This window comes from Rattus norvegicus, chromosome 2 (assembly GCF_036323735.1).
Source record: "Rattus norvegicus strain BN/NHsdMcwi chromosome 2, GRCr8, whole genome shotgun sequence".
In the NCBI taxonomy this organism is placed as follows: Eukaryota; Metazoa; Chordata; class Mammalia; order Rodentia; family Muridae; genus Rattus; species Rattus norvegicus.
Window position 1 is genome coordinate 246,922,847 of NC_086020.1, and position 144,179 is coordinate 247,067,025.

General features: G+C 40.3%; 1 pseudogene; it reads left to right on the forward strand.

Annotated features, from left to right (window-relative positions):
* Nucleotides 1-6,550: 6,550 nt before the first annotated feature.
* On the forward strand, nucleotides 6,551-110,736 carry Rpl32-ps7 (ribosomal protein L32, pseudogene 7; annotated as a pseudogene).
* Nucleotides 110,737-144,179: the final 33,443 nt, after the last annotated feature.

The following is a 144,179-nucleotide window of genomic DNA, read 5'->3' on the forward strand; positions in this document are numbered from 1 at the left end:
GGATTTGTATTGTGGCTTGTAAAATCCTCCCCTCCATAATATACTATGGGCTGTTCAAGAGAATCATTAAGAAGAAATGTTTCAAATTGAAGATGCTGCCCAACATGATATAAAAGGGAATGGTGTCCTTGGTCCAGTCAGTATTCTATCATCCCATAAGCACTTATTTAAAACCCTACTTCTAAAGTGTTCAAAGAGTAGAACCCACTTGTCTTCTCCCCATTTATAGGCTATACTGTTCCATTCTGGATTACTACTTCCATTCAATTTGCCTCTTGAAATAAATCCTGCTCAAGTGCTGTGTCTTTTGGCTGAATTCTTCTTTTAAGTAAATAATAAACTAGAAGAAATCTTTGCTCCATATAGAAATTTGAAAGACCATCCACGAAGTGAAAAGGAATTAGCTTTGTGCAATTTTGAAAATTCTCAGCTCATCCAACCCATAAAAGAGTCTAAAGTAGGAGTGTGACTACCAGGAAAGGGGGCTCTGAAGAAGTGCAAGACTCACACTGGACATTTTACTCATTTCTCAGGAAGAGAGTTACTCAAATGTGCAGAGGGTTCTATAGTGTAGGCGTGACTTATGGGTTTTCAATAATTATCTCAGAAAAAAGACAGAATGATATAATCTCAACATGAAGTGAGAAGAGCTCTCAGATGGTTGCCTGCCTGGTTTGATCCAGAGGAACAGAGACTGATGAAATCATGGGGTTTGTCTCTTCTGAAGGCAGGAAGCAGGCTGTTATAACCACTGAGCTACAGACATGTTTTTTCTTTCATAAAGGTGAAAGATGACCCTACGATGGTGTGTCAATGCAGACCAGGTGCTAAGGTCATAGAAGGTTGTTCCTCGATCCTAAAACATAGTAGGACTTGTCTCATGGAATGTCAAAATTGCTTGAGCATAATTATTCCTGTGTATCGGGAAACATAAAAAATAAAACAAGCAAGCAAGCAAACAAACAAACAACAACAACAACAACAAACCGATCACCATCTCATGTTAGCGCTGGTACTGGTGGGCCACATGGCACCTTTAGGGTATTTTCATCTCGGCAGACTCTCTGGCCCAGAGCTCCTGAAATGTTTCCACCCGACTCACTAAGTGCCCTTGGTGGGTCGCTGCCATGCTAGTCCCATACAGCCATCCAGCCCCTGTGGTTATAGTCACAATTCCTAGTAAACCAGCAAAATCAAAACTCTAGAGGCTTTTAGTTTATCAATCAGATTTATATTAGTAAACTCTTACCTCACAAAATGTCTTCACAATAAACTCAGAGCCAATTGATAGTGATATAAACTGCCCACCTATATCCCTTATAAGTTATTCATACTACCTGTGGCTATTTAAAGCTACAGAGATCTGGGTTGTCTTTCTCTCCATCTTCTTTTCCTCTATCTTCTTTTCCTTCCTCTCTCATACTCTGTTACATCTCCAAAATTCTCTGCCCCCCATTCTTTTTCACTGCTGAATCGTAGGCAGGCCTTGCCTTATCTTGTGCCTGCCCTCTCTTGCATATAGACACCAACCCATGTCTGACCCTCCTGGGTCCCCTGCAGTGTTTTACCCCAGCTGAAGCTCTGCTGAGGAATGTCGAAGCCTTTCCTTCCTAAGAAAGGCATGCTCGCTCTGGCCCAGGCCCTGTAGCAACACACCTAAGTGGTAAACTTGGGTGATAATCTGTTCCTGTCTTTTGTTCTTTGGTCTTTGTTCCTGAGGGCTTAAGCCTGTTTTCCCACTGTGCTTCATGGAATTTTCCACCTGTTGAACTTGGCGTATATATTCAGTGAATAAAACAAAAGATTTGACATTCTCTCTTAACACAAATGACCCAAGTATGAGTATGTTTTTTCTAAGAGAAAGAGCCATCAGCTCCCTTACCATAGAAGCTGAGAAGTTACTGGTGCCTTTAAGATCAGCTGGTGCAGACACTCAGGCCATGGGGAACTCTCCACTGACCTAGGCTCCTACCTACAGGAGCAGGGCTCCAAAGACTGATTGAAACTGTTTTTTATTTATATGTTCCTTTTTCGAAATGACTTAAAAACAAATCAAGGCGTGAATGATGGGCAGATAAGGTTTTTACCATTTTTTCTTTTGAACATGAAACATAAAACATTCAAGCAATGAGAAACAAAGACCACAGACATAAACTGACAGACATGGACAGCTTGGTCCACCAAGCACAGACAATAGACACAGAATGAAAGAACTAGATGGTGTTCCACCAAAGGGACCCAAATATCCTATCTATGGAACCCAGAACCAGCATTTCTCCAATAGGAGCCAGCAGGTAGGTAGAACATCTCCCACCCTCCTTGTGACCTTAGGAGAGCTCCAAAAAAGCTTAAGCTTATTTTCCTTCTCTTTCTCCAAAGCATCCACAGAGAGTCCAGGAGGGCTGTTTTTTCTCAAACACATTCTCTCTCATGTCTAGGGTGTAAACTGTCTCTAGGCAAGGTTCAAAGACTAAAAGCATCTATGAGAATTGACTCTGCTTCTCTAGATTTTAACATAATTCTAAAAGAACACATACACAAAAACACTTTACCATTCCTTGTACCTTTTCTTTTTTTTTTTTAACAAGTTTTACTCACGCTAGCCCAAATCTTTATTTTTCTTTGGTCATGCTTTCAATTCCCGAGGCAGTTCTGTAACCTGCCTCCTGAGGCCTTTCCAAAACCTCCTGATGCGGAAACAAGTCAGGGACTAGTCTTTTCTAAGGTTTTAATAAATTCCTTAGCTTTTTTACCTTTATCCCCACTCTCTGCTGTTCGAATAAGGCAACTATCTTATGTGTTAGCTGTAAAGTAGAACTCGCAGTCCCCATGGTGTGAAAATTTTCCTTTTTGCTGTTTACTTACCCAATATGTCCCTCCTTCTTCGACAGCTGGCTTTCCAGGATGACCCCATCAGAAAACTCTTCACCTTCCTTATGTTGGTGAGCATAAGATCTTGAGAGCTGGGCATAAACCTGTGGGGTTTAAGAAAAAAACACATACTCAGGTCATTTGTGTTAAGAGAGAATGCCAAATCTTTTGATTTATTCACTAAATATATACCCCAAATTCACCCGGTGGAAAATTCCAGGAAGCACAGTGGGAAAACTTAAGCCCTCAGTAACAAAGATCGAAGAACAAAAGACAGGAACAGATTATCACCCAGATGTACCACCCAGTTGTGTCATTACAGGGCCAGGGCATTCCTTTGTTAGGAACAAAAGGCTTCTACATGCATCAGCAGGGCTTCAGCTGGGGTTAAACACTGCAGGGGACCCAGGAGGGTCTGACAAACACCATCTCATGTTCCTGTATTAGTTTCACATTTAAAAAAAGTATTGAATGGGATTTTAAAATATATGTTTCATAAATTGGAAGCTGTTGATTTATTTTCTAAGTTTTTGTACATTGTGAATAGGAAAATTAGACATTAGTGAGGCTCTAACCCCAAAAAAGAGGAGCTTGAGCTAGAGTGCACAGTGCTGTCATTTATGTGTTGTACAGCCTTGGAATCTGAGGATACTTATACCAGTGAGGGTGTTTTGCCAGTTAGATCCCAAGTCATCTTGAATTTCAAGCCTTAGTAATTGAGATGACTAAAGCATTATTCTTTATGAGTACTCAGCCTGTTCTATACAGTTACAACCAAAGCAGAAATGGTGTCTAGTGCTGATGTAATTTGGACTAGGACTGTGGGACTGACAGTGGCTGTGAGTAGCTGCCAGTGATCTCCAGCCCACAGGAAGTGCTGGTCCCAATCATACAAGTTTAGGAGACTGGATTATTCTAGTAATGTGTGAGAGGCACTGGGTCTAGAAATGAAAACGCTAATCTGTCCCCAACTCAGTTGTATTCTGGACACACCCCACGGAAAGGCAGATTCATGTATTTTGGTGTGTAATCCACAGAAACTGAGAGATAACATTTTCTTTTATATCATGATCATCATAGTTATTTGTACAGTAAAAAAAAGTTAATACCTTTCTCTACAAAGAGGATTTTCTGGGAGGAGTTTGGCCAAGATCCTAGACATCCTTCTGTAATTTCAGACATATAAGGATGGGAGTAAACAAGAATTGGACAATGTTAGACCCTCCAAATGCTTTCTTTCCCTTTCTAGTTGCTATGTGAAAAAGCTTGAGAATCTGTGGAAGGAGTAAGGATAACCTGTAGGGGCCTATACTGGTCTAAGAACTATGTGCTTTGCATCTGTCCCTCATGTGAACCTCAGAAACTGTGGAGGACCATATTCTGGGTTTCTCATGTCTGAGACAAGGAGTCAAGCTCAGACACGTGTAGGGGGCCAGAGAGATTTTCTCCAAGACTGGGTGATTCTTCGTGCCTTCTGTTATGCGTCTTATTATGACTCATTTTCTTTTGAATAAATAGGTACATGTGACTGTAAACTATGAAAAGAAAGGTTATTTTCTATTTTTTGAATACAAGAGAAAAGTAGCACCTTCATCTTAATATTAAATAAGGCACACAAATTGCTCAGTTTTAAAAGACCCAAGAGAAACGTGCATAGTCTTATTTTTTTTCAAAGTAGGGATTATACTTTTAGTCCTATGCTCATTGCTTCAAATGTTCTTCCAAGTAAGACCATAAAATCCCATATGCAGCTGCCTCTAATGGGGTGCAGGAGGTGTCTTGGGCATTATTGGTCTCTCAATTACCTTGGGACTCTGTTCTATTTAAATCATCTTAGGTTGGACCCTATGAACTTATGATTCCCCAGGGTTCATTTTATAAAGTGATTTTGAAAAATTTAAAAATATCACCTAAGAATATTGTATCATTTAACATTTCAGAGAGACTCTAAACCATTAGAAGCATCTATAGTGAAGGCAAATGTTACCAGCTGGAGTGTAGAAAGGTGAAGGGCTTCCAGAGATGGCCTGCATGCTTCCTCACAGAGGGCTTCTTCAGAACAATGCCCACACTGTGGCCAAGATTAATAAAATTGTGAGGAGTGGATATTTCTCATGAAGCAGGTAAAGGGAAAGCACAGATTGGTGATGGTGCTGCTATGTCTAGCTTGATTAGACAATGTCAGTGAGTTTTGTGTTCTATGACTTCAGGCTTCTACAAGCTCACTTTTGTCTATCAGTTCCTCAGCCACTCTTTAGACTGACATTAACTGTGAACCAGATAGGCCTGACAGTTTAGTATACTATTAGGACAGAAGGCTGTTTCTCTTAGAGTATATTCCTTCCAATTTTTATTTTATTAATCTATCTTTGAGAATAAAATATGTACACATTATATTTTGATTATATTCATTCTCTCTAACTTCTCCTACACCTCTTCTTGTATCCCTCCGAGCTTCATATCCTCTGCTCTTTTGCTTTTGATTTGTTTTTCTTTTAACCGACTGAGTCCAAATGCAGCCATCCTGTATGTGTGTAGGATCATCTGCTAGAACCCAACTTCTGGGAGGATGCACCCCAAAGAAAACTGATTCGACCTTCTCTAGCTGCCTTTAGTCCCTACTATCTCTCAGCTAAGGTTGGAGTCTCCTAAGATACTCCCCCATCCACTGGGATGTTCACTGCCTTGATCACATACAAATCTTGTTCAGGGAGCCAGAGCTACCAAAAGGTTCCTTTTGACTTGTAGTATAATCACTATGGTTTTCCAGGTTTGAATAGGAAGTTTAGAAGAAGTACTGAAGGAGGTTAAGGGGTTTGCAACCCCTTAGGAAGAACAACAATATCAAGCAACCAGACTACCCGGAGCTCCCAGGGACTAAACCACCAACCAAAGAGTACACATGGGGGACCCATGGCTCCAGGTGCATATGTAGCAGAGGATGGCCTTGTTGAGATGGGAGGCAGGCCCTTGGCCATGTCAAGGCTCAATGTCCCAGTGTAGGGGAATGGAAGGGGTAGAGGTGGGAAGGGGTAGGTAGGTGAGTTGGGGAACACACTCATAGAAGCAGGGGGAGTGGACATGGTATATCGGGTTTCTGGAGAGGAAACCAGGAATGTCGATAACATTTGAAATGTAAATAAAAATTCAATAAAAAAAGGACACATACAAAATAAAAAGAATAGAAAGCTTATTTTTAGTCTTGCACTATGACATAAACTAGCTTCATTTACTAAGTCAACCCCTCTGCCATCTCTGTTCTCAGACTCACACAGAACATTCAGAGAACACACACAACATTGTTTGTTCATTTTCTTTGTAAAATCAAAATAATATCTTAATTCAATCCAACAAATGACTACTTGAGAAGTAAAACTCATCGAGTTCTAAAGGACTCATAAAATCATTTCTATCTTCTCATTCTTTTTAATGTTCATGTTTCTTGATCATCTACAATTTGAAGTCACTGCCCCCTCCCCTTCTATATTGAGAAACATTGCCTTCTATATTCTTGAGCTGAATGTATTGTTTAAGAGTTGTAAAATATCTGAGTCTGGGAAAATTTAGCGTTGAGATATTTTAGTTATAAGAAAAGAGTTAGAAAGGTTTTACAGTCCACTGCCCCTTCTTTCTTCCTCACTGCTGCCTCTGAGGTGGCTGCCATCTGTATTGTGGCATCATGGCTGCCCTTCTGCCTCTGGTGAAGCCAAAGATCATCAAAAAGAGGACCAAGAAGTTCATCAGGCACCAGTAAGACTGATATGTGAAAATTAAGTGAAACTGGTAGAAACCCAGAGGCATTGACAACAGTGTGTGGAGAAGATTCAAGGGCCAGATCCTGATTCCCAACATAGGTTATGGGAGCAAAAAGAAAACCAAGCCCATGCTGCTAGCAGCTTCTGGAAGTTTCTGGTCCACAATGTCAAGGAGCTGGAAGTGCTGCTGATGTGCAACAAATCTTACTGTGCTGAGATTGCTCCCAATGTATCCTTTGAGAATGGAAAAACCATCAGAGAAAGAGCAGCACAGCTGGCCATCAGAATTACCAATCCCAATGCCAGGCTACACAGAGAAGAAAATGTACAAATGGCTTGTGTGCATGTTTTGTGTTTAGATAAAACCACAAAAACTGATAAAACAGGGAAGATTTTACAATCAGCCTCCTTGTTTCTATTAGTGTTAAGTCTATATGGAAAGGGGACAGGGCTGCAGAGATGGTTCAACAGGCAAAGCATGAATTGTTCCTGCGCAGTTTGCTTTCCCAAAACCCATTTGTGGAGGTTTAGAGTTACCTGTAACTCCAGATTCAGGGTATGTGGCACCCTTTTCTGACCACCAAAGGCACCTACACACTGTGTAAGATACATATGTGCATAAGTCAAAAAGTGCTAGTCACCCATGTCCAGAAAGTTATAAATGAGATAGTGAAAAGTAAATGTGTCCTTATAAAAAGGGAGTAGCTGGATCACAAGGTCAGACAAACTTGTTGGGGACCAGCCTGTTCTCCTGCAGGTATGGGTACCCCTTGACCCCCACAAATAACTGGGTCCCCACTGGTGGGGGCACAAACTAAAGAGGTAATCTGTCTAGAAAGTAGGGTTGATGCAAGCAGGGATGGGAAAGAACTTTCTACTTTGACCTTTGTCCTCTATTTCATGCTCCTCACATGCCCACATAACAAGGAACATGTGCCAATGAACGGGATATGTCAGGTGATATAGACTCACACAGTGAGGCCCCCTCACATGATATTTTGCTGAGGCAAGACCTGTGAGATGACGTGATGTTTGGAAAGGCTATAAATAGGACTCAATGGACAGTGATGGTGCTCTTGCATAGCTAGCTTTGTAATGCTTCATTAGTCTCATGTCTTCATATTTGCTGATCTTCACTTCCTTGAGAGAGCACAGTAGAGAACTTCTCCTGGGGTCCTGGCTGGTCCTGATCACTCCGGCTGACTCATGCCCATTTGGTGGAGGCCTGGTAGTTTCTGCTGAATCATGACATTGATGCTGACTCATGTTTGCTATCCTGACACTACTGAACTGGACTGCTGGTATCCTGACAAAGGAAGATTTAAATTGCCCCAAAGAATTACTTCTAAACGGGTCTACATCCCCTTGTCTTTTCTCCTTTACTTTTCATTAGAGCTAGAAGTGGGGGAGGTTTGGGGGGGCAAAGCATTTGAGAACTTTTATTCAAAGTAGATTTAAAATAACATATCTAAGACTGAAAGCAAGAACTTAGAAATATACAGCATGTGCCCTCTTTGCGTGGTGTGGACACCTCTTCTTAGAAAAGAACACATGCTAAGTGATACAAATTCAAATGCCAAATGCTCTCAGAATATACACTCATGGGTTCTGTACACACACACGCACACACACACACACACACACACACACACACACACACACATACAACTAGAATGAATTAACAAGCTCTTGAGTTATGAGTGCCCAAAATAACAAAATGCAACAGTTGTCTTGGTGCTAATTCATTCATACCACATATTTTGTTTTCCTAAAATTATAAAAGCTGATTTGAAAAAGTTTGTAAGAAAAAGTGAAACCGGGAAAGGGAATAACACTCGAAATGTATATAAGAAATACTCAAGTTAATAAAAAAAATTAAAAAAAAAGAAAAAGTATTAAGCAAGAAAGAACACCAAGAATATCTTCACCCCTACACCACCAGCAAATAAACTTTGAAGAAAAAGAAATAACCACACAAATGTAGTGGCTTAGAATGACCAAGGTTGTTTTGTCACCATTTCTATATGTAAAGTCTAGCTGTGGGGTGACTACCGGGATGTCATAGATTGAAATCTGCATGTTAGCTAGACTCTATTTTCATCTAATATCTGAGGTCCTCAGCCAAGCTCCTTCTGGTTGATGGCAGTTTTTTTTCTTGTATGTATATTCTGAAATGACTATTTTCCTGAAGGCTCTGAGCTTCAAGCAATTAAAATTCATCTATGTTCCTTGTTATCTTCCAAAATAGTCATGGAAGGCCTTCTCCTGTTTGAATGTTTTTTGACAAGAATGGTCCAGTGCCTGTTAAGTGCAGAATCTCTTTGTTAGGGCCAATGGTGCTGTGTGAAGTAACACAAGGAGAGGAGTAATATTTCATGAGTGGAATGTTATCTTATACATAGAAGCCAGGGCTTTCTATAAGGGAAAGGACTGGGAGCTCATCTTAGTGCTCCAACTACCTCAAAGAACAAAATTATGATTGTTGTTATCAGGCAGTCTGAGGCTAGACCTCAGGCTAGATGGAAACTGAAAAAGCCCTGTAGCACTGAGAAAGCTCATCAGTTCTGGAATGTACAATTATTAACAGCAGCAACTTATGGTGACAGATATAACCACAATGCTGCATAACTCTGTAGGCTATAACTCTTTGGCACCTGTTATAAAATGACACATTTAAAACGATGAGGGGAAAGTCAGGATTACAATAGCATACAAGCTATTTATCTTTGTTTAATTTCTGGAGGAAATATAAGTTTAAGGCACTTATTTGTATATGTTTTCATGCAGAAATGCTGACAGAATAGCCGAGAAAGCAGTCAAATGCAAGGTTTTGTGTAGGGAAGGTGTAGAGGTAATGAGTGGAGGGGGAGTTAAGGGCTCTCAATGTGCAACACATTTACTATTATGTATTTTGAACAATTCACAAGGATTATCTGTTAGATCTGAAAATTTAGAAATGCTAAATGAGGTTGATATTTATATACCTGAATATGCATGTTTCCTGGCCGATGGACAGGGAAAGAGTAGTTCAGGGGTTTAGTCTTGTTCTAAAAGAGCAGTCTGTGTGGTATCAGCCAAAAGTCAAATCCAAAATTGACTTCAAGTCAAATAGGAGATATATCCCAAGAGAGAGATGAGCTAAGCATTTTGTGGGTTTGAAAGGGGAAAGTGATTCCACCCAGCACCCACAGAACCTCATTCTTTCTTGGGTGTTTCCTCCTGCTCAGCCAGACTGCCTGCCAGAAAGGGCAGTGTGGATCGTTGTCTATTGATCCGTGTAATTCAAACTTTCTCATTTAAAGAACTCAGAGGAGCTTACATCCCTCAAATTTCATGAGACATCATGGGATCATTGATTTCCACATATTGATTAGCAGACAATACATCGTTTACATGATTTTTAAAAATAACTTCTTGTAAGCCATTAGTCTTTGTGAAAGTCAGAAAAATTGAATGATCTTTCATCATTTCTGTTGTGACCACTACACAAGGAACAGTTGTTATCAAAATTCAGGAAGATGTGTTCATGAGATGACTGGACTACCCATGCCTCTGTTTTCCTAATTACCTTTTGGCTTTCCTTATTATTACCTTGATTTCTTCCCATGTATCTGTGTATAGATCCATGTGTTGAAGAACAGCAAAGATAGAGCCATGGAATTTGTCTGTAGCTTACTTCCATGACTTCTTTAAAGATAAAGTCAAATGTCAGCTCCAAATGAGGGTGTCTTTAAAGTAACTCCACCGTAGCCCCAACATCCTGCATGCGGTCCAATTACTTGCTCTTTTTAATTCCTTTTTCTACAGGTGCCTTTGAAAGTGACATGTGCTCCTCCATTGTGATCCATACTCTACCAACAAGGCTGGGGTTTTGTTCTGTGTACATACTTATAACTCTCATGGGATAGTGCTTAGTTTTGTCTTTGTTTTAGTTTGAATCAAGGTCTCAACTTCTGACCAAGGCTTGCCTTGAATTCTTGAAAACTCTCCTGCCTTAGCTGCTGGAGTGCTGAGACCATACTTAACTAAGTGTTTATTTTTATTGGTTTCTATATGTGATATTTTCATAGAGTAAGCAACTAATTGACAGCAGAATAGATTTTATTTATGGTCCCAAACAAATTATATCAATAGCACCTCAGTCCTTATAGGCATTCCATATTTAATCTATGGGCAAAGCACCTACAACATATCCAATCTCATCTGTTCTTAGAATCTAAATAATATCTGTCCTGGTTAATTTTAGGATACTATTAATGTCCCATATTTATTACAAAACCAAACTCAAGCTGTCTTTGTGATGCATCTGAACACTAGCAAATAACCAGTGAGAAAGACTTTTCAGTGTCTTGTCCTGTACTAGGAGACAGTAAAATAAATATTGACTTTTTCCCTCAGGTCCCGCCATACAAGCTCTAAAAGTTTTATAAATTACTGCCTATAAGTGACTTCTTTCAGTGAGGGATGGTGCTCCAGTAGCTTTCTGGGGATTTATCTCTAGTTAATTATCATGAGACTGAAGGTGTACAATGTTAGGTCTATCCTCTCTGGAGTGGGAGAGAGGTCCAGAGTGAATTAAAGCACTCATGACTTCACTGGTTGTCTTACATAATGTAACTTCCATTTACTATTAACAGTATGGTGTGATGGCTTCCAGAGTTGGTAAAATGGCTGAATGGTTTCCAGACAGACCAGAAGAGCTCTACTTTCTTCATTTCTCCTCTTATCCTTCATCCAACTTAGCCGTTTCAAGGCTGTTTCTTTATATTAAATCAACAATCATGGACAAAGTGTTTTATTGAGTTCTCATAGTTGTACTAAAGAATCACCCAAATATGCTGAAGGAGCTGGGTGCACCTCCTAATTTGAATTTATGGCTGTAGGACTTTTGGACGGTCCAGGTATGACAGAGGCACTATTGTGAGACTGAGGCCTGACTCTCTGGTGTGTCTGCTGACTCTGCGTAAAATTGGTTCTGCACAGCTGGAGTCAGTGAAATGCAGAACTGGTGGGTGATAAACTCATGTAGAGTTGGACTCTGAGCAGCCACAAGTACAGAGATCAGTCTCATGTAGATCCTGTGGGGCCATCAGGTTGGTGTCTGTAGAAACATAAATGCTGAGTTATTACTGAAAGTGGGCAAGGACTGTCTGCAAAAGTCTCAGATTTACCCTTCCTTGTTCAAACAGAGTAGCTGTACAGGGACAGTAGTTGGTTGTGAATCCTGAATATGCTTCTGATGATGTTCAGTTGACTTTGAGTCTTATATACAATACTAAAGCAATATCAAGAAGCCTAAGTCTACATTCAGGGTGAAACACAAGTAGTATTTGAACTTTTTTGTGTGTATCTAGTTTATTAACTCTGTGAAGGCATGACACATCTTCAGTGAGAATATCCATAACAATCATCCTTGGAGCAAGTAGAACCAGAGAAAATACCCTCCAGTATATTTGAGTTTCTTAGGAGTCTCAGACTTAACAGAGCTTATCAACCTACAACACACAGACACTGTCCTTATTTGATTGATGAGAATATTTATAGCAGGGTAAGCAGGAGATGGCATTTTGCAAAGTCCATGTCCATTATTCCTTCTTAATTTTTAGTAGATTTAAATGTTCGGGAAAGTAGATGACTCTCTGAGCACTTGTCTTCTGGATTTTATGATACTAAATATTTTGGTTAATAATATCTCTTGACCATTTTTCTTTGAAGTTTCTGTCTTTGATGTCTCTGAAACTTGTTTATCATTGTTTTTCATCAGTTCTTTTAGAATTTCATGGTTATTTTCCCAGAATATTTAATACTCTCCCTCAGATCTCCCAAGATAACTCTACTCCCTTCCCTATTCATCTAGCTTTCTAATTTCTTTTCTTATTTATTTTTTCAAATCCATTTTGGGCAGCTCATACCTATGGGCCTTCCATAGTAGTTCAGTTGACATACAAGGACTTACATTCTTAGAGAAGATTTCTTTCCTAGAAGCTGTCAATAGCCAGTAGCTCCCCTATTAGGGGCAGTTCTTCATGACCACCTCCCTGTCCATGGTGAGGCTTTTGTCTGGCTCAAGGTTGAATGAGTCTTGTGCTTGCTGCTGCAACTCTTATGAATTAATATGCATTTGATGCTTCAGCCTGTGTAAAGAGAACATCCCCCACAGGTTCACAGATTGATTACTTGGTCAACAGAGAGTGACACTATTTGAAAAGTTTAGGAGGTATGACATTGTTGGTGGAAGTATGTCACTGTGGATGGTCTTTGAGCCAAACCAGGCTCAGAGTCCCTCTCTTCCTGCTGCCTGGGGATCAGATGTAGAACTCTCAAGCTCCATCTCCAGCTTCGTGTCTGCCTGCATGCTGCCTTGCTTCCCATTGTAATAATAACAGACTAAACCTCTGAAACTGTAAGCCAACCCCAATTAAATGCTTTCTGTTATATGACAGTTGTCATGGTTATAGTGTCCCTTCAGAGCAATAGAACACTGACTAAGACATGGCATATCATTCAAACTTGAAAGCACATGCTGGCCCTCATCCTGCTGCTCATCATTCACTTATAAAACCTTTAGTCACACTCAGCCACTCTGGGGATGTGAGCCAGATTCTTGGTCTCTATGTCCCTGTATGATCCAATCCTCATTGTTTCTGAACTTATGGCCTCATTCCCTTCTCTCCCCAGTTCACTGCCTGATGTAGTGGAATCTCTATTTTCTCTGTGTAGAGCTCTCTTCCTACATTTTGAGTGATGATACCATTCCCAGAAAAATGACTTTAAATACTAAAGGCATTAAAGACTCTCACCCCTACTGCCAAGCTTCCCTGTCTATTTATGTTCTGTGTCTCAATGGAGGTGACTGACTGGAAGCATCCCGAGGTGGTGGACAATAGCTGCTGCCCTTGGCTCTATTGATTTTCTGTGGAACAGGTTTTAAAAACAGTAGTGTTTAACAAGTGTTCATTGAATGAACAAATTATTGCCAAATGAAGTACTGTTACTTGTGTAGATTTCAGACAAAAATAATGAGGATATGTGAAATACATGGAAAGGTAGCTTAAAATAATTAAAATTGCACCTTTAAAAATAAATTTAATTACTTCCAGGTAACCCAATCTAGGATAACAAAGAATTACATGATAATCCATTAAGGAGCCAGCTTTACATTACTTAAGTTAATGAATTACAATTATACTATTGATTACTTTTATGTGAAAAAATGTTTCTGAGAACTGAAATCCCTCTCTTAAATCAGATAAATATTTCCCCTGCAATCCCTTTCATATTCTTCTTTGGGTTTGAAAGGTTGACTTTTTCAATGTTTGATATTCACAGGGTAAATTCCACCCTTACGTGTGGCTGGATAATTATACACATTTAATTAGCAGAGTCAGAGATACTGTGGCTCACACGGTGGAAATGAAAAGGCAGAACACTTGCTGTATGAAATGATTTCTGAGTTTCAGCTCATTTCCAACATTTTTTATTAAAAATAAAAATGCATTAATGGCACAATGATAAAAATAGGTTTAGAAAAGGTGAGTATTAGTTGATCTTAAATGATGCACGTCTGATCCTCGAGCACATTATCGATATAGGGTCTGCCTTGGGACCAGCTCAATACACTTAGTGCTGACCATTCACATATGGTATGGTTAGAACAGTATATTCCTACCTGACCTACCCAGACAGATATGACTGACTCTTTATTCACTACCACAGGCCGTGTTATGAAGAGTAACACATTCCTGAAGCTAAAGCACACACAGCTGAGTTGAGGCAGAAGGATAAGTAGAGGCGATAGTTAACGACTATTGCTGTGGAGTTGATGAGTACGACAGGACTTCTCTCAGGCCATTCTTTTTTAAAGCACGTGTCACGAGGTACCAAACACTCCAGGTCAGCCCTTCAGGGAAGTCCATGAGAACTAATGATGTAGATCCCTGTTGGAGTGTACACGGTGGGAGAATGTCAAAGAGTGGGAAGTGGGAAAGTAAGGAAAATGTTGCTTGTGATGTTTCTCTGAACAATGAAGAGTATCAGTCTATAGGGTCCTCCTTATAAAAGGTGTTTAAAAGGATTCTTGGGGAGTGACATCTCTCTTAGAATGTTTATGGTAAGATTTAGGAGAACTGAGTTCCCTCCTGACCAGTGAAGTTTAGAGGTATATGCTTTAGACAGTTTTTGTTCAGTAACATCTAACACTTAATAAGAGACGATAAATAATTTTCTCTTGTGGTTGTTTGCAGGTCAAGAGTTGCTCACCTGCTCCTTTGAGGGAGGTAGTGTATCCACTTCACTACAGAATAGTTAAGTCCATAACTTATGAGGGAACCATATTTCTCATTGAACTAGAAACAACCATTTCCTACTCCAGAAGTAGGTTCTGACCTCTGGACTGTGAGATAGATGCCTGCCCATTCTTGTCCTGATCGAGTATCTTTGTGTGGCAAAGCCATCCTTGCATTCTTGGATTTCAGCCTGCCCATGAATGCTGGGCCAGTCCGGGCAGGGATCTTCTTTCTTGGTGGTTCTTGAGGCAGCAGAGGGGGACAAGTGTCTGTGGTGGGTAAGACTTGGTCTTACGAGATACGGGGGTAATACTTTGTCTTAGAAGATATTTAGGGCTGTATAATAAAATTTTACTATGTAATGAAAATTTTACTTATCTAAATCACTTTGCTATTGTAGCTGACCTGCCTTCTCTGAGATCAGAAAATTGCAGTTTCTGGCATTTAGAACCTCTTCCTTGTAGTGGTAAATATAACAAAACAACAACAACAATAATAATAACAACAACAACAATCAAAAAAAAAAAAACCTGAACACCCCCACACACACTGCTAGCACCTGCACAGTCAGACCACAAGGCTTCAGCAGGTTGCTGTCATCCCAGTCAACCAGATTTGGCAGACTCTCTGGCCCAGAGCTCTCAAAACATCTCCACTGGACTCACTAAGTTCCCAATTTCCATATTACTCTGCTGCCAGCTGCTCTCCTGGGCCCTGCAGCAATCTTGCTGCCATAGCTAGCCCTAGCAGTGACCACCCAACTCTCCGTTAGCTGTCACAAACCCTGCAACCTGACAAAATCAGAACTCTAAAATCTTGTAATTTATCAGTTAGATTTATATCAGTATATTCTCATGCCACAAAACATCCACACAATAAACTCAGAGCCAATTGATATTGATATAAACTGCCCACCTAGATAAGACAAATTGTCCTGTAATAAGCCATCCCTTGTAAGATATTCATAGGTATCTGTAGCCATTTATAGCCATGCTGATCTGGGTCGTTCTTCTCTGCTTCTATCTTGGTTCTTCTTCCTCTTCTCCCCTCTCTTGCCTTTCAAAAACTCTGCCCCTGCCTTTGTTTTTCACTGCCCAATCAGAGGCCTTGCTTTATCTTGTGCCTACCCTCACCTGCATATAGACATCAATCCACACTTCATAAAACAGCAAAGGACTAAGTAAATAGCATTTGTACTATCTCAGCAGGAACTGCGCAGCCCTAACTTTCAGCCTGCTAGTAGGAAATCTCAGGAAGGAAAAGGGATACTTTGAAAAGTAAATATAGAGTTTATTACTAAGTTGTAAAATGTTTCCTATTAAATCTATCTAAGGGGAAAAGCAAAAGGATCCTAAACGAGGAAAGGAAAAATTCCTCCTCGTTGGGAAAGGCAAAATTTTCTCCTAAGGGAAAAAATTCTCTCTTATTTCTTTGTCCCCAGTTCTTATACATCTTTCAAAATACATGATCACATGTTTAAAAGTTCATCACAAGTTCACACAAAAAAATCAAATCAAATTGAAATAGAAGTTTACAACAGAGAATGTTTGCATGCATATCCATTAGGAGTAATTATCTGGCTAAACATCCATCACCTGCCACAGCTCCACAGGTTCACTGTAGGTTTAAAACCATAACTAAGTTATTAGTGAAGTTTTGTATAGATAAACCCAGTCAATATTTTATCTTCTGACTTAGCACTTATAATAAATTGTGACTTCTTTTTGACGACCTTTGGTTAACTGTTTTACAACCTCTTGGAATATGCTCTGAGTAGGAGAAAGTCTGGTTACCATCTAAGAGCAATTAACTGGTGGCACTTGGGAGACTGGCAGAGTTTTCATTGCAGTTTTGACCATCAGGAAAGGACCTAATAGAAGTCCCACTATAAAAGAGCTTAGTAATCAATTATATAATTTTAGGAATTCTTATCGGATCATCATTAGATCTTAAGAAGTCATCTATTTGTCTATATAGCATCAGTACTAGATAGTACATCTTCATAGATCTATAGAAATCTGCTCCAAAGGGATGGGTTAATACCAGGTTATTGTTATATATGTCTAATATATAACAATGTTTATAACAGGAAAAGCATATTATGGCAGGAATCTTTCCTAAAAAGAATTCTCTTATGTCTTGCATAGTAAAAGTGAACCTGTCAGATTATATAATAAACTAAAAGTAGGCCATCTCAGGAAGAGCACCTGCAAGTTATTTGTCCTATTATGGCTCCTGACACATGAAGAACGGAAGAGACCTTGTATAGTGCACTTCAGGCTCCGAGGACTGACTGGCCTTTTGAAGTCAGGGTGATAGACATTCTTTTACCATCTTTCAGATAATCAAGTGTGCCGACTCTAATTTTCATTGTGTCTGTCTATTGTATGGGATCTAAGGACCAATCCTCTGGAAAGGAACACTTGTATGTCTGCCTCGGAGGATAGGGATCACTGATTAACTGAAAGAGCGCATCAAACAGGATGACAGAAGAAAAGACAATTGTGAACTAAATAGCTGTGCCACTTCTTTCACAAGGATAAGAATGAAGTCACTTAATACTACTGTGTGGCCTATTGAAGGTGTTTATGTTCACCCAAGGCAGGGTTTGTTTCTGCTTGGATGGGGAGCCCATTCCTTTCACTCACAAATGCACAGATATCATAAGGCAGAATAAATTTAATTTCACAAGGATTTGAGAACTTGGATGTCCTCTACAATGGGGTCTTTCTTGGAATTCCATGCAAACATATTAAGTATAAAGGAGAATATTTTTGCTCAGAAATAATTGGAACTTGAAGTGATAGATCTGATGTGTTCCTTGTTGTGGTTGAATTATTTTATGTTTAGTACTTGTAGCATAAACAAATGTCCTTCAGTGGAAATATCTTTTTACTGGGAGCTCTTCTGCTGGATACTTTTGATTGACAATGACTACCTATTCACTAGGGTGTATTCATGAGTAGAATGTATTAATAAGCAGATGCTTGCTTCACAAAAATTACCAAGGAATTAAAAGTCTTGTAGCATGCTGAGCAAGTTCAGCAATTAGACTATATATCTTAGGTCATAAAGTGGGTCTGGACTTAGGGTCTTGGACTAAGTGTGGACTTGGACTATTTCCATTAGATCAGGATGGGTCACTAAAAAGGGGGAAGATAACAGACCTTGTTGATAAATTCAAGGTTGTTAAGAGGGCTAAAGATTAAAAATAAAATCAAGTTATGTTGTGACAGGTATTATTAGGAAATTATTATTTTTGAATTATATATTCTTTATTTCTCCAGTCATCTTTATTTTGTCTAACATGATTTAAATTAATATATTCTAGTCTGAATGTACTCTTACGATGCTTATGCTTATTGACACAATTAGATTGACAATTATGTTAAAATATGTGTTTTGCATATCTGCTAAGTACTGACACTCTTGAAGACATAGATTGTACACCTCAATAACATTGCCTTTGGATAATTTCCCACACGAGTTTGAATCATGAGTGAATGGATGGATATTTGTTATGAAACATATCAGCTATAATATATAGTTTTATTTTCCCCAAATACAGGCAAGCACTAACTCTAAAGGCTGCAACCAGCACTGGACAGCAGAAGCCAGCCTCTGAATGAATGGATGTCTAACCTTGTGTTTTACCCCTCACAGTGTGAATGAAGGCTTTGCTGCAGTGTTGTTAGTTCAGATGTCCCCAGGGTTTTTGTTTGCTGAAGTGCGATGTGGTGCTGCAAGGACAGGAGGCTGTGACATGACTTAGACAAGTTTAATTCAGTCATTAGTTATAGTTGGCTGTGAGCACAATGAATCAATTGTGTAATAAATAAGATGTCTTTACAGAGCTGTGTATTCAATGGCCAACGAGGGTGGGACTAGTGAAACATAAACGCTGCAGCATTTCCCCTGTAGGTGTAGTGGTTCAGGACTCCTCACTCTGCATATGCAGGCTACAGAATGCCCAGGCTTTAAAGTACAAGAATTAACTTTTCTAAAATTCAAATTTGCTTTCTCTGTGTTGTGATGATATAACCCTTATTATGTTTCAAAAGCCTTTGGGAGATATTTTGGGTTATTTTGTGTTGTAGAATGAAAACAAAGGTAGGAGACAATACAAAGGCTCTAGATTTTATAGAGGTCAGAGCTATGATGACACGCTCAAGAAAGAAAGCAGAAAAACAATGCAAGTAGAAGTCAGAGGGTCTGAACTTGAGGCAAACACAACAGAGCCCTGTTATTTCATGAGACCTGGAAAAGCACAAGGTCTTCACCAGGCTCCAAGAGGGATTTAGGGTGCTTATTATTGTTATGTTAAGTGGCTTACATTTCAACTTTGATACATAGCTTTTGGTTGGCATTTACTTTTATTTAATTCTTTGTCACTGTCTCTGTCTCTGTCTCTCTCTGTGTGTGTGTGTGTGTGTGTGTGTGTGCGTGTGCGTGTGTGTGTGTGTGTGTGTGTAAACATGTTAGTATGTTAGTAGGGCTGGAGAGTCTAGCCATAGGGGTTGTGAGCTCTCCAAAATGTATGTTAGGAACAGAGTGTGGGTTCTTCCCAGGCTCAGTACAGACATTTGACTATAGAACCATTTCTCTGGCCCTCTTACTTGGGCTCTTAACTCCTCAAGTTTTAAGATTCACCTTAATGACAGTCTAAGTATCACACATTCCCCCAGTTTTATGTGTACACTGTCATTTCATGTTTACTCATGCTCCTTCTACTAACCAATACGCACTAAGGTATTTCCTCTCAGACCCTGTAGCTTATTTAAAATGTTAATAATTTGTGATAGAACCCAATAAGAAACTCATCCTATGCAATCTTCAGCTTTTCTTTGTTTCTCTGTGATGAATTCAAGTGATCCCTTGAAAGCACATTCTCCCAACTGAAGGAATTAACGTAGCAGTTAGTATCTCGGGCTCTTGTGTATAGACGACCTGTGTATAACCCCATTGCACACCCAGATTAGTTAAATGTCTGAATGCATTTATTCATTAAATGTGGACTTTGATCATATTAAAGCATTGTGAGATTAAACGAATGTAAATCTAGAATCATGTGTGAAGAAGAGGCCACTTAGGGAGTGCATATATCAGATGGGCCCATGGACATGTGTCTTGGGGATTTTCTTATTATGCTAATGAATGGAGAACACTCAGCTTAAAACTGCAGTACCACAAACTGGTTTGGGTCCTGAGCTATAAAGTGAGCAAAATAATGATCAGCAGTGTGTGTTAACTCATTCCCTGTGCCCAGGACTGTGGATGCTATGTGCAGCTGCTCATGTTCTGCACTGTGACTTCCTTGTAGTGGTTGACTGTAACTGGAATCATGAGCTAAAGATAACTCTCATGCTGCTTTTGTCAGTGTGTTTATCTCAGAAACTTAAAGGGAAAACAGACAGAGACTTTGTCTTACTTTAATCATAAGAAGAGGCTAATGAAGTAAGACGGAGAAAAGCTTCAGTTTGATTTTGTTTAGCATGGAGTGGACTGTGGGGAGAAGACGGGCAAGAAAACACAGAATAAAAGAAAATCATAGGGAGTTATTGAGCAAATGAGAGAGAGAGAGAGAGAGAGAGAGAGAGAGAGAGAGAGAGAGAGAGGATTATTATTGTGGTGACGGCTTAAGGATGTAGAAATGAAGGTTGTACAAGGCAATGATGATGTTCTCCATACACTGTAGTTCAAAGACAAAACTTGTTGCAATATTATAAAAAATGTGTCTTTTTCCCCCACTAGATCTGACACTGCCGTGCTCCAAAATATCTGGTAAATGTCTGCCAGAAACACACATCACAATTCCATGGCAGCTTAGTGTCTCTTACTGCCACACACTCTCTTAAACTTAAGTTGCTACATAAAAGAACACACAACACAATATCCTGTGATCCAATTGATAAGATATAATTGTCTACCTAAACATACAAAGCCCTGTACACACCCACCCCTTAAGAATATTTATAACAACCTGTAAATACACAGAGTGGAATCTTAACATTGTCCTCCATGTTCTCTCTGTGGCTTCTCCTCCAGTCTCTCCCCCGTTTCAGTCTCCCCTTTCCCCAAACTTTTCTCCCACCCATCCTTCCTTCTCATCCAATGACAGGCCTTGTTCTATCCGACTCTTTTATCTTGAATTTACACACAAGTGTAATATTGTAATGACCACAAATCTGGAACATTTTTTTTAAAAATTCTAAACATTGTTATGTGCCTTTTACCCATGGTAGATAACAATTCTGGAAGTCCTTTAGCACTGGGAGTTTCTAGACCGCTGTTGAAGCTGAAGAATGCGTATGGTCCTGGGCTGACAGGGTTCCATCCTACTAAACTGACAGAAATTCCTGATGGATTGAGTCAACAATTGACAGAAATTACGGGTTTAGTAAAGGGTGTGATCCAATGGTCATTTCTCCTGACTCCCACGAGGTCATCCCAAAGTTAAGACCCAAGATCCCAGTGTTGGTCAGGAAAAAATTAATGATTTATATAATACAAGGCATTGTTTGTCACAAATATCTCCTTTTAGCAGATTACAGCATAGAGCATAAACTGTAACTATTAGCAGGATTCTGTTCATCTCTAAGGTTCTAGAATAGCCATGAAAATTATGGTGTTATGTGGGACATCTCTTCCTTTAGGTAACTTGCTGGTGGACTGGTGTGACTATAACAAACAACTCAGTTCTGAGTGGTCTTTGCCACTTTGTCCCATTTGTGAATGGTAATTTATTGTACAATTATCTGCCTAGGACCATATGCATTCTTCAGCTTCAACAGTGGTCTAGAAACTCTCCTTGCAACTGGACTTTCAGAATTGTTATCTACCATGGATAAAAGGCACATAACAATGCTTAGGATTTTTTAAAAAATGTTCCAGATTTGTGGTCATTACAATATTACACTTGTTTGTTAATTCGAGATAAAACACATTTCTCCAACGGCTTTGAGGATTGTCTTCACATGTTTATTTTTATGTTCTCTTCCCCTCTCTTCCCCCATTTCCTTCTTTTAGTTTTTATGCTACTCTGACACTGTGCTAGGTAGGTTCCCATTGTGGTTGGCATCTGTGGGATATAGTCCTGAAATAATTGCACCAGACATTTGGACATTTTATGTAAACTTCCCCATTGAACAAACACTACAGTTCTTTTTCATGGTATAGCTTCTGGAATATAAACATTCTTCATCTCTCAGACTTTGAAACAGGATACTGAGACTATATAACTTCACCCCACAGCTCAGCAGATGAGTTTTCTGTTTCTTAATGCTGTGATGTGCTATCATTTCTGCTAGAGTAGGTGTGGTAGTGCTGCTGTGGAAAAAAATCACTTTAAATGCAGTAGACATAAAATGCTCATTAGTTACTCGATCAATACTCTGTTCATGTGGTAACACTTTCTGCATCCCCAGTCCTCAATGGCAGAAGTTACTGGATGTAGTTTCTTTATTATTACCTGATCTATAAGAAAGGTTTCCAAGATAATGGCTGTGGGAAATGCTGGCTTGTTTGAGATTCTTTACAAAAGTTCTTGTGGACTGACACTCGTCTTTCAAGGTTCTAAACTTATGATCCCACCAAGAAGAATTACTATAAACCTTTTTAAGGTCTTTGTCATGTGGCCTAGAGTCTACTCTTGAGATGTTCTATAAATAGTCAGTTTCACGTGTCTTCTAGGAGACATAGCTTTGAGGGCAATCAAAAGCAATTTCCAAGTCAAGGGAAGTGATCATCCTCTCTGTGGACTAGCCCAGAGCATTCAACCTGAAAGTTCCTACTCAGAATTACTGCATTACTTATTTCGATTTCTATAAGGAGGTTGACAACAGGGCTTACCCCCAAATGGAAAACATTGACCTTGAGTTAGGACAGTTTTCCTGGCAGTTTATAATTGGCTAACCTTTGAACTCCTAGTATGGATCTCTGATTTCAGTCTCCTTCGGTCACACTGCAGGTAAATTGGCTCACTCCCTTTGAGTTCTTTACACTCTGCATACATTTACCCTTAAACAGCAAAGACTGTTTTTCTTTGATATCAGTTGAGAGTTGGAATGTAATATCATGGTAGCATTCATGGAAATAAAAACTGGGTACTGAATGGTTGGTCATTTTGTACGCATTGTATGCTCTATACCCTGAGAGATTGCAGTCACTGTTTTGTGTTCCCCTTCTAAAGTTCTCATGCCTGAGTGCCAGCTGCTTCTAAGTGAAGGGACAGAGCAAACCATACATTATAGCCACAAGCATAGATTCAAAACGGCTCATGATTTTACTGTATTTTCAGTATGAATGCTTTGTAGTAGAATAATGCAGTAGGCAAAGGGAGTAAATGATAAAGAATGATGTTAGCATGTAATATACAGTTGTTCTTGCAATGAGAACTTGCTCTATATATCAGCACCCCAACTTCCTGCTTGGTCAAGCTGTTGGGTCATGGACAATGCACAGACTCTATCATAGTCAACGTGAGTTTTCATTAAAGAACACTCAGATCCCTGTTTTTAACAGAATGACTTCATTATCCCATTCTATTTCTGTGAGGTTGTCCATAACTCTACTGTTTACCTCCTTACAAGGTCCAGTAAGAGAAACTAATGTATTCTAGAAATACCTGTTTATTTTTAGTTACAAGATAAAGCATGCTTTTGTTTCCAAGATTGACAAACAATTTTTAAGTTCTCTGTGTGAGTGCTTTTTCATGCATTGGAAACCTAGAGATTATAGGCATCTATCTATGTTATTGCCCTACCTCAGAATGCAACTTCCACCAACCAGCCAAAGCCCTAGTAGGCACTCAGAGGAGGTCTCTGCACACTTATTTTTCTTTATGCTGTCCTTCAACCCACACTGTCTTCTTCCTTCCCTTTCCTTCTCTTGTCGAACTAACTATTGCCCACACCTCAGGGTGTGGAATGTGTTCCTATAGTGCCAGTCCCCTGTAAAACTTTATAGCATAAAGTTTTCCAGGGACTGCCTTTATTAGTCATTAACTGACCACTTTCCTGAAAACAGACAAAGTGAGAAAAGAAAGCAGCTGGTCAATTCATTCATTCAATGTTCAGGGTGATGACACAAAGTTACCCTATTTCACTTGCTTTTGAGTCTTGATATGCCTGCCTCTTATAAAATCAATGTTGTTTTCATATTTGCATTTTATCAATGGTTCTCAAAATGTAAAGTCCCTTTGTTGGAATACATAGCTTGTTTCATTCTACTTGATTACATAAATTTTGTTTACTACCCACTGTTTATTGATGGAGAAGAAGACCCTTGACCGATGGAGAAACATCATGCTAGAATAATGACCCATAAGTCCTTACCATGTCACCAGGATATGTCCTGTTTTAAACTCTGGTTCACCCGCGGATTCCGGCCCGCAGCAGCTCTCTGCTCCCAGACCCCATGAGAGAGAGAGACTTCACCGCCTGGTCAGGTGGGCACTCCTGAGGCTGCAGAGCGGAAGAGACCACCAACACTGCTCACCCCTGCCCACATCCCTGGCCCAAGAGGAAACTGTATAAGGCCTCTGGGCTCCCGTGGGGGAGGGCCCAGGAGCGGCAGGACCCCTGCCTGAGACACCGCCGGAATCTGAAGGAAATAGACCGGATAAACAGTTCTCTGCACCCAAATCCCGTGGGAGGGAGAGCTAAACCTTCAGAGAGGCAGACAAGCCTGGGAAACCAGAAGAGACTGCTCCCTGCACACACATCTCGGGCGCCAGAGGAAAAAGCCAAAGACCATCTGGAACCCTGGTGCACTGAAGCTCCCGGAAGGGGCGGCACAGGTCTTCCTGGTTGCTGCCGCTGCAGAGAGCCCGTGGGCAGCACCCCACGAGCGAACTTGAGCCTCGGGACCACAGGTAAGACCAACTTTTCTGCTGCAAGAAAGCTGCCTGGTGAACTCAAGACACAGGCCCACAGGAACAGCTGAAGACCTGTAGAGAGGAAAAACTACACGCCCGAAAGCAGAACACTCTGTCCCCATAACTGACTGAAAGAGAGGAAAACAGGTCTACAGCACTCCTGACACACAGGCTTATAGGACAGTCTAGCCACTGTCAGAAATAGCAGAACAAAGTAACACTAGAGATAATCTGATGGCGAGAGGCAAGCGCAGGAACCCAAGCAACAGAAACCAAGACTACATGGCACCATCAGAGCCCAATTCTCCCATCAAAACAAACATGGAATATCCAAACACACCAGAAAAGCAAGACCTAGTTTCAAAATCATTTTTGATCATGATGCTGGAGGACTTCAAGAAAGACGTGAAGAACTCCCTTAGAGAACAAGTAGAAGCCTACAGAGAGGAATCGCAAAAATCCCTGAAAGAATTCCAGGAAAACACAATCAAACAGTTGAAGGAATTGAGGAGGGAAATAGAAGCAATCAAGAAAGAACACATGGCAACAACCCTGGATATAGAAAACCAAAGGAAGAGACAAGGAGCCGTAGATACAAGCATCGCCAACAGAATACAAGAGATGGAAGAGAGAATCTCAGGAGCAGAAGATTCCATAGAAATCATTGACTCAACTGTCAAAGATAATGTAAAGCAGAAAAAGCTACTGGTCCAAAACGTACAGGAAATCCAGGACTCAATGAGAAGATCAAACCTAAGGATAATAGGTATAGAAGAGAGTGAAGACTCCCAGCTCAAAGGACCAGTAAATATCTTCAACAAAATCATAGAAGAAAACTTCCCTAACCTAAAAAAAGAGATACCCATAGGCATACAAGAAGCCTACAGAACTCCAAATAGATTGGACCAGAAAAGAAACACCTCCCGTCACATAATAGTCAAAACACCAAACGCACAAAATAAAGAAAGAATATTAAAAGCAGTAAGGGAAAAAGGTCAAGTAACATATAAAGGCAGACCTATCAGAATCACACCAGACTTCTCGCCAGAAACTATGAAGGCCAGAAGATCCTGGACTGATGTCATACAGACCCTAAGAGAACACAAATGCCAGCCCAGGTTACTGTATCCTGCAAAACTCTCAATTAACATAGATGGAGAAACCAAGATATTCCATGACAAAACCAAATTTACACAATATCTTTCTACAAATCCAGCACTACAAAGGATAATAAATGGTAAAGCCCAACATAAGGAGGCAAGCTATACCCTAGAAGAAGCAAGAAACTAATCGTCTTGGCAACAAAACAAAGAGAATGAAAGCACACAAACATAACCTCACATCCAAATATGAATATAACGGGAAGCAATAATCACTATTCCTTAATATCTCTCAACATCAATGGCCTCAACTCCCCAATAAAAAGACATAGATTAACAAACTGGATACGCAACGAGGACCCTGCATTCTGCTGCCTACAGGAAACACACCTCAGAGACAAAGACAGACATTACCTCAGAGTAAAAGGCTGGAAAACATTTTTCCAAGCAAATGGTCAGAAGAAGCAAGCTGGAGTAGCCATTCTAATATCAAATAAAATCAATTTTCAACTAAAAGTCATCAAAAAAGATAAGGAAGGACACTTCATATTCATCAAAGGAAAAATCCACCAAGATGAACTCTCAATCCTAAATATCTATGCCCCAAATACAAGGGCACCTACATATGTAAAAGAAACCTTACTAAAGCTCAAAACACACATTGCACCTCACACAATAATAGTGGGAGATTTCAACACCCCACTCTCATCAATGGACAGATCATGGAAACCGAAATTAAACAGAGATGTAGACAGACTAAGAGAAGTCATGAGCCAAAGGGACTTAACGGATATTTATAGAACATTCTATCCTAAAGCAAAAGGATATACCTTCTTCTCAGCTCCTCATGGTACTTTCTCCAAAATTGACCATATAATTGGTCAAAAAACGGGCCTCAACAGGTACAGAAAGATAGAAATAGTCCCATGCGTGCTATCGGACCACCACGGCCTAAAACTGGTCTTCAATGACAATCAAGGAAGAATGCCCACATATACGTGGAAATTGAACAATGCTCTACTCAATGATAACCTGGTCAAGGAAGAAATAAAGAAAGAAATTAAAAACTTTTTAGAATTTAATGAAAATGAAGGTACAACATACCCAAACTTATGGGACACAATGAAAGCTGTGCTAAGAGGAAAACTCATAGCGCTGAGTGCCTGCAGAAAGAAACAGGAAAGAGCATATGTCAGCAGCTTGACAGCACACCTAAAAGCTCTAGAACAAAAAGAAGCAAATACACCCAGGAGGAGTAGAAGGCAGGAAATAATCAAACTCAGAGCTGAAATCAACCAAGTAGAAACAAAAACGACCATAGAAAGAATCAACAGAACCAAAAGTTGGTTCTTTGAGAAAATCAACAAGATAGATAAACCCTTAGCCAGACTAACAAGAGGACACAGAGAGTGTGTCCAAATTAACAAAATCAGAAATGAAAAGGGAGACATAACTACAGATTCAGAGGAAATTCAAAAAATCATCAGATCTTACTATAAAAACCTATATTCAACAAAACTTGAAAATCTTCAGGAAATGGACAATTTCCTAGACAGATACCAGGTACCGAAGTTAAATCAGGAACAGATAAACCAGTTAAACAACCCCATAACTCCTAAGGAAATAGAAGCAGTCATTAAAGGTCTCCCAACCAAAAAGAGCCCAGGTCCAGATGGGTTTAGTGCAGAATTCTATCAAACCTTCATAGAAGACCTCATACCAATATTATCCAAACTATTCCACAAAATTGAAACAGATGGATCAGTACCGAATACCTTCTACGAAGCCACAATTACTCTTATACCTAAACCACAGAAAGACACAACAAAGAAAGAGAACTTCAGACCAATTTCCCTTATGAATATCGACGCAAAAGTACTCAACAAAATTCTGGCAAACCGAATCCAAGGGCACATCAAAACAATCACCCACCATGACCAAGTAGGCTTCATCCCAGGCATGCAGGGATGGTTTAATATACGGAAAACCATCAACGTGATCCATTACATAAACAAACTTAAAGAACAAAACCACATGATCATTTCATTAGATGCTGAGAAAGCATTTGACAAAATTCAACACCCCTTCATGATAAAAGTCCTGGAAAGAATAGGAATTCAAGGCCCATACCTGAACATAGTAAAAGCCATATACAGCAAACCAGTTGCTAACATTAAACTAAATGGAGAGAAACTTGAAGCAATCCCACTAAAATCAGGGACTAGACAAAGCTGCCCACTCTCTCCCTACTTATTCAGTATAGTTCTTGAAGTTCTAGCCAGAACAATCCGACAACAAAAGGAGGTCAAGGGGATACAGACCGGAAAAGAAGAAGTCAAAATATCACCATTTGCAGATGATATGATAGTATATTTAAGTGATCCCAAAAGTTCCACCAGAGAACTACTAAAGCTGATAAACAACTTCAGCAAAGTGGCTGGGTATAAAATTAACTCAAATAAATCAGTTGCCTTCCTCTATACAAAAGAGAAACAAGCCGAGAAAGAAATTAGGGAAACGACACCCTTCATAATAGACCCAAATAATATAAAGTACCTCGGTGTGACTTTAACCAAGCAAGTAAAAGATCTGTACAATAAGAACTTCAAGACACTGAGGAAAGAAATTGAAGAAGACCTCAGAAGATGGAAAGATCTCCCATGCTCATGGATTGGCAGGATTAATATGGTAAAAATGGCCATTTTACCAAAAGCAATCTACAGATTCAATGCAATCCCCATCAAAATACCAATCCAATTCTTCAAAGAGTTAGACAGAACAATTTGCAAATTCATCTGGAATAACAAAAAACCCAGGATAGCTAAAGCTATCCTCAACAATAAAAGGACTTCAGGGGGAATCACTATCCCTGAACTCAAGCAGTATTACAGAGCAATAGTGATAAAAACTGCATGGTATTGGTACAGAGACAGACAGATAGACCAATGGAATAGAATTGAAGACCCAGAAATGAACCCACACACCTAGGGTCACTTGATTTTTGACAAAGGAGCCAAAACCATCCAATGGAAAAAAGATAGCATTTTCAGCAAATGGTGCTGGTTCAACTGGAGGGCAACATGTAGAAGAATGCAGATCGATCCATCCTTATCACCCTGTACAAAGCTTAAGTCCAAGTAGATCAAGGACCTCCACATCAAACCAGACACACTCAAACTAATAGAAGAAAAACTAGGGAAGCATCTGGAACACATGGGCACTGGAAAAAATTTCCTGAACAAAACACCAATGGCTTATGCTCTAAGATCAAGAATCGACAAATGGGATCTCATAAAACTGCAAAGCTTCTGTAAGGCAAAGGACACTGTGGTTAGGACAAAACGGCAACCAACAGATTGGGAAAAGATCTTTACTAATCCTACAACAGATAGAGGCCTTATATCCAAAATATACAAAGAACTCAAGAAGTTAGACCGCAGGGAAACAAATAACCCTATTAAAAATGGGGTTCAGAGCTAAACAAAGAATTCACAGCTGAGGAATGCCGAATGGCTGAGAAACACCTAAAAAAATGTTCAACATCTTTAGTCATAAGGGAAATGCAAATCAAAACAACCCTGAGATTTCACCTCACACCAGTGAGAATGGCTAAGATCAAAAACTCAGGTGACAGCAGATGCTGGCGAGGATGTGGAGAAAGAGGAACACTCCTCCATTGTTGGTGGGATTGCAGACTGGTACAACCATTCTGGAAATCAGTCTGGAGGTTCCTCAGAAAATTAGACATTGAACTGCCTGAGGATCCAGCTATACCTCTCTTGGGCATATACCCAAAAGATGCCTCAACATATAAAAGAGACATGTGCTCCACTATGTTCATTGCAGCCTTATTTATAATAGCCAGAAAATGGAAAGAACCCAGATGCCCTTCAACAGAGGAATGGATACAGAAAATGTGGTACATCTACACAATGGAATATTACTCAGCTATCAAAAACGAGTTTATGAAATTCGTAGGCAAATGGTTGGAACTGGAAAATATCATCCTGAGTGAGCTAACCCAATCACAGAAAGACATACATGGTATGCACTCATTGATAAGTGGCTATTAGCCCAAATGCTTGAATTACCCTAGATCCCTAGAACAAACGAAACTCAAGACGGATGATCAAAATGTGAATGCTTCACTCCTTCTTTAAATGAGGAAAAAGAATACCCTTGGCAGGGAAGGGAGAGGCAAAGATTAAAACAGAGACTGAAGGAACACCCATTCAGTGCCTGCCCCACATGTGGCCCATACATATAGAGCCACCCAATTAGACAAGATGGATGAAGCAAAGAAGTGCAGACCGACAGGAGCCGGATGTAGATTGCTCCTGAGAGACACAGCCAGAATACAGCAAATACAGAGGCGAATGCCAGCAGCAAACCACTGAACTGAGAATAGGACCCCCGTTGAAGGAATCAGAGAAAGAACTGGAAGAGCTTGAAGGGGCTCGAGACCCCATATGTACAATAATGCCAAGCAACCAGAGCTTCCAGGGACTAAGCCACTACCTAAAGACTATACATGGACTGACCCTGGACTCTGACCCCATAGGTCGCAATGAATATCCTAGTAAGAGCACCAGTGGAAGGGGAAGCCCTGGGTCCTGCTAAGACTGAACCCCCAGTGAACTAGACTATGGGGGGAGGCTGGCAATGGGGGGAGGGTTGGGAGGGGAACACCCATAAGGAAGGGGAGGGGGGAGGGGGATGTTTGCCCGGAAACCGGGAAAGGGAATAACACTTGAAATGTATATAAGAAATACTCAAGTTAATAAAAAAAAAAAAAAAAAACTCTGGTTCAGTAATTCATCACTTGCTTTGATAACAGTAGCTTTTAAAGCATTCTTTTAACAAGCTCTCTTTCTTGCTTTATATATGAGTTACTGCTCTTACACATATTTGTATAAAAATTAGCTTTAGAAATTTTAAATCCCTACTTTCGGAACATAAGGTACACTCTTTAGAAGTAAGCATAGTGTGACTGGGATGTCATCTGTCCAGGACTGCTGAGATATGGCTCATTGCTTCTGACATCATACCCTTTCAATTTGTCTTAGTATTCGATCTTGAAACTGAGGCTTCCCTTTGAAACTGCTGACAGATCCTGCTTTCCTACATTGGCCATATGGTTTTGCTTTAGCTTCAGACCTGTGAATCATGATGCATAATTCTCTTTCTTTGGATTAGTTATACCAGTTTTGGTCAGCTTTGGTTGGAGTCACAGAAGGACTCGTACTAGTTCTGTACAGGTGGAGCCAAGCAAAGAGTTCAGAGAATACTATAATGTCAGTAAAAACTATGGTTTTAGATTTAGAAACTTGAATTTACATTGTCAGTGTCTGTAAATACATTAGAACACTGTAGCAAATAAGTAAAATGTTGTGGTAAATAATAAAAAATGATTTCTTTTATCCTGTGCTAGTGCTGGCACTGTAAGGCCACATGGTATCTGTGGGATATTTTCATCTCAGTCAGCAAAGTGTCTCACCCACTAAGCTCGATCCCATCTCACCCTGCCTAAGGCTACTCTCTGAACAAGGCAGCAATCTCTCTACCCATCTAATTCCCAAGGCGGGTTGCTGCCATGCCAGTTTCATACAGAGACTGCCAATCTCGTGGTTCTCTTACCGTGGAATCAACTAGGTCGCCACATGAAAGGATGCACCACCCAATAACTTCTGATCCAATTGATAAGATATAATTTGCCCATCTAGACAGCACAAAATCCTGTGCACACCCATCCCTTAAAAAATTCATAACCTATGACTATGTGCAGAGAAGAATTTTAACATCTGCCACCATGTTCTCCCAGCTCCTTCTCCTCCCTCTGGCTCTTTCTAAAACGTTTCTCCTGCCCATCCTTCCTTCTTGTCCAATGACAGGCCTCATTCTATCCTGTAGCTACTTGCCAGCATAAAGACATCAACCTACAGTAAATGTGTTCAAGTTAGTGTGTGTAACACAGCACCTGAACTTGGCTTGCAAGGATAAGAAAGGTGTAAGAACAGGGAGAGGACTATGGTAGAGTTGCCATTATACAAACATAATTTAAGCAACTATGCACTGACAGCTGTCCACATCGCTTCTGCTGCCGTCAGAGCTCATATGGGTTGGATATCTGCTCATGTTTTAATCTTCTTGTTCAGGCACTCTGTGGACTCATACTGACTGCTCATACAGAGAAGGTCACTGTGGATCTGGTCCCACTGTGCCCAGAGTGCTTCTACCTCATTGCCTTTGACACATGACCAAGTACAAGCACTGATACACTCGTACTATGGAATATATTCCCTAAACAGAACTTGTAGAATTCACTATTTCAGGATTTTAATACAAAAGAAAATAAAATTTTAATTGAAGTAAGGTAGAATGATAAAATATTTTCAGATCAAATTAACTTTACTTTTTATAAATCATTTTCTACTTGGCCAGTTCAACATTATAACATTTTTTCCTTTTCCCATTTTTTTCTGAACTATAACAGTGCTCTTTGTGGTCTTATAAAGTTTAGAATCTATATTAAATTTCTTAATTATCTTCACCTAATCTCTGAAGAGAGTTCAAGCCACAGTAGTACAATGAGCATTTTTAGAACACCCTGGCATCAGGAGAATAATCGTGAGAAGGTGGCAATGGAGTTTACAACAGAGATTAAAGTGATTGAAGTGTTGGCTTTAAAGCTTGGAAGAGGCTTTGAACTGACTTGGCTCAGAAGAATAATTTATTTTCTAGTAAGTTTTAAGAAATGTATTCCCTGTATATAAATTCATACAATTAAGAACTTGACCCAAAGGTGAAAATGTAAGTTATGTGGCCAGTGACATGATTCATAGGCTGAAACTACTCATAAAAATATTAAAAGAAAAATGACTTTTAAAGAAGGAACATAATGCTATTGTTTTTACAGATAATATAGATATTAGGAAGTTATTTCAAGGGTCTGCTAAAATCTGGAAAAAATGTTAGTAATGTTGGTGAGGAGATTGCTAAACTTCTAATGTGATCCTACTTTGAACTTAATTCTAACCAGGAAATGTAGATTCAGTATAATCCTAGGCAATTAGTTTTCAGGAGAGACACTCTACTTATCTTTTCTGTCTCCTACAGTAATGATTCATCTCTCCAAACAGTGGTTCCTCTCTCAGCCAGGGTTCTAGAATCAAAACCATGAACGGCCATAAGACACAGTCCTAGAGCAGATTTGGTTTAATCATTGAAACATGGGGTCATTTATTATTGCAGCAGGTCGCATCCTGATTGACTTTCTGTATCATGTACCCATTCTATAATGCAGATTCAATCCCAAGAGTGTACATGCTCCCCTAGCAAGAGGCTATCAGAAAATGCTTTCTATCTTGTATTTAATATTCTTTTTAAAATAACTTTTGTTGTTATCCTTAATTGCTTTGCTCATAGGCAGAGCATGGGCCTACATTTAATGGAGTTCAGTGGATGTTTAGACAAAGTAATATTTAATTTGGTTGACTTGGATTTGAACGTTTTCTAGGAAGTGGAGAGATATACATTCTGAGACATAATCAATAGGAAAGTCTTATCAAGAGAGTTTAGTGAAGAAACACTGGACCCTAAAATGCATATATTAGAGCAAAGTACTTGGATTTGTAGTTCTCTGTAGCGACCATGGCCAACAACTTGTTCATGTGTTTGAAATTACTCACAATCACCTCACACGAGAGTTGGCCACAAATTTTCTCTCTGAGTCTTCCGCACACATTGGTGTCTCTGTTCATGCTCTGCTTCTCTAGCTCCCACCCTCCTAACAATCCAGAGCTTCTTCCTATGTGACCACATCTCAGGGAGTTTACTTCATTGCTTCCAGTTACACAGTTTCTCTCATTTAGACTTTAAGGTTCTCAATGTCCCCTTTATGCATTGTGCTTTCAGGAATGTTCATGAAATTTAAGCAGTGTTCAAACCAAGATCTCAGATACTCATTCCCATCCATACCACTCACTTGCCTATGTGACCTGGTGAAAGTGGAGAACTTTGATTTCTATTTCCAATGTTGTTTTGTACTCTTATCTGCTACATTCCCTTGGGATAACCAGCTCATGATTTTGACATGGAAAGAACAGATATTGCTACTATTATATGTGACATGAAGAAACCACAAATAATGAGCCACACATTTTCACCAGTGGACAGCAGGAAGATCAGGACTCACATGCAAGCTATGCTGATGAGTAAAGTCTTAGCTTTTGAACTTTTCTGCATCACACTGGGTTCTCCTACAATTTCTTATTATGTGAACATATCTCTGAGCCACATATGACATGGAACATGTGTAGTTTACTTAGCAGAGTGAGCTGTGAACCTCTCATCAGCACCTGCAGGGGGAACTTCTTCCAACTCCTCTGCTTGGGCATCATAATCCTATTTTTATAAGGTGCAAATCTCTTGCTGAGTTTTATAGTCCAGTGCACAGAAACCTTCAGGTAATGATTCATCTTGATCAAACCATTCCCCTCAGTAGAAATACTTATTTCTGAATTCCCTTGACTCCTTGCAACTGAATGGTCATTTTTCTGACTGAGTCACCTGGCCCAAATGAATGGAGAATTTTATTAGAGAGCATGGTAATTTTGGAACAATCGGAGGTCAGATATTAGGTAAGCAGAAGAATAGCTAAACAAATAACAAAGTAAAGTGAGGAATACTTCATTTTTAAAACAAGGAATTGGCTCAAATAGACTTCTGTGGACCAATACCTAGATGACAGTAGAAACAGCAATTATAAAGTTGCATAATGTTCTTTGTGGCCTAATTCTTGAGTAGAGCATAGGAATAGAAAATTGGTCATCTATTTAGTATCAAACATCTGAGGAGGTCATCCTACACTGAATCTATGGATTGCCTAGAATCTGTGTCATAGAAACCTTGGTTTTCTTCCATACCCATAGATGGGCAGGCCATATCAGTCATCTATAAGCTAAAGACCACAGTCTGTGTCTGGATGATCGGGCTCCACATGTTTTTATTCTTTCACGAGTTCTAGTTGACATACAAACAGGACTAAACTCTGAATAAATGCTTCATTTAACTCTTAAATATGTCATCGTTTGGACGCTCCTTGACCAACCTATATAAGCACCAATAATTGTGATAAAGAAAGTAATTTGTTTCTCATTTGTGGCAAAGCGCATGTCTAAGAGTAGCTGAGTTTCTTGTGATGGAGTTTTTTAGCTTAAGATTTATTGCTAATCAAAGATATTGCTCACAAAAATGTCAAATGTATTGGTTTGATTAGTTCAAATATTTTTAAAGCATGCTAGTGTTGTAGAACTGATTAGTGGCTGAGTGGGATTTAAGCATAAAGGCTTAAATGCATGTAAAGATCCTGAGTGTGTTCTGAGGACTAAGGATTCTTGCGTACAAGCTGGTCTTCTTGATGTGTGTCTCCCCAAAAGAATATGGCCCCATATAAAGCCAAGAGTCAAATTGATTATCTTTCCTATGGATATGGTGAAGCTTGAAGTATGCTACCCAGTTCAGCAAGTTAAAGAATATCTCAGATCTTATCAACACCAAAGAGGGTTGCAACTCACTCCGCAATTAATGCAGGTCACAGAGCAGAGTGGAAAGTTTGATGCTTCCCAGGAACCTATTGTTTTAACAGTTAAGTTTGGATCCCAGTTGTTGGTCATGGCAAAAGAGTAATTGATTTATGTCAAAGTAAGACTTAGAATTCCCAGAACCCAAGGCCAATCCCCTTTTCCACTTAGCACAAGAATATTAAATATGTCACTGTCCACCTTTGCTTGAGTACTAATCTGCAGTAGAATTTCACTTATATTTCTGACATCAATTTTCCCATCTGAAACATAGTGCTGTACCCTTCACAGCTCTGCCATCTTCACAGAAACAATACTTTGTCAAGGTCACCTGAAATCTTATCCAAGAATGCTGCTTCCAGCAGTGGTCCTAATAGAAGTTATTCTTCCAACCATGTTGGTATCAGTTGGACTAGAGTACAGCAGAGTATAATCATAGCCTTTTATCTTCTAGACAGTTTTAAATTTTCTTCCTCCTCCTAACCAAAGCCCATAAATCTCATGTCATGAGGCTCATTCAGTCACAGTCCCTCCTTACTGATGGTGTTATTTCATGACCTGCCTTGAACACAGTATCTATAGGCTCCTGTCACTTTCTTTCATATTATCCCAGACGTGATGGTGCCATTCATTATCCATGAGGATAATCTCTAAGGTGCTTTGGACTCTATTTCCTTAACTTTAACCCTCTAATTATCCCAATATCCATCTACCCCAATGCTTATTTTTATGAACAGATAACATCCATTACCAGAGCAGAACCTTAATTTCAAGCGCCCTGCTGTCTGTTCATTATCTTTTAACTTTCTAAACAAACCCACCAACATCTGCATTCCTATACTCACTCAAAATCCCCACAACCCACAGTTCGTTCATCGCGTCATCTTCCTCTGTCCATGGTCCCCTTCGGCTGGAGTGTCTTCTTTCCTGAAATATCACCGTTCTCCTTTGTGCATGCCTCTTTCTTGCTTAATCACATTATTTTACCAAAATTATAACCATTCTTCATGGCAAACTGTTACTCTATAACTGAATTATTATGAGACAATTCAATCAATGAATAAATTAGTTCTTTATGTATCACTAACGTAAAGTGAGTTTATATTGAGATCTGACAGTTAATCTAGAATTTTCTACTTCAACCAATCAACCTTTCACTCTCTTAGATTATTATCCTTACTGTTTCCTACCTTCTCAAATTTTAAAAGGCAGCTTAAAATCTTCTTTCCCTCTCCACAGTGAAAACTAAAATGGCCAACAAGAACATAAATGTGATTTCACCACTTTCTAACTTCCTGTCACCTTCTATCTCTTCCTGTTACTGTATCAATAGCTCTGATTAGGAGAAAGATCTCCCCTCCATCCCTAGCTGCCTTTCTTCTTGCTCCCTCTACTTTGAAAATGTTGGTCCCACAGTCTACCTCACTTTTGAGTAGTAATTACTTCTCTCTTTGCTTGTAACATTTTTATGGGTCATTTTTACATTCACAAAGACTTTGTTATCTGTTCTATATTAAAGAATTTTTTGTCTACAATTATTTCTCCTTTATTCCTTTGCTTTGTGAATTTTTTCCAAGTGTTTGCTTATGCTGACATTTTCAAAATTTCCTTTACATATATTCAGTAAGCCTTTTAATTTTGTGAGTCTACTAAAAAGACTCCTGTCTAAGTCATCAGATCTCTCCACATTTCTCCAGGTGAGTTCATGGTCTAATCTTACTTGACTTTGCCAAGCTGATCAGTTGCCTCTTCATTAACTACAAATCTTCTAGGTCTCTCTCTCTCTCTCTCTCTCTCTCTCTCTCTCTCTCTCTCTCTCACACACACACACACACACACACACACAAACACAAACATTAATGGCTTTCATTCTATATCATTGACTGTTTCTTCTCTCTATATTCTTCCTCTCTTTCTTTTACATTATGTGCCATTGTGTCAAGGAATCCTTTTCTTTCTTCCTCGTTGATGCCATGGCTCTGTGCTGTTCTACTGAAGGGACTCTTAGTTGCAGAACATTATGAGTTCATATTTCACTTGATCCTTTTCAGGGCAGATTAACTGGCTCTGTTAAGTGTGTGAGACTTTCATACCTTTGAAGTCTAATATCCCCACCTAGCTTATTTTCTTTGGTTCAACAACAGTAAAGTATTAAAGATTGGGTGTTTTGTACTGAAAACAAATGTATTGACTCTCAGGAGGTTAGAAAGCCCCAAGTCAAGAAGTCTTATTTAGCAAAGACCTTATAGTTTTATCATAAGATGTTACAATCATTAAACACAAAGAGAACAAAGAAAGGAAGAGAAATGAAATAATTCCTAATTTGAGAAGTCACTCTGCACCTGCCACCATCCAATGAGGAAGCAAGATGCATATGGGTGGATTCTAACTTCTCTTCCAGTGGCTTCATCCCAGTGAAGGCACATACATTCAAACTGCCATGACTTTCCCACTAGCCTAGAGAGAACTACCTTCAGAGACCTTTAAGCAGTCATGCCCATTCACTATTCTTTTGATACTCTTATGCCCTTTTATTCATTTTTCTGGATTAAATGGATTAAGTGTTTCCTCCCACATACTTTCCAGTAACCCCTTCAGGTTCTTAACCTCTTCAGCTTTTCACTAGTCTCTCATCTCTGTAATGGAGCAAATCTCTTAATGTTTCCTACTCCATTCTTCACTGACGATTAAATATTTTGCTATCTTCCATTAAATTTAGAATTACAATAAATACAATTTATTTCCTCACAGATACACCTTTAACACTTTCAGAAATTCTTGATTAGTGAATGGACATATGATGAAAATATGACATGATTGATGGCAAAATGAAGTTTCCTGTTATAGTCCTTTTATTTGTGACTGTTTTGATTTAGTGTACATTAGAGAAATACAGTTGGTCATTTGTATTTATATAACTATTATAAAAATTAAGTAGCTTGAGATTTCACATAGTGATAGAAGTGTCTTAATTGTGAAGAGTTTGATGTCATATACCATTAGTTATAATTCCCAGGATGTCCAGACCAGAAGGATTTGAAAAGAAGTTAGTATTTTTTGTGTAAATTATTAAGATTATAAAAGACTTAAAGGCTCTACAACTAGAATAGGGTAGTCACCCTATGGAGTCAAGGAAAGTAAGACAGTCAAGGAAAGTGCAGGCACTTTATTATATACACTAATTCTAATGATATTTTGAGAAACTTTTGTCTGGAACGTAAACTCAGTGTGTGATCATAGGATTTGTAGTTATCTGGTCAATGACAGTATCAGTAGATATGCTGTTGTGAAAGGAGTGGAATCTAATGTAGTACCACCCTACATAAAGGACTACAGACACCTAAAGACCTGTGGGAGATGCCACCCTACACAAAGATCTGCAGCCAGCTAATGATATGTGAGAGAGTGAGAATTAGTCTCTTTTAGGGGGGAGTCATCAAATTGGTGATTTAACACAAAGCGGTCAGTTCTAAAACAATATACACATCAATGACAGCAACAATATTAACAGAAAAAGACTCAGCAGGTTGTATTTATATACTTATGCATCTATCTATCTAAGATAATAATTAAATAAAAATAGGCAATGAGCTTGAGGGGAGACAGTGGGGACATGAGATAGGTTGGAAGGAGGGCACCCAGAAGAGGCTGAAGGGAAGAAACAAAAGGGAGCAAGTTGTGTAGTTATATTTTAATTCAAAATATATTAAAATGTAAAAATCAAAGTATGCATGCATTTATGGTTATATTTGATTATTACTATAATAAAATTTAATCTTAATTATTTTATTCTAGTGTATGTATAAACATGTTTGAATATGGGAAGCCCAAGATATAGGACATAACTTTGTTTTCAATTGGATGCAAAAATGGCAATTGAAGCTTCTAAGACCTATGTAGCAATTTATACGGGAAAGCATGCTGTACAGATTGGATTCCAATGGCAATCAAAAAAACGGTAGTTCATAAAACAGCAGGTGTATCCTTTCAGTGCTGCCCAGCTACTGTAAACCATAAAGGAAAAATAAACAGTTATTAATGAGGTGTTTGTCTCTGGTGGGCAGAAGAGAAATAGCACAGTTATAGAAAGGATACCAAACACATCCTAGGAATGCCCAGAGGCTGAGAGACCTTATGAGGTCTAGGACCTGTGAAGCACATTGAATACAAAGTTCTTTAGCAAACAGTTGTAGCCAAGTAACTCATGTGATGAGTTGTATTTGGGAACTGTGGGTGTTCAATGATGATAGAGATCTTTGAAATGGATAAAATTGTCCATGAATTTGTTATAATTTACCCAAGGATAATTTATTATTAATGTTATAGTTGGCAGTGATATAACTTTTATAGTCTGAAAGTTAAATAAAGTTATCACCTTTCCCTCTAATGGTCCCTAAGGAATCTTTGTACTTGGTTCATGAGAAAGGTTAGTATCTGTCCTCTTAAAAGGTTAGTGAGGGTTGGGTACAAATATTCAGACAAACTTGTCAGGGGTTTATGAATGATTATGGATTTTTGGGCTCACTGTTACTATTGTGTTTCTTCTGGACAGTATAAGGACATACATAATCACTCCAGATAGGACACCCACAGAATTAGCAGACAACTTCATTAAAATTTATTTTGGCAAATATATTGGGATCATTTCCTGGGCAATAGTTAAGTGGTTACCTACAAAAGCACGAGTGACACAACAGAGCTATGTCACTGGAGTCTCCTCCAGTTTGCATAAGAACTCATGAAAGCTCCTTCAACTTCCATTACCTGTGTGTGCTAGCGCCATGAAGAAATACCTGTGGCTTCAGTAGTGGTGGGGGAGTTGGGAGTGGTGGCTAGAAAGTCAGTTGAGGTTTGGATGAATGGCTTTCCTTCTAGGATGGACTATTACCAGGTCCAGTCTTCTGAGGGTGGCAGTGATCTTCAATCCTGACAGTATTAATGTTCTTCTATTTATTTTAGCATCCTCTTTCATTTGTACAGAACAAACAAGTCATCTCAGATGCCATTGTGGTGATCTATCACCTTTTCCTTTTCTGGACAGGAGTCTGCTCCTTTCTATGCTCTCAAAGCAGCCTGATTTTCACCTACCACCTCCCACTCTCTGATCTCCCAAACTGTAAAGTGTTTGAAGCCGTGATTCGGTCTTTATCAAGTTCCTAAACGAAGGACAATTTCCATTCTCTCAATAGCCAATGTTGTCCTGCTTCTACTGTGAGTCTGCCAGGGGATAGTACCTTCGTGTGTTATTTTCTTGCATTCCTTATCAGCAAAAATTGTTTTGACATACTCATTAAAAAAAAGAAAAGAAAACTGAGCCTTAAAGGTGTTTGACCTGTGCAGTACCATATACATAAAAGGTAACAAATTCAACATTGAGTTTCAACTATTCAGACTTTCTTTCTCTGTTCACAACACTTTGCTTTTTGAATGAAAGATTAAATTCAGCACATGTGAGAGAAATGACCAGAGCCTGTATATTTGTGGGCCCAGGTGTTTCTCAACCAAGATTATGATGTCCTCTTGTTTTATTAAAGTTGTACACTAGATGCAAAAGTTTGGAAGTTAGTACCATGGAAAGGGTCATTTATCAACTGCTCTTCTCTGTAACAGAGGTTGTGGAATGGGCAAGTTACCTACTCCAAAGTGTTCACATATAAAATATTTTCTTTTTTGGATTGAGGGAGTGAGATCTAAAGCAAGAAGGAGCAGGAAATTACATCTGTAAGAATTTTAACTTCAGCTTCCAAACTCGACTTTCTTGGCGGATGAAAAAGAATGGAAGATGAAGTTCTGCCTCGTGTTTTCAAGTCCGTGTTTAATAAAATCAAATGGAATCCTGCCAAATGGGTGAGTGGGAGTCAGATGTATAATTAAACTTCCTTCTGGAGTACGTGCCACTCAGAGATCAAATGGGAAGCATCAAACTGGTCTTCCCAAATCCAATCTTGTGTTTCATGAACAGCTAGCAATGATTGTTTTCTTCACCATAGAAATTTATAGAAACAGAGTTGTTGAAGCACATCTTTAACTCATTAAAACATCTGGGCATACATTTAGAAAAGGCAAAAATGAATAAAGTGTTTTAAGGCATGTGTAGTCTAAGCCATTGCTTTCTGTGTGCCAAATGCAGACCCGTTCTTTCAGATTTAATAGGATACATAAGATACCCCAGGCTTTCTTGCAAAGATCTCATCCAATAATGGTTTATAATAAGTGCATGGATGTAGCTGGGTGATGAATGACATTTTGCACGAAAACACTGGATATTTGAGTTTGCCCTTTTATGACATCTAAGGAAAGAGAAGTAGCAGCATTAAATACACAGCCTGAATGAGAGCAGCTGGAATCTGGCATTGCCTTTAAATACCACCCTATACAGCCAGCTCGCCCTGTTAGTAAGAGGCAAATAACATTTCAATTATAGGAAAACAAGACAAAAATTTTGCACAAACACTCTTTTTCTATTCTAAATTCCCAAAGAGATGCTATCTTAAGTAAAATCATATTTATGACAATTATTACCACTCATTAGATATCATTAGATCCTTATTCTCAAGATCAATGTGCTAAGACTACAGTATTTTTTATGCTATGTATGTTAGTGGCTTTCCTATTTTTTAAAAATGTAAATCACTTTCTTGCGTGCAATGAAGTCTCTTCTTGCATCAAAGCGACAGGTTGCAATTGATCTTTCCCAGTGCAGTTAATGAGCAAAAGCAAATCCAATGGGCAGGATCAGGAGAAAGGGAAATCACTTGTTGAAAATTCCATGTGGATGTAAAGGTTTGTCCAGTTCTCTGCATACAGCAAAGCACACAGACAGTATTGTATTCAAAATCTGATGTTATTGGTTACTTTTTTTTCACTGCTGTGGCAGTACAATCTGGATCGAATTAAGGAAGGAAGCATTTATTTTGGCACAGCTTGGGGCACAACCCCTTATGTCAGGGGAAGCAGAGAGAGACAAGCATTGGTGCTCAGCTCCTGTTTTCCATTTGTATTAATCTGCAGATACAGCCCTTAGAATAATACTTTCCATATCTAGGGATCAGCATCCCACCTCAGCTGACCCAATAAGAAGCTCTCTCATTGACACATCTATATGTGCATCTCCTTGGTGACTCTACTTCATTTATCATTGCTCTATTGAGAAAGTAGAGCCTAGTGGCAATCGGTTGCCCCAGATCAAAGTAAATCATTCTGATCTAAAGGAATGACCATGAAAGCCTTATTCTACACACATCTCTTACTAAGTGTATTGTTGCTTGGGGGAGATGACACACTTTGTTTTTATGATCATGGAGCCATTCAGTGGGACTTCTGTCTACACTGGAACTCTTTCTACCCCAGTGAGCTAAGGCTTGGCCTTTCTTGAATTTGCAATGTGGAGAAGTACTTGTCTGCTGCTTCACAGTCCATGTAGGATTATTGCAGGCTGAAGGCATTTGGTATAGTTCTTTCTCTTGCAGTCCTAAGATGTTGACAGGTACTTACAGAAGAAGGTGTCCTGGAACCTTGAGTTACAGGAGCTTGGGGAATGTGCTTGTAATTATCTTGGGTTCTCTGCAAGAGTGGACATGCTCCTAACTGTGGATTCTCTTTAGCTCCTGGTCTACCTTTTAGAATAGTGAACATGCTAAGAGAGGCTACATCCTAAGGATCTCATCAAGGCGACTGACAACCCCTGGACTATTGTGCTGAGTCAGGTCTGAAACGCTAACATGTTTGTTACTTGCCTGAAGCTGTGACACAAGTAGTTAATTCCTTCAACTTCTGCCAGCTAGTATTAAACTCAGGAGGCATGAAGCCATCTAATTTCTGATAATAGGCTTTCTCTAGAGCTCCTGGTGAAAAATATTTATGGTTGAAACATATGTGCCCAAGTCTCACAAGACACAGACATAGTTATTCACAAGGAGGCTGGCAGTCTGCTCTTCTTATTGTGCAGAAACAAAATAATTTTGAGGAAAGACAGGAAAATGGGCTATAAATTTGCCCATGTCTTTGGTGAAGGCCTAACAAATCAACCAGGCTCAAGTCTGGATTACGCTTCTTTGCATATTGATGCATCCAAACTTTTGGCAACTTACACTTTTCCCTCTTCTATGTTTTATTTTAGTTCATTTCTCTACACTCCTCACTAGAAAGGTAGAACTTATTTTTGTCATTAAGTAGACAGATACAGGATGTCTCATAAGATCAAAAGGAGATGAAAATTTATTCCCTTTTCTAGTTTGAGAAGATCAAGTGTAAGGTATTCGTGTGTCAACTCATCAAGCCCATTTCGTGGGAGGCTGAGGAGATGAATGGGGGTGATGGACGCTGAACTACCTCAACTCCATCTCCCAAGGCACTTCAGGTAAAGTCAGGACTTTATGAGAAAAGTCTAGGTCGGCTGCATTCAGCCCCACAGAAAAGGACATCATCATATTTCAGCCTGGACCAGGATCTCTGAGAAAATGCTGACCTTACAGAAAAGGCTCAGCCCAGGTTTCTTCCATTTTTCCCTCCCCTGCATCTCTAATGCAGACATCTCTAAAGAGACGTCCATCTCTTTCCAGAGCATTTGCTTTGGTGTGAGTTTCTCTGTAGGAAAGCTTTTTGTCTCAGACTTAAGAAATATTCTATATTTCACTTCCCCAATTTTAGAAATTACAAAACGGTACAAAGTGTAAACCAAAAATCCAACATTTAAAGCCTCACCATTAAGAAATAACCAGCATGTATGATTCCAAGTCCCAAGTTCATGTCTCTATAGAAATGTGTATTTACAGGTGTGTGTAGTAACACCTCACATGCTCACAGGTGTGAAAATTGGAGCTACAATCCGAACAACACCTGTCCTGTGTTTAGACATCCCTACAAGGTAGACAATGAGTCTGCACAACTTTTCTGTATATTCAACTCACCAGAAAGACGGTAAAAATTGTCGAAAATTTAATGTGTACTTAAGATTCAGAGATTTATATTTAATCAATCTGGTGTTGTGCACACATACTTCCCGAAATCACTCCAAGAATTTCTACTATTTATGAAAATGAAGTCTATACTATAGAAAAATTCATATTTTCATAAATATTTTATTTGGGAATCAGGTGGTCATTGTCACATATACTCTGATTTATCCACCCAGCTATGTCCTATTTTTTTTTTATTAACTTGAGTATTTCTTATATACATTTCAAGTGTTATTCCCTTTCCCGGTATCCGGGCAAACATCCCCCTCCCCCTCCCCTTCCGTATGGGTGTTCCCCTCCCAACCCTCCCCTCATTGCCGCTCTCCCCCCACCAGTCTAGTTCACTGGGGGTTCAGTCTTAGCAGGACCCAGGGCTTCCCCTTCCACTGGTGCTCTTACTAGGATATTCATTGCTACCTATGGGGTCAGAGTCCAGGGTCAGTCCATGTATAGTCTTTAGGTAGTGGCTTAGTCCCTGGAAGCTCTGGTTGCTTGGCATTGTTGTACATATGGAGTCTCGAGCCCCTTCAAGCTCTTCCAGTTCTTTCTCTGATTCCTTCAACGGGGGTCCTATTCTCAGTTCAGTGGTTTGCTGCTGGCATTCGCCTCTGTATTTGCTGTATTCTGGCTGAGTCTCTTAGAAGCGATCTACATCCGGCTCCTGTCGGTCTGCACTTCTTTGCTTCATCCATCTTGTCTAATTGGGTGGCTATATATGTATGGGCCACATGTGGGGCAGACTCTGAATGGGTGTTCCTTCAGTCTCTGTTTTAATCTTTGCCTCTCTCTTCCCTGCCAAGGGTATTCTTGTTCCCCTTTTAAAGAAGGAGTGAAGCATTCACATTTTGATCATCCGTCTTGAGTTTCATTTGCTCTAGGCATCTAGGGTAATTCAAGCATTTGGGCTAATAGCCACTTATCAATGAGTGCATACCATGTATGTCTTTCTGTGATTGGGTTAGCTCACTCAGGATGATGTTTTCCAGTTCCAACCATTTGCCTACGAATTTCATAAACTCGTTGTTTTTGATAGCTGAGTAATATTCCATTGTGTAGATGTACCACATTTTCTGTATCCATTCCTCTGTTGAAGGGCATCTGGGTTCTTTCCAGCTTCTGGCTATTATAAATAAGGCTGCAATGAACATAGTGGAGCACGTGTCTTTTTTATATGTTGGGGCATCTTTTGGGTATATGCCCAAGAGAGGTATAGCTGGATCCTCAGGCAGTTCAATGTCCAATTTTCTGAGGATTCTCCAGACTGATTTCCAGAATGGTTGTACCAGTTTGCAATCCCACCAACAATGGAGGAGTGTTCCTCTTCCTCCACATCCTCGCCAGCATCTGTTGTCCCCTGAGTTTTTGATCTTAGCCATTCTCACTGGTGTGAGGTGAAATCTCAGGGTTGTTTTGATTTGCATTTCCCTTATCACTAAAGATGTTGAACATTTCTTTAGGTGTTTCTCAGCCATTCGGCATTCCTCAGCTGTGAATTCTTTGTTTAGCTCTGAACCCCATTTTTTAATAGGGTTATTTGTCTCCCTGCGGTCTAACTTCTTGAGTTCTTTGTATATTTTGGATATAAGGCCTCTATCTGTTGTAGGATTGGTAAAGATCTTTTCCCAATCTGTTGGTTGCTGTTTTGTCCTAACCACCGTGTCCTTTGCCTTACAGAAGCTTTGCAGTTTTATTAGATCCCATTTGTCGATTCTTGATCTTAGAGCGTAAGCCATTGGTGTTTTGTTTAGGAAATTTTTTCCAGTGCCCATGTGTTCCAGATGCTTCCCTAGATTTTCTTCTATTAGTTTGAGTGTGTCTGGTTTGATGTGGAGGTCCTTGATCCACTTGGACTTAAGCTTTGTACAGGGTGATAAGCATGGACCAATCTGCATTCTTCTACATGTTGACCTCCAGTTGAACCAGCACCATTTGCTGAAAATGCTATCTTTTTTCCATTTGATGGTTTTGGCTCCTTTGTCAAAAATCAAGTGACCATAGGTGTGTGGGTTCATTTCTGGGTCTTCAATTCTATTCCATTGGTCTATCTGTCTGTCTCTGTACCAATACCATGCAGTTTTTATCACTATTGCTCTGTAATACTGCTTGAGTTCAGGGATAGTGATTCCCCCTGAAGTCCTTTTATTGTTGAGGATAGCTTTAGCTATCCTGGGTTTTTTGTTATTCCAGATGAATTTGCAAATTGTTCTGTCTAACTCTTTGAAGAATTGGATTGGTATTTTGATGGGGATTGCATTGAATCTGTAGATTGCTTTTGGTAAAATGGCCATTTTTACAATATTAATCCTGCCAATCCATGAGCATGGGAGATCTTTCCATCTTCTGAGGTCTTCTTCAATTTCCTTCTTCAGTGTCTTGTAGTTCTTATTGTACAGATCTTTTACTTGCTTGATTAAAGTCACACCGAGGTACATTACATTATTTGGGTCTATTATGAAGGGTGTCGTTTCCCTAATTTCTTTCTCGGCTTGTTTCTCTTTTGTTTAGAGGAAGGCTACTGATTTATTTGAGTTAATTTTATACCCAGCCACTTTGCTGAAGTTGTTTATCAGCTTTAGTAGTTCTCTGGTGGAACTTTTGGGATCACTTAAATACACTATCATATCATCTGCAAACAGTGATATTTTGACTTCTTCTTTTCCGATCTGTATCCCCTTGACCTCCTTTTGTTGTCTGATTGCTCTGGCTAGAACTTCAAGAACTATATTGAATAAGTAGGGAGAGAGTGGGCAGCCTTGTCTAGTCCCTGATTTTAGTGGGATTGCTTCGAGTTTCTCTCCATTTAGTTTAATGTTAGCAACTGGTTTGCTGTATATGGCTTTTACTATGTTCAGGTATGGGGCTTGAATTCTTATTCTCTCCAGGACTTTTATCATGAAGGGGTGCTGAATTTTGTCAAATGCTTTCTCAGTGTCTAATGAAATGATCAGGTGGTTTTGTTCTTTCAGTTTGTTTATATAATGGATCACGTTGATGGTTTTCCGTATATTAAACCATCCCTGCATGCCTGGGATGAAGCCTACTTGGTCATGGTGGATGATTGTTTTGATGTGCTCTTGGATTCGGTTTGCCAGAATTTTGTTGAGTATTTTTCCATCGATATTCATAAGGGAAATTGGTCTGAAGTTCTCTTTCTTTGTTGTGTCTTTGTGTGGTTTAGGTATAAGAGTAATTGGGGCTTCGTAGAAGGTATTCGGTAGTGCTCCATCTGTTTCAATTTTGTGGAATAGTTTGGATAATATTGGTATGAGGTCTTCTATGAAGGTTTGGTAGAATTCTGCACTAAACCCGTCTGGACCTGGGCTCCTTTTGGTTGGGAGACCTTTAATGACTGCTCCTATTTCCTTAGGAGTTATGGGGTTGTTTAACTGGTTTATCTGTTCCTAATTTAACTTCAGTACCTGGTATCTGTCTAGGAAATTATCCATTTCCTGAAGATTTTCAAGTTTTGTTGAATATAGGTTTTTATAGTAAGATCTGATGATTTTTTGAATTTCCTCTGAATCTGTTGTTATGTCTCGCTTTTCATTTCTGATTTTGTTAATTTGGACGCACTCTCTGTGTCCTCTCGTTAGTCTGGCTAAGGGTTTATCTATCTTTTTGATTTTCTCAAAGAACCAACTTTTGGTTCTGTTGATTCTTTCTATGGTCCTTTTTGTTTCTACTTGGTTGATTTCAGCTCTGAGTTTGATTATTTCCTGCCTTCTACTCCTCCTGGGTGTATTTGCTTCTTTTTGTTCTAGAGCTTTTAGGTGTGCTGTCAAGCTGCGGACATATGCTCTTTCCTGTTTCATTCTGCAGGCACTCAGCGCTATGAGTTTTCCTCTTAGCACAGCTTTCATTGTGTTCCATAAGTTTGGGTATGTTGTACCTTCATTTTCATTAAATTCTAAAAAGTTTTTAATTTCTTTCTTTATTTCTTCCTTGACCAGGTTATCATTGAGTAGAGCATTGTTCAATTTCCAAGTATATGTGGGCATTCTTCCTTGATTGTCATTGAAGACCAGTTTTAGGCCGTGGTGGTCCGATAGCACGCATGGGATTATTTCTATCTTTCTGTACCTGTTGAGGCCCGTTTTTTGACCAATTATATGGTCAATTTTGGAGAAAGTACCATGAGGAGCTGAGAAGAAGGTATATCCTTTTGCTTTAGGATAGAATGTTCTATAAATATCCGTTAAGTCCATTTGGCTCATGACTTCTCTTAGTCTGTCTACATCTCTGTTCAATTTCTGTTTCCATGATCTGTCCATTGATGAGAGTGGGGTGTTGATATCTCCCACTATTATTGTGTGAGGTGCAATGTGTGTTTTGAGCTTTAGTAAGGTTTCTTTTATGTATGTAGGTGCCCTTGTATTTGGGGCATAGATATTTAGGATTGAGAGTTCATCTTGGTGGATTTTTCCTTTGATGAATATGAAGTGTCCTTCCTTATCTTTTTTGATGAATTTTAGTTAAAATTGATTTTATTTGATATTAGAATGGCTACTCCAGCTTGCTTCTTCTGACCATTTGCTTGGAAAATTGTTTTCCAGCCTTTCACTCTGAGGTAGTGTCTGTCTTTGTCTCTGAGGTGTGTTTCCTGTAGGCAGCAGAATGCAGGGTCCTCGTTGCGTATCCAGTTTGTTAATCTATGTCTTTTTATTGGGGAGTTGAGGCCATTGATGTTGAGAGATATTAAGGAATAGTGATTATTGCTTCCCGTTATATTCATATTTGGATGTGAGGTTATGTTTGTGTGCTTTCATTCTCTTTGTTTTGTTGCCAAGACGATTAGTTTCTTGCTTCTTCTAGGTTATAGCTTGCCTCCTTATGTTGGGCTTTACCATTTATTATCCTTTGTAGTGCTGGATTTGTAGAAAGATATTGTGTAAATTTGGTTTTGTCATGGAATATCTTGGTTTCTCCATCTATGTTAATTGAGAGTTTTGCAGGATACAGTAACCTGGGCTGGCATTTGTGTTCTCTTAGGGTCTGTATGACATCAGTCCAGGATCTTCTGGCCTTCATAGTTTCTGGCGAGAAGTCTGGTGTGATTCTGATAGGTCTGCCTTTATATGTTACTTGACCTTTTTCCCTTACTGCTTTCAATATTCTTTCTTTATTTTGTGCGTTTGGTGTTTTGACTATTATGTGACAGGAGGTGTTTCTTTTCTTGTCCAATCTATTTGGAGTTCTGTAGGCTTCTTGTATGCCTATGGGTATCTCTTTTTTTTAGATTAGGGAAGTTTTCTTCTACGATTTTGTTGAAGATATTTACTGGTCCTTTGAGCTGGGAGTCTTCACTCTCTTCTATACCTATTATCCTTAGGTTTGATCTTCTCATTGAGTCCTGGATTTCCTGTATGTTTTGGACCAGTAGCTTTTTCCGCTTTACATTATCTTTGATAGTTGAGTCAATGATTTCTATGGAATCTTCTGCTCCTGATATTCTCTCTTCCATCTCTTGTATTCTGTTGGTGAAGCTTGTATCTACAGCTCCTTGTCTCTTCTTTTGGTTTTCTATATCCAGGGTTGTTTCCATGTGTTCTTTCTTGATTGTTTCTATTTCCATTTTTAATTCCTTCAACTGTTTGATTGTGTTTTCCTGGAATTCTTTCAGGGATTTTTGCGATTCCTCTCTGTAGGCTTCTACTTGTTTATTAATGTTTTCCTGTGTTTCCCTAAGGGAGTTCTTCACATCTTTCTTGAAGTCCTCCAGCATCATGATCAAAAATGATTTTGAAACTAGATCTTGCTTTTCTGGTGTGTTTGGATATTCCATGTTTGTTTTGGTGGGAGAATTGGGCTCCGATGATGCCAAGTAGTCTTGGTTTCTGTTGCTTGGGTTCCTGCGCTTGCCTCTCGCCATCAGATTATCTCTAGTGTTACTTTGTACTGCTATTTCTGACAGTGGCTAGACTGTCCTATAAGCCTGTGTGTCAGGAGTGCTGTAGACCTGTTTTCCTGTTTTCTTTCAGCCAGTTATGGGAACAGAGTGTTCTGCTTTCGGGCGTGTAGTTTTTCCTCTCTACAGGTCTTCAGCTGTTCCTGTGGGCCTGTGTCTTGAGTTCACCAGGCAGCTTTCTTGCAGCAGAAAAGTTGGTCTTACCTGTGGTCCCGAGGCTCAAGTTTGCTCGTGGGGTGCTGCCCACGGGCTCTCTGCGGCGGCAGCAACCAGGAATACCTGTGCCGCCTCTCCCGGGAGCTTCAGTGCACCAGGGTTCCAGATGGCCTTTGGTGTTTTCCTCTGGCGTCCGAGATGTATGTACAGAGATCAGTCTCTTCTGGTTTCCCAGGCTTGTCTGCCTCTCTGAAGGTTTAGCTCTCCCTCCCACGGGATTTGGGTGCAGAGAACTGTTTATCCGGTCTGTTTCCTTCAGGGTCCTGCGGTGTCTCTGGCAGGGGTCCTGCCGCTCCTGGGCCCTCCCCCACGGGAGCCCAGAGGCCTTATACAGTTTCCTCTTGGGCCAGGGATGTGGGCAGGGGTGAGCAGTGTTGGTGGTCTCTTCCACTCTGCAGCCTCAGGAGTGCCCACCTGACCAGGCGGTTGGGTCTCTCTCTCACAGGGTCTGGGAGCAGAGACCCTAATTTTTGACACTATTACTTAACATTGTCACCTACAAAAAGTTCATTCTTAAGAGACATGCACTTGAATTCACAAAACTTCTAGTAAGTTGTATATACTTCAATAAATTATGTTTAAGCAGCAACAATGCAGATATATCTATTACACACACACCCACACAGATACACACAAGCACACATACAGAGGTACATGCACAAATTCATATACACATATACATTAAACATACACACATGAACACACTCAGAAGACATGAAAGTAGGAGAAAGGTTACTGAGAAAAGGATTTCTACTAGAATTTAGGGTCATGAGACAGAGCAACGGAATAAAAATGACTCAGTTTCTCTCTGTACATCTATCTCTATCTGTATCTCTATGTCCATCTCTATCTCTCTATATAGTCTATTTTAAATCTCTAATTTCTATACATATTAAACTGTCTAAGATTTAAATAAAACACACAATGTTTACTCCAAGTTGATTTTGTATAGTCCAAACTTATTGTTTCCCTTTCTAGGTAAAGGAATATGCAGCTGCATGTGGTATATGGGCTATAGGTCAGACATGATTATGTCAAATCATCAAGATTTTCATTGAATATTGGATTGCAGTTTTCATTTTTTGCACCACCCATGTTTTAGGGTTAAGTCCACAGACTTTTCTTAACAGCTTTGTAAAACTTTCATTACTGAATATGTTGGCCATTTTTTCCCTCCAACCTGACACATGTTAACGTCATTTGGGAAGAAGTAACTAATTGAGGAAATATATCCAATAAGATTGATCTCCAGGCAAGCCTTTGGATCATTCTCTTAATTAAGGATTGATATGGGAGTGTTCAGCTTCCTGTGAGTGGTGGCTACTCTTGTGTAATTGATCCTGGTTGATATAAGAGGGCAGACTGAGGAAGCTATGATGAGCAAACCAGTAAGCCGTGGTCCTCCATAGCCTTTGTTTCATTTCCTACCTCCAGGTCATTGTCTTGAACTCCTGTTCTGAGTATTCTCAGTGACAAAGTGTAACCTAGGAGTTGTAACATATAACACACTCTTTCCTCCTCAAATTGTTTTTGGTGATGGTATTCATTGTATCAATAATAATAAAAGACCTAAGGCAGAAATTGATACAAAATTCATGGTGCATTACTGTAACAAACTTCATCATGTTTGGGCGGGTTGAAGAATGACACCAGAACTTTGGGATAGAAAATTCACTGTGTGCTTGGAATTTAATAGCCTGTTCAGTGGGAGTTTGGAAGATAAGAATGCTGGCAACAAGCACTCCTTCATAGTGTCTACAAAATTCTTGCTGCCAGGATTCTGTCTTGAATTCCTGCCATGATTCCCCTTGGAGATAAAGTGTAACCTGAGATTTGTAAGATGAAATGAACCTTTTCCTCCCCAACTGGCCTGTCTTTATGACAGCAATAAAAACCTGACAGAGACACTGAAGGAAGGGAGAATATGCCTCTGATCTTTTGACCAGAGAGTTGGGAAAGTTGCCTGATGGCATGCCCTGTGTTCGTTTTTTCCTGATTCCATTCCTTTTGGTTTCAGCCATATTTATCTAACATAACAATTTGTATGTCCTTCTCTCTTGTTGCTCCTGAGGAAATGCTTAAAGTCTCTGATAAATTCCAATTTTCTGTTTTTATGCCACTCTCTTTAATTTTTATGCCATCTTTGTGGGTTTATATGCCACATTGTTGAGCCCTTAAAACTTGCACCTTGGGCAGAGAATCCTTGTGAGATCTTTCAGGCCTTCACAGAAAATGACAGCCTGTTGGAACGTTTCTTTGTGCCACAAGAAAAAAAAAAACCTTCCATGTTGAAGGTGACTTGAAAGAGTTAGAAGATACCTGTAAGGTAACTGGACTTAGCGTGCATCTGCGGGTAAGCCTCACTTCCCAACTAATGGGGCAGAGTTGCTTTTTGGTGACCCACGAACAAATATTAAAAGTAAATATTTTATTACAATTATTTCTATTTTTGTGGATTTTGTGATATTCCATCAATGGAGAAAATATTTTATATCCATGGTTTTTAGTTTCACATTTATATGACCTGAAATTCTGCTTGCCTTTCTGTTCCTAACCATTCCAACTCAGGATGTTTCACTTGTCACTTTCTTCTTCTCATTACTTAAAGATAAATATGGCTTCAAAACTCCATCCTCAGACTTGTCTACTCATAAAGAGCAACTGTTCCCTGGCCAGCCTTTAAGAATCTCATTGTTTCAATTGTGTTACTCGTGTATGGGTTAATAGTTGCACATCAGTTAGTCACCTTTGAGTTCAACAAATGCCATCAAGACTCCAGTTTAACCATGGTGAAGTTTAACTCACAGATATTTTATGTTCAAACTGCTAGTTCTCTGAGTCGCCTGTACTAGATAAGGATATGACCTTCAATCTAAGTTCTAGCAAAAATGTATTTAAAAAGCCAAGTGTGGTGCCTCAGGCTTATCCTTAGAGCCTCAAGAGGTAGAGACAGGAGGTTCAGGAATTCAGAGCTAGCCTGTCCCCCAAGTGATCATATCCTCAATAGACAAGGAAATAAGCAAATAAGTAAGGAAAGAAGAAAAAAATTAATTTAAGTCTTGACTTCTTAAATTTCAAGAGACTCCAGACATGGAATAATTTTGGAAGTACACTTGAACACTTTATCAGATGCTCCTCTTCTTGGGCTGATCTTGAATGTTTAATTTGGTTTTATGATTTTCCCATTTCTTTCTCAAAGCCGTGTTCTCTGTGTGCATGACAAAGTCTTGTGCAATGCTCACAATAGAAGGTTTCCAGTGAATGTTTGCTGTGTGAACTTCTGCATAATGAATCAGAGTAACCCCAATAATATGACCTTACTAGACATTGACAGGATGACCCAAAATAAAGGACTTGGCATTGTTTCTGGTTTCCCTATTTATTAGTTGGAAGAGAGCCCCATTATCTGTCTTTACCAAAGAGATGTTCATGGTTTAACAAAGAGAGTAATTTTAAACAAAACTGGAATGTGAGAGAAATGGTAATCAATTTTATTAGATTGCAGAGTGAGGTTCATTGCATGACTAGTGTTCTTCCTGTTTATTGAAGTTACATCGCCAAATGATGACCCAATTATATCTCATTTGCCAGATGGCTAATTGTAGGAAGAACAAAGAGATTTTCAGTTATTACAAATATTGCCTTTTGATAGTAAAACATTTTCTAGAATTACTAATTTGTCTTTTAGAATAACAATTTTTACCTCATAACTTTAATAACTTCTGAGTATTTCTGATATTAAGAAAGTTATCCTAAAGGTATGACAGAAGTGTAATGACTTAAAAAGCATAATACTGATGAAATAACCAGCAATTTATAATAGTGTATTTTTATTTTTACTGTTGAACCTCATTTTGTTTCGAGAATCTGTCATGTAATGTGATCTCCAGATACCTTCCCAACTGTGTCTTCTCTTCATTATTTTCTCTTTGCCTTTGAAAGTTTCGTGCTTGTGTACAATGAATTTGGGACACTTTAATACAACATTGTCTCTTAACCCTTTTGATTATGAGGAAATCCACCTTCTTTCCAGCAAGATCCTTCCTCCTTTGATGTCCTTTTAAAATTCTTTGGGCACACTTTGTATTATTGTGGTTGTTTGCATGAGCATTGGTGTAGAGTCATGTACTGGAGCGTGGGGAAACTTATCAATGAAGAAAATGACTCCTTTGTTTCCACCCTCCGTGAACTACTAATAGTACCTTGACATGTCTCATGATTCCTTCCTGCACATGGTGAAATAATGATGGGTCCAGTCTTGTACAGGTCTTATGGAGGTATGCACAGATGCAGTGAGGTCATGGGTGCAAAGTTCGTATCATATCAGAAGACATCTTAAAGAACACTCATTCCTCTTAATGATGCTTCAAGCACCAAGATAGAGGTGCTACATCTTCAAACCCATAGTAATCAGTCCACCAGTCATATGAGAAAAACACTATTAAGATACTTCGTCATCCTCACAAGTAGATTCAATTTGGTCTTCTACACCCAAGGCTACTTTTATCCTACTGGTATCTTTTAAACGTCTCACCAACTTAAGTGGCTTCCCAGTACTGACCAGAGTGGTAATATTTGAAGGAACACAACATAAAGAAATAACAATATTTTAACATAAGACCTTTTAATTAATTTAAGTTTGTTCTTTCACAATTAATTGTATAAAGTGCACACTGCCCATTCTTCTTTGTCACTCTTTCTTTCTTCTTTCCACCCCTGGCCACTCCATTCTTCCATATGAATGGCTTTCTCATGTTCCTGTGTGTTCATTTTGGGTTTTGAGCAGTTCTTTTTAAAAAGTTTTGTTAGGTTAACCAGTAGGTTTGGATCTAACCATTGAGCCTTGTCTACTCAGTATTAGATGTACACCTGAAGACAATGATTTCTCCACTCCCAGAATCCATTCCAATGTAGTCTTTATATATCTTGACAGAACTGACATATGGAAGTTTTATAACTTCTATAAAATATGGCACCTTTCCAAGAATGAGCCAGTGGTGTAATTGGCTCATTCCTGTAGTAGATAAACACCTGGCCAAACTCTGGAAGGATCTGGATAGAGTCCCAAGTTTCTCTTATCAATGTGCAAATGCCTCATTCCTAGACATACTACTGAGAGTCATTTGTCATTCTTCTGCCAAATGACAACACACAATTCTAGTAGAATTTCACTTAGAAAATACCTTAAAATTTTCTGAAGGTTGTATTCATAAATCACATTATTCATTACAACAAGAAATTAAGGAAAGAGAAAAAAATAAACTGATCATGCACGCCCATTGAATCTATGCTTTAAGCCATGGACCAGGCTTTGTGTAATTTTGCTTTCTGAAAATGACATGGAGCACCTATGATTACGTGTATGTTGATCACAGGCAAAAAAAAGGCTTGACGTTCAAGTCACAATTTGCAGGTTCTGATTGATGATCCACGTGCTCTCTTGCTATTCTTTTCCCATTTCACAATACAGAAGAAGGAAACTGCCTTCGGCTTGCTCCACTTATTACGGTTCAGCATAGATCTCATCTGGACTATGACACAATGCTTGATACAACCACCTCAATTGTGAACTGAATTGCTTAGTCACACATGCGATGATGAGTGGAATTGGCCTTCATAACCACTACTCTGCTGTTATCAATCAGCTATTTACATAATCACAGGGGAAACCATATCCTCATTCAGCGTGCGACAGAGTAACAAACATAAATTTAATTGCCCTACCAGGCACTGGAGTCATAATCTTTACACAACACTTAATGTTTTCATTACTTACCAATTCACTTATAATTATGCTGCACTCACAGAAGTTAAGCAGCTAGCAAACAGTCCATCTTTCATTTTGGCGAAGATACACAGACAGATGCTAAATATGCTGGGCTGAGTACATTAGCTCACGCCATCGCGTGCAGTGGACATTCAACGGGGACCTGAAAGGTGAAGAAGAGCACAGCCATAGCTGCTCTGAAGACTGTTAAATAAAATGTACTTGCTGAGCATTCGATGCTCTGGAACTCCACAATGACTAAAAGGATAACCCGAATTCCTCATCCAAGGAGGCTCATAGGGCGTCCAGGGGCCAATAGAAAATAGTGAAGCATCTTTTTGTGGAAGTGCAGAATGGGCAGGAGTTCCCAGAAGCCACACGCACAGACTACTCTAGGTAGTGCAGAGTAGGTGCACTGGGCACCTTGGGGAGCAATCTTTGAGCCATTCATTTTCACTCAATTTACCTTTCAGCATTGTCTGTCATTTCCCCCCACCAATGCATCGGTGTCTTCTAAGAAAGCTTTAAAGTACACTCTGAGAAGGATGATTCAGGAGAAAGCGACACTTTTCTGTCATAGATTTTAACAACTAGAGAAAGGAAAGCCTGAAGTAATTCTTGATGGGAGGGTAAGAAGCCATACAGTCAGGGGAAGGTTGGAGCAGTAGGACTCCTTTAGACTAGATGGAGATATGCAAAGGCTTAGTAATGAGACATAGCAGGGCATTCAGGGAAGTGAAGGTCGCCCAGTGTGCCTGGGGGTGAAGCTTAGGAATAGTTTAATGGAAGGGAAGAGGTAGGAAAGAGATGAGCGTCTACAGCAACCCGAATTTGCTTCATTGTTTTTTTGGGGGAAGGGTATAACACAACTACTTTCGATTTGAAACTTAATGGCTCCAATGAAGACATTATTATATTATAGACCATAGATAATGGTGATTATTACTTGTATTAGAAGCTGATGAAATGGTAACAGAGTGGTATGTGAGATTTCTAAACTTGGAAACACACTGAAGATGACTGAAAATTTACATTTTTATTCCAAAGCAATGCTAAGCATATTTCCAGCTGATCAGATGCCTTTGTGAGTGTATTAGTCTCAGTGACAAAACAACATTGACATGAAATGTTCATCACGGGAAAAAAGGTCATAAGGCCAGGCACATGGAGATGTGTTAGAGGGTTTTTACACATGTGTGTACACACAGGGTGGGGGCAGGGAGGTAAAGCGACAGAGAGAGACAGACAGAAACAGATACAGAGAAGAAGAGAATGAGGGAAAATATGGAGGAAAAGGAGGAAGAAGAGCTGGAGGAGGATGGCGAGAACATTTTATATACATATCAGTCCTTGTTTTTGCTGACTTCTAATCAGAACAAAATGCCTGCAGTTTTCTGCTTTGTGTTTCGGAGTAAAACATTTGCTTGTCAGAAGATTCAGCACAGTCATTTTGCTACCTACATGTTTGTGCATAAGGAGACCCTTTTCTGTGACTTTCACAGTTTAAAATGAATGCATTCTGTATTTCGTACAGGTCTGACCTCCTTTCTTGCCCACTGGCAGAGAGCCTCGGTTTGTTTGGACCCATTATCTTCTATAAAGAGCAATCCTAACTTCCTATTGGCTAATGAAGCTTCATTTGAAAAGTGTTACCTTTGCATCCGATAATGGCTGTGGAATCACCTGCTACTTGTCTTTGCTATCGACAGGGAATTCTCCTTCTCAGTAGAATTGCAATAGATCAATTTTTTCCTCCTCCATTCAGATTTTATCTTCTTCATCCATTCTACTACCTGCAATCAGTATCACAGATAGGATCATTAAGGAATTAGTTGTTCCATTCAATATGAATATTTCATAATCTCACAATGTGGTCACTGTATGTCCCAGCTATCTAAAGAGGCAAGCTGTAATTGCAACCATAGTAAGCCATGAATAACAATTGTGGCTGGATTTGCCAGTCCATTAAGAGCAAGTCAGTGAAGATGTTGCTGCATTCTGACTCCTAACCGAAGACTTTCATTTCATCATATTCATGATTATTTATGTTTAAAAAAAGACTTTCACTTTTTGCTCAAACTACAAAGAATCAGATTAAAATGGCAAGAATTAGGTAATTCAGCCCTCCAAATGTTATCTTTAAATGGGAACAAAATCTTACTGACTTTATACATATATCTTACTCTAGATGTTGAACTGGATTTAGCAGTGTGTTCTTTAGATGTACATTAGGGTAGGAAGTGTGGAGCAGTTTATTGAACTCTATTGCCTTTGAAGTCACCCCATAATCGCTATCCATTGTGGGGGTAGATTAAATAATTAACAAGGAGCAGCACATTGTTCACACAGAGAACTGTTTTGTTCATTTTATGTAAGAGATTTTTGAGGTATATTCCTTAAAGAAAATAAAATATTAACAAGAAATATAGAGGGTTAGTGAGTAAGTTTATCCTAATGTCAATGACGTTTTTCAGGAGCTACTTAAAGGTCACCTTTGCCACGTAGACACCTTTGTTCCACCTTTGTCAATCTTCTCTCTGAGCAGAAGCTTTTCTGGTCAAACTGAATGCTGCCCTCTTCACCTCTGTTTCCCCTTGTGCCCCTAGTTCATGAGGAATCTTGGGATTCTGCTCCCCTTTCCATGCACAGCTTGTCGTAAAGACATTCTGAGGAATTTCCTACTGCTGTAGTTGACCATGTACAACACACCTGGTGAAAGCAAAGTGGAGACTGCTGACAAGCGTGGGGGAGACCTCAGGATTTCAGCCCCTAATCCATCTTTGAAACGTATATAAGTAAATCACTTTTACCGGGTGCACAGAGTTCTATGGGCTTTGGATACTTCTTCTCATAGGTACTTTATAATCTTGCATTGTAAGAAAGAATCTCAAACCATAACTTTAATTTTTAAAGCTTTACTTATGCGTTTATTATTACAGATGCTGTGCCACAGTGCACGTGTGGATGTGTGGATGACAGATCTGAGGAGCTGATTCTCTCCTTCCATCATATGGGTTTCAGAAATCAAGCGCAGAACCTCAAGCTTGTCGGTAAGCACCTTCGTTCCCTGAGTTTTTCAGGGGGCCCAATCAGTTGCCCTTTTAATTCCAGCGTGTTCACAACTTTGGCTGCACCTTTACTGACATTCTACTATTTCAATACCAAAAATTCTGTTCAAAGATGCGGCCTACTATCCAGCCTGGTCAAACTCTGTTTAGACTTGAAATCATCTCCTAGTTTTTGATATTCATAGAATTGCCTGTATACTCATAATACTGAAAAAACTATAAGCAATTATCAAGCTGGTGTACCTGGCAATTTGTGTCTCATAAATTTAAAATGTTATTGAAAAGGCAGCTATGCCTTTTCTGGGAATTCTATGTAACATTTAAAATGTAATTATTTGTAAAAATTTTGAAGTGCTGTTTGTTTGTATGCTACATTAGTTATGAAATAGGCACTCTGATGTTCTCCTCTTCTACTTCTCAATGACTTTTTCTAAGTATCTAACTACATTTATACTGTTTGTTTATGTGTGAGTGTATGTGTAAGTGTGGGAATGGGTATGTATAAGTGTGTGTGTGTGTCTGTGTGTGTGAGTGTATGAGTGTGTGTCTGTGTGTGAGTGTGTGTTAGTGTGTGTCTGTGTCTGTTTGTGAGTGTGTATGTGTGAGTGTGTTGTATGTGTGTATGGGGGGAATGTGTGTGCGTCTATGTGTGAATGTGTCTGTGTGTGAGTGTGTATCTGTGTATGAGCATGTGTATGTTGTGATTATATGTGTGTGAGTCTGTGTGAGTGTGTATATCTGTGTAAATGTGTACGATTGTATATGTTTATGAATGTAGGTATGGGTGTGTATGAATGTGTGTGAGTGTGGTGCATGTGTATGTTGTGAGTTTGTGTGAATGTGTTGTGATTGTGTGTGTGTGTGTGTGTGTGAGAGAGAGAGAGATTATGTGACATAAATATGTACGTTTTTATCAAGTGTAGAATTCCCTTACTTACATCTTTGTTGTTCTTGGCTAGTGAGAGATGTGTCATGTGCAGAGGAAGTTTGCCTAATAAAGTTCTGATTTTTTTCTAACTGACATTTCTTTAAAATTTGGCCTATTTAAACAGGGATGAAAATCTTCCTTTAGTCTTCTACCTGTGGGTTGAGAGAGAAGGAATGTGAGGTTGAGGATAAACTGGATTGTTTGAGCCAGGTGGCTTATATAATGTCACCCTGTTTTCTGAAAAGAAAATAGAATCAGGTTGAATTTAGACAGTACGTGGGGCTACATTTTTTACAAAGAAAGAAAGTGTAAGGACAAAACCACATTTTTATCATCATTGTTGTAAAAATACTTTCAGATTAGAGTAAGTTTCTGGTGCCTCAAGACTCAACTTAAATGGGATTTCTACATACAAGGCAGGCATGATGGGGATAGGCAGACAGAGGACTAGGACTAAAGCTCGGTAAATAGAGTCCTTGTCTAGCATATACAAGGCCCTAGGTTTAACCCCTACGCCCTCAGAAAGCAAATTTGGTAGGTCACGCTTATGATCTCAGCGCTGGGAGGTAAAGTCAATAAGGCCAGATACTAAAGTCATAGTGAACTCTTGACTGCATATCAAGGTCAAGGCCAGTCTTGGGATGCCTGAGACTATCTCAAAAGAATAATACCACAGCAACAAAAGAGTTGCCAGCCACACCCAATGCATAATCATGTCAGTATGCTTACTGTGCTGTAAATGGAGAGAGCTTGTCAGTATTTACAACTACACAATTTATATGTGGTAATTGTTAAAGTCCCCTCAGCTTCTACGCCACTGGTACAAACACATCCTTGACATCTGCATTGTTCATTTATGTTAAACCTTGTGTTTAATACTCGAGTGCAAAGTGGGAGACAATGGTTCCCCCTCACTGCCTTCAGAAAGGGAAGAATGAGGCAGAGGGGTAGTGGGAGTCCAGTTCATGTGCTCTCCCAGGAAGGCATCTCAGTCAGAATGTGCAGGTTCGTTAATGCAAGTCAGCTCCTGTTCTTAACTGCCCTTGGGGATTCCAGCACTCTTTCTTACCTTAAATGTAATGTTTGTGGGAAAAGCAAAACAAACAAACAAAAACACAAAGCCAAAAAGCAAACAACAAAAACAATAGAAACAAAAACTATCCAGGGATGGTTTATTGTGACCTAGAAAAGGTCACTGTGGGAATAAATTCTTGACACCTGTTATTCCCAAACAGGCAGCTCTCAGGCCCCGCCCACTCCTATACAGAGAGTCATTGCACAACCATATCTCGCCAGGTGATTTTAAGGTGTCCTTATTTCTAAACAAATGTCTGCTGATTTGCGTGGAATTATTTTCTATGGAAGAATCATGGTTTGAGTCTCACTGTTGTGTTTCTGCTCTGGTCTTTGAGTTTGCCACTTTCTTCCCTCTCCCCACCCCATTCCTTGAATTTGAATTTTTAATAAGCAGTTACATCCTCCAGGCTGTGCTGTCTGGCACTCTGCCCCTCTCACCAGGTCAGCGTGTCGCACTGCCTGGGAAGCTTGGATACTACACAGAGCGTTCCCTCCAAGATTGCTCCACACTATATTTACACAGATGTTTATGTCTGTTGCCGTCTCTTTTTTGAAAGATTGACACTTACATGTGTAGTTTGCACAAACGGTACAGCTTTCTGCCGACGCGCAGACGTTGCTGCCGTTGGAGCCGCGGTACCCTATCCATATCTCAGTATTAACTCTTGGTTTATGCCCCTATTACTAGAGATAGTAACTAACATTTAAGTTGAGTTTACCAAGATACTTACCATGGGTGTGTGTGGTATACGTATGCATGTTCTGGCGAGTGCACCCATGCATTCATGTATGGAGATCAGAAGCCGACACCGAGTATCTATCCACTTTATTGTTTGCGCTCCCAATCCCAGCTGCTAGACCCTGCCAGAGAAACACTTTATGTTTTGAGCCAGGGTTTCTCACCGAACCTGGGCGTTGCCATATTGTTATACTGGCTGGCTGATGTGACCCCCCAGACCTGCTTGTCTCTACCTCCCAGTTCTGGAGTAGTGCTGGATGTAAGCTGAGGTCTTCATGCTTGTGAACCTTCTTCCAGCTTTTGAATCTTACTAAAGTATGACCTTGACTAAGCAGTGCTTTAACGCAGGTTACTCATATGGAATACTAGCAGTTTCTTTGCGGGGGTGGGGGGCAAAGATCTTTATAAAAGCAAGTGCCGTGTGGCAACAATAACCTGGTCTTAACTGTGACTTCGCCCTGCAAAGCTTCTATGTAGGGGTCTGAAAATAGTGGGAATGAGTTGATGATCCTGCAGTGACATTGCTAGGGTCAGGATTATTGTTCAGGGTTAAACTCGCAGATAGTCCTTACTAAAGGCACCTTAAAGCTGTTACATCAGGCTCCTGTTGAAATGGTGTCCTTCTCCCAAAACCTTGATCCCAGAACAAGGTGTGTAAGATCATCGATCATTTATATTAGGCTTTTTCAGTGCTTCCTTTTTTTCTTTCATTTCTGGCCACAAATCACCAGCACCGATGGTGTCAGTTCAGGGCTTGCATAAGGCTGACCTGATCAGAGAAGAGCGGTCTGCGTGCACTGGATAATATGTCTCCAACTTGGTTTCGGCTGACTGGAGAAACACTGAACGTATTTCCTCACATCACAAATAACAATTTCTGGCTACTGGGCTTTAACACACTGAGGAAGGGAGCTCTTTATCCTGACCTAAGCTGCAGAGAAGCTGCTCTTCTGCCTCTGCATTTAGGCAGAAGTGGAATCTCTGCCGTCCTAAGTCAGACTCCCTCCCTGCAAAGCCAGTCTGCACTCCTTCCGAGCTCAGGGAGGCACCCATGTAGAAAAAACAAAATCCCATCTTCAGTCAGGGAGTATAGGACAGTAAACATCTCCTACTTTCATCTGGACAACATAACCAAGGAGTGTGCACATGACTGTGTAGGGCCTGACTGTGCAGGGTCCCTAGTGTTCAGTGCAGACCGTCTTCTCATGCATGGAGCCAGGACTCCTCCGGATGTAAATGATTTCTGAAGGTTAATTCTTTGGAGGAGGGCTCAACCCATGGTGTGTTTTGAGTGAAGTCCCAGTACAACCCCCATCCGTTGACTTCTATGTGTGTGCTAATTGCAGCAATTTGAATTATTTTCTTTAAATTGCCATTCAAATTGTAGCAATTATAGCAGCAGGAACTGTTTCTGTTTGCTTTCCCTCTACTATGTGTGCCATTTTGGACTCTTCCAGGTTAACTTTATTATGATTTACTCAGTTTTATGTCTGCAGCTTTTGCAGGGCATTGGTGTCATCAATGGGACACTGCCTTTTCTGCATGTAATTCAGGCAGTGCCATGTAAAGCCACGGTTATTGCCAAAATGATACTGTGAACTGTGTTCATTCAATGGCCACGTGTCATGATTCCTACATTATATATGATAAATGTTAATGTCCAACAAGTGACTTGAGCGGTTAACCCAGATTCGAAATCTGAATATTCATTCTAGACAGCAATCTCAGACTATGTTTGTGCACAAAGATAGATCAATAGGGCTGGTCAACAGTACTTGACCCATAGACAGTTTTGACATATTCACGTCTTCTTAACTGCATTCATTTGGAAATAGAAGATAAAGCATAGGTGTTATCGTTCCTATGTTCATTAAACACATGACCCCAGTCAAAGATTTGAAATAAACTCCCTTGTCACAAACTGTGAGAGCCAAGAGAGGCTTAGGAGCCATCCTCTAAGCTTGCCTTCTTGGCCACTTGCAAATCTTTCTTCTTTCTCAGACACAAAAGTTCTCTCCTGGATTTGAGACACAAAGTTTAAGAGTGAGCCAAGAAATTTCTTCACTGGTGCTCTTCCTAGTGGAGAAAAACTTAAATTCCTCCCACTGAATGACAAGTCCCATCATCCAGTTAGATCACAAGACACCTACAGTCCCTCAGAAACAGAGGGGATTCTAATGACAATCGTCTGCCTCCTCACCTCCTTCCAGACTTCTTCTATCTCTTGGATTCTTCTTCATAGTCTTTTTTTTTTTATGCAGGAAAATTTTCAGTTGAATTTTTTCTTTTTAGTAAATGTTTTTTAACATTAAAGAATCTCAATGATATTAAGAATATTTGATATTTAAACTCAATAGCAGGGACTCTGTTTGCATTCTGACCTTTTCTTTCTTATTTTTATTGGATTTTTTTTTTTTTTACATTTTAAATGTTACCCACTTTCCCGGTTTCCTGTCCATAAATCCCCTATCCCTTCCCCCTCCCCCTTCTTGTATAAGGGTGTTCCCCCACCCACCCACCCCTTCCTGCCTCCCCACCCAGATATTCCCCTACACTGGGGGTTGGGGGGGGCGGAATTGAGCCTTGGCAGGACCAAGAGCTTCTCCTCCCATCTGTGCCCAGCAAGACCATCCTCTGCTACATATGTGGCTGGAGCCATGAGTCTGTGTTGTGATATCATTAAAAAAGTGCACAACCTGTTCCCGTAAGTTTCCACTCCATGTAGATCCCAGTGAGCTCTACCTGTTTCTCTGTTAGCCCAGCTTTCACAGACTGTCCCCTTGGTGGGTTTTTTCCACTCCTGACACACACATTGCCTTCTGCAGCTGTGGCGTGGGCCCCTGCCGTGCTAGCCCCAAGCATTCTATAGTCTAGCAGGTCTTCATGTTACAGACTTTGCTCACACACCCAACAACCCGGTGAAAACATGACTCAAAAGACTGTAACCCAACAACCAGATTTATATGCTGTTTCAGTTTGTTTATATAATGGATCACGTTGATGGTTTTCTGTATATTAAACCATCGCTGCATGCCTGGGATGAAGCCTACTTGATCATGGTGGATGATTGTTTTGATGTGCTCTTGGATTTGGTTTGCCAGAATTTTATTGAGTATTTTTGCGTCAATATTCATAAGGGAAATTGGTCTGAAGGTCTCTTTCTTTGTTGGGTCTTTGTGTGGTTTAGGTATAAGAGTAATTGTGACTTCATAGAAGGAATTCTGTAGTGCTCCATCTGTTTCCATTTTGTGGAATAGTTTGGACAGTATTGGTATGAGGTCTTCTATGAAGGTCTGATAGAATTCTGCACTGAACCCGTCTGGACCTGGGCTCTTTTTGGTTGGGAGACCTTTAATGACTGCTTCTATTTCCTTAGGAGTTATGGGGTTGTTTAACTGGTTTATCTGTTCCTGATTTAACTTCAGTACCTGGTATCTGACTAGGAAATTGTCCATTTCCTGCAGATTTTCAAGTTTTGTTGAATATAGGCTTTTATAGTAAGATCTGATGATTTTTTTAATTTCCTCTGAATCTGTAGTTATGTCTCCCTTTTCATTTCTGATTTTGTTAATTTGGACACACTCTCTGTGTCCTCTCGTTAGTCTGGCTAAGGGTTTATCTATCTTGTTGACTTTCTCAAAGAACCAACTTTTGGTTCTGTTGATTCTTTCTATGGTCCTTTTTGTTTCTACTTGGTTGATTTCAGCTCTGAGTTTGATTATTTCCTGCCTTCTACTCCTCCTGGGTGTATTTGCTTCTTTTTGTTCTAGAGCTTTTAGGTGTGCTGTCAAGCTGCTGACATATGCTCTTTCCTGTTTCTTTCTGCAGGCACTCAGAGCTATGAGTTTTCCTCTTAGCACAGCTTTCATTGTGTCCCATAAGTTTGGGTATGTTGTACCTTCATTTTCATTAAATTCTAAGAAGTCTTTAATTTCTTTCTTTATTTCTTCCTTGACCAGGTTATCATTGAGTAGAGCATTGTTCAATTTCCACGTATATGTGGGCATTCTTCCCTTATTGTTATTGAAGACCAGTTTTAGGCCATGATGGTCTGATAGCACGCATGGGATTATTTCTATCTTTCTGTACTTGTTGAGGCCCGTTTTTTGACCAATTATATGGTCAATTTTGGAGAAAGTATCATGAGGAGCTGAGAAGAATGTATATCCTTTTGCTTTAGGATAGAATGTTCTATAAATATCTGGTATTTGGTTCATGACTTCTCTTCGTCTGTCTATGTCTCCAGATTTATATGCTAATTACTCAATGTACACTATATCCACACAATTAACTTACAACCAATTGATAAAGGTATAAACCGCCCACCTAGATAAGATAGAGTTTGCTCATCTAGACACACAAAATCCTGTACACATCCATCCCTTAAGAATATTCATAACAACCTGTATCTATGTAGAGATACCTGGTGAGGATCATTTACATCTGCCTCCATGTTGCTTCCCCTTTCTGCTCTTCCCTCTTCTTCTAAAACCTCTGCTTCTGCTTCCCTTTCTTCTCCTCCAATGACAGGCTTCATTTTACCTTGTGTCTGCCTTCACCTGCATATGGACATCAACCTACAGATCTGTCTATGTACACTCTTTGGATGGTGGTTTAGTCCCTAGGAGCTCTGGTTGACTGGTATTGTTGTTCTTTTGGGGTTGCAAATCCCTTCAGCTCTTTCAATCTTTTCTCTAACTCCTCTGTTATCAGTTTAATGGTTGGCTGTGAGCGTCCGCCTCTGTATTTGTCATGCTCTGACAAAGCCTCTCAGGAGATGGCTATATCAGGCTCCTGTGAGCATGCACTTCTTGGCATCAGCAATATTTTCTGCAATATTGTCTGGGTTTGGTAGCTGAATGTCTATGAGCTGGATTGGTGGGATAGGCTCTACATGGCCTTTCCTTTAGCATCCATTCCAAACTTTGTCTCCATATCTTTTCCTATGAATATTTTTGTTTCCCCTTTTAAGAAAGACTGAAGCATCTGCACGTTGGTTGTCCTTTTTGAGCTTCATGTAGTCTGTGGATTGTATCTTGAGTAAGCTGAGCTTTGGGACTAATATCCATTTATCAGTGAATGCGTATAATGTGTGACTTTTTTGTGTTGGGTTACGTCACTCAGAATGATATTTTCTAGTTCCATCCATTTGCCTAAGAATTTCATGTGGTTGTTGTTTTTAATAGCTGAGTAGTACTACATCATGTAAATGTACCACATTTCCTATATCTATTCCTCTGTTGTGGAACATCTGGGTTCTTTCCAGCTTCTTGCTGTTATAAATAAATCTGCCATGAACATAGCGAAGCATGTGTCCTTGTTATATGTTGGAGCATCTTTTGGGTAAATACCCAGGACTGGTATAGCTGGGTCCTCAGGTAGTGAAATGTCCAATTTTCTGAAGAACCTCCAGACTGATTTCCTGAGTGGTTGTAACAGCTTGCAATCCCCAAAATGGAGGAATGTTCCCCTTCTCCACATCCTCACCAGCATCTGTTGTCACCTGAGTTTTTTTTTAATCTTAACCATTCTGACTGGTGTGAGGTAGAATATCAGAGTTGTTTTGATTTGCTTTCCCCTGATGACTAAGGATGTTGAACATTTCTTTAAGTACTTCTTGGCCATTTGATATTTCTCAGTGGAGAATTCTTTGTTTAGCTCTGTACTCCCCTTTTAATAGGGTTATTTGATTCTCCAGTGTCTAACTTCTTGAGTTCTTTGTATATATGGGATATTAGCCCTCTATTGGATGCAGGATTAAAGGTCTTTTTCCAATCTGTTGGTTGCCATTTTGTACAAAGCTCAAGTCCAAGTGGATGAAGGACCTCCACATAAATCCAGAGACACTCAGACTAATAGAAGAAAAAGTGGTGAAGAGCCTGGAACACATGGGCACTGGGGAAAATTTCCTGAACAGAACAGCAATGGCTTATGCTCTAAGATCAAGAATCTACAAATGGAACCTCATAAAACTGCAAAGCTTCTGTAAGGCAAAGGGCACTCTGACATTTTCAATGTTACCTAAAACCACAATAGTGATTTCTTGAGCAACATGAAGAGACAGTGTCCCCTCTGCACAGGGCTATCTCAATTCATCTATTATAATACATTTAATCACACAGACCACTTAGAACAAGTCAGCATTCCTTCGGTGTGAAATCTTGGTTGACTCTTTCTTAGTGAGGAAATCTGTAGTTAAATTTATGCCAGTTCTTCTAATGTCAAGATTATAATTGTCAAGATTCCCACCAAACTCTCTATAGCAACAGGGTAGGCGCAGCTTTGAGGACCAAGCTGTAAAATGTGTCAGCTTTGCTAATCACAGTCTGACACTCTTAAGATTAGTTTGCTCTGAAAATGAATCTCAGAAGACTGGATTCTACAGAGGGTGATTCATGGCTGCAAATGAAATGTCAATTGTTTCAGGGGTGTAATTAACTTTCCCAGGGTACCTTCAAGGAGCTACATCATTTGTGGTCACATGGTATGCTGATGTCCCCTTGGTCTGTGATGACATGTAGAGACACTGTCTAGATTCCTAATAGCCCACTCAAACATTCAAGATACATCTCAGGAACTCAGAGGAGAACTGCTCCTGGGCTGCAAAGTCTAGAATGGCCACTCACCACATACATGACTGTGGAGCAGAAGTGGGTCCCCATGGACGTCCTTTGTTCCTGTAGGACTCTGAGTCAGTAAGTAAAGATCTTAAGTATGATGTGGTCACTTTGTAAGGCACACTTGCAGGTTTGGCCCCTGTGAGAACAGTACAGTAGAAGAGGCAATGTGTTTTGCTTCTTTGTCTTATATTCTAAAACAGGAAATCCAGGGTTTCATTGACACCTTAATTTGTGATCTTCCATTTATTTCACATGTGCTATGGTAACAATAGGCCCTTACAATACTCTTCCATTTAGAGTTTGCTTTCCTTCCAGTGAGAAATTCTAGTGTAGTCTAGGAAAAACAAAACAAACAAACATAATTCCCTCCCCATAGCATGTGTATTTAGGCAACTGACAGAGAAACTCAATGCCTTACCTTTAATGCTCAGATATTTATTACACGATTCTCTCTTAAATTCCCAGTGGTTTTGTGGTTCATAGCACACACGTTATCCTTGATAATAGACTCATTGTGTGCTATACTTAAAACATGAACTGGTTCTGAAGATTCTCTATCTTCAATTCCCAAAGCTCCCATATTTCTTCTCAAGCCCATGAGGTGTTCTTAAAGAATACTTGAAGATTTTCTTCTGGATCTGTTGCTACTTTCTTGTGTTCTTATGCTGAATTCTAGATACAGATGGAGATAGTGATTTATATAGGAGTACAGAAAATATCTATCCATATTACCTCAATAGCATTAAACATGTACTTCTTAGGGGGGGGGCAGGGTAGAAGAATGCCATATGACATTTTGCAGCTGTTTGACAGCATATCTGGTTTATTGACACATAGAAGTATTTTTATCATTATTTACTTGGAAAACTAGTCAATCAAATGGCGAATCCTTTAAGCAATAGCTCTTGAGTTTGAGCATCTCCACCAAAGTCTCTCCTCAGTTGCTTTCCATGATTGTGCTTTTGAGAATGTTGTGTGTTCTCTCATGGAGCTATTGTCTAATGAGGGAATGCTCCACATCTTTGTTTTCTGAGAAGGTGGAATATATGGAACATGGAAGATTCTCTTATACCCCACAGCATTTTGACAGAGGACCTGAATCTTCCTCACTCATTGGGAAAAAGTCCTGACAAACAGCAGGGATGCTATCTAAGAAACTCCATTGCTGTGTTTATTGTGGGGAGATTTTATAATTTCAAAATTATTAGATTTTTATTACTAGTTCCTAATTTTTTTAACCCATGAACAGAACGTGAAGACTGCTTATGGAAGTTTGTACCCAGAAATCCCCATGATAGCTTCCTCTTTTTATTTTTTCCCATGTGGAGAGGTTTAATGAGAGAAGAAGAGTAGAGGAGAGAAAAGGCCGGTCATGAGCATGTGGGGCTGTGTGGGGAGGGGAAAGGGGGCAAGAGCAGTGAAGAACAAAGAGCAAGAGGGGTAAGAGGGGAGTAAGAGAGTGATAGCTTCCTCTTAAACAAAAGATTGCAATTTAAAATTGTGCCCTTTCCGAATAAAGAAATGAAAAAGAAAAAGAAAAAAACCCAACCTCCTCCTACTAATTTAACTGTAAATTTATTCATTTGAGCTTGAAGTTTTAAAGGTTCAGTGGTTAATTACTTTACAAATTGCATATGGTCCTGGCATTTCAATGAATATTATTTAATGCCCACTTGCAAGAGGTCACTTTCCATAATCAGCTTGATCCTTTGACATAAAAACCATACTTTTTAATGAAATAAATTAGAAAATTATTTCCCACAAGAACCTTATAGACACAGGTGTTGTTCTAATATGTATTCATCTCTTTCTCCAGTAAGAGACAATGGAGAGGGACCTCAGTAGTATCCATGGACATCTGTGTTGTAAGGAGAAGAAACATAAATGGTTGAATACAGACTTCATCTATTTTGAGGAATGTGGCTCCCAACAGGTCACCGATGAGCCAGTCAATGGTCCTCCAGCCACATGAAGTTGGTAGGAAAAATGGAGGAGAATTCAAGGGATTGCGCAGGAGGAAAGTGAGTAATGATGATATCATCAAAGTGCACACACCCATGTGGCATTTTAAACAATGAGATTGCAGGAGGAGTAAAACGGTAGAATTATGGTTTAATTACACAAATTCTTGCACTAAAGCGATCATGTTTGCACTTTCTACTTCTCCTTCGGTTTCTTTTTCCTTAAGTGTCCAGTATCACAGTCTGGGAAAGAACACATTTTCAGATCAAGGGCTTCAAGGAAATTGTTTGTTGCAGTAAATAAATAACATTTCTATTTTCCCCCAGAGCCAAGAATGCAAAAGAGGCAGGGGAAGAGGGAAATGAAGAAACCAAAGTGATAGAGGAGGAGGGGGAGAACAGAGAAAGATAGAAGGAGAGAAAAACATGATAGAAGAGAGGAAGGGAAGGAAGACAGGAAAGAGAGAGACCAGAGTGGAGGGGAGAGTAGGAAATGTCAGGACAGAATGTGGGCAAGGAATGTAACTCAGTGACAGTAGTTGCCTACCATGTGTGAGGTCCTAGTTTTTATCACCAGTAAAATACAATAGTAAGATGCACGCGCGCGCGCACGCGCACACACACACACACACACACACACACACACACACGCACATACATGGGGTGGGGGGAGCATGAATCTTAGGTTCAGATATGCTTGTGTGCTTCTGGGTATGTGTGTATTTATGTAGATGTGTATGTGTGTATTTGTACATGCAAATATAGGCATACATACAATAGTGATTATATGCAAACACATGTCTATATGTGGATAGATGTAAATAGGTGTGTGTATGAATTCATAGGTTGTATATAAGTAAATATATATGTGCATGTGTACATATTTATGTGTATTATATAGGAGTCTGTGTGTTTGTGTGGATGAACATAGAGATGTGAATATGTGTATGTGAGCATACAGGCTTTAGGTGTACTTATCTGGATGTGTGTATGCACATGTGTTTATTGGAAAGTAGGTCTGTGCACGTGTATATGAGTGAATGGATGTACATGCATGTCTATGTACGTGTATTCTATTTTTTCCATGCACTGTCCTTATGTTTATATTCACTTGCTGAACAAAGTGGTGTCACAGTCACAGGTTAAACCAGCACAGGTCTGCCCTGCTGTCTACAGCCCAGCCAGTCTCCTATAGGCAATCAATAAAACAGCCATGCATACTCATGCACAGATGCTAGGAGAGAACTGAGGTCCTACTCTTGCCTTGCCTGTCCTCTCCTGACTGGCTGCCTCCATTTCAAATGGCTTCAGTGAGAGCACTCTATTTCTGACTCCTGTTATGTCATGTGTAAGCAGATGACTTGTATTTCCAGAAATGGGGTTGGACAGAGATAGAAGAGAGAAGAGGGAAGGGAGAGAGCAGCGAGGCAGACAGCACAGGTGGGAGAGTCCTGTGCATCCAGCCAGTGACCTGGCACAGCCTCCGTAGTCCCAGCTCTTCGTTCCATACTGTTGTCACAGATTGGAGAATTGCATGATGGAGTGGCCACATATGTGCATAGGTCATATACAATTATGCAATTGCTCACTGTAGAATTACTTGTGTTTCCATAAACTGGATATACATAAAACAAAAATGCCAGGAACTTATGTCATCTGTCACATCATCATAGACTTTCCTTCCACTGATGTTAATACGGTCCTATTTTTAATCCCTTTAATGCCTAAATCATTTTAGTTGGTGCTGAAGTGGGGACTTTGCATTTACCTGCAGTAAGATTTATTGCCCTTTCTGCATTGTACTAAGTATCTAAAGGGCTCCTCATGAAGGATCCTTGGTGTTTTCCCGACCTGGCCTGAAGTGTGCTCACTTCTCTGCCTGTGGACTTTGTGACTCGTGTGGGCGTTGGTTACAGTCTGTTCCTTTGCTGTCTGGCTATCAGGTTCTTTCTCTCGGCCTTGCACCTCTGCCGTTTAACCCAGTGTTACATTCACGGCACAGAGTAAGTACTGAGTAAACTCACATTCGTGAATGCTGTGGGAAAACCGAACTGTTCTTCCTTAGTTCAATTTGCTACACAAGATTTTAAAATTTTAAACTGTCTAGTTTTTTGTAACTGCTTGGTAGTTAAAATAAAAGTCTTTCACAGACTCACACCTTGAGCATGGACGTTTTCTGGGGGGGGGGGGGATAAGATTCCTGACTGCCTTTGTTTCTACATTTGGGTGTTACGCATGTCATAGATTTTAAAATTAATAATCACTATACTATGGTAAAGAAGTGAGATGTTTGGGGAAATGATATATCATGACAGCAACAACCTTTATTCACGAGGCTACAGGTCTTGCGAAGAGGGTCCCCAAACTTCCTTGCTCTACCAGATGAGATCATTGCTGGCGGTTCCCCTTTGTGATCCAGATTGCAGGAAACAGCCTTCTGAATGTCTTGTATTTGGATTTCCTGGTCTCTAGAACAGTAAAATAAAATAAATAAATAAAAACCAAGCAATTGTTGTTCAGAGTTCACCAATCCACTGTGTTTTGTTACAGTAATCAAAACAGATCCAAATGGTGGACTGCTTGCCTGCCTCTGGCACTTGGCCCAAAAGGCTGCTCAATTTTGTTATACATTGCTTGTTTGTGTATGACAGGGTCTGATGTAACTCAGCCTGGTCTTAAACCTCTGACTACCTGTCCACCTCTGAGCTTTTGTATGACATGTGTGTGCCCTGTTTGTTTGTTTGTTGTTTTTTTGTGGTTTTTTTTTTTTTTTGGAAGAAATTGGTGAGGTTCCCAGAACAGGACTGCCATTTCCATGGCACTGGAGGAAAATCTGGAGTTTCATTAAATCAATTCCCCCAGGCCATCAGATAGTGTGCATCTGCAGATATAAGCCAAAAACCTTGTGTCCTTTTTAGGCCGGCATGGTCAGGGTCCTGGACTGCTGGTTACCACATATTTGAGTTCTAGATAAAATACTCATTGATAAAATATAGAAAGTCCACAGATGAGTCCACAAGCCATCTGGAAAGAATTCTCTCAGCAACCTTGTGCTCTTTTGCTCTTCCTTTCTACCACTGCTTGGAGAATTTGCCCTTTAAGACAAAAACTATATTGTCATGTGATTAATGCCACTTGCTCTTTCTTTCACTGACATTCTGTGAAAATCCAAAACAGACCCGGGAGCAGTCATTTCCCAGCAGAAAAACAATTTGCAGTTCACTGTGGTGTACAGTCCCTCTTGTTTTATATGTTTAAAATGTAACAGATTTTCAATTTCGAAAAAGAACACAGAAGACAGTCATTTTTATATTTTACAGGTACCATATTGGAACGAATACAATTCTCTTTATGATTTTTAATAAGACATTCAGTGCAGATGATGCCCTGTGCCAAATTTAGTTATATCTGACACAGTTTATTAAATGTGTAACACGATACAAGCGGCTCTCTTGCCCGGATGATGTGCTCTGTGGAACACAAGAGAGCCCAAGTGGGGTCTACACTCAGATTCATAGAGGAAGGACTGGTGACCACATGGGATAATGAGTTGGTTAAGCAAGGAGCAGAAACGAAACTGATGGCAAAGTAGTCTCACCTTCTAGTCAGTGCCTAAGTAAAGAACATCTGACTTCCATTTTGTTTTCTGAGATGGGACGTAAAGGAAAAGGACTCAAGAACTTATCAAAACTCAAACCTCAAGAAGAAGGTTAGCAGACACTCTCTCATCAAAGTCCAAGCGGGTCACCCAAAGAAGTGCTTGCTCCATCCCTCAAAGTTTATAACAAGGCATTTCCTCTCCTCATGAATGAGCCTGGTTTCTCGGTTGTCAGTTGCTTTCCAGTGGCAAGAATAGCGTTTCTCTCATTTCTCTGTAAATAAAATAACCAATAAGCACAGCAAACCCATAGTCGAATGTGAAGCTGCAGCCCAGGAAGGTTCCTCTGTCACATGCTTCAGCCCCTGAGATCTTCACAAAGGCCTGGCACCTGCATCCTATGCTGCACGCCATCTATGTCTCGTGAAAATTAAATAATAATGCTAGATTGACCTGTGCAGTGAAGGCACACAGCAGAGATGTTTGGCTGCTGCTGAAGGACAGTTGCTGGATTTGACTCCTTTCATCTCACTGTGTAACAGTAAGCTTGGAGAACCCTGGGAAGCTCCTTTATCGTTGCCAGAGGCTATCAGTAAGTCCTGATTCCAACGCCCTTTTATGGGACTCCTGTAAGGGGAAATGCCAAGCAACAAATGTGTATGTGAAAGAAGCCACTGCCATGACAGCCTCACAGAGCACTCATCAAAACTATTAGGAACAATGTAGAAGGCCATCAAGTACACACATAATCTGGGCCTTTTTCCATGTATCATCCACTGGAGTGGAAATATCACTGTGGGATGAAAGGGAGGGGACCTGAGGCCCAGGGCATGGTACATTTCCTGATGTCAAAGGTCCTTAAACAGTAATGGCCCCCAGGCCTGGGACAAAACTTCCTATGGTCTCTTCCCCAAACCAGAAGATACGGTTTATCTAGGTCTCCTTGAAACTTTCGCACATTATGCTTAAGCCATTTCAGTAAGACCCTTCACCAAATCTTGAACATATACTCTCAGCCTCTTTTCTATTCTGACACCTTGGTTAACATGAAACCATCTGTTGATAACAATGCTCACTTTAATGCTGCCCTGTTTAATGTTGCCTAGAAAATGTTTTTCTGGCTTTGGCATCTATCTCCTAGGCAGAACCTTCATTCAGTCGCTTATCTGACAAGATGCCCCTTCCTGCTCTACCTCACAACATCATGTTTTGAAAACACAGACATCACATCAGACTCTTGTGTGCCTGCTATGTATCTATGCTGATATTCCCTTTTCTTTCAACTTCTGCTGCTATCTAATACTCGAAAGGGTACATGATGCACCATGTGGTGGTTAATCCTGATAATTAACGTCCACACTGTAGAATCACTCAATGAGCCTCGGTGGAGGAATTGTCTACATCAGGCTGTCCTGTGTGTGAAATCTGTGACGGATTATCTTGGTTGTTAGCTTTGGGTATAGGAACTAGTGAGATGACCTACCCTGTCCTCACTTAATGCTCTGGGCCACAAATTGTATATAAGCAAAACCACTAGCTAGCCAGAAACAATGCTAGCAAGTAAATTATGGGTTCCTTTCTCATCCCCATATCTTGATCCTCTGTGTGAGCAGCTGCTTGAGTTTTCACATAGATGTTTTCATCTTTGACATGATGGACAGAAACCTGGAACTGTATACCAAATAAACACTTTCTTCCATTACATTGCTTATTGTAACAACAGTGAACATCGGACACCTGGCCAGATCATGACTGCTTTACAAGAGTGGAAGTCCTTCTCTCTTGCTTCTTTCTGCACATAACTCCTGCTAAGCCTAATACGGTGTCGAGTAAATGCTGAGTAGAAAATATGAGTGTATGTGCTATAGTCTCTTTTCCTAGAAACCACTTACTCAGTCTGTCTGGATCCTTATGGTCCTTTCCCTTTTAACACTTTCTTTTACCTATGCATTTTACCATTGTGATTCTTCCTATCTTTCTTTAAAATATTCAGTAGAGATGTGTCTGAGGAAGACATGATGTTTGGCCACATATCTGTGGGTGCTGACATTGTATCCATGTCTCTGTCTCTCTGTCTGTCTCTGTCTCTGTCTGTCTCTGTCTCTGTCTGTCTCTGTCTCTGTCTCTGTCTCTCTCTCTCTCTCTCTCTCTCTCTCTCTCTCTGTGTGTGTGTAATCTAACATGACATAATTAAAATATTGAGACATCGAACCTTGGTCAGCAATACTTTAGCTCAGTGGATTATTTGGTAGTGAATCTGGATGCTCTTCCGTGTCTTTCCTAGAGATAAGTCTTGAGTCTTGGTACTTTATTCATTTTATTATTGAGGACTGAGACTTGACCCTAACAGTGCCAAAGCATGTGCAAGTCATGTATGTGTTTCAGAACCTCCTTTCACATGTAAGGTCACGTGTGTGTTGCAGAGCCTCCTTGCATAGCCCCTTGGTCCAGCTCTGCCTGAGAGCATACTTCGTCTTTCAGTTACCACACAGTGTTTTTCTTTAGATGGGGTAATGTGGCTGGAACAGATTCTCCCTTATTCCTATTAATTCAAGGTTAAGTTTCCATGTCTGCCATTTCTTGTTTTCTGAGTAAACTGAGGCTGCCACATCCACATTTCTTTATTGTCCAGTGATTCTGTTTTCCTTAGTCTATCTACTTTACAGTTTCACACTGCTTATGAGATTAAGATCAATGTAATTCAATCAGAACAGAATTTACATTTTGTATGTTTATTTTCCTGTGGTCCTAATGTCACACTGAATTCTGATAATGCACATGCCATAAAGCCAGCTTTGTGATAAGGGGGTCTTCAGTGCCCTGTCTGGCTCAGTTGTGGCACCATGACTTCCACACCACCAACCCCAGTCATTCATGTGATTGCAGGCAAAGCAGTGTCACCTGCAGTTATGTTAATATTTTATATTTTAATTTATTTTTAAAAATATCTCTCACTCTGTGATAATGAATAAGAATCTCCCAGTCAACCCCTGCTTCATCATCAGCCCTGGCTCGGTTCGTGTTGCTGCTCTCTTGTGTATTACTTTTATCTACACTGGACTTAGCATTGCCATCACCTTCGTGATTCATGGGAGTTTTCAGTTGTGTTAAGCTGCTCTATCTTTCTTTATCTGGTTATCCTGCCTTTACATCTGAGGGCTGAATGTGGCTGGAAGGTTCACAGGAACTTTGGATTGGGCCAGATTGCTTCCATAGTGCATTTAGAATGTCTCTGTCTTGCCATGCTTTTCTATCTCTCTGTTTCTCTCTGTTTCTGTTTTAATATCTAATTTTGTAGATTGGAAAGGTCTGAATAACTCGTTTTCCTAATAACCTTACGCCTGGTTACTATCTACTCTCTATATGTAATAATCAAACTTACTCTTGACGTTGCACAGTAACACAAAAACATCCATATGTGCATGTGTATTCACACAAATACAGAACACATATGTGTTGATATTGATATGCATTGTAATGCTAAATTCTGTACCTGAAGGCAAGAATTTAGGCCTGTGAGTGAATTTTCACATTTAGAAGCTTTTGTGGTGAAAACGTTGCTCTTTGATTTAAAACAATTGATAAAATACAATCAATTACAGTCAGTTACTGGATGGACTAGAGGTAGGTGGGATTTTAGTTACCTGGCTGGGGATGGAGAAGAGAGGAGAAAGGAGGGAGAGAAAGAGGGAGAATGAGAAGAGAAGAAGAAATCACCATGAGGGGAGATAGACCATGAACACATGGCCAGGCAAAACTAAGTATTTGGGATACATTTCTGGGGAGGTAGTCAAGCCTAGAGTTAAAAACAATTAGGGGTTACCACCACGCAGTAATTGTTAAAGCCAAATAAGGTAAACATAGTCTGAGTCTCATTATTTGTAAGCTAGTTGGGGATAAGCTTAAAATGGTTCTCGACATAGGTGCAGACCCTCATACACTCTTCTGCTTGTCCATATCATCTCTTGTCTCCTCGCACAATAGGACTCCCTCCATTGACAAAGTTCCCAACACAGACTTCTGAAACTTTTTCTGAAACCTTATCAGGGATTCCTCCTAGCACTTTGATTGCAGCCCTGCTAACAAAGTTGTCTTTGCTGAAAGATTCTGAACAATTTACTCTGTCAACTTCCTTTTCAAAAGCATTTATTTTTTTTCCATTTGACACCATCTTAGGCTGGGTTGCTATTGTGTCTCTTGTTTCTCAATTTCATGCCCTTTTCTGTATCTAGCCTTTAAATTGTGCTTTTATAGTTATATCCTATCTTGTTTCGTTTTCTCTTCTTCCAAGACTTTATTGGAGAGCACAAATATTTCTATGAGTTAATTATCTCTAGAATTAAATTTCTCAAAGGTGTATCTAAACTTACTGTCAATCTATCTTATTTATCATATCTTATCATCTGTCTGTCTATCATCTATTGCCTGTCTGTCTGTCTATCTATCTATCTATCTATCTATCTATCTATCTATCTATCTACCCACCTACCTAGCTAGCTATCAATCTAGCTAGCTAGCTATCAATACATGCACCAATGTATATAATGACCATCTATATCTTTTTTTGGTGTGATATCCATTATTCTCTTTTTTAAAAATTGGACACTTTATTTACATTTCAAATGTTATCCCCTTTCCTGATTTCCTCTCTGCAAATCCCCTATCCCATTCCTCCCATCCTGCTTCTATGAGGGTACTCCACCCCCCACCCACCATCTCCTGCCTCACTGCCCTAGCATTTATCTCCACTGGGGCATCAAACCTTCACAGGACCAAGAGCCTCACCTCCCATTAATGCCAGATAAGGCCCCATTCAGCTCCTTCAGTCCTTCCTATAACTCCTTCATTGGAGTCCCACTGATAAGTCCCATCATGCTTTGAGTGTCTGCATCTATATTGGTCAGAATCTGGCAAAACCTCTCAGGAGACAGCTGTATCAGGCTCCTGACAGCATGCACTTCTTGGCATCAGCATTAGTGTCTGAGTTTGGTGTCTGTATGTGGGATGGATCCCCAAGTGGGGCAGTGTCTGAATGGCCTTTTCTTCAGTCTTTGTTCCACTCTTTGTCCCTGTATTTCCTTTAGACAAGAGCAATTCTGGGTTAAAATTTTGGAGATGGGTGGGTGGCCCCATCCCTCAACCGTGGTGGGGGAGGTTATCCATCTGGATATCTGTATCGTCTCTATTTTGGAGACAGGAGGTTTGCTTGTATATCAGACTGGACTCTAACTACAGGCGATTTTCCTGCATCACAGTTGCCCACTTGCTGGTAATAAAAGCCACAACACCCATCTCTAAACTTTATTTTGCACATTTTCCCCACTCTTATCTGCTCTGTGAGTTAACCATCTCCACACATGAATCCTTTAGACACTTGAATATGTGCATGGCCCAAATGAAAGCCATTACCTCATTTCTCCTTGATATTTTCCTGTCTTCTCTCTGCTTTCGGAGGGTGGCACTATCTTTTGTCCAGTTTCACAGTATGAAAATGTGCACACCTTATGTTCCTTTTCACACAGTGTGAACTCTCAGTCCTGCCAATTCTACTGCCAAACAGCTGCCCGTTAAACCCTTTCAAAATTACATGGGAAGCTCATAAAAAGGCAGCATTCAGTAGGATATGTCACAGGGAAACATAGTTTACACTCTAAAATTGTGAAGGAAAGTAGCATGCATAATTACCGAAAGATTGTCTAAGAGTAGAGAAACAAGGCAGTGATGAGAGGCAGTGTCCTCTAGGAGGCATGGCATCCTCTGTACAAAGAACTGTAACAAGGACGCAGCAGGGAACTGGAAATAGAATTTAAAGTATGGAGAGAAGAGGGACTGGTGAAAAATAAGGCTGGTAGAGAAAAACCAAGGCTAACTCACATAGGACTTGATGTATTTTATCAAGAGTTTTTTTTCCTCTAAATTAACTTTTTAAGGTTTTATGTTCATACTGAATTTATATAGGGTTTTACCAAGAGGGTGAGAAGTCATGGTAGTATGTCATATGATATCAATATGACAGGGGCAGCCTCGTTTCATGGAGTTATTTTCATATATGTAGACCCCTGTACCCATGCATGCCACCTAAGAACATGACTGGGAATTCTTCTTTTTCTCAGCCTGTTCCCTATTATCCCCCATCTTCTATTACACCCTTCTGAATAAATTGCCCATTTCACCAAACAGCAGGACTTTGGTAACAAAAAGGCCCTTATAATGTATTTTATCCCTTAGAATGAACATTCCAGTTCTTTATAGAAGACACCATTCTGAATGCCACCATTCTGTATATATTCACATAGATTTGGTAGGTCTTTTCCCAGAGATTACTCCTTTTTTCCAAGTCACAATATACAGTGGAGGTAGGTGGCTATTTGAAGGTAACCTCTAATTAAAAGGTTATAAGAAAAATTCTATTAGCAATTTTGGGCTTCATTCTGGTTTCACAAATGATGGATGGTTCTCTTTGATAGCATCTTTTAAAAGATGTAGCTGTGTGAAAAATCACCCAAGAGGTGAACTTGTTCAATTTATCATTAACTTGCTTCACAGATGCTTCCCGGGCATCATTGTAACCTGCCTAATTTCTCTCTGTGTAATGGGAAGCAAATAGCCCCAATTAACGTACTGATTAGAAACTTCTCTAATGAGTTCCAGTAGTTCTCATTACTGCTGATACAGTACACTGAATTCCGGGAACCGGGATTTGAACATTGTTAGTACATAACAACTAAACCATTGCAAGAACTGTTCTCCAATGGTACTTGCTGTTTATTGGTGACTTCTGTCTTGTATGTGTGTGTAAAGAGGGAACAACTCGGGAATGAATCCATACATGCAGTCTTTGTCAATTGGGCTTTAACTGGTGTAAGTCATATGTAATGGGGCATGGCCGGGCTATGTCTCAGGAACGTGAGGATTGCGACCTGTTCTAATGACATGATTAATACAAAGGATAGAGATTGGTGGTAGCTTCATTGACGGTTTTTTGATGAGTAATTAACAATATTATGCAAGGAGTTTTATTGGAGCGCCCCATGGGGCATTCCAAACATGGGTACTGTGTAGTTTAAGAAAAGGAAAAAGTCACATGTAAAGTTATATTTATCCTGGAGTAGTAACTTAGCACCTACTCGTGCAGTGATACTTGGAGAACACATTGTTCCTCTTTGGTGCACCTTGTTTTAGCATTCTAAACTAGAGGGCTTCAGACCCCTGGCACCTCCTCAGGAGAGCAGGTACCTGGGCAGTAGCAATGGTGTTTACTGCTTTGAAAATGTTTAATAGGAATGCAGAAATTATGGTTAAAGCATCCTGCTTTTTTCCTACAGAACACAACAGTCTTATTTTCTATTGTTAGAGGCTTTTTACTGTTATTGCTAGAATGCGGGAGACCCAGTGAAGACTAGTCTCTTGCAAATGCCTCTTAGAGAACTCTTTCGCTGGAGGTTCTCCTTTCTGCCACATTTTATGGTGACATAAAGTTTCATGGCATTTATGGAAACACATGTCATGAAGCAGATGGCTTGTTAGCCTGTTTTAGTAAGCCCATTCCTATCCATACAATATTAAAACTTTTCCAAGTTCATGAATTATAAAAGAACACTAGATACAGGGTAGTCCAAAGAGCCCTTTAATTATTAAAGTGAGATGTGCCAAAGGATTCAAACCTGAGGAGAAATTAAAAGTGGGCCTTGAATCAAGATAAGGATGCTGAATTGGATTCCTGCGAAATTACTTCTCTTTGGGAGGTGCCGCATTTCAACAAGTATCATAAGTACTAATTCAGTTTTATCTCTTATTACTTCCTGACACAAAGCCTTTGTGAGAGCTAAACTTGTATTATAAAGACCGCTGACTTCCTAGAAGCATGGAACAAGCTCCTTTAAGAGGGCGCCATCACACTACTGTCTCTGTATCCGGGCAAGCATTCTTTGATGCTCAGAACCTACCTAGATGTCCATACATGCGTCAGACAAGACTTCCTTTAAGAACACAGACTTGATGTGTGGGAATGTGACTTTGCTGATCCAAGGCTTTGCTAGCACTCAAAATTACCTGGTTTTGATTTCCAGCTCTACAATAACTGACAGTGATGGTATATACCTATAATTCCAGCACCTCACATACCTATGATTCCCCTCCCAGGAAGATGAGAAGTTGAACCACATATCGAGCTCAGTGACAACTGAAATACATAACACCATATCCATTTTATCAGGAAACAAAAACACCACTCTTTTTTTAATCCATGAGACCTTATGTGATCGTCTCTACCTCTGTATTAGGCATACCAGTTTATAAGCCACCATTGCAGGTCCCATTATTGCTGCTACAGTTTCTGTGAGTCCCCATGTTCCCTGTGTGGTTGAATATTTTGGCTGTGTTCTTCTGGTGTCCTTGACCCCTCTGCCTCCTACAATTCTTCTCCCTGCTCTTTTGAAGTGTACACTGAGCTCTGAGGGGAGGGACTCGACAGAGAACTACAGTTGGGGTGGTCTCTCTCTACCTCATGTTTGGTTGTGGGTCTCTGCATCTGCTCTCATCACTGACAGAGAAAATCTCACTAATGGTAATTAGGCTAGGCACTGATCTATGAGTATAGCAGAATATCATTAGGAATCATTTCATTGACTTCTTTACCCTAGGTCTCTGGGGTGTCTTACCTCTGGTTCCTAGATCTTTAGAAACCAGCCGTAGATTTCCTCATATAAGAGCAGCCACTGCTTGGCCACTCCTACAAGTTCCCATCATTGTCCCAGCACATCTTGCAGTGGGACAGACAATAGGTCAAAGGTTTGTGTATAGGTTCAGGTCTAAGTTCCAACACTAGAAGCCTTTGCCTATTACCAAAGATGGCAGCTCCATCCTCCATTGCTAGAATCATCATAGTGTCACCCTCACAGGTTCTGGGGAGTTTTGATTGCACTAGGTTTCCACAATACTCTCAATGACCTCTAATTCCAGTCTTCTCTCCCTTTATCTCTCACCACCTGATCTCTCCTACTCCCATCCTTACCTGCTCCAGAACATCTACAAAATCTATTTCCCACACCCAGGGAAGTCCATCCATCCTGTTGGGGCCATCCTTGTTATTTAGCCTCTCTGTGTTTGTTGATTGTAGCATAATTATTATTTACTTAACAACTAACACCCACTTTTAAAGTTACTATTACTTCATTTTAAGTAATAGTATTTACTTAATAAGTAATACCAGTGAGTACACACCATGTTTGTCTTGTACAGGAGGTCCCATGCTGTAATCCTGGAAGATGTTAAACTATCTCTCTAGTTCCTGCTTGCTTCCAGCTCTTGTGTTTTATTTTGCCACAGCCTCTAAACTGCTGGAATCACAGGCAACAGCCTCCATGCCTGGCTTTGAACATAACTTTTGAAGGATACTGTGGAACATCAAATGATTGCATTCATAGCATTGTTCCCTTCTATATGGCAATCCCCACTACATCAATTGAGCTTTTTGTTTTATGGTAGGTGTCAGGAAGAGCAGAGTTGATGTCTCCCCAGCTGCAATGCCCTCTTTAAGCCTTTTTACTTCTGATGAGTTCTTTCTCTACATGTCCTTTGGCACCGGGTTCTATTTATTATTATTATTATTATTATTATTATTATTATTATTATTTACACGAGTGAGGACTTTATTGTAATTGGCAGAGCTTCAGAGATGTACTCATTTACTGTCTGATTATTATTGCCACTTATATTGTAGACATTAAGCTAGATCCTAAAGATATAAAGACTAGTAAGAGACAGCCTGCCTCCTTAAGAAGCTCAGAGCCTCATAAACTAGGTTGCAGTATTTAAACAGTTAGAACCGTGAAAATAAAAACAAAACTAGAGACTTCAGCAGTGAGAGAAAGTCCCTGGGAACTGTGGGGAAGCCAGGGCTGAGTGTGGCTTCGTCCTGATTTCTATGAAGACTGTTAGTTCTCTTTTATTTCCCCCCTCACTCACCTGCTGAATTTTAAGGCTGCTAACATTTATGACATTTATTTATTTGCATGTGAGGTGAAGGTTTGAGGCAGTGCACATGTGGAGGAGTAGAGTTTGACACACATCCTGTAAAACTCATTTTCTTCCTTTCCTGAAGGACTGAATCTAGACTTTGCCATTCAGAGTCTTCAGAATCCATCTTGCCAGCTCCTCCTTCTGTTTGTGATGCAGATTTTAGTAGTAATTTATCTTTCTTCATTCAGACAGAGTGCTATGGATAATCCTGGATAATTGAAAAGAGTTCACATTTTTAATATTGGCCATTATTTACTTTACTTAATAGAAATATCAATCTTTTATTCTTTGTTTCTGAGGCAACCTTGAATTAGATTCTTAGAAAAGTATTACCCCAAACTGAAACTCAGAGAGCAGCGTGGGATGTAACCATGAGTATCGTGATGCTTGCTTCTTTTGGACGTTATCTATAGGCGACCCCAGAGTGTGAATGGCTGACAGGAGAGTTAGAAAAAAAAAGGAAATCTTGTGCCACCATATGGTACTTCAGTTTCTTGTTTTTCATATGAAAGTATGCTAAGACATGTTCCTGAATTAGTTTAATAAATATATTTGCTTCCCTGGTTAGTATCTTAGGAAGAACTTTTATTACCTCCACACATGGATCTCTTGAATTCCCTTATTGAAAACACACATGTATACAGTTTAGAACAGCAGTTACCAGAGATGCCTGGTATGGTGAAGGAAATGGAGGGGAAGAGACTAAAAGATTTAAAAGTGTAGGTATGAGGGGAGAATAAGCCTATATATTCAACATAGAACCAGGAAGGGCTATGACTGCAAAACCACATTATACATTAAGACGTTTTGCCAGAGTCTGTGCTGCATACTCGCCAGGAAAGGGACAACAATATCTGAGAATAGGTTTGGTGTGCATATCTGACTGTCAATCATTTCACCGCATGCAACAACATATGTGGCTGAAACTGTCACTCAGTTTCCTGCCTAGTATATGCCAGGAAAGGGTTCAACTCCCAGTTCAGTAGAATGAGAAAGTAAATAAGAGATACTTTAAAGGTTGAATGTACACAATGTAATTAAAGGATGCTGACTCAGAGACTTAGCTCCATGCTAACCATAGCTTTGTAGGTGTCATTGTGCCCCTTCTGCCTTGGTTGTGGCTTCAACCAAACAAAATGGTTGGGATCCCATGACCACAGAGGTCTCCTTCAGCCTTCTCATTCTGTGTTGCTTGAGTTTTAATTCTGAAAGTACCATATAATAAATCTAAATAAATTATACACACACACACACGCACATACAAGCAGATGGACAGACAGACATGAATAAGATTTTATTTATTCAGGTAGTCCTCTTTATGTACTTTCTTTAATGCCTATTGAAATGAGAAATTAATATCACGATGTCTAAAATATCAGCAAAATTATTCTGAGGCTGAAAGTTCTCTTTCTACAAATGTTAGGAATACAGAAAAGAGAAAATGCAATTTGATCTCTAAATCCTGGTAGACAGTAGTTGGAGTTGATCACTTTGAAAGTTCACCCTTGGCCAATTAGCTGTAGCTAGTATGTTTAGAAAAGGCATTCTTGGCCACAAATTTCTCTTAAAATAATGTACAAAAAAAGTCAAATAATTTAAATCAAATTATGAATTGTTTATTAAAATGTGACTTTTTCTGATTAAAAGTAGGTAGATTGAAGCATACCTTTTTCTACCTTAACTTGCCAGTTTCGAAACCATTATTCGATTGTGTTTGAACAATGAGGCTCAGTGCTGATCATGGAGGTGCAGTACTCCTCCCCTATTACCAATCTCCAGCTCCCCCCTTCTAAATTATATCCTACTCCTAGGTGATCTCTCGTAATTAACAATCATGAAGATTATCATGGCACATTTATGAATTTTAAAAAGTGTCCTTCTGAAAATTGACCGAGAAAATGACATTGTTCTTTACCATAAAATCAAAGGTTGTCCAGTCCCCTTCACATGCTGACCTCCCAGAGTCAAACCAATTACTAGCCAATTTTTGATAATGAGCAGTCATATAATCATAAGATTGGAAGGGACCTTGGGAGGGCACATGACTCACCCTTCCATACCAGTGTGTGATGGAGTAAAGTAGTCTTAGAAAGCAATTCTGTATGTCTTTCCTTGGCATTTTTAAAGCATGTATCTACCATGCCCTGACCTGTGATCCACAGAGGTAACTTGTGTGGTGGTGAGTCTTCATCAGCTCTATCCTCTTCCTAGTCTCCCTCCCTCCCTCTCCTGGTGCCTCTCCAATCATCCTCTCCAATGAACTTGGCACTGGAATCCTTTTCTCCAGGTTCATTCCAGGTTTAATCCTTTAGGAGGTTCTGTTTGTCCTCTCTAACAAAAGCAGAAGTGATCACCTGAATGAAGGACATGTCCAATTGGTCAAATTAATACATACTATTATGCTAAGCTAGATCTCTTACTTGGTATACTGTCAACACAAGATAGAATATCCCAAGGGCAGGCACCAATCCCTGACACTATTACTGATGGTACTATGTGCTTTCAGACAGGACCATAGCCTAGCTGTCTTCTGAGAGGCTCTCCCCAACAGCTGACTGACACAGATACAGATACAGATACCCACAGCCAAATATTGGATAGAGGTTGTCAACCCCTATGGAAGAGTTATGGGAAAGAGTGAAGGCCCTGAAGGGGTTGGCAACCCCACAGAAAGACCAGTAGTGTCAACTACCCTGTTCCTCTGGGAGCTCACAGAGGATGAACCATCAGTCAAAGAGAATACACAGTCTGGTCCAAGTCTAACCCCTCTCCCACCCCATCCATGGCACATGGCACATATGTAGCTAAGGGACGCTTTATCTGGTCTCAGTGGGAAATAATGTGCCTAATCCTGCATAAGCTTCATGTACCAGCATTGGGGGATACACTCTCTGAGGGGAGAGGGGAAACTCTGTGAGAGGGGACCAGGAAGGGGGCAATACTTGGGATGTAATTAAATAAATAAACTAATAAAAAAGATAGAAACCAGCATACCATTCATGCTGAATGCTTCTATTTTATGTAGTAGCTCTACTGTGTTTGAATAATAATCATTGTTTAATTTTCATAACGATGATAAAGATATCTAAAATGATAACTATGTTTATTACTCTCATCTACAATGCAGTTGCTTTATCCAGAAACAGAAGAAATCTGATCTTAATAACATTTCTCATATTTTCAAACTACTTTATGGGAAAGTTTTTAGTATACTTGTCCAAGAGTTGGAATTTTACTCCTGTTCTGTATTTTCATTGATATAGATAAATATAAGATGTGGAAAAATCAGGGTTAAATCTTTTGTCTTAGTTGGAGTTCTGATTGCTGTGAGGAGATACCATGACCAAGACAACTCTTATAAGGAGATGGCTTACTGTTTCAGAGGTTCAGTCCATTATCATCATGCCAGGAAGTATGGCAGCATGCAGTCAGACACAGAGCTGGAGTTCCCAAGAGTTCTACATCTTCATCTAAAGGAAGACAGGAGCAGACTGTGATTCAGGCACCTAGATGGAGGGTCTCACAGCCCTCCCCCACAGTGACATACTTCAACAAGACCACACCTCACAATAGTACAACTCTTTGGACCTAGCATATTCATAGCACCACATCTATGGTTGATGCAGTTTGTTTAATAGAATACCAAGGAATAAAAAAATGAATTTGCTCAGTTAATTGAAGTTAACAAGTATCTAGGGCTGATGGCAAGTCCAGATTCCATGCAGAACCAGACTATGCTGGATGAGGAGTCATGTTAGGGACTGGGCACACTTCTGCTCTGCCTCACTCTCCATTCTCTACTCCAAAAATTACATCTGGAAATGTCAAAGCATGAGTGACCAGTGAAATATTTTGTCACCCACCTATTGCAGTTTTTCTCCCTGTATTCTCTCCCTTTCTTCCTCCCTCCCCCATCAGACCCTGCCTGCTCCTATCCAGATGATATGAAAACCCCGTGTAGAGGAAATTTCCTGGAACCTATGAGGGTGACCCTAGCAAGGAGTCATTAAGAGGATACGGAGCCTGAACCAACCATCTACTGTAACCAGATTAGAGACCCAGTGGTAGGACTGAGGCATCGACCCAGTCACAAGCTCTATGATGCACGAACTGCCCTGCCTGCAGGATGCTCTGGGTCAATGGTGGCTCAGAGCTCGTGAGAATGGCCACCCGAAGGTTGATCTGAATTAACGACCATGCCAAAAGAGGTAGCTGAGGCTTAACACTGCCCAGGCGGTCAGTATCTACAAACTGGAGAGCTCAGACACCAAACATAACTGACAATAAAGTCAGAGAAATGATTCCTAAAGATACTCTGCTATGCTCATAGATTGGCGCCTAGCACAATCACCATCAGAGAGGCTTCCTCCGGATGTTGATAGGGGACGATGCAGAGACCCATAGCCAAACATTGTGTAATGCTTGGAGAGCTCTAAAGAGAAGGGGGAGGTAGAATGTTGGAGGCAGAAGGGTCAAAGACACCAAGAAAATCCAGCATACAGAACCAGAGCCCTAAGCAAGGTTCATAGGGACTCACAGAGACTGAAGCTATAACCAGTGAGCTTGCACAGCTGGCTCTGCTGAGCCTTCTGCCTACGCACTGTGGTTATTTAGGTTGGGGTTTTTGTTGGGATCCAAACAGTGGGAGTGGAGGTTTCTTTGACTCTTTTGATTGCTCTTGAAACCTTTTTCCTCTGACCAGGTGGCTTCCTCCAGCTTTGATAGGAGGGTTTATGTCCAGTCTTATGCCATCTTGTTATGTTGCGTTTGGTTGATATCACTAGACAGGCTGGTGTTTTCTGAAGGGTAACAGAGGAGCAGTGTATCTGGGGAAAAGGAGATAGAAGATGTGGAGGAGGAGATGGATAGGAGACACTAGTCAAGATGTATTAATTGAGAGAATAATAAATTTGAGAAAGAAAAAGGCTATTTTCAATATAAAGAATGTCGATGAATATGCACACATATGTCAAACAATATTTAATAAGAAAATGTTTTGTTGGAATTCCCCCTAAGGAGTATAAAACTTTGGCAATACAAATATAAAACTACGATTTCTTTTCCAAATCTTCTTTCTTTTCATTATTTTATGAGAACGGTGAATAAATAACAGAACCCAACATCCTTGCCCCTTTTCAGTGTTAAGATTTTATACTGGCATGAAAGATGCCCTCCGGCTATGAGAATCCAGTTTTGATTGCATTAATTTCAAAGAGACTAGCTACTGCTACCGGAGCTATTCCAGCAGAACATCAAAAGAGTGGTGGTTTATGGGGCACAAAGACCATTTAGGCATTTTCTCAATTATACTTCTTAGCGTCTGAGGTTCAAGATAGGCTTATCTCTGTTATCTAGCAAGCATTCAGACCTACCTCCTTGTCACTCACCCTGGGATATGAGCCTTTTCTCATTGTTTTAGCATCTAATGTTAGGAAGAAGTTTGACTTCACCATGACTTTTGTGACCCTGCAGATTTCTTGAGTTGTTCCCAAGGTTTGTCGAGCATCCAGGTTTAACTCCAAGTTTATTTTTCAGTGTTCCTATACTGAAGTCTCACCAGTCATGATTGGCTTTGGGATTACATATGCCAGGGGTATCCATGATCTGTAAGAATGGATTAGAACCAGAGTATCCTCACAAATCCTCCTTCATCTTCGGATTACAGCGAAAATAATATTGATGACAGATACCAGTTATCACTCACAGGCAACAGCAGCTTTGCTGGATTCCTCCTAATCGCGTGAAAGATTGATTCCCACAGTCCTGACTTCAGAGATGGCTAAGGGTGTGTTCAGAATTCCCAGGCAACTCCTCCGTGATCAGGTAGACAGGTAACCATGAAGTCGGAGTTTAAATACAAGGAAGTTCTATACCTATGGTAATACTTACACAGTAACTAACCATGTGACCATACATTGTGGCCAGGGATTAAACACTTAAGAATATGTAAGTGAGGATGTGAATCATGGAAAGTTTGGCAGTCTTGACACTTTTAGAACTCATTGCATCTGACCTGGGAAAATGCCAGCCATTGTCTCACCACATAACAACTTTGACACAAGGTAAAAGGCAGACATATCTTGGTGTGGGATGGAGACATTTTATTTGAGAGCACAGTCTAGGACCACAGGAACTAGACATTACATTGACCCATCATAGGTGTATGGTGTAGGAACAGACACAGCAGGCTGGATGTAGAAGTGTTTCAGCCTACAGTGGGAGGATGTTTTGCAGTTCTTCATGGACAATAACAATGGTCTATATAGCTTGGCGAGCATCCCCCTTCTTCTTTTCTTTTGTAGAATATATAGTTGCATAAAGAAAACTTTGAAACTTCTTATAACTGTGATTCATTCTTGTTATTGTTCCTCAACCTCAAAGGGAGGAAAAAGACAGACTGGCTTTCTGAAGGGTTTATTGTTTTGGTATCACCATCTGGGAGGGACTGTGAACCTCATAGAAAGCACAGTCATGGAGATTTTCCATGCTGGGGTTGATTGAGCTTGCCTATCTGGCTAGAGCCAACTTATTCTGTGGGCAATGTGTGTGAATCCCAAGACATTTGGGTTTTGTTGATCTGATAAGTACCAGTCCACTTCTGGCTCTCCTGCACACCTGCTGACTCCCTGGTGTTAGCTTCCTGCTGCTCTGTCCATCTGTTAAGAATTTATTTACAAAATACACTAAAATGCAAACCACACTGGAATGGGATTTAGCTAGCTTCCCTCGGCCTAGGAAGTGGCATCCTGCCAGAACACAATTTCCAATTGTTGCAGAGCTTGGGTACAAGAAATTGAAAGGTTCCAGGGACTCTTATTCCAATTTGGAATCCCTCAGGCAAAATGGAAAGAAATAGTCTTATTTCTAGACAGTGTAGGTAATGCTTATATTACACAAAGGTACAGAGTTTATTTCCGGGGCTGACTGAGGCAAGAGAACAAAACTGGAAATGAAGAACACCCAGTTCTCACACATGGATCTCCCACTGCAACTTCATAAGATTTTATTCAGAGCCTTATTTTTGTGAACATTGCATCTGAGTGACTCTAAAGAAGGAAGGTTTTTAATTTGAAAGCACGCATTCACATACATCCATGTCCATGCGAGACATGTGGAAGTAGACACGAGCCGCAGAGTATTTATTTTCTAAGATAAGTGTTGCCGTGGAGCCAGGGCATGGAATGGGGACTACTCACAGATAACATATAAAGTCATCCAGGGTAGGACAGTGACGGTAAATAATGGTAATTATAACCAGTCAAGCCATTTCAGGAATTCCTGAGAGAAAAGTCAGGATTTTTATGGGAGTAAACGGAAGCAGGAAAATAAATCTATGTTGCTTTGCTTATTTTTATATCGCTCTAAGGCAGTGTGCATGTAGAGAAGCAGTTGGATGTTTAACTTATAGTAGTTAGAAACACAAAGCCAGTGGACGTTTTTAGAGACTTGATCTTGAGGTCAGTGCTACTCTAGCTGACCATGAGAAGGGTCTTGGCTGAGTCTAATAGGGGAACTGGATTCTTAGGCTTTCCACTTCTGTAGCTGTCAAAAATTAATAAAATTTGAGCTTGGTAGTGCATAAAATGTTTGTCACCCACTTGCCTGTGACTAATATGCTCATTGTACATAAACTTTTGTTAAACATATTTATTGACTAACATGAGTTAAGTCACTCAGTATTTGCGAGCGGAGACACTGTCCTGTGGGCCATACGTCCATGGTAGGATGAAAGTTTTTGAGGTTGAGCATTCAATCATCTATATCAACATTCATTATAACAAAATGCCTCAGCCAAGATAAACACAAGAAGCAGAAAAGTATTGTTGACAGTCCTGAATTCTGGAAAGTTGAGGTCTAGTCCTAGAAGTCTATAACTCTAGGAGAAACTACACCTCTTCTTCAAGTATGGAACAAAGTCCTTTCTAAGGTTTTGAATATATTTCATGGTCATGAAACACTTATGACAGAACCATGTCCCCAGTGGTCCACATCTGGATACTACTGCAAGGGATTGAGGATAATGAAAACGTGACATCTATACACCATGATTTTTTCAGTTGGAAATAAAAAGAAAATAATGAAATCATGAGGTCTTCAGGGTAATGGATATATATAGAACAAATTACACAGAGTGAAGTCACACAGACCCAGAAAGACAGAGACAAATGCTAGGGACTTGGGATTTGAAACATGGGGGCGGGGTTGCGGAGACTCTCTCTACTCCCACTGTGCTAGAGGAGTCTAGTGCATGCAGTGCCTCCGTTCTCATCTGCTCGTTTTAAGAACTAGAACTTTGCAAACCCTGTCAGCTCCTACAGACCTCATAGGAAGAACAACTATATCGACCAACCAGATGCCCCAGAGCTCCCAGAGACTAAACCACCAACAAAAGAGTACACATGGAGGGACCCATGGTTCCAGATGCATATATAGCAGAAGACAGCCTTGCCTGGCATCAGTGGGAGGAGAGGCCTTTAGTCCTGTGAAGGCTCGATGACCCAGTGTAGGGGAATGTCAGGGTAGGGAGGCAGGAGGAAGTGGCTGGGTGGGTGAGGGAGCACCCCCATAGAAGCAGGGGGCAGAGGGATGGGATAGTGGGCTTCCACAAGGGAAACCGAGAAAGTGGATAACATTTGAAACATTTGAACTGTAAATAAATAAAATATCCAATAAAAAATAGTTCCGGGGGAGAAAGAAAACAACTACAGCATTGTAGGCTGTCCTTCAGTAGCTGAAGCTTATGCAAATCATTGCTGTGCTGTGAGATCTGTAGAAAGTCACAGAAACTTAATGTGAGTGGATTTCCACAAGTAAAATAAGGAGTAATTAATGATCATAGTAAAATTTAAATATGTGTCTCTGTGACATATATATATATATATATATATATATATATAGAGAGAGAGAGAGAGAGAGAGAGAGATGTTTTGATAGCAAAGCAGACATACTAATGATTCTTCATACTCTGCTTCACTTTTTTCCTGTTTGTCTCTGACTCCACCTCTATCTGTATCTGTCTGTCTGTCCATTGGTCTGCCCCCCCACACACACACACACACCAGGATAGTTTAGATTACCTGTCTGTGTAGCATCAGGTATAGTGATGGCGGAGCCTACACTTCACCGATCTGTCTTAACCTGAAGGAATGGAATAGAAGTCAGGACTAGTCCTCCCACGCTTGCTGTACTTCCTGTCACTTTTCTGCCTTTCTGTAACTCTTCCTTGTTGTTGCAACTAATGTCTCCCACCTGGATATTGGACCTCACTCATTTCCGAGCAGTACTGGCCATGGGTAAGTGACCCATTGGGAACATTGGCACTTTTTTTTTTTTTGGTTCTTTTTTTCGGAGCTGGGGACCGAACCCAGGGCCTTGCGCTTCCTAGGTAAGCGCTCTACCACTGAGCTAAATCCCCAGCCCCAACATTGGCACTTTTACCAGTGGGGATGGCAAGTGATTTCGCTGCCTTTGAGCTGATTCTGTCCCAGGCACCTGCAGCCTCTTAAAATTGCAGGTTACCCTCTGTCTCTTTCTGCACCTGAGAAAATCCACGTTGCCAAAGTCATTTAACACCACACCTGTTTGATTACTGAACAATTTGCTTAAGAAGTTTGTTTAAAATGTTATCCATGTTATCAGCCCCTTCCTTTTCCCCTTGCGGCCTCGCTCATCAGCTTCTCGTCATGTCAACCTTAGCTTTTTACCAGATTCAGAAAGGCAGTGCCCAATTCCCCCTGACTCTGTGTTCCTGTCTTCCCCTGGAATACTGGCTGGGATTAGACACCCTCCAGCGCTGTGCTTACTCTGGGCTTTGACCACTCTCCTGATCTGAATGGAGTGAGGAATCCAGACAAGGCCGTACATGTGGTCTGAATCTTCCTGACACAGCTCAGTGCCTACTTCCACACATCTTCTGAGTTCATCCTCCAAACTCAATAGAACTCTTTAGCTCTTATAGCCACATGCAACAACTCAGCCTTCTCTGTGTCCTCTGGGACCAGCTTTGTGAAACACTCTATTATAAGGCAAGTCTCTGCCTCCCAAGTTTCTGGAGTTCCATTATAAATCAGGCTTTATATGACTTTGGGTTTTATTTTATTTACTTGATGTGTGTGTGTGTGTGTGTGTGTGTGTGTGTGTGTGTGTGTGTCTGTGCAAACATGGCTGTCAAAGAACATTTTTGTGATTTCATTGTTTTCTACCATGCCATGGGTATTGGGAATTGAACTTAGGACCAAAGCCTTGGCAGTAAGCATTTGTACCTACTGAGGTGTCTCATCAGCCCATAACTGAACACATACTTTAATCAGTGATGCTATGTCTATGTGACCAAAATCCATTTTCTCTGAGAGCCATTTTTCTTTGTTTCTGTGCCTTGTATCTTGCTCAGGCCTATTTAATGTGTGTTTGTATGTGTGCATGTGCGTGCGCATGGTTAAAATGGAAATGGGGTTTGCAAAGACTTTAAAATCAGCTTTGAGTGTTGAGTTGACAACCTATGACTGCTGGGGCCAGCTTGTCTCTCCCATCAGACCATGGAATAACACCAGACCATGTTGAGCTGAGAATCTTTGTCTTCTAAAGGCCAGCTAGCATTTCTCATCATAGGCAGTGAAACAATGCCAGGCAGTCAGACATTTCTGCCAAAGATCAACAGAATCGCTCTTTAGGAGTCTCTGTCAGTAAACAGATGAGCAAGAACACCAACATGAAACTTGCTTGCATCGAAGCAGCACCATTGCATAGAGAGAGGGAGAATTCAACCATGACCCTCTTAACTCTTCAATCTCTGCATCTGTCCACAGACGCAATAGCCGCCAAGCATTTTCGAGAGAGTTTTATTACATGTGGTTTCGGGAATCAGCTCTGATAGAACTACACTTTCGTATTTGTTCATGGCGACCTGTAGTGATGTGTTATTAGTGTCCTGTTCAGGAATGAGATGTTCTTCTGTAGATGGGACAAAAGAAGGCAAATATGACAAGTCAAAAGTGGGGAGGACATCGCTCTCCAAGTGGCAGACTCACGATGGTTGTATCTGTCCATGACCCTGAGAATTCATCAGAAGTTTCAGTCTGTGATTCAGGGGCAAGTTACGGGGACAGATACAGATGAAAAAAATCTATGGTAATTGTGTTTTCCCCTTGCTTACCTTAGGAAGGAGACCTGGTTGTGCTAAATAACCTGCTGCTGACATGGCTCAAGTCTCTGTGTAGGAAGGGATCTGCTAAATGCAGATATCAAGGAAGGCGCTATGGCAGGAGAACTAATCTATTCCATTAATGTAGTGTAACCTAGCTGTTCACTGGGTTGCCACACTTTCACCCAACATCCTGTTGCTTTGGAACTCTTGGATTCCTAATGGAAGTGATGGGGAGGGGTGTATCAGTAGAGAACAATAAAATGTAAAAGGAACATGAGAAGAGATGTTGACATGTCTATTCGTGTGGTAGCGCTTAGTGCTGGCGGGGACAGTGATGTCAGTAATCCAGACTCCTTTAGGCACCAACACATGGGCACACAGCACATCTTACTCTGTTTCATGTAGCCTTCCTATTATGAGAACTTCTTCGGTACTGAGAGATCATGTATCAAAAAATTCAAAGTCCGATGAGACATTCAGGTGCTCAGGAAACCTTGGCCTCCAACATGGCCACGCTTTAGTTCTTTGTCTCTCCTCCTCAGGTCTCTCAGTGGACACTAAAGGATGTTTAGAACACGTTTAGTTTTGGAAACTTATTGGCCAAGTTAATTTACTCTTTACCCACCTAAGCTGTATCTTCTTGGAGCTTGCTCACTGTGTCATAAACACAGTGGAGCACAGTGAAAGAAACCTTTCATTGCTCCTGGACTGAGGGATGTTAACTGTCCTTTTTACTTAGGCCTTCTTATAAACTTAGCCTTAGTTAGAGGAAGGAAACGAAACAATAAAATTGGGCCTAAAACTACTGTTACTCCTGAAGAGATTTTTCTTGCTTCATTATTTATTGATTGACTGACATTTGTATTGGACTTTTTTTATTTATTTACGTTTCACATGTTATCTCCTTTCCAAGTTTCCCACCCATAACCCTCATATCCTATCTCCCTCCCCCCCTTCTATGAGAGTGATCCCCAACCCATCCACCCACCCCTTCCCGTCTCCCACCCTGATATTCCCCTGCACTGCGGAGGTCCAGCCTTGGCAGGATTGAGGGCTTCTCCTCCCATTGGTGCCCAACAAGGACATCCTCTGCTACATATGCAGCTGGAGCCATTGGTCTGTCCATGTGTACTCTTTGGATGGTGGTTTAGTTCCTGGGAGCTCTGGTTGGTTGGTATTGCATATGCAGTTGCAAACCCCTTCAGCTCCTTCACATTTCCTTGAGTGTATACAACACTTTTTGATTGCTCTCAATCCCTAATTCTTCCTGTTTCCTCTATACTCCTTTATACCCATCCCTCTACTCACGCAAAGTCTGCTTCACACAAAGTCCGCGTTCTATATTCATGTGCTTCTGTTTTCTTTGGAGGCTCAGTGAATTTAACCAAAGCCATGGATTTAGAACTCCCTCTTGGACTCTGATAGTCTCATCAGAGGTTACACAACTAATGGCAAGGACCCTCCAATTTCTATGCTAATATAGTTTAATAGTCCTCTATTAAACTATGGGCAAAGTCTCTTGAGCTGCTCCCCTCTCTATGATTGGCTACTGACAGCTTCATTCCTGTGCAGGTTGAGTGTAGGTGTTTGCAATTGCACTGAGTTAATAACTGGAATGGCTGCTTCGTGTCCAAGGTGTTTGCAGCCATTTTTCCTAGCATCAGAGTTTTCCATTTATTCTTCATCCACCCTCTTTTTGCTCCTGTGCCTCAGAGGTGGTGGCACAAATGTCTTTATCACTGAGACTCTATGGCAGAGAGCTTATATTGGAGAGTAGAAAATTGCCAAGAAACATACACTGAATGAGCTCTTGGATCTTTTGTGTCTGTTTGAGCAAAACATCTTCAAGGCCACTTCCTGTCTTCTCTACTAGAAAAAAAAAGCAGAACACCAGGAGGCAACTGCATGCCCTTATAATTCTGGGAACCACACCAGAAGAATTTTCATGTGGGCATTGGCAGTTCATCATCAGCATTTGGCCCCCACACAGTTGCCTCCCTACATTTGCTGCCCAGTGTGGAAAGGCCCTGTCAACATGTTATTTCTTTATAAATTCATTATTCCTTATTAGTAATTCTATGTAAGGCAGAATTGTAAGCCACTCTCTGAGTCATCTCCTGTGTATGCTAGAAATATATATGTTAATAGAATTTGGTTTGTTTTTCTCTTGTTAATATGGCTTTTGCTGCAGAGTTTCCAGCTGTGAGTTTAGGAAGGGAGAGGGGCCAGTTATGCTTGCTTCCCCTTCAGGATACACATATTAGGAAAATGTAACTTGAAATTGTCATTATTTTATGATTAAATTTTATGTTCTTATAAAGATAGATTTACCATGGGAGAATACAACTTCCTTAATAAAAAGAGACTGACATAAAGTCTCTAAAATTGAAAGAAAACTATTCCCAGAAACAACAGAGAACTCAACAGAATATATCTTTAATATTAAAATGTCAGAGTGAAGGGAAATCAGATTAAATGTGTAATAAGAATTACTTATAAAATTATTGGAAACATCTGCAACCAATGTTTGTTATTCATGTGACAGAAAATGTTTGGTTTTCAATGTTCAGAAAGTGGCATGGCATTGGGCATGCCTCTGTGTGAAAGTTAAACAATGCAGCCTTGCTGTTCTGTGTGTGGAGAGTGAAGGACAGAGCTCATTCAGTGTAAGGCAGGGTTTGCCCTACAAGAACCCTGTGCATGACTCAGTCCTAGAAGAGTTCCAGACCCACGTTGCAAAGTTTTGTTTATAAATTTAGCATAGTAATGGATTAACATTAACCAATAGTAAGCAGAAAGATTAATCATAGACTGCAATCAATTCATGTAATCATAATTTCTCAGAGCAACTTATTTCTCTGTCCAGCCCCTAAATGACTGGAGGGAACTCAGACGCTGTTACATAATGATGCAACATGTCATACCATGACAGGTCAGATCTGATGGCTAGGATATCCCCAATATGCCCAGTGCTCAAATGGTTTATGCTACATGGAGATGTAGGGTGAAGGACTGATTCAAACTCCAATGTGGCAGGGTGGAATGACAGGAGACTCAAAAGCCTACTATATTTAAAATTACAGAATGCTTATTTATAGAAGTTTCTACTTCATGGCTTTAGAACTCAGTTGGCTGCAGATGACAGGGACCACAGAAAGTCTATTCATGAAGGACAATGACTAATATACTCTTATCTTGAGACACACAATCACAGATGTAAAACAAAACAAAAACAAAATGAAAAAAACACTGTCCTGTTAGTTGCAAAGCTGTGCAGCTCATATCATGAAAAGTTCATTTCATGACTGAGAGGCAGAGGCAGACAGAGAGGGAAGGACAGAGCAAGGTGACCTCTTCAAAGACACACATACAACCAGTCCTCACTCCTACAAACCCATTTGGGAAGAGCCAATCAAGCAACAAGATCAGCAATGATGCTGGCACCTCAGTACCCAATCTCTGGTGAGTGACTGAAATCACCAGCTGAGACCAATTCCTTCTACTACGTGAGCCTTAGGAGCCACTTCACACACACACTGTCTAACAGAGGGCAAGCACAATACCACTGAGCTGACCCAGTGAGGCCCACAAGCCTCCTTTCTACCTTACTACTTCCTGTTTATCTTTTTTGTTAATACCTTGATCTATTGTAGGATATTTTGGACCATTATGGATAGTAGTTTTGATTTAGATCAGTAGTTGGCATGCTGGGAAACTCTTAGGCACACCCATTGTAGCACCCTGTGAATTGCAAGGGCACTACAGCCATTAAGGACTTCATTTAAGATAAGTTCTTCAATGGTTTCCCAGTCTCTTGCTTCAGCAAAACTCCATTCTTGACTGACTTCTGGGCTTTCACAGATGTTTCTAATAGCTTTCTTTAAAAAGTGTAGCCCTGACTCTTCTTGCTTCATTTCTATGATTATTCTAATGCTTCCCCTCGATAATGCGGGTGAGAATTTGTGGCAAAAAAAGGTCATAATTAGGAATGGGTGAAAAGGTTAAAGAATAACATCTCTGTGAACCACTGTATCTTCTTGGTAGTACTTTGGCTGTTTATTTGGCTTTTTCACAGTAGACATTGGGTGAGTTATATGCACACCTTCAAAGAGGAGCATTGAGACAAGAGACTTCTTGGCTAAGACTGTGTATTCTGAGACCAAGCATTGGCTGAATAGTGTATTTCAGCAGAGAACTCTGACCAGAGAACTGTGAAGGAGGAAGAAGAATGATGATCCTAAAATAGCAAACCAAACCATCCAAATCAAAAATTTCCCCTTTGGCTAATACACACACACACACACACACACACGCACACGCACACGCACACGCACACGCACACATGCATGCACATGCACACATGCATACGCACACACACATGTGTTCACATGAGCAAGTGTGTATGTGTGTGTGCGTGTGTATGTGTGTGTGTGTGTGTGTGTACTTTTAACACAGTTTTGCCTTATCAAGTCTTTTCTCCACATTCACTGTGATCACCACTCCCCAATTTTATTTGTTTGTTTTATTTAGTTAAAGTCATGTGATCCTGAAAAAAGAGACAGCAAAGTGTCTCAGGAGGTGAGGGAGCCTCTAAACCTGATGTGTAAATTTCATCTACAGGAGCCGACGGTGGAATGATCTGACTCAAATAAGTTAGCATCTTACCGTCATTCAGGGACAACGGCAATGCTCACATGTACATATGCACACATATGCACACAAACATACAAACGTACACACTCACACGGTGCAAAAGATACTGAAAAATATATTTAAGACCAGTAACTCTTCATGTTTCTTTTTAGAGACATGATGCCTTTGATAATGTCAGTGAAACCACTAAGATACCTTGAAATTCTTCTTACTGTTGTAAGCGCACAATATCTCTACACACGCCCAATACTTATGTAGCATATTAAATTTTTAAAATTTAAATTATTTTACTTATTCACATTCCAGTCTATGTCCCTCCCTCATTCCCCTCCCACATTTCATCATCCCATTCCTCCATCTCTTGGCTCTGAGAGGTGCTGCTCCCATCAGATCTCTCCCTTCCCTGGGGCCTCAAGGGTGTTGAGGATTAAGTGCATCCTTTCCCAGTGAAGCCTGACCAGATAGACCCATTTTTGTCTTCATCCCTGTTACCTTGCCTGCACCCCTCCCTGTCCTACGGAAATCCTTTATACTAAAAGAGGCCTTCTATTCTCATTTTTGGAAGAAGGACTGAAACCTTAAGTGTTGAAAATAAAAGTGGTGGAATGGTTTTGATCATACTTTAGTGAGGTACTAAGCTACTTCTCAGAGTAGACACCTGGAGACGGTAAAATAAATGTGTGGTAACTGCCAGTTACCACTGTAACAACAGAGCCAAAGGTAGATGTTTTTTAATGTTACAGTCACAGAGTCCGAATGTGTCTCACACGCAGATGAAAGGAGGTTTGCATTTCATGTAAGAGATAATATACTTAGGACACATGCACTGCTGATAATAAATTTGTGAAATTTATCACAGGGGCACTCAAGCCTGCTATGTCCTACTAAATATAACTTTAAAGTAACGTTAATTCGGAAGTGTAGGGACATACACATCATCTGTCCATAATTTGATAGTCTGTGATATGTGTAACCAATTGTTCTTATTTACATTAATTTGCATTGTGAAAAGCAATTTTACAGTTTCAGTCAGACTTAATAGGCAATTTGCTGCCGAGTGCCTAATGGCATAGTTACTTAAGCCTGCCCCAGGGGGGCTTTCCAGAACTGATATGAGACTAAACCTTTTAAATGTTCAATAGAATGTCTTAAAAAGTCAGAAAGTCTTCAGCTATTAAACCTGCTTTACATTCGCCTTGCCGTGTTGACGGTGGCGACGGCGAACTGCCTCTCATCCAGAGACGGCTTCTCTCTGTAGGCAGAGGCTTCCCTTCTGAGAAATACCTTAACCCTAGATGAGGTATTTCTCCAAAATATTAATAATTAATATGAGCTGCAGATAGCTCATAAGTGTAGGTTTCTTTCACCAGGCTTAAAACATTTTTACTTAAATAAGACATCAGTTAACAGATCTACAATTAAGTTTCCCTCCAAGAGTCCAGAAATAAAAGCTCAGAAAGCCCTTCTGAGACTTCAGCTCCGTGTTTTCAAGGGTTTAGTTATCCTTACATCTTCTTTTCCAGTTGTTAACTCTCTATTTTCCTGGAGCTAGCACGTTTCTTGACACTCAGTGGCCATTCAGTATATATTAACGGAATTTTGAGTTTCTGAGACTTACAACAGGCAGGACATACCAAGGACCACCGTGAAGAGTAAAACCTGCTAAGTATCCATGGTACTCGGCCTCGTGACAACAAACCGGTTACACCAGTGGTTTGTGCTCAGTGGAAGTTCCTCTTCACTTGAGGAGAGAGACTTGTCTCTGCCTTCTCAGTTGACTTGCCAGGATCTTGAGAACTATGGGGAACTATAACTTCAGGGATGGCAGATCTTTCTGTAAAGAGTAAAAGGGGACATCAAAAGCAATTCTGGTACCACATGGCTTATAGCTGTACAGGAAACAGGCATTATCGTTTCCAAAACAAAACTCGCATGTGGTCTGGATGGCTCCATTGCTTTTGTGTGCAGCAGTAAAACAGTCTCTACTGGATAGGGGAGGGCATTCCAAGTCCTAGCACTCTTTGCAGGAAAGGATGTCAACATGCCCCACAGGACAGAAGCCACATTATCTGGTCTATGTTCCTGTCTGCTCCATGTAGGAACAGGGGAAGGTGTTGTCCTTGGGCTTGGTTCTGATGGTACAGATTCCTGGGAAAGTGGATCATTTCAGACTGTAATGGAGAGAGCTGCTTTAGCTGCTTAGGTGTTTTCCTCTCAAAGTAACACATGAGATCACGGTGGACAAAACTGTCCTAGATTCCATAATGCCACACATGCAGAATTGAATGTATAGAATGCAAAGAACTGAGTTGAGAGGTACAGCAGTCTAGCAAGACTGACACTCTGTTCCTGAAGCATATGATCTTAAAAGTCACTTTCCTTGTAAGAGAGGGGAGAGGAGGAGAGGAAGGGGATCAGGGGAAATGGCCAACAAGAGAGGGTGATGTAGCTGAATACGTTCAAATGCATTCTATGATGGGAAATGTCATAATGGAATCAATCGTTATGGATAATAACTATATGCATTGCATATAATATGGAAAAACCCTTAAATGATCCATTTTTATGGAAAGTCCAGGCCTGGTCTGTGGCATATGTGCATCTGTTCCATTGTTCCATGGAAGAAAGAAATCAGGCATTAACCACAGAAATGCAGACCACTGAAAATGTCATACCTTTCTACCACTTAGCACCTTGTTCTTTGCTTGTTAAATGACTTAAAGAGAGGAGATTAAAGGGTGTGTTTTCCTCACTCCTAGCACCAGGACACACATACTCTGTGTCCTCAGGTATCCACGGACCTTCAGGTTAGCAGGTCACGTTTATAACGTCAGGGTAAAGATGTGGTCTGCAATGGCTCCTCAGCTTACCTCATGAATAATTCTGGGATATGACTGGACTTTAACAGAGGTGATTGACTTGTACTGCGGTAGACTTTTATGAGCAATCCCTTACCTGTTTTTGGCAGCTTAAATTCATTAAATTGGAACATATTAAGGCATCTGTGTGTCTACCCTTAAATTTTTAAAATACGGATGATGATTAATCAAGAAAGTATGAATAAAGAGGTCAATACATTCAGAACAGAACTCACAGAAGTGAGTCCTTGTTTGCACACAGAAGTGAAGGAGAAGTAACTAATGCCTCAAATGCACACAATGCAGAAACTTGGCTTTGAGACTGCTCACCAATCAGCCAGGGAACATGAATGGCAGTCTAGAGGATCTGAGATGAGCATCAACCATCCATTACCACTGCAGCTCCAGAGCCATCGGGGATCACGACCTCTGCCTCATTCTCCTTGGCAGATGTTTAGAAAGCCCCTCCTACTTTATTTCGTCCTTTCTTCTGTCATTCCCCCCTTGCTTCCTTTTCTTTTACATTTAATTTCCATTTCTTTTTCCTTCCATTCATTTCTATTCTCAATCTTTACTATTTTATTTTTGGTGAGGCAGGGTCTTATTTCTTATCATGTAGTCCAGGTTTAACCTCAAACTCTCAATGCTCCTGCCACAGCCTCGAGTGCTAAGATTATGCAGGTATAAGCTGCTGCACTTGGTGGGATCTTTGATAGCGAATAAGGTGGCTGTTCTTGTTTCCAGACCAGCAGTGACACCCAGAGGTTCAGATAGAAGTTCCCTACTTCATGCTTTTCTGGGTGATGTCCTGAATGACTTCCTTACGAGGGATCTGAGAGTTCATGAGCTTGTTCTTATCTGGTGGAGAATGTTCCTAGAGAAGCACATAACACAGAATATTGAACACAGGTCAACTCTATGCTTTCACTCAAGACAAAGGGATATTATGAAGAAAGAAGAATAATTTAAGTCCAAACTCAATTAATGATCAGAAATAATAGATTTTTTTCCCCAGTAACAAAAACAGAAGCCACCAATCTATTTACAAAAAATCATTTTCAAATTAGTTGCCTTAATGAAATCAAACTTCTCTGGATCTCTCTCCCTCGGTATGCACCTAAACGTTCTAGCCATCAGCAGAAACACCTTAAGAAGTTCTTAGAAGTAGATTTCCCTTGGACTTCCTCCTCAGTTTTCAGAACATGAATTTCCTTTGAACAAGATTCATATAGGACCTGCATGCCCAGCAAAGTTCGCCGCTCTTGGTGTCACCTGCCTTGCTTTAACAGGCAAAATACTCTGATCGTTAAAGCTCAAGCTATGGCCTGGTCATGATCAGCAGCCCAAGCAGCTGGAGCCCAGATGTTATTGGCTTTATACCCAGTAATGACATCCGCAGAACTCCTTCGTGTTCCATCAGCCGGGTCCTAAAGGGACTAGAGAGACAAGTTAATTCACAGAAACATAAGCCAGGGCTCTGTTCCTCCAGCCAGCCAAGACACTGTTCCAGAGGTCAGACAATGGGCGACTGGTAGATTTCAAGCAACTACGACCACCTGGCAGGAAAACCTCCACGGTGACGGAAACACATGCCACAGGGTCTCTCTAGCAGAGGCGTTCTGCACAGGGCAGTGCTTGTCTCGCCGGCTAAGCCTATTTCCGTGTTTCAGGAAGAGAACGGGTGGATCTCAGTGTGCTGTACAACTAACTCACCCTCTCTGCTGACTGACTGGGAGCAGAGGGGGATTGCTTGCCTCAAATGCCTTAATAGAATGAAATGGAACAGAATGTCACTCCTCTTTTTAAAACACTGATACCCACAGAGAGATATAAATCTAATATTTTGACATATTGAAATTAATAGCTACAACTGTCATTTGCATATCGCTATTTCATGTCCTGGGACCTTTTAAACAGCTCAGAGTTTTTCCTGCATAAGATTGGAATGGGAGGAAATAGGATTTGGGAAATGGATGAGGCCGCCTGTGTGCGTTAATGCTTTGCACAACAGGGTGGGAGCATTAACATATAGAAAACAGTTTTGCACAACTTACTCATTTTTTATATTTTATCCCACAGGCTTTCAGCAAAGGGCATTAAACAGATACAGGGGAAAATCATTAGAGGACGATAAATAATGAATCAGGGTCACAAAACATGGGTTCTCTAATATATTTAAAAACATGGCTCTGCAATATATTTAATGCTAACATTTGGGAATGTAATGGGGTAAAAGGGCAATTTTATCCTTCAGCTCTGGGTAACCACTAGGAAAAGATTGTAAGAGTATTAATGGGCCCATAACAGACACATTGCTTTAAACTGTAACAAACACTTCCGATTCTGTATCTGGATTGGTCTATGATTGTTTTCTCTATAAAGAAAACACTTTGATTGTACCCTGCCCATTTCATTGTGGCCACTTTATGAGATGTCACATGATTAACTCCCTTAACCTGTCACAAAAGGTTTAGGCACGAGAATGTGCTATAGAATTGACATTATATGTAGGGAAGTGATAGAAGCATTGATTAAATGGAAGAATTTTGACTTGTGCAACTAAAAATTTTGGTACTGTACCTAACCTTCTAATTCTCTACCGTCTGCTTTGAGAAGCTACTGACATATGGTTATTCAGGGCGTCACAAGGAGGGACATGTAGAGGACCCAGGCGTCGTGCATAGGAAGCATCAAGTAACACAACAGCCTTACTACCTCCACTGCGCACGCATACATTCTTCAGGGCACTTAGGTGATACACAGGCATTAATTGGCTAGTTGGCTTTAGCATGCTGTCAATTAATCTTTAAAACCATTAAGGCCTGGCATGGCACTGGAGGAAAGCAATCACAGCAACCTTTCAAACTGGGAAACAAAGATTATTCTGCTAATTAGTATCTTCTCTTCGCTAAAAGCCACAGAAGTGTGTGCAGGGACAACTTTTAACAATTTTCCAAGGGCTTCCCTTTGTAATTTTACACATTTCCCGTCTCTTTTATATTTCTGTGTGCTTTGATCTTGTCTTAAATCTCATTTTAAGTTTTCACTGCAATGCATGCCCCGCTTTCGACTGAAAGGGAGTTAATGATCATTAGAGGGTTTTACTGAAAAGGATTTCGACACTAAGGTTTTTGTAAACAGCTTATAGTTTTTAATGGAAATCTATGGAGGGGTCTTGGGAGAGGACAAGCAATTTCAAATGTGTCCTACTCTTCAGAGGACCTTAGTTCAGCTCCTAGATCTCAAGTCAGATGACTCACAGCAGCCTGTAACTCTGGCTCCAGGGTTTTGACACCCTCTTCCAGGCTCTCTGGGCAATTGAATACAAGTAATATACACTCACACAGATACACACATACACCTAAGTAAAACTAAATTGATATGTGAGATGCTATATCTGCATCTCTACTTAAAGACTTTGAACGTTCATTTCATGTTCATTATACATATAGGGAAAATGAAAAGTCAGGTGTGTGCAGCCACTGACACCCTTGTAATTTCTAGCTGAGGATATGAGACAAATAATTATTTAGCTCTCAGTAGAAGAAGTGTGTTGGTGGTAAGGGATGAGGTACCATGGGATGTGTGGCTAATATCGGCAGAGAATGTTTCCTGAGGAAATAGGTTTGCCAAAAGTTTGATATATGTTTGGGGACTGACTATGGAAAGAACTGTTTGAGTGAATGGAGTGGGGGCACCAATTAACTACATCATTACCCAGAGTGTCACACAGAGCCTCAGGCATTGGAGGTTTTCATATTAGAAGGAAGACCAATTAGCCTATAGCTGCCATGTCATATAAGTCAATCCAATCTCATGAATGCTTGCAGATTCCCTGTTAAAGGTGACACCTAGGGGGAAATGCCACCTCATCAGATCTCAGAGGACATAATCTAAGGACCGCAGACTGCAAAGTTTCAAGATTAGAAGACAGCCAATCTGATATATCAGTTTAAAGGGGTGAAATGATGCCCTGGTCCCTGGTGACACTGTTTTTTGTCTACACGGATGTCCCAGGACAAGGCTATCATATCTGTAAACTGAGTGAAGACCATTCAGGTGCCCATTAAGTCAACAGGACCCAGAGCGTGGCTCATTCTTCCCCTCCTTCTTCAACTGGGTCTCTGAATTTCTGGCTCTCCGGGCCTTGAACTCAGAATCCACCACTCTTGTGAATTCCACAGGTACTTGGTTTGCAGAGAGCCTATAGTATCCACCTAGGGATCAATTTCCAAAATATTCAAATGTCTTTTGGTTCTGTTTCTCCACAGAATGATGACAGGAAGTTGCACATTTGTCTGATGCTACACAGACACCCCATAATTTCCACTTGTATTCTACAGATCTCTCTCTTCTCAGCATATACAGATCACCAGTTAGCATAATAGTTCAAATTAAAAGTGGTTCTCTTTTCCATGAAGGCAAAAGGTATACATAGTAAAAAGAATATGACACAGGAAGTAACCCACTTGAGACACATGTTGCCTTTGTACATATGAAGCAAAGAAAAAGACTGATGTACTAATCAGTCATCAATGACCCTAGTAAAATATATATTCTGTGTTCACAATTAGAAAGGTGAACTCTTTAGGAGCAGAGGCCCAGAATCCTGTGTTGAAATCAGGTCACTAAGTAAGACCCATTGCCCACATAAGCATTCGTTGATCTGGTCTGGAACTAACAGATGCTAAGGAAGCCGTTTAATGCCTGACACCTTAGGAGCAGCATCTGGTAGCTCTGTGTCCATATGCACAGTGCCTGTCTTGGACCATATTCCCACAGAGTGGGATTTATTTTAAAAAAGACAGCTATTTAATCCTAAAGACACATGTCAGATAATAGGGATTACAAAAGTACCCCATCCCCAATAATGGATATCTCAAAATTAAAATTATTGATCTTCTTGGACTTGATCTGTTCTGCCTTTCTTGTGGTTGTTTAAGACATGGGGGAGAAGCAATGTCTGGACTTCCTTCCTTCTGAGATTCTGTGGGGACAAGTCTGAAGAAAATGATGAAATAAAGTTTTCTCAAATACTTGCAGAGAAAATAAGGTACTATATGATTAAAAGACCTTATCCAGGAATGTAATTCATATTGAAATGGAACCATAAAAGAAAATCGATTTGTGATAACAAAAATTCTAGGAGAAACAAGTCAAACAAATACAAAAGTGCAACAAAGTAGATCTTGGGTTATTTTATACCAGCCATAAAGACTTACTCTTCATGGTAATGCAGAGATAATCTTTTAAAATTGTCCAATGCAGTTCCTGCAGGATTCAAGATTCTTTTCTTCTCTCTTTATATCTCCTGGAGAGAACCAGAATCATTTAAGTGAAGTCGATGCACACGAGGAGCTCAATGGTAAGTCTGAAGCGGTTTAAGAATTGCAGGTTAAAGATACAAAAGCAACCCAAAATAGTTACCTCTCATGTGTACAGTGAAACGCGTAGAAACATAGGACTGGTGTGTGCTCCTGAGATGATGCCGTCTGCCTTGGTTAAAGAGATTGACCTGATGAGGAAATTCCATCTTCAGACCTTGACTGTTGGCAGCTTCCTCGATTTTCTTTAGAAGATGGACTTGCAGTTATTTTTAAAACTTTGTACAGGCCGTCAACTACCTATGACAGACTGATTGTAGACAGAGCCTCTATTGTTTTTCTCTGACTTTGAAGTTCCTAGATGGCAAAGGGGACAATCCACCCACTCCTAAATGGTCGCTCACCTTGACACTTACTTTGGATAATAAGACTCAGGCATGGCAGCATGACTGTGATGATGTGCTGACAATGACAGTGTCAACTCCGTGGGAAGGATTGCGGGATTCATGATTCCTCTTTGTTTTCAACATAGTGACCCCCCCCCATCCCAACCCATCTTTAACTAAAGGGAAAACACATCAACAACCAGGAGAACTGAGAGGTCAACTCCAAGTCATTAGCAAAAGTTAGTGACTCTTGTTTTATGTTAATGGCATTGGCTTTGTATGCTATATAGTGATGAATAACATATCTTGTCAAATAAACTAAGAGAAGCAAACACGGATTCATAAGAGAGACCGGAATGGAAGCTACTTGGTCACTGGACTTTGGAAAAGCCCTGTGTGGTATAGGCAGTTCCAGCTATGGCTATAACCAGATCCTCATCCATCCTGTCAACCTCTTCATTGTCAATTATACCACACCGAGGCCTTAGACTCCTGTCTCAAAGTATTATCTTTCCAAGGAAGAAATTCATTTCACAACAAGGCTTTGCATAATTTTCTCTATCAGGATACCTTTTAATGACTAAGTGTCATTAAATGCCATGCTGCTGGCAGGTGTGAGAAGAGATAGTATGAGCAGAAGTGATCTCTTGGGATTTTTGTCACACTGCCTGGAAAAGCGTGCCCTACGCATCTCTGGAATCAGTCAACTGGCTTGGGGATCTAATCCTCCAGCCAGCGTGCTTTGAAGTCATACTTCTCTTACTGCTGGAGCAGATTTAGGGGTGTCTCATCTTAAAGGGAGCATGGGTTTTTATTCTGTTACCCAGAACAGCACTGTTCAGTGGGCGGGTAGGCCCCACTCATTGTTTTGGCTAGAGTCCAGAGGAAAAGATAATCCTCCATTCCGTTAGGTCCTGTGGCTCATTTCAGCCAAAGGTGGAATCAGTTCAATTATCTGTGGTGATGGAGGGGAAACAAGACCTAACTTACAACAGCATTACTGGGTTGTTTTGATAAGTACAGAGGCAATCTTCTAAAAGGATTTTTTAAAAGTCACCTACACAGTGCCCGGAGGACTCTGAACTGCTTTCTAGGTTGTCCAAGGAGTCCAGAAAGTATGTTATTTAAGACAAACTGTAAAATAGTATTTATTGGAAGGGCACAGGATAGTTAGCAGGTCTTAACTACCATGTGTCAGATACAATCCCAGAAAAGAGATGCAAGGTTTGCTTTTTCTGCTTCTTCATTGCAAGTGCATAATTTCTTGTTGGCTTTTATGATACCAGTAAGGGCTTTCAAAATCATATATTTATTACATTTAAACACACTTTTGAAGGAAATAAACTTATGGAGAAAGTATTATACATTGCAGTGAGTTCAGCATATTAAAATATTGTGATAGGTTTTAAAATAATTACAATAAAAACTGTAACCCTTCACCAACTCTCAGCAATTTCCATCCTTTGCAAGCTCTCCCTTCCCGTGCTTGGCTGCCTTTGCTGGGAGGTTTTCTGTGCTCAGAGATCCTATTCTGGCTCCTCTCTTTGAGACATTCCTGTGCACACAATGTTGCTTCAGCTCTTTTGACTTTCTAGGGTCTATTACGATCCAATATTCCAATCTTAAAAAAAGTCTTCTGATCTTTCATATTCCTTTTGTTAACTGGGGATCTTAGATTTGCATAACAGAAATACATTACATCATTGGAAATGGCTGCAGAGCATATGAGGAAGACGAGGAAGGCTGGGAGAACTGTGAGGCCATTACGCTGCACTGATGCTGTCAGAGCAGAGGGGGAGCTTGAAAGTGCAGCAGTAGTGGCACAGGCTTTAAGACATTCAACAAGCTTGGTGGAATTTTCCAGCTGGGTCTCACTTTCAGGAAAGCCTGGCACATCACGGAATCTTCTTATAAGTGCTCTGATTCCTCTTCAGGTATTAGTAGCACAGGGCCTTGTGGGAAACATGGCTTCCAGAACAAAGGGATAATGGGCTTAAGCATGAAGCTGCAGAATGGTTGCTCCTTGCCATTCCACACGGTAGGAGAATGAACATGTATGCATTCCTAGTTCAGTCTCTGTACTTTTGAACTCTGTCCTTGTGAGGTGTGTGTGTGTGTGTGTGTGTGTGTGTGTGTGTGTGTGTGTGTGTGTGTGTTTGTGTGTGTTTGTGTGTGTGTTTGTGTGTATGTTTGTGTGTGTGTTTGTGTGTATGTTTGTGTGTGTATGTGTGTATGTGTGTATGTGTGTGTGTGTATGTGTGCTTTCTGTGCACATGCATGTGTGGGTGCATGCATGTGTATGTGTGTTTTGTTTTCCTTTAAATAGAAGTTAAAAAGGCATAAATAAATGTGGTGTTTGAGTTGATAATTTTACACTAGTTGCTTTTAAATTATGATTTTTATAAAACATGATTTTTATAATTTTAGCATCAAATTGAGTTGTTGTTATAGAATGAGAATACGGGAGACACAGTCATTTTCGAATAAATACGTGTTCTCACACTAGGATGTCTTTTTCCTTCCAGTACCACATGAGAAAGTAGCATGGGTCATGGGTAAGGATCTGGGGCGCTGTGATGGGGTTTAACTTCTACTCTAACTCATGATGTACTAGTGCTCCAGTCGGCACAGCAATGGACTGCATGCAAAAGTAAGGGTTACATGAATGCCCAGAGATTCATTGAGAATCAAATCTATGTGTCCTCACCAGACAGCCCATGGTTTCCTGTCCTTAAATCCTTCCCCATTCTCTGGCACAAGTGTGGTCACATGGAAATTGTGATTCATCCAGCTGGCAGTGTCAGTTTGTAGGGACAGTATGGTAGCCACTCTATATATGATAAATTATTTTATTTTAAGGAAGATGTATTGAATCATTCCTATGTCTTCACTGATTTAAGAGTGTAATTCCGTATCTGTCATGGTTTCTAGTGGTCAAAAATTCAGAAGGAGCAAGGCAGAATTGGTCTGTCTCAACTCTGATGTCTGAAGCAGTGGCTGCAAGAACCAAATGGTGGGTTCAACCTCATTCTACCACAGATGCGGCTGTTAGAATTTGCTGGTGAAAGCAACAATGGTGCCTTTCATCATACCAACATGAAGCCTCTTGATATGGCCTGCATAGCTTCTCCCAGGAGTGACGGCAGGACTTTTTTGTGGAATGAAGCCTGAGAAAGCAGGGTAGAAGCAAACTGCCATCTTCACTTACTTGTGAACATCGAGCATTACTTCCACACAATACTTAAGCTTAGAAGGAAGAAAATTGATCCTTTTCTTTGTGGGAGGAACATATGGGGTTGGTCTGCATTTCTATTTATTTGTCAGTGATCTGTGGATCACCTTTTTGTCCTTTGTATTTTGAGGCTTCTGCATTCAAAAGTCTTGATACTAGGAGTGGCTTGGAAGAAGAAGGCTGGTATAGAAGCAGGGGTTGAGGGCAGACATGGAGTGTTCACTCTTAGGAGAGTTATTAATGTTTCTTATGCCTAAGTTCTCTCCTCCTAGATTAAATAACAATATCTAACACATAGGAAGAGAGTATAGGTTAAATAGAATTACAGACAAGATGCACTAGGCTGAAATTAGTCATCATGATGTCTTTACTTCATTTAGAATCAAGGTTTTGGGATAACCCTTGTTTTTTTAATGACTCAGTAAATTAGAAAATTGCTTTAACTCTAACTTTGTTGGCACAAGGACTCACGTAAAACACAGAACACATTCTTCTGCATTGTATTCACATCACCAAAGAAGTATGCATTTGAGACCAGCTCAGAACGTGTTTATGTTGCGTGAGACATTTTCCCAGTCCCTCCTTCAGCACTTTGTGGACACTTTCTACAACACCCGGGCTTGCCAAAACAGCTTTGCTGCTTGACATGTGTTGTGGGATGAGCGTCTAAGCTTCCTGTTTCCTTTAATTTATCTGAGAACTGTTGTGCAGTCAGAGAACAGCTGCCTTGCTGGGAGCCACAGAGTGTCTATGTCATATACTGAGCAGTGTGCACCAGCTGTCTGTTCAGCCTTAACTGCATCCAAATACACTGAGATTTCCAGAGTAAGTCTGAAGCAGAAAGGGAGACATTGTTCCTGCAAAAACACAAACATTCCTTACTCCACTGTTTACCTAACTCTCTTCATTGCATCAAGAAAAGTGTGTGCACAAGAGATATCCAGTGAAGACCGTAGGGCCAGTTACAACTCTGGGGCACCAAACTTTGTCTGAGGGCTTCAGCAGTCTTGTCCTGAAACTGGGGGAAAAAGAAGAAGAGCAAGATAAGGAGGACTGTGCAGCCTCACCTGCCTGTCACCCAGGGGGAGAATAGTGCAGACACGCCTTGTGCTTTGTATATATTTATTACGTTCCATCTAATAGTTGACTTAAATCAATATTAACGTATCAAATACACATATAATGCTTTACCTTACAGGAAATATTTCTGCAGGGAATTTAGAGAGCAGTGGCCAGAAACCATACCACTTATGAAACGAACCAAGTGGTTTTATTATTATATTTTTGCTAGGGTCACAATACATTCTACCATTTAGCTGTTTTGCAAAAATATGAAATATACACTATTTTTCAATTCTTATTTAGGGTACAGCCTATTTTTCTGTAACTTGTCCTCATTTTTCATGGTTGATTATATCCACAGTTGACAGTGAATGAAAAGTAGGAATTCTACATTCAGGGAAATAAAACACGTATTTGTTTGTATTTATACGTTTATTATCTTAAAACTTTTACGTTGAAACAGAATTACATCAATTCCCTATTCTCTTTCTTCTCTCTAGGCCTTGTAAGCTAATCTCCATTAAACTCCCCTCCTGCCATACACATTCTGAATTTGATAGCCTCTTTTACTTTTTTTTGTATGTATGTATCTCTCTCTCTCTCACTATATATATATATATATATATATATATATATATATATACACACACACACACACAGATGCACAAATACATATATGTATATATGCACAAATATGCATACATAAAAAGCCTGCTGAGACCATTTGCATTGCGTGTTTACTGTTTCAAGCTGAACACTAGATATTAGAACATCAATGAGGATGCTCAATCAATGAGGATGCTCCCCCTTCGAAGAGGCTAATTCTCCTCCTCCTGACAGTCAATAGTTGTTAGTAGTTCTTGTTCCAGGTGTGGGACCCTGCAACATTTCTTCTCTTTGATGTGAACATATCCATTGATTGATGTTGCTGTATCAATGATCTTTTTGTGCAGCCATTTCTTTCACAGCAGACTTAGTGGTATTTGGACTCAATCTTTCTGTTCTTTGAGCCATAGATGTAGGAGATATGATATGATGTGGATATGTCTATTAGGAATCCCCATGATTTGTCAGTCTCCGAAGATGGAGCAAAATTCAGGGTAATAAAATAAGTGTGACAATATTCATAGGTCACACTTATTCATAGTTCAAGTATGAGGAGAGTTTTGGCTATACTGGTTTATCATATCAGTGAGATTTGCGAGGTTTTCACTTTATTAGCAAGTGCCCCTTCCCATTAATTTACACTGCACACCCAAATCTGAAATATGGTTATAGACTTTGTGGGAAGGGGGGGGGAGGAATGGAGGGAGAGAGAGAGAGAGAGAGAGAGAGAGAGAGAGAGAGAGAGAGAGAGAGAGAGCACTTCTGCTTGGAGAATAGACACCCAGTGAAGTAAAAATGTTCTTAGTTATTTCATAGTGGCATGGACAGCATGAAGGATTCAGAGAATCAAGATAAATACATTTTCCGATCTTTCAATGGATTTATTCAAGAATATAAACTCCTTGAAACTACTGTTTGCATTATCAAGATAACTGACAGTTGTGAACTTGTGTAAGTTCCTACTTCATGCATTTCGTTAGGTTAAACTTCATCACAGCTCCTAGAGAAAAATAGCCACTGTTTTTACTGTGAAGATGAGAAAAGAGGCAGTGGCTGGCCTGGGTTCTCACCTTGCATCATGTAAGCAGCAAATGATGTGGCTTTCAGTTAAGCTTATATGGAATGTGTGGTCGTTGAATAAAAATAGCCCCTGAAGACTCATATATCTAGATACTTAGCCAATGGTTACTGACACAATTTAAAAGGATTAGGAAGTATGGCCTGGTTGTAGGAAGTGTTTCACTGAGAGTGACCTTTAAGTTTTCAAAAGCCGTAGCCATATTTCAGTGTCTCTCTCTTCCTGATACCTATGGATTCAAATGTAGAACTCTCAGAAAATTCTTAAGTGCCACATCTACCTGCGTGCAGCCATTGTTAACACCAAGATGACAATAGATTAAATTTCTGCAACCATAGAAAACCTAAATTAAAGCACTTAATATTTATATTTATAAAATTTATAAAGAATTCCTGTGGTCATGATGTCCCTTCATAGCAATAGAACACTAAGTAAGAAAGAAGTTGGTGCCAGAAATTGGGTATTCTCTGATAGACATGGCTATGCTGTTTGTGGAAGAATATGGAAGACTTTGGGTCTTTGGAAGAGAAAATATTTTGGCTACAAGTTGCTATGGTCATGGAGTCTCTTCATAGCAATAGAACCCTTACCAAATCCTATTGCTGTGTGTTTAATGGCTGAAGTGGGGTGTTCTAAGGAGTTCCTTCTTTACCTCTGCTTGAAAAAGCAGAGAAATAATTGAGGAGATTAAAGATTTACACAATAAAAATTATAAATTGGGGCTAAAGAGATGGCTTAGTATTTAAGAGCACTGGTTACTCTTCCAGAGGACCCGGGTTCAAGTCCCAGCACAATAATTCTAGCTTACAACTGTCAGTAGTTCCAGATTCCAGGGGAGTATGACATCTTCACACCAATCAATACAAAATAAAATATAAAATGTAAAAAATACTATAAATTATTGCTAAAATAAAGAACAATATGATTGGAAAATATCCCTTGATAACAGACTAGAAGATTTTCTCTTTCTTTTTTATTAGATATATTTATTTATTTAAATTTCAAATGGTATTCCCTTTCCTGGTTTCCTATTCATAAACCCATACCACTACACCTCCCCCCACACGGGTGTTTCCCCCATCCACCTACCTTACTGCCCCCTGACATTTCGCTACACTGGGTTGGGAGTCCAACCTTGGCAGGACCAAGGGTTTCCCCTTCTGCTGGTGCCCCAACAAGGCTATTCTCTGTTACATATGCAATTGGAGCCCTGAAAAAGTCCATGTACAGTCTTTCAGTAGTGGTTTAGTCCCTGGAAACTCTGGTTGGTTGGCATTGTTGTTCTTATGGGGTTGTAAGCCCCTTCAGCTCTTTCAATCCTTCCTCTAATTCCCCTAAACGGAGTCTTGTTCTTAGTTCAATGTTTTGCTGCTAGCATTGACCTCTGTATTGGACATGCTCTGGATGTGTCTCTCAGGAGAGATCTGTATCCGGCCCCTTTCAATATGCACTTTTTGGCTTCATCAATATTATCTAGTTTTGGTGGCTGTATATATATGGGCCACATGTGGGGCAGGTTCTGAATGGCTATTCCTTTAGTTGCTGCTCTAAACTTTGCTTCCATATCTCCTCATATGGATATTATTTTCCCCTTTCAAGAAGGAGTGGGAGCATCTGCATTTTGATCGTCCTTCTTCTTGAGCTTCCTGTGGTCTGTGAATTGCTTCTCGGGTAATTCGAGCTTTTGGGCTAATATCCACTCATCAATGAGTGCATACTAAGTGTGTTTTTCTGTGATTGGGTTACCTCACTTTTCTAAAACATCTGCACCTCTTAGTAACCTAAAGCTCATTTCATTAAGTCTTCAGATTCAAGCAAAACACACAAAAATCCAAAATTTCCTCTATAGCAACAGAACTCATTGTAAGCTGCACACACCAACATAGGGAGTCCTCTGTTTGGGAATAACCTAAGAGTTAGGAATCCAGCATGTTGTGGTGAACACTCCAACCCATCATTCACACAGAGGTCCTTGCTAAAATAAGTAAGACTCAAAGCTAGTACAAAAGTGCTGAATCTAAAAAGGGTCTGATAGTGGTGGCTGGAGCAGGGAGTGGTTAGAAGTGAGTATGGAAAGTGTCACAACCTAGTAGCATGTGGAAAATTACCAGGCACCAATATGTAAAGTGGAGCTATACCACTCAATTAAAAAATGTTTAACGATGGAATAATCAAGACAGTGTGGTATTAGGATGCAGAGTTGTAGAACAATGATCTAGAATAGGAAGCCAAGAATTAAATTGTGAAAGACAGAAGCATAAAATTGTTGGCAAGACTGTACAGTTGGATTGAGAAATGAGTCTCCTCAGCAGATTGTGCTAGGAAAGGAGCATTGCTAATGCAAACCAATGGAGTTACAACACTCCTCCCCAATCTCAAAAATTGCTAGGTTTCTTATTTATAATATCTCCTAAAACCCTTCAATTAAAGTTTCAGTCCCTAAATTGGTGCTTTAAATTTGACTTTGATGGGATCTACTGGGTAGTATTGGGTGCTCAAGGAATATTGCCTCTGTTTGTGGGACATTGTCCATTTTTGTCTCTACCTGGCCATGGGGGTGGGGGGCAATCACTCTATACACACATCTGGACTCTCTGCAACCAAAGAAACAAAGTCATGAACTTAATCCTTCAAAACCATAAGTCAAAATAAACCATTTCTCTTTTTATGTCATTTTAGATCAGGTGCTTTAATATATAGTGATGGAGATCTATATAGATTTTCTATGGTATTATGATACGTACATAATACCATAAAATGAACTGAAAACAATTCAAATGCTAATTTGAAAAAAATTATTGCAAGTAATACCAGTGTATAGTCAATAGGTCTTATGGTGCCAATTGACAGACAAAATGTAGATCAATCATACTTTGAATATTATTCAGCTTCAATAAGGAAAGAAATTCTGCTGCCATACTTCTCCATGGATGAACAATGGGCATTTTTGCTATGGGTTTCAACCAGTCACTCAAAGATAAACACCAAATGCTTTCACTTATAGTCATGTCATAAAGACAGCATGCTAAGCAGTGCTCTCCATGTGCTGTGATTAGGGTTAGTGATATGGAAATTTAATATTTTCATGAGCGTAAATTTACTTTTTAGTGTACAAAATAAAAGTGTTTAGATATTGGAAGATGACTCAGCAGATAAAACCCTTGCCATGCAAGCTTTGTCTCAGTTTGTGGGACACTGTCCATTTTTGTCTCTACCTGACCATGGTGGGGCAATCACATGGGGAGGACTAGAGTTTGGATTATCAGAACCATGTAAGGTCTGAAAGTAGATGATCTGTGATTCTAGCACTCATGGAACAAAGATGGTGTTTTCCATGGCCAGTGGTTGGCTAGCCTATCAGGACTGGGGAGCTTAAGGTGTACTGAGAGACATCTGCCTCAGTAAGTAACCTGGAGAGTGACAGAGGACAGCACTGGTTGCCAACTTCTGCCCTCTAGAGAAAGGCTCACACACACACCCATGTTAGTGTACACATACATACACAGGGACAGCACATAAACATCACACACACACACATTTCATTTGGAGATGGTCAATGTTAATGCTTGTATCTTGTATTTTGCATTAGATATTACTATGCGGGACACTTAAAATTGTGAAAATTCATGTTTTCTACCTTACTACAATTTAAAAGTAAATTTTTAAAATTGAAGGAAGGGAGTAGATTTAACAGCATTTAACATTTGACTATCAAATCCTCCAGTGTGCTGCTCTCTACTGAGAAAACCCTAGTGATGCTTGTAGAATGATACATGTGAGTATGTAACTAGAACAAAACGTAATCCTGACTGAGGGGTCAGGAGAAACTTACTTCAGACTCCTTAAATGTGTGAATAATGCAATGTGAAACTATGGAAACCTAACAAAATGCCATTGTTATTTAAATGATTCTAATGCTGTGAATGTAGGCATAGCCCGAGAGGCACTCAGAATTATATTGCTTATTATTGAAAGATCCAAAGTTCTGATTTCTCCAGAGCAAAAGCTTATCAATATAAATTTATACAGATATCAAACAGCAAGCAGGTTGATTAGATCCAGCGTGGGAGGAGAGTTGGGCACTGTGCTAGAGACGAAATGACCGTGGAGCATTAGAGGATGTGTGTGTTTGAGCTGAAAGGTATGGTCTTGGGTTTTGTTGATTGAAAAGAGCATGATAATAAAGAGAATCATAGCAAGGGGTTGCTGAAAAATAACTTTGGCTCTTTGTGGTAACCAATACTTCCTGTTCAATCTGATTTGCACGAAACTTTAACTATCTGAAGAGCAACCCTGAAGAATGTCGACATATAAATCCAAAATTGTGTTGGATGATAATACATTAATTAAAATACATAATTATGTTTCATGATCTTAGGATAGTCTTATATTTTAGATTATGACATAAATCCAATCCACAATTGCTAATGTTTTGTTTTCCATGTAGACATAATTTGTGTATTTGGTATATAGCCTTGAAAATTTAGCATTTTGAGTCTGTAATTTGCTATTTAACTTTGAAAAAAAGAGAGAGAGAGATTGCCAAAATGACTTACCAAGACTTCAAGAACCAATTTCTCTGCAGAGAAGAACCAAATCTGTTTTTGAGACAAATGATTGTATCAACCTGAGATTCAACAGCAGCAGAATGAAAAACCAGTAAAATCCTATAAAAACCAGTGGCAGAAGACTTCTCCACAGGGAGAGGAACAAAGCGTGAGAGATAAACCGTGATATTTACCACGGGGTTTAGCACTCTGCCATCACTGACACCCAGAGACATCACAGAGAACAGTTCTGGCTATTGGAGACGTCCAAGGGCTTATGGCCCACACGGATAATGGCCTGGAATTTTCACATTATCTGCTTTGGGGAAAATGTCATATCTCATCTGTCAATGATATTGCATGTAGTTATAGGCAGCAACTATCTTATAAAGTGACCTATTGTGTGAATTAGAATTATTACAAGGACCATCTTAGGGTGTCACGGCCATTGCATAGCTAGAGAGGATCAGCTAGACTGGCAGGCTGAAGTTTGCTCAGTGAAGGACTAACCCAAAGCCAGAGGGCAGAACACAGTTGGGAGCAGATACTGCCCTGTGGAGGACGGCTGAAGGTCAAATCCTCAACAAGCAGCCTTTGAGGCCTCTACCTGCTGAGAACAGAGCATGGCCAGTTACAGTTTTGCGCAGATCCTGGGTTTATTGCAGTCGTTGCATGCCATTTCTTTTACCCCTTTATCACAGCAGCACGGACAGAGTGAAATGAAATTCAGGTTTTACTGTAGCTCAGAGAGCTTTGCTGGAGCATCTCCCCCAAGGCAGCAACAGCTGTAGCGGCTTGCAAAACCTCAGAGTGTCCAATTGAAAGATGTCTTTGGAGAAATTGATGCTGGCCACATTCCACTCTCTTCTCTCTGTGGGCATATCTGCTGAGAAGTTTCTTCCCCTACCCAGTCTTGCCCCCATTACTGGAAAGCAAGACCCCTGAGTCAACTGGGAGAGAATAGACTCCCTAGCCATTAACCTACCTCTGGCACACAGGCAGAGGATGCTTAGTGATGAACTCTTTTAAGCATGCTCCACTCTCTATGCTCAGTGACCCATTCCAGTCAAAGCCTGTGTGCACTTTACACAAAGGAATGGAGGAAACAGAACCTCTGCATTTACTCGATTGCACTATTGCTCCACAGGTGCATTGGGGAATTGGGTTTGTTTTCAACTCTCCTCCTTGGTAGGCTACCTGAGAAGAGCTGCATGGACAAAGTGCCTCTGCTGGTCTGTATGCCACACTGTGGACGCCATCTTCACTCATTACCTGATCCCATAGTGCTGCAGAGACTGTGAGGACCATGGAGAGAGTGTAGTAACTCCTGTCCTCAGCTTTTCAGGAGACATGTCTGGACTCAGATCTACCTAAGGATCAGACCTCAGTATAATGCCAGCGTCAAATGCAGACTAACAGGTGTGGAGGCTTCTCTCCAGCTATCCTGGCAGTCCTTCTTATGGGATTGAAGTTTCAAATTATAGTTTTAAAAATACCAAATTTGTGTGCATGGTATAACTGATAAATACTCTAAATGCACAAAGACCCATAGCTAATTCCATGTTGGAGCAGAAAGACAGACAGACATTTCTATACGAGGAAGGGAAAAGGGTATATGTTCGTATGCCTATCGTTGAGTATTATGTGAGGTTTTGTTGAGAGCCATTAGATAAGAGAGAAAACAAAAGGAATACAAATGTGTCCCCTATCTTTCCTCCGATATTGAAACCAGCTAGAGGGGTTGGAGACTTGGCTCAGCCGTACCTGGTACTTTCCGTGCTTACAGGGGACCAGGACCTGATTCCCAACAACCACGTAGCAGCTCACAGCCTCCCATAGCTACAGTTCCTTGGAATCTCATCTCCTTTCCTGGCTTCCTAGGTACTAAGTACCCATGTGGAATACATGCATGCATGCAGAAGAAACACTTGAAGACATAAAAAAAATGCAAAGAAATACAAAACATAAAAAGAAAGATATTATAAAGTTCAAAAAGTTTAAGCTTCAGAACTCTTGAGTTGCTAGAGGGAAGCAAGAAATGCTTTGAGCTGTTAGTGCATGTGATGTTTTCTTCCAAGGACCTCTGTAGGCCAAGGAACTGAGGTAAACATTGAAGAAGGAGGCCATCACACTGAGACCTTTCTGTGTAACCAAGGTAAATATGGAAGAGACAAAAGGCAGCTAAAAAGAGAAGAGAAAATACTTGCTGCCCAAGTATCCCACAGAGAAGTGATCTCCAAAACTAATGCCAAACTAATTAAATAGCCATTGTTCACATTTACTAACTTGTGAGTAAATCTAAATTTATGTCCACATACACATAAGTGCGTGCATTCAGGCCTGTGCCTGTGTGTGTGCACATAGACCCTCACCCACTCACCCACACCCCTACACCCAGACACACATATCCATAGACACCCCCCCACATTTATTTAAATTGAAACTATGTAGAAAAATATCTATATCTATAGATGTTATTTATCTGCAATATAAATGTTGGATAATATATTTTCTGTGAAAGTTACCTTCAGAGACAACAACATATCCACAATGATAGTTTAGGAGCCATTTAAATCACACCAGGAGGCATGGAAGATAGTACTTCCGTGTCTTGGGAGTTGCTTTCAGTGGTATTTTGGTTAGCTTCAGCTGTCACACTGAGATACCTGGGTAGAAGAAATCTCAACTGGGGAAGTGCAGATGCTATTGGATTGGCCTCTGGACATGTCTCTGGGGAAGGAAAGCCCACTGTTAGCTAGCGGTAGATTCCTGGGTAGCAATCTTGGATCCTATAAAAATCAGCCACGAGTGCACTAAAGAGCAAGCCAGTAAGCAGCATTTCCCCATGGCTTCTGCTTCAGCCCCTGCCTCCCGGTTCCTGACTAAAATTCCTGCCCTGACCTCCTTTAATGATAGAGAGTGACCTGAAGCTGAAATACACCGTTCTTTCCAAGTTGCTGCTGGTAAGTGTTTAATCTCTGCAACAAGAAGCGAAGTAAGGCAATGTCAAAATCTAAGCATTTTCTTTATGCCACCGAAATCAGCATATTTTTTATCCTTTTCTACTTTGTTAAAAATCAATAACTCGGAGCCTGGTGAGATGGCTCAACAGTTAAGAACACTGACTGTTCTAGCAGTTCCGAGTTCAATTCCCAGCAACCAGTGGTGGCTCATAACAATCAATAAAGGGATTTAAATAATAATTAACACAATATAATACATGATTAATAAATATTTTTAAAAACCAATAACCCCATTTTCATATGGGTTATTGACTTAATTTTTTTATTGTCTTTTGTTCCATAAAATTATCTTTCTAATACTTGATCTTACATTTTGAAAGTACCCGAATAAAAACCTTGGTCATTTGTGGATTCTACAGTGGCAGTGGCTCTGTTTTTCCTGTGAGCTCTGCCTCTCTGGATTCTTTCTAAATGCTCTTCAATGAATGTATGAGTACACATTTCACTGAGGAAGAAGCATGTGGGAAAGGTAATTCAAGGAACACAAAACATTTGTTCTGAAAGAATGTCTGCAGAGGCAGTTGATGTGATCCCCAGATGTCTAGCTACTTACTAGAGAAGAAGTTGTAAGGAAAACGCTCCTTCCACAGACTGTCCTTGTTCAAGAATGATTGTTAATGGTGTTGTCAAACCCTCAGTACTTACCTTTATCTTACATGAGTGTTTTGCCTACATGTGGTATATGTACCTTGTGTGTGCCTACTGTCCTTGGAGGCCAGGGTTTATGGGATTTCTTGGAATTGACAGTTATGAGCTGCCATGTGGGTGCTAGGAACTGAACCTGGGTCCTCTGGAAGAGCAGCATGTGCAAGCCATTTTTTTCCAGGTCCTCAGAGTAAATTTCTAAGAGGCAAGATTTCTTTCTGGTAAAGCTGAGTGTTCAGGCACGGCTCTGGTCACACCAAATCAATGCTGTCTCACTCTTCCAGTTATCTATGTAGTTGTGATTATTAAACAGAGAGAAATGATAATGATGTTGTTTAATAAATAGCCACAGGAAGAAAACAAAACAAAGCAAAACAAAATAGCTTAAGGAAACATGAACATTTGGAGTCATTACTCACATATCACACACAAAGGTAATAGTGCACCTTAATGCTTTCCAGGATATGTCCACATTTTCTAACCACAACCACAATAAGATTTGGGATACTTTAAGGCAATTCTCAAGAAACACAAACCCATTAGGCACAAGTTTCCATTTTTCCCAATTTTGTACATAGATGCACACACAACTATTAACTCACTTTCTGATTAAATAGATTTGTGTTTTCTGATTATTTCTAAACTCTATAAACTATTCTTTCAATATTATATTTGTTGAAATCATACATGTTTCATAAGTTTTATAAGTTGTTAAATTTACTCTCAAGCAGTTCATTCACATTGATGCTATGACAAATGGAATCGATCTCCTAACTCGGTGTCAAGATAGAATTTATAAACATCTATTATTATCTCAGGCCCACTGTAGGCTTGGATGTTTTAAAACCTACTTTTAATAAGGATTCTCAAAGACTTTGACCCCTCCTTCTAGCTTGCTCTCCATAGTTATAGGGGGAAAAGCTGTAAATCGAACAAGGAGATGCAGACCTGCTTATAAGTAGTTTTTGGGATGATTCCAATCTCTGTTTGTCAGGATACCATCAGTCCAGTTCAGTAGAGGATACCAAACACGAGTCAGCAATGATTGCATGATCCAGCAGAAACCATCAGGCCTCTGCTGAATCTGTAGGTGACAGCTGCAATGACCATACCAGCAGGGATGGATGGCAGGAGTTCTCTGCCATGCCACTCTCAAGGAAGTGAAGGACTGCAAAGATGAGCATGTAAGAACAACAAATTGTTGCAAACTTAGCTATGCAAGTGCACCTTCACTGTCTATTGAGTCGTACTTAAGTCTCTCCAAGCATCACATGTTCTCCCATGGGTCTTGCCTCAGCGAAACACCCCGTGAGTCTGTCTTAACAACACGCCAAATGTTTCTGGATATGCATCACGTGACATATTCAGAAACTTCCGCCGCACCCCATGGTCTCTAAGCCTCTTATCACTATCAGTTCTAATGCTCTGTTTTGGACACATTCATATGAAATCTCCTTAGACACAGATTTTCCTACCTTTACAAGCTTTTATGTGATTTATTCACTTTCTGATTAAATGAACCAGTCAGCTCTTTTTTCATACGTGGCACCAACATTTTGTGATAACGATCATGATTATCACTGCCTTTTACTTGTCTCCAGGATTTGATTGAGTTAAGGGTGTGGTGCCACATCACCTTATGTAGGCTGCTGACTTCTGTTTGCTGTCACTTCGTGACTTTATTCACGAGAGACATAATTCTGTAGTTATCTTGTGACGTATGTGTCTTGTTTGAGTATGTGGGTATTGCCCTTGTCAAATGAGTTTACAAGTGCTTTACTTTGATGTCTGTAAGAGTGTGAGGAAATAGTATTTGTGCTTCCTCCCTGTGGTTCTCCATCATCCTATCTCACACTAATATTTTAAAATTAATCCAACTTCTTTGTTATAAATCTACACAGATTTTCAGTTTTTCTTTGTCTTTAACATTTTTGTATCTGTCTTAGTCAAGTATCTGCACAAACACCATGACCAAGAAGCAAGTTGGGGAGGAAAGGGTTTATTCAGCTCACACTTCCACTTTGCTGTTCATCACCAAAGGAAGTCAGGACTGGAACTCAAGCAGGTCAGGAAGCAGGAGCTGATGCAGAGGCCATGGAGGGATGTTACTTACTGGCTTGCTTCCCCTGCTTTGCTCAGCTTCCTTTCTTATACAAGCCAAGGTTACCAGCCCAGGGATGGTATCACCCAAAATGGCCCCTCCCACCCTTGATCACTAGTTGAGAAAATGCCTTACAGTTGGATCTCATGGAGGCATTTCTTCAAGGGAGGCTCCTGTCTCTGTGATAACTCCAGCTTGTGTCAAGTTGACACACAAAACCAACCAGTACGTTGTCTTTCTAGAAATTTACTCATTTGATTTTAATTCTCACAACTGTTTATGTTATTGCCAATTTTACTTATATAAAGTATTTTATAATGAATTCACTTTTAATTCTGAATTTAATAAATGTTATACAACTTGAATTGTTTTTATTTTTATTTCAGGATAAGTTAGATTTTCAATTTTGTTGATATTTTAAAAATTGATTGCATTCTTAGGTTTACTGATTTTTTTCTGTTTCTTTAATAGTCTCCATGTTGCTCCCTTCTGCTATACATCCGTTTAAATGCAACCCACCATTTTCCTCAGTGTCTTAAGGTGTGGGGTAGGGCTTCTTTGATACTATACATATAAATTCCCTCATGTACACTGCTTGACCTGCATTTCACCCTCATTCCACTTTGTGTTGTGGTTTTCATTCGTACTTTACAATTTCTGGGCATTGCTTATCTTATTTCTGAGATACCTGTGACGGCATCATTTGACTTCCACATGTCTGTATGTAACAGTGTCTTCTGTCATTCCATCACAGTGTCTGTATTTCATTCCATTCAGTCGGAAATCATATTTGCGTGCTGTCAGCCCTTAAATATTGGCAGTTCTTTATGAGCAGTATGTAACTTACACGGTAGAAAAAGTATGGGCTTGAGAGAAAACCCTTTAAATGTAGCCTCTATGAATTTTGCTAATTCTATTTAAATGTTTTTTTTTAAATTTCTTTTATTTTTCACTGTCAGTGTCTGCCTTCTTGCCCCACTTGTTTAGCATGAATGTGACATTTTCACAGTAGACTACAAACACTTCACTGTAGGTCTGTCAAATTTTTCCCTTTGCAGTTCGTGGTTCTGCTGTAGGAGGCATATAGTTTTAGAATTATAAATTTTCTACTTGGTTTTGACATTTAACACTTTGTTTACTCATCATGTTTATTAACATCAACTGATCTTTTCTCCAGTGCCACCTGTCAGTTTTCTTCTTGTTGTTCTTTGAACAATATATCTCCCTCATTCCTCACTTTTTTTCTATGACAGTGAGGGAACATTTTCCTTCACAGGAAACACCCAAGTGACTTTCAAAACCAGCATGCCAAAGTAATGGGTTTCATTGTGATATTTCCATGTATGCATGGGGCATACTCTGGTCTCATTCTTCCCATCCATTACCACCCATCATCCTTTCCTCCCTACACATTCCTCTTGGCTCTCCTTTTTTTTCATGTCCTTTCTCTCTAAAACTCATATAAGAGAAGCATGGGGCACTTCTCTTTGTGAGACTGGAAAATTTCATGAAACACAATGCTGTTTGGTTATACCTATCTCTCTGCCAACCACATGTGGAAAGGAAATCTAGCTATGAAGAAACCCCACTAGGTCATATATTCAGAATTAACACTGGGATGAGCTGGTATATTTTTACAGAAGATTCATATCATTTTTATGCTATGGTTTCCATGCTAATTCTTCATCCCTTAGTGGCCAGTGCCTTGGCAAAATTGTAGACATGCATTTCATCAATAAAGTGAGCCGAATAGCAGAGCAAATGAGTGACTGATTACCATGGGCGACTAGTTACGATGATTTGAGCATATGTAGATACTTGGCCTTGATGGTATTGCACCTTTAGTGCTTATATCTCCTTGTTCTTCACTTTCCTGGCTAAAACCAGATAAGGATATCAGAGTTCGTTACTAGTGCTGGAAATGGTCCACAGTTAGACTTGTTGGTTACGGCAAGAGAGGACATTCTCTGCAAAAGTAGTGTAACAGAACATTTTTTCACAGAAAATGGAAAAGTATTCTTGACCTTAGGGTGAATTACACAGAAAGCCTGACAGCAAATGTCTCATCCTAGACACAGGCATGAGCACACATCTGTTTCTTATGATGCTTTATGGCTTTCAACCCACACTGCTAAGTCTAGAATATTTTCTTGCAATGCCTTTGTGCATGTACATAAATATTCATCTGTTTATAGGACATGCATATATGACCCTGCTCATGTATGTGGAGGCCAGTGGACAGCCTACAGCACCATCCTCAAAAATACATTTATCTCCTCAGAGAAAAGATCTGTCATTGGCCTACATCTCACAAACTACTCTAGACTTGCGACCCAGCAAGCCTCAGGGATCTGGCTGTGTCTGCCTCCCTAGGGCAGGGAATATTATGCACCACCATAAACCCACTTTTAAAATGCTGTCGGGACTTAGATCCTAATGCTTGCAAAGTGAGCACCTTACTGATTAATCTATGTCTCCAGTTCTATCATAGTATCCTTTTTTTTTTTTTTTTTTTATTAACTTGAGTATTTCTTATATACATTTCGAGTGTTATTCCCTTTCCCGGTTTCCGGGCAAACATCCCCCTCCCCCCTCCCCTTCCTTATGGGTGTTCCCCTCCCAACCCTCCCACCATTGCCGCCCTCCCCCCATAGACTAGTTCACTGGGGGTTCAGTCTTAGCAGGACCCAGGGCTTCCCCTTCCACTGGTGCTCTTACTAGTATATTCATTGCTACCTATGGGGTCAGAGTCCAGGGTCAGTCCATGTATAGTCTTTAGGTAGTGGCTTGGTCCCTGGAGGCTCTGGTTGCTTGGCATTGTTGTACTTTTGGGGTCTCGAGCCCCTTCAAGCTCTTCCAGTTCTTTCTCTGATTCCTTCAATAGGGGACCTATTCTCAGTTCAGTGGTTTGCTGCTGGCATTCGCCTCTGTATTTGCTGTATTCTGGCTGTGTCTCTCAGGAGCGATCTACATCCGGCTCCTGTCGGTCTGCACTTCTTTGCTTCATCCATCTAGTCCAATTGGGTGGCTGTATATGTATGGGCCAAATGTGGGACAGGCTCTGAATGGGTGTTCCTTCAGTCTCTGTTTTAATCTTTGCCTCTCCCTTCCCTGCCAAGGGTATTCTTTTTCCTCATTTAAAGAAGGAGTGAAGCATTCACATTTTGATCATCCGTCTTGAGTTTCGTTTGTTCTAGCGATCTAGGGTAATTCAAGCATTTGGGCTAATAGCCACTTATCAATGAGTGCATACCATGTATGTCTTTCTGTGATTGGGTTAGTTCACTCAGGATGATATTTTCCAGTTCCAACCATTTGCCTACGAATTTCATAAACTCGTTGTTTTTGATAGCTGAGTAATATTCCATTGTGTAGATGTACCACATTTTCTGTATCCATTCCTCTGTTGAAGGGCATCTGGGTTCTTTCCATTTTCTGGCTATTATAAATAAGGCTGCAATGAACATAGTGGAGCACGTGTCTCTTTTATATGTTGAGGCATCTTTTGGGTATATGCCCAAGAGAGGTATAGCTGGATCCTCAGGCAGTTCAATGTCCAATTTTCTGAGGAACCTCCAGACTGATTTCCAGAATGGTTTTACCAGTCTGCAATCCCACCAACAATGGAGGAGTGTTCCTCTTTCTCCACATCCTCGCCAGCATCTGCTGTCACCTGAGTTTTTGATCTTAGCCAATCGCACTGGTGTGAGGTGAAATCTCAGGGTTGTTTTGATTTGCATTTCCCTTATGACTAAAGATGTTGAACATTTCTTTAGGTGTTTCTCAGCCATTCGGCATTCCTCAGCTGTGAATTCTTTGTTTAGCTCTGAACCCCATTTTTTAATAGGGTTATTTGTTTCCCTGCGGTCTAACTTCTTGAGTTCTTTGTATATTTTGGATATAAGGCCTCTATCTGTTGTAGGATTGGTAAAGATCTTTTCCCAATCTGTTGGTTGCCGTTTTGTCCTAACCACAGTGTCCTTTGCCTTACAGAAGCTTTGCAGTTTTATGAGATCCCATTTGTCGATTCTTGATCTTAGAGCATAAGCCATTGGTGTTTTGTTCAGGAAATTTTTTCCAGTGCCCATGTGTTCCAGATGCTTCCCTAGTTTTTCTTCTATTAGTTTGAGTGTGTCTGGTTTGATGTGGAGGTCCTTGATCCACTTGGACTTAAGCTTTGTACAGGGTGATAAGCATGGATCGATCTGCATTCTTCTACATGTTGCCCTCCAGTTGAACCAGCACCATTTGCTGAAAATGCTATCTTTTTTCCAATGGATGGTTTTGGCTCCTTTGTCAAAAATCAAGTGACCATAGGTGTGTGGGTTCATTTCTGGGTCTTCAATTCTATTCCATTGGTCTATCTGTCTGTCTCTGTACCAATACCATGCAGTTTTTAACACTATTGCTCTGTAATACTGCTTGAGTTCAGGGATAGTGATTCCCCCTGAAGTCCTTTTATTGTTGAGGATAGTTTTAGCTATCCTGGGTTTTTTGTTATTCCAGATGAATTTGCAAATTGTTCTGTCTAACTCTTTGAAGAATTGGATTGGTATTTTGATGGGGATTGCATTGAATCTGTAGATCGCTTTTGGTAAAATGGCCATTTTTACTATATTAATCCTGCCAATCCATGAGCATGGGAGATCTTTCCATCTTCTGAGGTCTTCTTCAATTTCTTTCTTCAGTGTCTTGAAGTTCTTATTGTACAGATCTTTTACTTGCTTGGTTAAAGTCACACCGAGGTACTTTATATTATTTGGGTCTATTATGAAGGGTGTCATTTCCCTAATTTCTTTCTCGGCTTGTTTCTCTTTTGTATAGAGGAAGGCAACTGATTTATTTGAGTTAATTTTATACCCAGCCACTTTGCTGAAGTTGTTTATCAGCTTTAGTAGTTCTCTGGTGGAACTTTTGGGATCACTTAAATATACTATCATATCATCTGCAAATAGTGATATTTTGACCTCTTCTTTTCCGATCTGTATCCCTTTGATCTCCTTTTGTTGTCTGATTGCTCTGGCTAGAACTTCAAGAACTATATTGAATAAGTAGGGAGAGAGTGGGCAGCCTTGTCTAGTCCCTGATTTTAGTGGGATTGCTTCAAGTTTCTCTCCATTTAGTTTAATGTTAGCAACTGGTTTGCTGTATATGGCTTTTACTATGTTTAGGTATGGGCCTTGAATTCCTATTCTTTCCAGGACTTTTATCATGAAGGGGTGCTGAATTTTGTCAAATGCTTTCTCAGCATCTAATGAAATGATCATGTGGTTCTGTTCTTTCAGTTTGTTTATATAATGGATCACGTTGATGGTTTTCCGTATATTAAACCATCCCTGCATGCCTGGGATGAAGCCTACTTGATCATGGTGGATGATTGTTTTGATGTGCTCTTGAATTCGGTTTGCCAGAATTTTATTGAGTATTTTTGCGTCGATATTAATAAGGGAAATTGGTCTGAAGTTCTCTTTCTTTGTTGTGTCTTTGTGTGGTTTAGGTATAAGAGTAATTGTAGCTTCGTAGAAGGAATTTGGTAGGGCTCCATCTGTTTCAATATTGTGGAATAGTTTGGATAATATTGGTATGAGGTCTTCTATGAAGGTTTGATAGAATTCTGCACTAAACCCATCTGGACCTGGGCTCTTTTTGGTTGGGAGACCTTTAATGACTGCTTCTATTTCCTTAGGAGTTATGGGGTTGTTTAACTGGTTTATCTGTTCCTGATTTAACTTTGATACCTGGTATCTGTCTAGGAAATTGTCCATTTCCTGAAGATTTTCAAATTTTGTTGAATATAGGTTTTTATAGTAAGATCTGATGATTTTTTGAATTTCCTCTGAATCTGTAGTTATGTCTCCCTTTTCATTTCTGATTTTGTTAATTTGGACGCACTCTCTGTGTCCTCTCGTTAGTCTGGCTAAGGGTTTATCTATCTTGTTGATTTTCTCAAAGAACCAACTTTTGGTCCTGTTGATTCTTTCTATGGCCCTTTTTGTTTCTACTTGGTTGATTTCAGCTCTGAGTTTGATTATTTCCTGCCTTCTACTCCTCCTGGGTGTATTTGTTTCTTTTTGTTCTAGAGCTTTTAGGTGTGCTGTCAAGCTGCTGACATATGCTCTTTCCTGTTTCTTTCTGCAGGCACTCAGCGCTATGAGTTTTCCTCTTAGCACAGCTTTCATTGTGTCCCATAAGTTTGAGTATGTTGTATCCTCATTTTCATTAAATTCTAAAAAGTTTTTAATTTCTTTCTTTATTTCTTCCTTGACCAGGTTATCATTGAGTAGAGCATTGTTCAATTTCCACGTATATGTGGGCATTCTTCCCTTATTGTTATTGAAGACCAGTTTTAGGCCGTGGTGGTCTGATAGCACGCATGGGATTATTTCTATCTTTTTGTACCTGTTGAGGCCCGTTTTTTGACCAATTATATGGTCAATTTTGGAGAAAGTACCATGAGGAGCTGAGAAGAAGGTATATCCTTTTGCTTTAGGATAGAATGTTCTATAAATATCCGTTAAGTCCATTTGGCTCATGACTTCTCTTAGTCTGTCGACATCACTGTTTAATTTCTGTTTCCATGATCTGTCCATTGATGAGAGTGGGGTGTTAAAATCTCCCACTATTATTGTGTGAGGTGCAATGTGTGTTTTGAGCTTTAGTAAGGTTTCTTTTACGTATGTAGGTGCCCTTGTATTTGGGGCATAGATATTTAGGATTGAGAGTTCATCTTGGTGGATTTTTCCTTTGATGAATATGAAGTGTCCTTCCTTATCTTTTCTGATGACTTTTAGTTGGAAATTGATTTTATTTGATATTAGAATGGCTACTCCAGCTTGCTTCTTCTGACCATTTGCTTGGAAAGTTGTTTTCCAGCCTTTCACTCTGAGGTAGTGTCTGTCTTTGTCTCTGAGGTGTGTTTCCTGTAGGCAGCAGAATGCAGGGTCCTCGTTGCGTATCCAGTTTGTTAATCTATGTCTTTTTATTGGGGAGTTGAGGCCATTGATATTGAGAGATATTAAGGAATAGTGATTATTGCTTCCCGTTATATTCATATTTGGATGTAAGGTTATGTTTGTGTGCTTTCATTCTCTTTGTTTTGTTGCCAAGACGATTAGTTTCTTGCTTCTTCTAGGGTATAGCTTGCCTCCTTATGTTGGGCTTTACCATTTATTATCCTTTGTAGTGCTGGATTTGTAGAAAGATATTGTGTAAATTTGGTTTTGTCATGGAATATCTTGGTTTCTCCATCAATGTTAATTGAGAGTTTTGCTGGATACAGTAACCTGGGCTGGCATTTGTGTTCTCTTAGGGTCTGTATGACATCAGTCCAGGATCTTCTGGCCTTCATAGTTTCTGGCGAGAAGTCTGGTGTGATTCTGATAGGTCTCCCTTTATATGTTACTTGACCTTTTTCCCTTACTGCTTTTAATATTCTTTCTTTATTTTGTGCGTTTGGTGTTTTGACAATTATGTGACGGGAGGTGTTTCTTTTCTGGTCCAATCTATTTGGAGTTCTGTAGGCTTCTTGTATGCCTATGGGTATCTCTTTTTTTAGGTTAGGGAAGTTTTCTTCTATGATTTTGTTGAAGATATTTACTGGTCCTTTGAGCTGGGAGTCTTCACTCTCTTCTATACCTATTATCCTTAGGTTTGATCTTCTCATTGAGTCCTGGATTTCCTGTATGTTTTGGACCAGTAGCTTTTTCTGCTTTACATTATCTTTGACAGTTGAGTCAATGATTTCTATGGAATCTTCTGCTCCTGAGATTCTCTCTTCCATCTCTTGTATTCTGTTGGTGAAGCTTGTATCTACAGCTCCTTGTCTCTTCTTTTGGTTTTCTATATCCAGGGTTGTTTCCATGTGTTCTTTCTTGATTGCTTCTATTTCCATTTTTAATTCCTTCATCTGTTTGATTGTGTTTTCCTGGAATTCTTTCAGGGATTTTTGCCATTCCTCTTTGTAGGCTTCTACTTGTTTATTAATGATTTCCTGTGTTTCCCTAAGTGTGTTCATGTCTTTCTTGAAGTCCTCCAGCATCATGATCAAATATGATTTTGAAACTAGATCTTGCTTTTCTGGTGTGTTTGGATATTCCATGTTTGTTTTGGTGGGAGAATTGGGCTCCGATGATGGCATGCAGTCTTGGTTTCTGTTGCTTGGGTTCCTGCGCTTGCCTCTCGCCATCAGATTATCTCTAGTGTTACTTTGTTCTGCTATTTCTGACAGTGGGTAGACTGACCTATAAGCCTGTGTGTCAGGAGTGCTGTAGACCTGTTTTCCTCTCTTTCCGTCAGTTATGGGGACAGTGTGTTCTGCTTTCGGGCGTGTAGTTTTTCCTCTCTACAGGTCTTCAGCTGTTCCTGTGGGCCTGTGTCTTGAGTTCACCAGGCAGCTTTCTTGCAGCAGAAAATTTGGTCTTACCTGTGGTCCCGAGGCTCAGGTTCGCTCATGGGGTGCTGCCCAGGGGCTCTCTGCAGCGGCAGCAACCAGGAAGACCTGTGCCGCCCCTTCCGGGAGCTTCAGTGCACTAGGGTTCCAGATGGTCTTTGGCTTTTTCCTCTGGCGTCCGAGATGTGTGTGCAGGGAGCAGTCTCTTCTGGTTTCCCAGGCTTGTCTGCCTCTCTGAAGGTTTAGCTCTCCCTCCCACGGGATTTGGGTGCAGAGAACTGTTTATCCGGTCTGTTTCTTTCAGGATCCGGCAGTGTCTCAGGCGCAGAAGTCCTGCCGCTCCTGGGCCCTCCCCCACGGGAGCCCAGAGGCCTTATACAGTTTCCTCTTGGGCCAGGGATGTGGGCAGGGGTGAGCAGTGTTGGTGGTCTCTTCTGCTCTGCAGCCTCAGGAGTGCCCACCTGACCAGGCGGTTGGGTCTCTCTCTCACCGGGTCTGGGAGCAGAGAGCTCTATCATAGTATCCTTAATACTATAGTTATTAGTATGTATGCTCATAGAAAATTGTGTTGTAGGGTTTTTGTTGCCTTAAGTGTATGGAAAGTTCCATTACTCTTGATGTTCAGCAGTTGTCATATTATACAGCATAATTAGATCAGTTTAACCAGGCTGTTATTTTTTTTATGTATTTTCATACTTTTGAACACGTAATATATATATATGTTCCATGCTGTTATGGATAAAGAAATTAATTACTTTTAATTATAATCTACCCTGATGATATTTAGAAAAACCTGGCAAAGTGCGACTTTTTTTTTTAAACCAATGGGCATCTGTTTCTGGCATTGTGCTTTAAAATGCACCAGGCCTGCTGCTGTAGATAATGAATTCATCACACTATGATCTAGAGCCAAATAGATTGGGGGAAAAAATAGCCAAGGCTGTGTGTCTAGGCAAACTATTCTGGAAATGATGGACACGAGAATCTTAAAACTCCAGTCTCATCATAGGATCAGTGGGAGCCACTCAGTCCAAGAGCCTCAGGAAAATGGGCAGAGTTGTGTCTGGATCGTTTTGCCTCTGTGGCCAGACTCTGGCTTGAGTCGCTTTGGAAATGCGACAAGATCCTCTGCAACGGAAGCGATTTTGGAGTTCTGAGCTCGGATAATAGGCTGTCATTTATTCTGGAATGCTGCTTGCAAGCAGGATGTTTCATTTTAATTCAACTGCCACCTAGTGTGCGCCTGCTTTGTGTAGAGCAGCATGTAGGTGCCATGGATGGTGATCCCTGGCTTGGGAGAAATGTACCATACACTGAACGTTTACACAAATAGGTAAGTGTGATATCACATGTGAAAAGCTACCTGAGACAGACAGCACCGTATGCTGAAGAGAATGGGCAGGTGAAAACCAGTGCATCCTGTAGGTTGGACTCAGAATGTTGTTTATCTCCCAATATATAGATCAGGGTCTGCACTGTCGATCAAAGCCTGGCGGGTCTATGGGCTGACAGTACCTCCCTCACCCAGGAGCCTGGAATGCCTCATGACAGTACCTCCCTTACTCAGGAACCTGGTATGTGTCACTATGCCATTTTTGTTAAAATGTATGGTTGTGACTATTCTGGAACTTTCCCTACCATTTTTCTACTCATTCCAAACAAAATGCATCTATTTGAAAGTCAACCCTTATGCCAGCTCTTCTGAAACTGAAGCAAGTGGTCATTGGCAATTCTTACATATCATAAACTGCAAAAAGATACTGTTGGCTGGGGCCAGTCTGGTCTATATAGTGAGTTCCAGGCTAGCCTATAATATAACATGAAACTTTTTCTCTATAAGTCAGAATATATATATGAAAATGATAATTAGGCCTCCACAAGGACACCTTTAAGGAGCTGATCCTGAGAGTGAGTCACACAAAGTAAGGCACAGAAAATGAAGTCTGATGTGATTGACACGTGATGTGTCATGCCAGGGTCTGTCAAATTCACACCTGTCCATGCTGGTCTGTCAAATTCACACGTAAGCATCAAATGGCACCTACTCAGGGGACAACTATTTTTGAACCTTTCACTGCCCTTTACTCTAAGTACAAGATACACAGATCAGATGAAATGGCTTTGATCTTGGCATGAACCACATTATTGTCAGGCATTGCAATTTACTACCTTGGTGTCTACAGAGGCATGGACTGGCCTCGCTTTCTTCAGTTTCCTTATTTCTTAACTGAATATACTGATCCTTAACTTTAACTCTGCTCTGAAGCACTCTGTAGCGTCTGGCACAGTGTGTGACACTTTAGGATTTATGACCATGTTAACACCCGGCACTTCTGGAAGACTGTGTGCTTCTCTGTCCTGTTGGTACTTGCTTAGGCGATCATCTCTATAAATCTCATCTTCCTTCTGGTCCAGCCCTTAAGCCTTTCATTATCATTTAGGTAAAAGTGATACTGAAATGATTTAGGGTTTAAAGTAAACTTTCAGGGGAATGGGGGTCTCTTCTACAGTCATTGAAACCCTTGGTTTAGAAGATTCTTTTTTTAATTTTCTTTATCTTGGATATTTTTTGTATTTACATTTCAAATGTTATCCCCTTTCCCCCATCTCCCATACCCTCTCACCCTTCTTTTATGAGGATGTTGCCAATCCCACTCACCTAATCCCACCCCAACACCCTGGCGTTCCCCTACATTTGGAAAACGAATCTTCACAGGACCAAAAGCCTTTCCTCCTATTGATACTGGACAATGCCATCCTCTGCTACATATGCAGCCGGAGCCATGGGTCCTTCCATGTGTGCTCATTGGTTGGTGGTTTAGACCCCGAGGAGCTCTGGTGGGGTCTGGTTGGTTGATATTATTCTTCCTATGGGGTTGCAAACCCCTTCAGCTCCTTCAGACCTTTCTCTAACTCCTCCCTTGGGGTTCCTGTGTGCAGTCTAATGGTTAGATACCAGTATCCTCGTCTATATCAGTAAGGCTCTGCCAAAGCCTCTCAGGAGACATCCATATCAGGCTCCTGTCAGTAAGCACTTCTTGGCATCAGCAAGAGTGACTGGGTTTGGTGGCTGCATATGGGATAGACCTTTTATTCAGTTCCTGCCTCCACTCTTTGTCCCCGTATTTCCTCCCATGATTATTTTGTTCTCCCTTCTGAGAAGGGATGAAGCATTTACATTTTGGTCTTCCTTCTTCTTAAGCTTTATATATGTGAATTTTTTCTTAGGTATTCCAAGATTTTGGGCTAATATCCACTTATCACTGAGTGCATACAATATGTGTTCTTTTATGACAAGGTTGCCTCACTCAGGATGATATTGCCTTAGAAACGCTTAAGAGTGACATAAGAGCTGTCTTCCAGGGAAGAGGAGAATGGAGAGCTCTCAGTCTTAACTACCTAATAATATCCTTTATGTTCGTTTCAGTATGTCAACTTAGTTCTGGACTGACATGGGTGGAAGGCATTCTGAAAGTCTCCCAGAAGATCTACTCCATAACCTGCCAGCGTGTACATGGGTAGGAAGACAGCACATACTCTATTAACTAAGCTTTTCACATCCTATAACCTGATCCAGATGTTCTCACAAGTCCGTGCACTGCTCCAAGCTCAACATCCTGATAAACATCTAAACAGTGATAATGGCCACACTGAACCTATACACTATCACTGTCAATTATGTTTTATGCACTTGTACACCACAGAAGAAAATGAAAAAAATTTCTTGACACCAGAAGAAAATAGCTTTATATTCTCTTTCATACCTTATGTGCCTTTGAGATCATTTGGTCCTTCCTCATCACCTAGTGAAACTATATCCTGGTCTTCTTTCAAAACCTTTCACCACACCACCCTTACATCTGTTTACATACACATGTATTTACTGCAAGCTAGGATCCACGTATGAGAGAGAGAGAGATCATACATTGTTTTTATTTTTTAATCTTTTATTTATTCTCTATCAATTTCACATCATGCATCCCATTCCCACTCATCTCCCCCATTTCTTCAAATCGGTCCTCCCCCTTTAACCTTTCCATACAAAACACAATAAAAATAAAAAAAAACAAAACAAATACAACAAACAAATGACATCTTGTCATGGAAGCTGTAGTGTGGCACATCTTAACACGCAGAGTATCATTTGTCCACACAATTTTACTTACAAATGTTCATTGCAGTGAATCATTGGTCTACTTTAAAGCCTCTGGCTTCTACTACACTATTAATACTGGATCCTTGACAGGACTCATCTCAGATATCCTGTTGTTGCCCTGTGTCACAGAGATCCTGCTGCTTTGGATCTTCAGGACTGGTCCCTTCGCTAGCTCTAGCAGTTCACAGATGGGGTGGGTCTTGTGGTAAATCTCAGCTCAAAGCCCTGGTTTTGGGTCTGGGTGGTATCTGGATTGGCCAGCCAACCAGCTCTCCTACACCAACACAAGGAGAACAAGCCCTCAAGCACTGTGGCCCCCAACTCTGTTAACTCACTCAGTGCCACTGCAAGGGGCAAGACCAACTCTCCTGAGTGCTTCAACAAGTGACAGGTGGGGCCAGCTCTCTACAGCCTTTGGGTAGCTACATGGTTTCAGGTGGCCCATGGCATTTGATGAATATCAATATAGAGCCCTGCTGCTGCAGGAGACAAGCTTAGACACAGTCCTCAGTGGCAGCATGGGCCAGGACTTCACCATGGTCTAAGGTGGCAGGGCAGGCTACTCACATCACTCTACTTCTCTCCTCTCTCATGACTCCAGTTGTCATTTGTTTATAGTGTTCAAACTGTGCCACGGTGGACTGACATCTGGGTTTCTTCTCATTGTTTTTACTTTTTATTTTGGGTCTAAAAAGAAAAAAGAGAGAAAGCGCAGAAAACAAAGTATCATGCCAAGCATAGCAATCTACTGCTAGACTCTGAGCATCAGAGATGTTGAGGCAGAGGGATTGCTACAACTTCAAGGACAACCTGGGGTACTCAGTTCCAGGGCAGCTAGGGCTTACATATACCATTTCTTGAAATAAGTAAATAAATAAAATTAAATAATCATTGAAAACCACATTGTATTAGTTTGAATATGCTTCCCCATGAGAAGTGGCACTTTTAGAAGGTATGACCTTGTTGGAGTACGTGTGGTCTTATTGCAGGAAGTATGTCACTGTGGGTTTGTGCTTTGAGTTCCTTTGCTCAGGCTCTGTCCAGTGCAGAAGAGAGTCTTTCCTGGCTGCCTTCAGGTCAAGATGGGGGAGCCTGGTCAGTTCTTTCCCCTTTGGCCTCTTGTCCCAGTCACCAATGAGCACACTGGAGGGATGATTTAACCAATGGCTTACTTCCTTGTCTTCTTTATTTATTCCCCTGTATAAAAGGACTGCAAGCTGGCAAAACCACTTTGGAAATCAATCTGGCAGTTCCTCAGAAAATTAGAAATAGTTCTACCTGAAGACCTAGCTATACCACTCCTGGGCATATACCCAAAAGATGCTCCATATAACAAGGAAATATGCTCCACTATGTTCATGACAGTATTATTTATAATAGCCAGAAGCTGGAAAGAACCCATATGTCTTTCAATGGAGGGATGGACAAAGAAAAATGTGGTACATTTTCACAATGGAATACTGCTCAGCTATTAAAAATAATGACATCATGAAATTGGCAGGCAAATGGATGGAACTAGAAAATATCATCCTGAGTGAGGTAACACAGTCACAAAAGAATACACAGGGTATGTACTCACTGATAAGTGAATATTAGGAAAAAAGCTCGGAATACCCATGATACAACTCACAGACCATATGAAGGTCAAGAAGAAGAAGAAGAAAACCAAAGTGTGGATGCCTCAGTCCTACTTAGAAGGGGGAACAAAATAATCATGGAAGGTAGAGGGTGGGCAGGACTTGGGAGGAAGACAAGAGGAGGAGAGGAAAAGGAAGCCAGGATCAGGTGTAGAATGAGACTGGGGAGATTTCAGAGGGTCAAGAAATTGAACAGAGGTGTGTAGCAATGGGAGATAGGGAACTGGGCTAGCCAACAGAAAATCCCAGACGCCAGTGAAGCAAGTTGCTTCCAGGATCCAATAGGAATGACTTTAGCTGAAATTCCCAACGAAGGGGGGATTAAACCTGTAGAGACCACCTCCAGTAGATAGGCACAGCCCCAAATTGAGGGATGGGGCCACCCACCTATCTCAAAAAATTTAACCCAGAAATGTTCCTGTCCAAAGGAAAGACAGGGATAAAAAGTGGAGCAGAGACTGAAGGAAAGGCCACCCAGAGGCTGCCCCACCTGGGGATCCATCCCATCTGCAGACACCAAACCCAGACACTATTGCTGATGCCAAGAAGCACTTGCTGACAGGAGCCTGATATGGCTGTTCCCTGAGAGGTTCTACCAGCACTTGACCAATACAGATGCAGATACTCAGAGCCAACCATCGGACTGAGTCCAGGGACCCCAATGGAAGAGTTAGGGGAAGGACCGAAGGAGCTGAAGGGGATTGCAACCCCATACAAAGAACAATATCAACTAACTGGACCACCGAGAGTTCCCAGGGACTAAACCAACCTAAGAGTACACACAGATGGACTTAGGGCTCAAGATAGATATGTAGACTTATCAGACATCAATGAGAGGGGAGGCCCTTTGTCCTGTGGCTGCTTGATGCCCCAACTTAGGGGCATGCTAGAACAGTGAGGCAGGAGTCTGTGAGTGGGTGGAAGAACACCCTCCTAGAAGCAAAGGGGAGTGAGGAGAAGGGGGAATATGGAGGGGTTGTGGAAGGGTAACCAGGGAAGGGGATATCATTTGGCTGTAAATGAATAAAATGATTAATAAAAAAGGAAAAGATGCTATAAAAGTTGAAATTGGTTTTCAAGTCGATTTTTAATTTTGTTTTGGAGTAAAGTAATAAGTCTTGATTCTTAGTTTAATACTTATATTTTCATATCTATCATTGTGTACACAGTTAATTTTAAAAAGTATATCATTATCATATGAAGAGTAGAGTTATCACTTGAGTATGAACATGTCTACACCCCAGGTAAGAGACTAGTTCTGTAGTTCTGTAATGTGGTGTGCTTGTGTGTGTGTGTGTGTGTGTGTGTGTGTGTGTGTGTGTGTGTGTGCGTGTGTGTTTGCTAAATTCACTAGTAATTTGAATTTGAAGATGGGAGAGATCTGACCAATGTGTTTGTATATATGAAGCCCCAGATATCTACTATTAAATAAATTTTAATTTTTATCTTTTCTTTCTTTCCCTTCCTTCCTTCCTTTCTTTGCCTCTTTTAAATTTTTCTTTGTTTGTTTGTTTGTTTGTTGTTTGTGTGATTTTTGAGCCATGGTTTCTCTTTTTAGCCCTGGCTATCTTGGAACTTGCTATGTAAACCAGGTTGACCTTGGACTCAGAAATCTTTTGCCCCTGCTTCCTGAGTGCTGGAATTAAAGGTGTGTGCCACTACCACCTGGGCATTTTCTTTTTGTTCTTAAAAAAAGTGTGTATTTGAGGGTGTGGGGCAGACAGATGACTAAGCAGTTAAAAGTATCTCCTGATCTGAGGACCTGGGTTTAAGCCCCAGCATCTACAAAGTGGCGTACATTACTCTATACCTCCAGATCAAGGGATTTTGATGCCATCTTCTGATCTCCTGGGGGATCAGGCACATATTTGTTATACACAAATACATTCAGTCCAAACACCAATACACATAAAGGAAAGTAGTATATTACACCCCCAAGTCATTCCCTTTGAAACCCACGCCTTTCACTTTTGTTAAGTCTTTTTGTTGTATGTTCTTATGCTACCTTTGTTGTTGTTGTTGTTGTTGTTGTTGTTGTTGTTGTTGTTGCTGTAATGTGGTGTCTATTTCCAGACCTACAGGGTGTTACAATTCTGCAAACTCAAAACGAGTCAGTGGAATGCACCTTGGACTCTGCATAGGACTGAGGTAGGTGTGTTCGTGGAATCACCCTACATGGTAGTCTTTTGGAATTAGAGCTGCATTCCTGTAGTGATGGTGTTTACAGTTTCTGCTGTGGCTTCCTGGTTTTCAGAGAAAGGCCTTCTCTCACCTGGCTGCTGGCACTGGCCTTACAGCCCTCGCTGTCCCTACCTCAGCTCGCCTGCAGTCGAGGGAATGCAGAAGAAGCTGAGTGTGGGTCTTGAGTCTTGCGTTCATGTGTCAGGCTTAATTAGTCCTGGGCAGTTCCTCCAAATGCCAGGGTTCAGGGTAAAGACCCAAGTCAATTTTCTCTTGACAAAAATCGGCTCATTCTGTTTCCTTTTCTTACATCTATTCAGTGAAACCATGTACCCAAACCCTTGTATCTCCCCGAGTCTGTTTCATTGCCCCTCTCGAAGTCCATTTCATTTCTAGACCCACTTACCTGTACTCAGGCTCCTGCCTCCTTGGTAACTCCTTAATAATTCTGTATTTCCAACCTTTGTAAATTGCATCTCAGGTTTCACAAATGTTTCTGCTTTTACAGATGTAGCTCTTGGCTCTGTTTGTCTTCACTCTAGGTTGAGAGAGTAAAGACAATCATTTTCAATCTATTATCGTGAAATTGAAAATGGGTGGTAAGTTCTTAACTGTCTTGGAAATAAAACCTCTTTACTTCATCTTGTGACTGAACCCCATTTTCAAAATTGTTTGAGGTCAAATCAAGGCTTTGCTGATGAGAAAAGAGTTTGGAGCCTAAACTCCAGCTGCCCTTTGCCCCTATTGCTGCCTTCCCACATAATGCTGAGACACAACGTCTGGAACAGGCCGGCTGAAACCAATTATCTCACAAGTCCCAGCTTTCATTGCTGTCGGGGCTCTATTCTGCAGGAGAAAATGAAGGAATGTTTTAAAGTAGGCCACAGTAAATGCAATCTTAGACAGCTACATGAAAGGATTCTTCAAATAAGTGATATAATTTACTCCTAATCTAGACTGATCAACAATATCAAAATATCTTTGTTTCTTGTTTACCTATTGTTCTAAAGTTACCTCTGCTGGCTTGTGAGTTTCTTTGTTTTGTATAGGGTCTCATGTGGTCCAAGCTCCCTGTAATTCATTACGCAGCATGGAAGATGGCCTTGAACTTCTGATCCTTCTGCCTCTCTATTCCTAGTCCTGTGATTGCAGGAAGCTACAGCCATCACCGGGTAAAAGCTATTGTCTTTGTTTCTTTGTTGTCTTTGAGTGGAAATAATACCCACGAGTGAACTGCCGTCCATGAAAGGGGTTATAGAAATTCTATTCTATAAAACATGGCCTCGGGCACCATTAATGTGCAAGGCGTCTCATGGAACACAGATTAATGGCATTCATGTCATTAAGTAGGGACATGCTCAGTAATTACTGATAGGAAAGCACTCGACATGTCAGGTCTCAGAGCCACAGTAGCAATCCCACTGTGTTCTCAGAACTTCTGCTGGAATCACAACAGAAATCGGAAGGGAGGGCCTTCTCTCAGAACATCCCATCCAAGGCCTCATCTCCAACAGTAACAGTGGGATGTGGAGAGAACTAACAAGGATCTCCAAAGTAGGCTTCTCACTCAGTGCCTGCTACCTGGCATGGGGCATCTCATGGTTCCCTAGTCCTCGGGTAACATGCTAGGATAGAAGTACTAGGAGAGACAGAGGTAAATTTCCTGACCAAGTGTCAGAGCTGTTTGGTCTCATTTTCCATGACTTGTGTTGGTGATAGGCTTGCCTAGTCCCAAGGAGAAGGAGGCACAGTTCTGCTGCCAACACTATAGAGGAGAGGATAGTATCAAGGATATTGTGCAGTCATTATTAGAACGAAATCAACAAAAGAGAATAGGTTTTCGGCAAATGACACAGGCCAACCACCGGCTACACAGAAACGTAAACTCAGAACACACAATCAAGCCATTTGAAATAACCAGCCAGCACACCAGAACTTGAGATGATTTGAAATATATTATTTTCCCTTGTAACCTGCACGCTGTTTGGAAAAATAACTCCTCTTCATCCCTCCAGAATAATATGCACTTTCAGGACCCCTTCTTTTCACTCATGCAGGTTCTCAGCGTGGAATCATCTTCCCTACATTACTTACTGTAATCCTTCAAAGGAGACTTAACTGCCACCCCCTCAGAGGGGCCGCCCCTGACACTGGGATCTTGACTGTAATTAATCACCCCTCTCTGATCGCTACAGCACAGCTATTTCAACATATACTTGGCACTTATTCAATTCTGCTTGTATTATGATCAGGCATTTTTGTAGATGTTCCTTCTTCACCAGTCTGTGCCCTCCAGAGAAGCTTTCCCTACTACCATTGTGGTTTTCCTGAGGGGCTTTGATTTTTGGCCTACTGACTTATTAACCACGCAAACACATCTGAAGGGATAAAAGCACCTGTATTTCATAGGTCGCTTGACTAGTCATTGCACTTCTCATTTAAATATGATGTGTGTGAACGAAGTAGGTTAAAGGTGAACAGACTACAGTGTATTGGAAGACTTGAGGAATAGAGATGATTCGGTTGTAGTTTAACATGATCTAGGAAGAGAGGGAACACTTTTCCACTTGACCAATTGGATTTTAATAAAAGAGAGATTGGTATCATACCGAAAACAAAACACGGTAACTCAAAATAAACCTCCTTCTGGATGGACGCAGCCCTGAAATCTCTCGACTACATAGTGAGCCTGTTACCCCTGACTCTTAGAACCAATGTCATGTAAGAAAGCACCCAATGCTCTTAAACACAAAACTCTTTCCCCAGTCCCATGAAAACTTTTTTTAACACAAATAAATGGTTGTTATAAAAAAGAAAAGTTACTATAAAACTTCTG